This window comes from Oryza sativa, chromosome 1 (assembly GCF_034140825.1).
Source record: "Oryza sativa Japonica Group chromosome 1, ASM3414082v1".
Classification (NCBI taxonomy): domain Eukaryota; kingdom Viridiplantae; phylum Streptophyta; class Magnoliopsida; order Poales; family Poaceae; genus Oryza; species Oryza sativa.
Window position 1 is genome coordinate 23,950,207 of NC_089035.1, and position 142,175 is coordinate 24,092,381.

The 142,175-nt window shown below is 44.8% G+C and overlaps 10 protein-coding genes, 4 long non-coding RNA genes and 2 pseudogenes across 19 annotated transcripts; 9 read left to right on the plus strand and 7 right to left on the minus strand.

Annotated features, from left to right (window-relative positions):
• Window positions 1-981: 981 nt before the first annotated feature.
• LOC4325955 (F-box/FBD/LRR-repeat protein At1g13570) lies at window positions 982-2,950 on the plus strand. The gene is made up of 3 exons (XM_015788711.3): window positions 982-1,949; window positions 2,071-2,214; window positions 2,338-2,950. The coding sequence occupies exons 1-3, from the start codon at window positions 1,032-1,034 to the stop codon at window positions 2,698-2,700; spliced, it is 1,425 nt and encodes a 474-aa protein (XP_015644197.1). The 5' UTR covers window positions 982-1,031; the 3' UTR covers window positions 2,701-2,950.
• Window positions 2,951-16,936: 13,986 nt separating this feature from the next.
• On the minus strand, window positions 16,937-19,108 carry LOC136354905 (F-box/LRR-repeat protein At1g06630-like). Its single transcript, XM_066306740.1, has 3 exons — window positions 17,994-19,108; window positions 17,701-17,844; window positions 16,937-17,575 (listed from the first exon to the last, which is right to left on the minus strand). Exons 1-3 carry the CDS (start codon window positions 18,993-18,995, stop codon window positions 17,339-17,341), a joined length of 1,383 nt encoding a protein of 460 aa, XP_066162837.1. The 5' UTR covers window positions 18,996-19,108; the 3' UTR covers window positions 16,937-17,338.
• A 1,045-nt stretch (window positions 19,109-20,153) lies between these two features.
• Window positions 20,154-22,825, minus strand: LOC136355417 (uncharacterized; annotated as a pseudogene).
• Window positions 22,826-23,222: 397 nt separating this feature from the next.
• On the plus strand, window positions 23,223-28,569 carry LOC136355420 (FBD-associated F-box protein At5g60610-like). Its single transcript, XM_066307987.1, has 6 exons — window positions 23,223-23,243; window positions 24,233-24,590; window positions 26,858-27,711; window positions 27,837-27,959; window positions 28,092-28,322; window positions 28,552-28,569. The coding sequence occupies exons 1-6, from the start codon at window positions 23,223-23,225 to the stop codon at window positions 28,567-28,569; spliced, it is 1,605 nt and encodes a 534-aa protein (XP_066164084.1).
• A 4,406-nt stretch (window positions 28,570-32,975) lies between these two features.
• LOC4325957 (uncharacterized) lies at window positions 32,976-35,557 on the plus strand. Its single transcript, XM_015779772.3, has 3 exons — window positions 32,976-34,158; window positions 34,707-34,853; window positions 34,961-35,557. The coding sequence occupies exons 1-3, from the start codon at window positions 33,082-33,084 to the stop codon at window positions 35,327-35,329; spliced, it is 1,593 nt and encodes a 530-aa protein (XP_015635258.1). The 5' UTR covers window positions 32,976-33,081; the 3' UTR covers window positions 35,330-35,557.
• Window positions 35,558-41,739: 6,182 nt separating this feature from the next.
• On the minus strand, window positions 41,740-43,048 carry LOC107281776 (uncharacterized). Of its 2 annotated transcripts, XR_010739219.1 has the most exons (4): window positions 42,760-43,048; window positions 42,574-42,649; window positions 42,408-42,487; window positions 41,740-42,096 (listed from the first exon to the last, which is right to left on the minus strand). It is a non-coding gene; the product is annotated as an uncharacterized lncRNA (long non-coding RNA). The 2 variants fall into 2 exon arrangements; XR_001547682.3 differs by lacking the exon at window positions 42,760-43,048 and having other exon boundaries at window positions 41,756-42,096; window positions 42,574-42,704.
• Window positions 43,049-44,482: 1,434 nt separating this feature from the next.
• LOC136354991 (uncharacterized) lies at window positions 44,483-48,227 on the minus strand. The gene is made up of 2 exons (XR_010738956.1): window positions 48,112-48,227; window positions 44,483-44,787 (listed from the first exon to the last, which is right to left on the minus strand). It is a non-coding gene; the product is annotated as an uncharacterized lncRNA (long non-coding RNA).
• A 3,825-nt stretch (window positions 48,228-52,052) lies between these two features.
• Window positions 52,053-62,497, minus strand: LOC112939609 (uncharacterized). 2 transcript variants are annotated; one of them, XR_010738955.1, is made up of 5 exons: window positions 62,027-62,497; window positions 56,794-56,862; window positions 55,832-56,136; window positions 53,386-53,454; window positions 52,053-52,329 (listed from the first exon to the last, which is right to left on the minus strand). It is a non-coding gene; the product is annotated as an uncharacterized lncRNA (long non-coding RNA). The 2 variants fall into 2 exon arrangements; XR_003243370.2 differs by lacking the exons at window positions 52,053-52,329; window positions 53,386-53,454 and having other exon boundaries at window positions 55,761-56,136.
• Window positions 57,800-65,987, plus strand: LOC4325958 (amino acid transporter AVT1I). Its single transcript, XM_066306932.1, has 4 exons — window positions 57,800-58,290; window positions 58,384-58,541; window positions 63,871-64,681; window positions 65,239-65,987. Exons 3-4 carry the CDS (start codon window positions 63,893-63,895, stop codon window positions 65,779-65,781), a joined length of 1,332 nt encoding a protein of 443 aa, XP_066163029.1. The 5' UTR covers window positions 57,800-58,290; window positions 58,384-58,541; window positions 63,871-63,892; the 3' UTR covers window positions 65,782-65,987.
• A 5,566-nt stretch (window positions 65,988-71,553) lies between these two features.
• On the plus strand, window positions 71,554-73,084 carry LOC4325959 (amino acid transporter AVT1I). The gene has a single exon (XM_015774517.3). The coding sequence runs from the start codon at window positions 71,644-71,646 to the stop codon at window positions 72,916-72,918; it is 1,275 nt and encodes a 424-aa protein (XP_015630003.1). The 5' UTR covers window positions 71,554-71,643; the 3' UTR covers window positions 72,919-73,084.
• Window positions 73,085-80,457: 7,373 nt separating this feature from the next.
• LOC4325960 (scopoletin glucosyltransferase) lies at window positions 80,458-82,262 on the plus strand. The gene has a single exon (XM_015765680.3). The coding sequence runs from the start codon at window positions 80,539-80,541 to the stop codon at window positions 82,030-82,032; it is 1,494 nt and encodes a 497-aa protein (XP_015621166.1). The 5' UTR covers window positions 80,458-80,538; the 3' UTR covers window positions 82,033-82,262.
• Window positions 82,263-88,119: 5,857 nt separating this feature from the next.
• LOC107278109 (probable UDP-glucosyl transferase 73B6) lies at window positions 88,120-89,807 on the plus strand (annotated as a pseudogene).
• A 32,962-nt stretch (window positions 89,808-122,769) lies between these two features.
• Window positions 122,770-126,770, plus strand: LOC4325962 (calcineurin B-like protein 5). 4 transcript variants are annotated; one of them, XM_015776028.3, is made up of 9 exons: window positions 122,770-122,979; window positions 123,963-124,209; window positions 124,575-124,657; window positions 124,741-124,797; window positions 125,277-125,385; window positions 125,503-125,555; window positions 125,917-125,997; window positions 126,088-126,200; window positions 126,477-126,770. In XM_015776028.3, the coding sequence occupies exons 2-9, from the start codon at window positions 124,068-124,070 to the stop codon at window positions 126,544-126,546; spliced, it is 708 nt and encodes a 235-aa protein (XP_015631514.1). In that variant the 5' UTR covers window positions 122,770-122,979; window positions 123,963-124,067; the 3' UTR covers window positions 126,547-126,770. The 4 variants fall into 4 exon arrangements, with proteins under 4 accessions (XP_015631514.1, XP_015631523.1, XP_066160519.1 ...); XM_015776037.3 differs by having other exon boundaries at window positions 126,100-126,200; XM_066304422.1 differs by having other exon boundaries at window positions 123,963-124,158; window positions 126,100-126,200.
• Window positions 126,771-130,808: 4,038 nt separating this feature from the next.
• LOC136351868 (uncharacterized) lies at window positions 130,809-131,481 on the minus strand. Its single transcript, XR_010735122.1, has 2 exons — window positions 131,294-131,481; window positions 130,809-131,181 (listed from the first exon to the last, which is right to left on the minus strand). It is a non-coding gene; the product is annotated as an uncharacterized lncRNA (long non-coding RNA).
• A 2,974-nt stretch (window positions 131,482-134,455) lies between these two features.
• LOC4325963 (F-box/FBD/LRR-repeat protein At1g13570) lies at window positions 134,456-136,727 on the minus strand. Its single transcript, XM_015777972.3, has 3 exons — window positions 135,537-136,727; window positions 135,277-135,426; window positions 134,456-135,040 (listed from the first exon to the last, which is right to left on the minus strand). The coding sequence occupies exons 1-3, from the start codon at window positions 136,596-136,598 to the stop codon at window positions 134,696-134,698; spliced, it is 1,557 nt and encodes a 518-aa protein (XP_015633458.1). The 5' UTR covers window positions 136,599-136,727; the 3' UTR covers window positions 134,456-134,695.
• Window positions 136,728-139,392: 2,665 nt separating this feature from the next.
• On the plus strand, window positions 139,393-141,150 carry LOC4325964 (aspartyl protease family protein 2). The gene has a single exon (XM_015788938.3). It carries the CDS (start codon window positions 139,421-139,423, stop codon window positions 140,921-140,923), a length of 1,503 nt encoding a protein of 500 aa, XP_015644424.1. The 5' UTR covers window positions 139,393-139,420; the 3' UTR covers window positions 140,924-141,150.
• Window positions 141,151-142,175: the final 1,025 nt, after the last annotated feature.

The following is a 142,175-nucleotide window of genomic DNA, read 5'->3' on the forward strand; positions in this document are numbered from 1 at the left end:
GAAGTAGAGTATAGAGTCCATATAGAAATACAATTAAGAAATAATAGAAATTCGGAATTAAAAATAAGAAATATTATAAGTAGAGTATAGAGTCCGTATAGGAATTTAAAACTAACTAAAATTCGGAATAAACATAATAAAATTAAAAGTAGAGTTTAGAGTTTGTATAAAATACAATTTACAAATAACTAAAATTCGAAATAAAAAAACATGGGAAGAAGAGTCTAATGTCAATATATGAATACAATTTAGAAGTAACTGAAATTCGAAATTAAAAATTAAAGAATATTGAAAGATGAGTTTAGAGTCCACATAGAAATACAACTAGAAATAGCAAAAATTCAGAATTAAAAAAAATAATATTAGAAGAAGAGCCTAGAGTCTATATAGAAATACAATTTATAGATAACGAAAATTCGGAATTAAAAAAAAAGAAAAATTGAAAGACGAGTCTAGAGTTCATATAGGAATATAATTCACAAATAACTAAAATTTGATATTAAAAATAATTAATAACTAACACATAAATAAAATACAATTTGAATATTACACCTAAGTAGTTTCATAAAGTTAGTACAAAATTTAAAATCATGTTATGATTTTAATATATTTGAATAATACATTGAGAAAACATATATACTATTATATGAGAGAACCTATAATGATGCTAGCCGCGCAATATGCGCGGGCCACCATGCTAGTTACAGTTAATTAGGATTAATCAGAAGCCTAATGAAATACTCCCAAGTTAATCAAGAGAGAAACAATTACAGTTAATTAGGGTTAATCAGAAGCCTAATGAAATACTCCCAAGTTAATCAACAGATCCAAGGAGGACAGTTAGTTGGCACGAACATTCCATTTCAGTGGGCCCAGTGGTAGCCCATCAATGTCATGGGCCTTCGAGAAGCACTTTTCGGCCCACACTGAGACAGCTGGCACCGACCCCCTACTTCCGCTAGGTCTCTTCGTCTCCACTCCACTTCTCCGCCTTCTCGTCGGCGTCCGATCCCAAAACCCTCGCCGGCGGCATGGGCGACATCGTCCGGCAAATCCTGGGGTGGTTCCCCGGCCATCCCGCCTCCGGAAACGGCGCCACGCTTTCCGCCGCCGAGGGCTACGGCAGCGAGGACCGCGTCAGCGCGCTCCCCGACGACCTTCTCCGCAACATCGTCGCCCGCCTCCCCGTCAAGGACGCGGCTCGCACCGCGGCGCTCGCCTCCCGCTGGCGGCGCGTCTGGAGCTCCACGCCGCTCGTCCTCCGCGACGCCGATCTCCTCTTCTCCGCCGGCGAGGCCGCGGGCGTCGCGGCCGTCGGCCGCGCCCTCGCCGGTCACCCGGGCCCCTTCCGCGTCGTCCACATCGAGCACTGCATGTTCGCGTTCCACCGTCCCGAGCTCGCCGAGTGGGCGCGCCTCGTCGCCGCCAAGGGCGTGGAGGACCTCGTCTTCGTCAACATTCCCGTCCACTACTTCGATGTGCCCCTCCCCGCCGACATCCTCCGCTGCGCCGCTCTCCGCCGCCTCTTCATCGGCAACTGGAATTTCCCGGCCACCTCTGGCTTCCCCCGCGGCGCCGACGTCTTCCCCCACCTCCTGGAGCTCTACATTTGGAACACCGTCATGAGCGCCAGGGACCTCAACCATCTGCTCGCCTGCAGCCCAGTGCTGCAGAGCCTCGCGCTCGCCCTCAACAGCCATCCCAACCGCGTCCGCCTCTGCAGCCAGAGCCTCCAATGCGTGCTTCTTTTCTTGTCTAAGGCGGAGGAGGTCGCCGTGGTGGATGCCCCACTGCTGCAGCGCCTCGTTCTGTGGAAAATATCAACTTCTTATGATACAGATGATGAGTTGCCAGTAAAGATTAGGCTTGCTTGTGCACCGGAGCTACAGGTCCTGGGCTATCTGGAGCCAAGAGCTCACCAGCTGCAGATTGGCGAAACCATCATCAAGGTATACTACATCCTGTTACGCTGACAATGGATCCACATGTCTGGCTGATGCATGGATCTTTTGTATGGCCATAGAACAACTTTGCACTCATTTGTCAATGGTTTGTGATTCTCTCTTGCAGGCTGACACAAAGGTGATTCCAAGCTCCATGGTTCCGAGTATCAAGGTATTGGCCTTGAGGGTGAATTTTTGTGTGCAAGAGGAGATCGCTATGCTGGTCAGCTTCCTCAGATGCTTTCCCAATGTTGAAACACTGCACATCGAGGTGACTCCGCACACACTCATTCAGTTGGGATATTCGCATTCAGAACATCGATCACTAGCTACAATTGTAATTAATGCCACCTTCATGATCCATATGTAATCGGATTGTTCACTGGTTTTGCAGTCTGATATAGATGATGAGTTCACTGGCCAGCCCCATGCCAAGTTCTGGCAGGAGGTCTGTCCTGTTGAATGTATCAATTCACACGTCAAGAAGATTGTCTTTCATGATTTTCATGGGGACAAATGCGAGCTTGAATTCATCGATTTCATCGCCAGGACAGCACAGGAGCTTCAGGCTTTACTGCTTATGTTGACCAGTAAAACGTATGGTCCTGTTGTTGATGTGGATGAAGTGAACAGCCAATTGGGCGTCCTGTCATTTGCATCTGAAGAGTGCATAACGTCGCTGCTTGGGCCTAAAGTGCAGATGGTTCACATATTCCACAGATCATTGGATCTTTCTGTGGATGACCCTTTCCTCTGATGAACTTGAATGCGCTAGCTGGATAAATATTCCTTGATCTTTGCCTTATTATGGGAAACAGTTACCCTTATGTTGCAGTGTTGCCTAGTTAGGCACTCTCTTGTTGTTAATGTGCTTCCTCTGAGATAGGGCTAGTAGTTTCAATATTACTAAGTGGCTGTAAGCGTTTAAATTTGTAGTACTATGGTTTACTGCAAGGACCACTGTCCCATAATATCTCTATGGCAATAGTACTACGTACTTACATCTATATGCAGTTCATGTGACTTTCCGTTTCTAGCTGTGGCCTGATGCTGTTTGAGGTAATGGAGAACTGGTGACAGCTGAGATAATCTAATGATTGCTATCTTATCGTTTCCATGAGATAACACGCATAGGTAAGCAGGTTACAGACTCACTGGTCTTGCTGATTGTGTCTGCTGTACATTATCTGGTTCATGCATTGTCACACTGATAATCTCAGTCTGATTTCTTTTTCTGCAGGTGCATTGATCTTTTTCTTTGGCATACTTATGCAAAGCTGTGTTGATCAGCTTGCCTACGCATTTTGGTCTTTTTGATGTTAATTTCATGTTACGTTTTGTTATTATGTTATGGCAGTAAGGAAAAACAGTGCCTCTTTCCAAGTTACTGTCACTCTGATAATCTGAGTATGATTTCTTCTATTCTACTGCATATACTGTATAGTAATATTGGAAACTATTATGATCCCTCGAGGGGATGTCCTACCGTTTGCTTAAAAACCAAAAACTGAAAAAAATGACAACACTCATACAACGTATCTATACAACTCTATAATATCTATACAGGTCTTGTTGCAGCTTGCTAGGTGTTGGTTAGATGCCTGGGTGCTTCTCTAGCTTATAGTGTTTGCTTTGTTGCTGGTGTGTTTGGGTGGTCGTTGCGTGGCAACTGAACCTGTATGTCTCGCAAGCTGGCGTCCCCAGCGGCTGTGAAACTCTTTCAAGCTTTCAGCAAAGCCGTAGTTAGGCCTTTTCCTCCAAAACCTCAATGCCGCCTGTGTTTCATCATCAAGTGGTTTCTGTATTCTAATCGATTGTGCAGATACCTGCTAGTCAGGTACTGTATGGTTCACGCTGTCACTCTGATAATCTGAGCCTGATTTCTTCCACTGAATGTGCATTGTTCCTTTTTTTTCGCATACTTATGCAAAGCTGTACTTTTGTCCAACCGCTCTTTATTTTCACAGTATTTTTGACTGCTTTCATCAAGTGCAGAGGTTGGAGATGTATTACTCATTTTCCATTATCTAAAAAAAAGGTAGCTGTGGCTGGACCCATACTCTGAATATTGTACAAATAGAACTTAACTGCAACTTCTCGTTGACATATATAATTTATGACAAGTATATATAATTTTGCAGCACATATATTTGAGAGGTAGAAATGTTAGTTCAATTGTCCAGTAATACACAGCTAAACGGGACATCTTCCCAGAATAATTTTTTGATAGAACGATAACAAACTTCACACTGTCTAGGTGCCAGTTGGTTTGCGAAAAAAAAAATAAAAGATAGAACAATAACCAGTTGCACAAATCATAGGGTCATATGAACATGAAGGCGCCTCAAATTATGTAATTAAAGGGGCCATAACGAGCTGAATCAGATGGTGTCTCCTATAGTTCCATTTGTCGCAGTCATGGGAATACATCCAACTTTTCTGTATCACTAGCTACTACTGACCTCAGAAGTAGTTTCAATCCTCAGACTTCTGTTTCTCATCTAGCGTATCAAACCAAAAAGAAGAAATCAACCATGAAAAATAAGCATATCCTTAAGGAATACAGCTGTTGTATGTTCTGTCTTAAGACAGGGGGTGGGAATGTTGGCTTCTCGCTTGGAGACTTGGGCTTCCATCGTTTGGCTTGTTGATGGAATAAGCTAAACGGCATATTTGCAAACGAAAAATAATTTCTGAATAAAACTTTTATATACATGATCTTAGCGATTTAAAAGCAAAAGCTAAAAAAAATAAATTTCGATGAAAAAACCTCAAAATTAACTCCAAATTTAAAGTTGAAAATTTAAATTTTGGCTGATAAGTATAAGCATAAGCGAAAAGATGAAGATGTTCCTCGGTGATACTACTCTCCTGGAAGTGTTCGCCAGAGTCTTCTCGATCAGGTAACATGTAGACCTCTTTACCTTTCCGATTTTAGTTCAACCATGTTGTATGTGTTTGCGGGTTACTCATCTTTTTATATGAAGTAGTCACATGCTTTCATAATTAGATTGTTTTATTCAATTAGCGCTTGAGTGAAGTATATAATTTTCTGTGCATGAGGAAATTGTTTGCATAGGCTGGCATCTTAATATTTTTGCATGTGAAAATATAACCATTTTCATAAGCAGTTCCTAGGATAGCCGCTTGTGAAAAACACATTCTCACAGGCAGCCGTATATGACTCTCCATGAAAATTGATGTATTTATTGGAACTTTTGTTCCGGGCCTGGAAACATTTATTTCCATTAAGCACACAAACACATATATTTGTGGAACCAACACCTATTCCTACCCCACCACTGTATCATCCACGCTTATAATGCATCCTAAGTGAGAAAAATAGTGGAACTGGAGCAACATTTAGATGGTTTTTGTTGACTTAATTCTTGAAACTAAGCTTGGAAGACCTCACAACTACTTTTCCTTTAAACACATGTTTAAATCATTGTATGTACTCTAAATAAATAAGACACGCTACACATTGAAGTTTAAACTGAGGTGGGTGGGAACATACACCCTTCATCCCGCAACACCATCATTGATGAAATAATGATGGGTGTTAGTAACATTTTCCATCCAGCATATGTGTGATTAAACAGGGAACCTTTAATGGCATAGTTAGAGGGTTTTGCCATTTACAATATATAGTAAGAGGTCTTGACATTTAATTCCCTGAACATTCCATTTCAATTCAACCTTTTCACCCTTTATTAACAGAAAGAGCCCTGAGGTCTAAACCACAAAATTACCTACAAATTCCGTCCATACCAATCACTCTTAGGGGTTTTTGACATTTAATTCCTTGAACACTAAAGCAATACTCAGAAGTTTCTTTTCATTTAATTAGCTGAAACAAATCTTCAACAAAAATAAATTAGGTTTAGTTATTTGTTATTTACTTAATCATTATTGATATATGTGGAGTGTGTAATTGCAATTCTTTTTTTTCCTTTTTCTTGTTTTGAGCCCAAAGGCATATATAACAAATAGACTCAAGATTTCAAGTTACACCGAAATAAAAAAAAACAAAAACTCTTCTGATGAACATTAAAAAATTTATGTTTCAGCAATATTTTTCATGTCAACTAATCAATTTTGATATTAAATCTCATAAAAGGTCTGGAGATAGATCCATGATAATAGAGTTTCGAGAGCATCCAGGCTACACAAATCACATAATATAGAGTAACACATAATATAAAGATCAGTTCATGCAGCAACATAAATGGATCAGGTATATAAAATACAATACTAATGTCTAATGTTAAAGTAGAGATAGTATGCATGAATAAACATCACGAATAGACTCTTGACGTTCGGAAATAGCTTCAAAAAGGACATAAGCCTATTCTCTTGATCTTTTGATCCAAATGTTAGTTTTATAGCCAGGGCTTCGACACTAGGAACTGCTAGAGACAGGTTGATCAGGATGCTCTTGTTTGTTCCCTCAGTAGCGTAAGTGCATATAAATTTATAGTTTAATTAGTTTAGATTTTTTAGTGTAAATGATACAGTCTTTTGGAGGGATTAGGCTGCATTAATGAACATATTGTTGACATGTTGAGTTTTCTGGTCTTCTGTTTGCATGGGAGTAAAACTAAGGATGACAAACTTACACATGTTTACACCACAAAAACACAAACACAAGCGAGCGAGTGTGCACCGATTAAACAGTCCAGATTAAAAAAGGTACTTTCCAGACCAATGCATCTATGTACTCCCAATGAATATATACTTAGGATTAAATGACTTGAAAAATACCCTTTCCACACTACAGAATTGAGCGGGAGTGCGAACTACGTCACTAAAAAATGGAACACTCCAAACCCCGAAACTTTATTTTATTAGAAACTCTCATGTGGGCATTTACTCCAAATAAATGTGTGCGAAGCAAACACCCTTCACTGGTAGAGAAAGGGGCTTTACTCCCGGTTAGAAACCCCCCTATAGTCCCGGTTATACAACCGGGAGTACGAATTCGGGACTAAAAATACCCATCTTTAGTCCCGGGTGAAATAACCGGGACTAAAAATCCATCTTTATTCCCGGTTGGTATTACCAACCGGGACTAAAAATGGTGGAGCAGTCCTGGTTGATTCTTTTTTTTTTTGTTGTTGTTTCATTGCTCAATCGATTTGCTCCCTAAATATCCCAAATCATCCACAAGCATCACAGATTTGGGAAGAAATACATCACATATTGCAAAGAAATGCATCACAGATCACAAATACATCACATCACCAAATCTCAAACGAAAAATACATCACAAATCCTAAAAGAAATGCATCACAACTCAAATACATCCCAGATCAGATCCAATATCACATACATCACAGATCAAATCCAATGAAACACAAAATCAAAAAAAAAAAAATCGGCATCAGATGGGAGGGCGCCGCCGGCCTCCCGGTCCCCGTCCTCTCGGCGTCTGCGCCAGCTCGGCCGCCACGCCCGCCCGCCGCCGCGGCTCCTGCCGGGCGCCGCTGCTACCGCCCGGCTTGCCGCCACCCCCGCCCGCCCGGCCGCCGCCACGGCTCCCGCCCGGCTTGCCGCCGCGCCGCGCCGCCACCGCCTCTCGCCGCCGCCACCGCCGCGCCCGGCCACCACCGCCTTGCCACGCGCCGCGCCACCCTTGCGCCGGCCGCCAGGCCACAGCCGCAGGCCGCCGGCGGCCACCGTCTCACCGCGCGCCGCGCCGGCGGCCGCCGCATCGCTGCGCGCCGCGCCGCCCTCCGCGCTTCGCCACCCTCGCGCCGGCCGCGAGGCCGCCGGCGGCCGCCGCCGCGTCGGCCGGCCTGGCCTCCGCGCCCCGCCGCTTCGCGCCGGCCTGGCACCCTCGCCGCACCGCTGCAGTGTAGAGAGGAGAAGGAGAGGAATAGATAAGGTTGAGGAGAGAGTTAAAAGGAGAGGAGGAGATAAGGTTGAGGAGAGGAGGAGGGAGGAGTTAAAAGGAGAGGAGGAGATATCGTGCAGGCCTCTCCGATCTCCGCGTCGATCTTTTTTCCCGGTTGGTGTTACCAACCGGGACTATAAATAGATCTTTAGTCCCGGTTGGTAATACCAACCGGGAGTAAAGTGTATAGCGATCTTTTTTCCCGGTTGGTGTTACCAACCGGGACTACAAATAGATCTTTAGTCCCGGTTGGTAACACCAACCGGTACTAAAGATTGGAAAGTACCCCTAGAGCTTTAAAACCGGGACTAAAGATATTTTTAGTCGCGGTTTTTAATATAACCGGGACTATTGTGAAATCTGGTCGACCGATCAAAGATGGTTTCTCCACCAGTGCTTACTACCCACCATTGTGTCGTTGACACTTTCAATCCAGCCTAGCTAAGTGAGGAAAAAAATAGTGGCATTGAAGAAACATTTGGATGGTTGTTGCCAACTAAATTCTAGAAATTGAGCTTGCAAGACCTCACAATAAACTTTTCACAAAACATGCATCTAAGTTGGTACTCTAAATAAATAATACATGGGGCACATCAATGGTTAAACTGAGGAGGGTGGGAACAAACACCCTTCATCCTTAGCACTGTCATTCCGAATAGTGAACATTAAAATAATAGTTGGAGTCATGGAGGGTTTAGCCATTTAGATCAGTTAGAGGTTTATGTCATTTAATTCCCTGAACACATTAATTGAACGGTGAAGTGATTTGCCGTTTAATTCTCTGAACATTAAAAGCAACATTGAGATATTTTGCCATTTATCAATTCCTTGAAACAAATCTTTAGCATACATAAATGAAGATACAATTATAGATGTGAGTCAAGATAGAAGATTCATGCTGACCTCACCGCAGCTAGCCCATATCAAACCCAATTCAACATTTCTCCCTTCAATAGCACGTAGAGGATATAGGGCCCTAAGGATCATGTCACAAAATCCCTGCCCCACATTGTGCCCGCTGCTAAATTGTGTCCATGCAAACCACCATGTTCTCCCTCCTTTCCCTTGCCCACAAACTCCGTCCTCCCCACCATTGGTCAGCGGCGCACCGCTGCCACTGACAACACCTCTGCTAATGGTGGTCAGGACCAAATCTGCCCTCCCCAACAATCTCCTCTTTGAAATCGTCTCCTGCTTCCCATCATTGATGCCATTCGCACCACCACACTTTCTCATGACTAGTCAAGGATTCGACACTCAGTGCCACTCATCCTCGAAAATTTTCAGATCTGGCGTGGAGAAGCCTAGAGGACGGTCATGCTGTGGTGGAGGGCACATCTGAATGACCGATGAAATAGGTGAAAAGGAATCATATAGATAAGTGAGCGAGTTGAAAAAAAGAAAAGACTCACCATCACTACTTAAGGGTTGTTTAGCATGGCTTTAAATCTCAAATCCATAAAGCTAAACCAAATACCAAGTGATGATATGGAAAAATAAGGATGGAACATTGCATGAAGCAGTACCATAATCAACTGTAGAGACATAACGGCCTTGACCCTGCTCTACAACTCTGCTTCACCCTCACCTTGAAAATTCCGTGGAGATAAACTCCAGCTCAACACTCTCTTAATGTAAATTAAAATGTCATCAACTATAACTTAACTTCATCTAAAAACAATAATTAGCTCGGTATTGTTTAATATGCACAGACAAATGTGTATCTAACGGGTACAAAAATTACAACTTTGAAGATATAAAAAATCAAATAACTCCTAAGTTATAACTGGTGGTACCTCTGATGGCAACTTTCCATGGATGGTATAGGGACTCATGTAACTTGATTCTAAAGAACATTTGTAGGTTGGTACATAGCTCGTGTGTCAATTTCGAACAATTAAAGGCTTCTATCTACAACAGGGCTGTAAGCTAGGGCCTAGGGGGAATAGAAAGAACATTTAAGAATAGAAATCAACCACAAAAACTTCCTAGAATACTGGAGATCAAATCTAGAACAGGGATATATATTGATAGTATTCGGCATAGTGTAAGTTTAAGATATGAACAATCAATACGAGACATCACATATACATTTAAGAATGAGTTTGCATATCAATAAAGTTAAAAAGTTTAAAGATCAAGCAAGAGGAAATTCATCTTAATTCTGCGGTGCTTCTAAAAGCATCTTATTACATGGAGACGGGAATAACCCAATAGAACAACATGCACAAATCATTGGGTCATATGAAGCTGCAGGAACACCACTCAACTAAAGTAATAGAAGGGGTCATCAGGAGATGGATGAGATATTGTCTTGTATTTCAATTTGACGCTGTCATAGGGAAGTACGTCCAACTTCGCTGCATCACTGGCCCAACCGACCTCAGACTCAGACAAATGGTTCCTCAGAATAGTCTCTTTCTCAGATGATGGATGAGGAGGATGAGTAGAATGGAAAAGTAATGCATAATATCAAGATAAGTTCATGCAGCAACAAAAATGGATGAGGTAAATAAATAGTCCTAATGTCTAATGTTCAAGTAGAGATAGTATGCATGAATAAACATCACATATAGAGTCTTGACATTTGGAAATAGCTTCAAAAAGGATAGAAGCCCATTCTCTTGATCTTTTGATCCAAACATTAGTTTTATAGCCAGGCTCTCGACACTAGGAATCGCCAAAGACGGCTGATCAGGTTACTCTCCCTTGTTCCCTCTGTAGCATAAGTGCATATAAACTAATAGCTTAACCTTTAGATTTTTTAGTCTAAATGATACAGTCTTTTAACTGGAGGGGTTAGGGTACATTAGTGAATGTATTGTTGACATGTTGATTTTTCTGGTCTTTTGTTTCCATGGGAGTAAAACTATGGATGACAAACATACACATGTTCACACCACAAAAACACAAACACAAGTGAGCGAGTGTGCACGGAGTACACAATCCAGATTAAAAAAAAACATACTTTCCAGATCAATGCACCTATGTACTCCCAATAAATATATAGTTAGGATTAAATAGCTTGAAAAAAAAAACCCTTTTCACACTACACAAGCGAGCGGAAGTGTGAACTACGTCACGTAAAAATGGAACACTCCAAACCCTGAAACTTTATTTTATTAGAAACACGCGTGTGGGCATTTACTCCAAATAAATGTGTGTGAAACAAACATCCTTAGTACCCACCATTGTGTCGTTGACACTTTCAATTCAGCCTAACTAAGTGAAGAAAAATAGTGGCATTGAAGAGACATTTGGATGGTTGTCACAAACTATATTCCAAAAATTGAGCTTCCAAGACCTCACAGTAACCTATTCACAAGACATGCATCTATGTTGGTACTCTAAATAAATAAGACATGTGGCACATCAAAGGTTAAACTAAGGTGGGTGGGAACAAACACCCTTCATCCCTGGCACTGTCATTCCCATCCATCCTAAGTGACAGGATAGTGAACAATAGTTGGAGTCATAGCGAGGGTGTAGCCATTTAAATCTGTTAGAAGTTTTTTCCATTAAATTCCCTGAACACGCTAATTGAACAGTCAAGTGATTTGCCATTTAATTCCCTTAACATTAAAAGCAACATTGAGATATTTTGCCACCTATTAACACTACAACAAAAACCTGATATAGATACACTTTTGTAGATGCATTTTGCAAATTGCTTCTAAGATCAGGAGTTTTATAGTGTAGAGGCACTTTAAAAATTGCCTAGAAAACTTTTACTCTAGAGACATTTTCAGCTCATTTTATTAGATTTTATCTTGTAGAGGCACTCTTTCGGCACTTCAAAATGCGCCTGATATATAAAGGCATTTTATTTAGACATTTTAAACTATGTAGAGACACTTCTTAGAATGATAATGTATAATAAAAGACTAAATGTAAGTAACTAAAGACATGAACATACAAGTAATGACATGGAGTTGAGTTGGTTAGTGCACTGAAGATAAAAATGATTTATTCAAGAGATCTTGAGGCTTGACAAAAGCAAGGAAACTGTTTTATTCCCCTTTTTTAGACTGGTTTCATATGTTTGTGGTACAATTTAATGTCTCTAGAAAATGCCTCTACCATCTTATAGACATTTTATAAAATGTCTCTTCGTTTGTAGAGACGACTCACCATAAGACACTTATTAGACATTTTTTTTAAATGCCTCTACAGTATTGTAAAGGCACTTGAAAAGTGCCTCTATAGTACTAGAAAAATGTCTCTACAAAGCATTCTTCTTGTAGTGTAATTCCCTGAAGCAAATCTTTAGCATACACAAATGAAGATGACTAGACCTCTACTAATGGTGGTGAGGACAAAATCACTAATCTCCCCAACAATCTCCTCTCTGAAATCGTCTCCCGCCTCCCCATGACTGATGCCATTCACACCACCATATTTTCTCATGGCTCGACTATTCTCAGAGATCCGACGTGCCGGGGAGCATGTCCTCGACGAGCTCTTGAATGAAAGCCATGGTCGCCAGCATCCTGTTCTTCCACCCTGGACCCTTTAGCATCATCTGTTTAACCTGCATTAGCATGGGGTCTCACGATGACGCGCTTAGGAGCTGGTTTAGGGCTTTTGCTGACAAGCACCTTGAGGAGCTCGCCTTCCTCAACCTGCACTACCCAAATGATGTGATGGTACCTTGCTGATCTCTTCCATTGCAATTCCCTGAAGCAGGTCTAACTTGGTGGCGTCCAGTTGCCTAACACCGGCATCGTCCCTTGTACCCACACTTTTCGTGAGCTCCAGGAGATCTGTTTGCATTGTTGCATTCTGCATGAGTGGGATGTCAAGAACCTGCTGACCTGCAGCCCAAAGGTAGAGAAGCTCTTGCTCATCAGTAGCTCATGTGGCTGGCTGCCGCGGTTGCACATCCGCTGCCGCTGCCTCTGGTGCTTGCTGCATTGGGCCTCCTCATTTGAGGATCTCGTGTTGGTATTCACTCCATGTCTCGAGCGCCTCATCCTTTGAAAGGATGATGCTTTGTACTGGAGGGACAGTAAGAAGATCAAGATCTGCTCCACGCCTAAGCTCCAGGTTATTGGATATCTAAATCCCACTGATCATTTTCTTCAGATAGATTCGTGATACTGTGATTAAGGTATTGAGCTCTAGCTCTCTTTTTTTTTGTTTCTTTAATTGATTTGGATTATCATCAGCTAAAACTAAACTTATGTGTACACATATAATTAATTTAGAGGTGATTTGACTTTGTGTTTTTGTTTAATTAATTTCACATATTGATAATGTAGAGTGGCATGACGCTAGTGCTCTATATACTGTTGTTGTTCCTAGTGTCAAGGTCTGTGCAACAACTATTCGTTTTGTTGGTGTTTGCAAGGAGGAGCATATGGTGCCTGGCTTCCTCAAATGTTTCCCTAGCGTAAAAATATTGCATGTTAAGGTGACAATATAATTGTGTTCCCACTTTGATTATGTTTAGTTAATTTTTACGTTACTTTTAATGAAACCATCTATCCACCCACTGACTTGACGTTTCTTACAATGGTTTTTGTGGCCTTTTGCAAATAGTCAGAACACACCATCAAGATTAACTTGGAGTTCTGGAAAGATCAGCTTTATCTAGTGTGTTCGGTCCAGCATCAATAAGGTGATATTTGATGATTTCAGTGGAGATGAGTGTGAACTTGCATTCCTCACTTTCATTGCACATAATACAAATCAGCTGGAACAGATTTACATTATCCCTTCTAAGAAGGATCTTTCTGCAGGGAGTTCTTTGGGGAATGCCATAAATCATTTACTATCATTGACATTATTTGTCTTCTTCATATTGCAGGGCACAAGTTTGTGCAGGTGCAAAAATGCTTGGAACTACCAGATAGCATCAGACCTATCTCTTTATGACCCTTTTGGTTATGTCATATCAGAAATAACATCAGCTTGATATCTTGTCCTTCCCTGGGACATAACTAAGCTCCCAGTGGTGCCTAAATATAAATGTTCTCTTGTAAAAAATATCAGGCAGTTCCGTCGAATTCATAATAATGTAATTGTAAGAGACTATTCATGTTCAAGTTTGCTGTTCTCTAATTAACCATATAGGCCAGTTGTATTCAAAATGTTTCATATGCGATATTGTGATCTCAACGAAAAAGTCATATGATCTATATTTTATCATGTGATCATTTTTTGCTCTGTACTTACAGACTCTTGATATACATATAGATTGTGTAATCACAATTATTGCTCTTTACCATTTTATGCTTTGAGCCCAAAGGCATAAGACAACAGAATCAAGAATTGAAGGTACACCCAAATCAGGAAAATTAAAGATAACTTCATCCCATGAATATTCAAAATATTAGGTTTCAGCAATATTTTCAAGTAAGATAATCAATTTGATCAATACCAAATCTTCGAGGACATCTGAGCTATCTAGATATATGAAAATATAGAGCTTCCTGGTTGATTAATTAATAAATATTGGATTTTAAATACTTTGATACTCCCTCCGTCACAAAATAGTTGTCTCTCTAGGGTTCAAAATTTGTTACACAATACTAATATTAAGAGTACTACTTGTTTCTATCCATTCTATATATCCTCAGTATCCTCCCACTTCCATTCAAATAAGAGGCACTATAGTCTTTGTTTCCCAAAACTTAATTTATGGTAAACAACCTAGAAGACAAGTATTGTGGGACAGAGGGAGTAACTATTATTCTTTTTTTTTTTGAGAACAGGTCAAATATATTGATCCGGCTTTTGGGAGAAAGCCAAAGCAGGGGTAACTATTATTATTTCTCTTCAGTTTCTCCCTATATGAAAGACCCCATAATTTTTCAGACTAGTGAGAAGTATTCATATATAAAATGAATACTGATTCAGTAATTCTGACGTATGTGTATAATTAACTTACTTTTTTTTATTATTTTTAGCATAAAGTCTTATAGCTCTGTAGTTTTCCACTGTAGTACATTGTGGCTAATTCTGTGAGTATATTGGTTGCACTGCTTTTTATTTTTAAGCAAAATATGTATTTGTTAGGCAGAGGTCAGAGAGCAGTCCACGGATAATTAATATGGACAGAATTTGATCGGGTCGCTCTCTGGCATGTTCTGTACGTATGTGAATGCATATAGACATATATATAACTTAATTACTCTAGCTAAATTTTTTTAGTCTAAATGATACAATTTTTTGGGTGTCCCTATATTACCTGGCATTGATGGTGTTGTCTAATGACATAGACACAGATCAACGTCTATATATGTGTATTTTCCTATGACGTTTCCATGTGGTAATTTATTTTTTTAACTAGATGTTCCTAGCTCAACACCCCTCCTCGTCTTAATAAAAACATCATGTAATTATCATTTATATGTCAGGGAAGAGGAGGGGTGAGGAAGTCAAGGAGAGCACATATGAAGGACCAACGGGACCACGAAAAAGATCATATAGGTAACTGAGGAGTGGGAGGGTGGGGGGGGGGGGGGAGGGGGGGATAGACAAGACTCGCCATCACTACTTAGGGGTTGTTTAGCATGGCTTTAGCTCTTTAATCCACTCGTAAGAGTTGAAGGTAAACAAAATACCAAGTGATGTGAAATGCTAAATTAAGGAGTGGAGCAGGGCATGAAGCGGAGCTGAAAATAATTATAGATACATATAATTAATGGCCTAGCTTGAACCTGCTCTACAACTTTGCTTCACTCTCACCTTGTAAATTTTGTGGAGCTAAACTCTAGCTCAACACTCTCTTATATGCACTGTATTGTGCATATATATTTTGGCATAGGACTATAGGAGTGGAGGTGTAAGGGCGTAAGGCTGTTTCATTCATCAAAGTTCCCTGTTGAGTTCAATTAATTTTTATAAATGTTGAGTGGGGTGCATGATCATAGCGATAACATAACATTAATTATACGAATCCTTAATTTATTTTGTTGTTTTGTTCCTTTATTATTCTTACTATTAGGACTTAGGAGTATTATGATATTGAGTGCTTGCTTGAAGAGGACGGTGCCCCACAATGAAGGTGCGGTATTGGTGCCCATGCTGAGGTTGAAGATCCTTGCCGAGGTCATGACACAATGTGTTAGATTCAGCAAGAGTACATGTATGTTGTCGCTGTTGCACTTAAGCCTTCATATACTCTAGCTCAATTAGTTGCATATTGGTCCATTACTTCATGTAACTAAGAAATCGTTCTCATCGAAATGAATAAGTAGTGAAGAAAACTAGAAAAGCTACACTAGCTGTTCGGGGGCACAAAATTGCTCTACGTTTTCATTCTTTTGTTTCTTGTTTGAATATCGTGTGTGTTTTCCTATAGATTTCAAACATATGCGAAGAAATAAATTGTGCTTTGCCGTATATATACATTTGAACTTTAGTTACTTTCGTTTCCACATATTTGTATATCACCAAGTAGTTGGTAATTTCAGTAGAAATCAATCAATTAATACGTCGATATTCTGGGCCAATCCATTTTATAACTCGTATTGACTTTGGATGCTACAAAAGGCCGCTCTTGTAGCCATTGTTTTTATTACTTATACATGGGAAATTTAATTTTATTCCTCTTCTTTCTCCTTTTTTTTTTCACTTCTAAATCAAAATAATATAGAGAATATACAATTACTATGTCCTTCCTTCTTTCTCCTTCATCTCCTATATCATTCCTTCCCTGGCACTTCCTCATTCCTATCCTTACTTTCTCTATTTGACATCTCTCTTAGTTTGTCCAAGCTAGCTTCCACTAATTGATATTAGGTGATCTGATAACCAAACCCAAAGTTTTCATTCTAGATCAAGTCATCGTTGTCGTTTGGATCAATCAATTGGCCCAATAAATTATAAACCGATGGAAACCCGCTCCTCGAAAAAGGCTAGACAGTATGGTGACACCCTCCTCAAATAAAAACGTCTTTATTTTTTTCCCTTTTGAGAATGACCTCTTAATTGGATAATTTTGCAGTACAATAGAAATCAACCACAAAAACTCTGTTCCTACTTCCTAGCTTACCGGAGATAATATTTACAACTACTTCCTAGCTTACCAGAGATAATATTTACAACTGGGATATACTGCTAGTAGACGTCATAGTGTAAGTTTAAGATATGACAATCAATACAAGAAATCACATATCCATTTTTTTAAAAGAGTTTGTTGCATATCAATAAAGTTTGAACCTTTTCAAGATCAAACAAAGAGGAAATTCAACTTAATTCTGCAATGCTTCTAAAAGCATATTTATTACATGGACACTTGAACAACCCAATAGAACGAGATAATACACCACCATAGTTGCATGAATCTTTGGGTTACATGAAGCTGCAGGAAGACCACTCAACCCACGTAATCAAAGGGGTCATCACGAGCTGGATCAGATACTATCTTGTATTTCAATTTGACACTGTCAAACGGAAGTACCTCCAACTTCGCTGCATCACTGGCCCAACCGACCTCAGATTCAGACAAATAGCTCCTCAGAATAGTCTCTTTCTCAGCTGGTGTATCATGTTACCGATTAAAGAAGATTTTGTCACATGGGAAAAGACGCATCTCCTTTAGCAATCTAGCTGTCCCCATGACTGCTCTAATGAATGGAAGATCACCGAGAACCACTCCATGTAGATTATAGAACGTGAACTTTGTAAGTTGTGAATGGACACATAAAATGGATCCAAGGTTCTTCATCCAGAAATCTACATCACGCTCATCATGGAAAACACAAGATGATGTACAAGGAGGATGTGACTGCAAAATTAATGCAATATATATATTACGATCAATTCACGCATCAATTAACATAAATGGATCAAGTAAATGAAATACAACACTAATGTCTAGTATGCAAGTAGAGATAGGTATGCATGAATTACCATCACATATAGAGTCTTGACATTTGGAAATATCTTCAGAAAGGACAAAAGCCTATTCTCTTGCTCTTTTGATCCAAACGATAGTTTTATAGCCAGGGTCTCGACACTAGGGATCGTTAAAGACGGGCTGATCTTCGTCCCAGCCTACATACCACATGCAGTAAGCCAAAAAAGAATATAAAGATTAGCCTAGAAAATGAGCATTTTACTCATAAAAACATACACTGATCAAATTTGATGTAAGATAATATATAGATAGAGCATAATCTAATATATATCCATATTCCATATACCTCTATGATAGTTCCTCCGATCTGGACCACATGCAGAATGGTGTCAAGATACCCGATCGCTCGAAGGATGGGTGCGCGGGTGATCTTGATCATGAACATGTAAAGACTCATCACTAACATCGGCCTCCAGATGATGAGACGCTCAAGGGACGGAGCGTCCAGCAAGTCGAGCACCTTGGTGTGGAAAATGCAGAGGACCAAGATTTTCATGGTGGAGCTCACGACTTCCATGGCCGAATAGGGCATGTCGTTGGGGTTGATCAGCGTGAGCGACTCGAGCTTAGGGCAGCCGGCGAGCATCCGGCCCAGCTTGTTGGCCGCCCGGAAGTGGCCCTCGCATAGGACGAGCTCCCGCAGTCTCGGCAGGTCGACGTCGGTGTACGGGGGCAGGCCGCAGCGCGCGACGGCGAGGCGCACCATGGAGGTGCAGGTGAGGACCTCGGGCGGGAGGGTTACGGCGCGGGCCACGCCGCCGGGGTGGACGAGGACGAGATCCTCGACGCCGCCCTTGCGTCCCATGGCGCGGATCCAGTGGCCGAGGCGGTCGTGGCGGTGGAAGTTGGTGCTCGTGAGCCGGATGCTGCGGAAGGGGCCCGGGTGGGAGTCGATGGCGCGCGACACCTTGTCCACCACCACCGCGGCGTGGTGCGATCTGGAGCTGATCCGCCCGGTGACGGCGCCGGCGCCGGCTTGGGGCGTGGTGGGGATCACGAAGAGGGCGTCGTCGAGGACGAGGGGCACGGAGCCCCAGATCCGGGCCCAGGGGCGGGACAGCGCCGTGGTGCGGGCGCCGTCGGCGGCCGGAAGACGGGACACGACGTCCTGGAGGAGCTCCGCCGGGAGCTGGCTGATGCGGTCGCCGCCGCGCGCGTGCGAGCTCGAGGAGGTGGTGAAGACCGCGCCCGCGCCGGCGCCGTCGGGTGGGGCAGCGGCGGTGTTGCTGGAGGCTGGTGGCGGCGGAAGGTAGGTGAGGATCTCGCGGAGGCGCTGGTTGTGGTCCATGGTGATCGGCGGCGGCCGGCGGCGAGAAATGGGGGGAAACAGACAGCGACGAGGGAGCGAGAGAGCGAAGTGCGACTAGGGTTTCCGTGCTTTTTGGGCCGACAGCGCGCTCGTGGTGGGCCACCGCGGAAGTAGGGTCGGACGCCCGTAGGTTTGCTTCGTGACGCCGCCCCGCCCCCGATTTGCGCCCCGTCAGATCGACCGGACGAATCTTAAAGCAGTTTTTTTTTCTGCCCTTCCAAACCCCTTCTGCACGCGGAACCTCGAGAGGACGATGCCCATCGCTTCCCATATCCATGGCTGAGAGACTTCAGATGGTTCTTTGACACACAAGAAGGAATTCTTTCTTCTCCATGTGCCAATGAGCCCATCTGAGCGAGGGTTAGCAATCTCGAAACAATGATTTTTGTCGGGGGGGGGGGTCGTAGAAAGAACCGAAATTTCGGTACGTTTTTTGGTTGAAAGCTTTTGAAACTTTAACGAATTTTAAATCAATTTTAATAAAATTTGACTAAATTCACAAAAAATTGGAAAAAAAACCAAAAAATATCGGTCAAGATATGTGCTTTGGGGGGGGGGGGATTACGGGTAATTTCGGAAATTTCCAAAATTTTGTTCCGGAATTGCAATCATTGATTTGAGCTTGTTTTCCCATTTCTTGTAATCCTTGGTTTTCGTAGAAATAGCATATCCAAGTGGTATATATAAGCCACAATCAATTCTTTCGTAGTGCCCCTGTTGCTGCCATCTTGTTTGTAGGATAGTATGAATTTAATTGGAGGTTTTGAACTTCAATCAAACAAGCATATATTACTTAGTAAGAAAATCCTAGCATTCTTTTCAGTCTCCGAATACACAACTATACCCGTGTTTCTTGTTAGTTGTTAGCACAGCAAGCCGGCCTGCAGGCTGTAGCCATATATGTTTTTGGACGGAGCGGAGGAGACTAGGGTTGTAAGACGGGGCAAATAAAAATTTTACCGTATAACAGAGATCAACCACAAAAAATCTGTTCTTAGTGATAATATTTGCAAAAGGGATACATCGAAGTATTCGGCATAGTGTAAGTTTAAGATATGACAATGAATACAAGACATGACAGATCCATTTTTTTTTAAAAAAAAGAGGTTGTAATCGAAGTGGTCATCACAAGCTGGATCAGAAACTGCCTTTTGTTTCAATTTGACATTGTCATAGGGAAGTACTTCCAACTTCGCCGCATCACTGGCCCAACTAAAGTCAGACTTAGACAAATAGTTTCTCAGAATAGTCTCATTCTTAGCGGGTGGGCCAAATAACCGATAAAAGAAGATTTCATTGGATGGGAAAAGACACATCTCCTTTAGCAATCTAGTTGTTCCCATGACGGCTTTAATGAATGCAAGATCACTGAGAACCACTCCATGTAGATTATAGAACATGAACTTTGTAAGTTGTGAACAGACGCATAAAATGGATTTAAGGTTCTTCATCCAAAAATCTACAACATGCTTATCAGGGAAAACACAAGATGACAATGGACAAGGAGGATCATAGACTACAAAAGTAATGCATAATATATGAAGATCAATTCAAGCAGCAATTAACAGAAATAGATCAAGTAAATGAGATATAGCTCTAATCTCTAATTTGCAAGTAGAGATAGTATGCATGAATCACCATCACTTATAGAGTCTTGACATTTGAAAATAGCTTCAGAAAGGACTGAAGCTTATTCTCTTGCTCTTTTGATCCAAACGTTAGTTTTATAGCTTGGGTCTTGACACTAGGAATTGTTTTGGACAGGTTGATTAGGTTGCTCTCGCTGTTGGGTGGGTGCATTAGTGAACATATTGTTGACAGGTTGAGTTTTCTGGTCTTTTGTTTCCATGGGAGTATAACTAAGGATGACGAACTTACACATGTTCACACCACACAAACACAAACACAAGCGAACTAGTGTGCACCAAGTACACAGTTCAAATAATAAAAGGAACTTCCCAAACCCAGGCATGAATGTACTCCCAATAAATATATCCTTAGTATTAAATGGCTTAAAAATTCCCTTTTCACAGTACAGTAGCTAGCGAGAGTGTGAACCACGTCACGTAAAAAATGGAACATTCCACACCTCGACACTTTTTTATTAGTAACGCCCGTGTGGGTATTTCTCCAAATAAATGTGGGTAGAACAAACATCCCTAGCTAGTACCCACCATTGTGTCATCGACACTTTCAATTCAGCCTAGCTAAGTCAGTAAAAAATAGTTGCATTGAAGATAAAAGCAACATTGAGATGTTTTGCCATTTATTAGTTCCCTGAAACAAATCTTTAGCATACATAAATAAAGATAAAATAGTAAATGTGATTCAAGACAGAAGGTTTATGCTGACCTCACTGTAGATACATAGTCCATATCAAACCCAATTCAACATTTTGCCCTTTAATAGCATATAGAGGACATAACACTAAGGATTCACATGTGATGTTTCTCAATGAAAAAAACTATATATTATCTATATTTAATCATGTGATCATTTTTTGCTCTGTACTTACAAACTTTTTATGTATGTAAAGATTGTGTGATCGATATTATTGCTCACAAATACCCTTTTCACACTACATAAGTGAGCAAGAGTGCGAACCATGCCACATATAAAAATGGAACATTCCAATCTCAAAACTTTTTTCATTAAAAAAAAAGCTCGTGTGGGTATTTATTCCAAAGAAATGTGGGTGCAACAAACACATGAGTACCCACCATTGTGTCATCGACACTTTCAATTTAGCCTAGCTAACTGAGTAAAAAATAGTGGCATTGAATAAACATTTGGATGGTTTTGTTCTCAACATAATTCCAGCAATTAACCTTTTCATTAAACACACGTATATGTACCTTTCATTAAACATTTGGATGGTTGTTCCCAACATGTACCTTTATGATAGTTCTTCCGATCTGGAGCACATGGATACTGGTGCCAAGGTACCTGCTCAAAGGACGGGCGCATGTTGGCGATCTTGTTCACAGACATGTAAGGACTCATGACTATGATGGGCCTCAGATGATGGCACGCTCAAGGGATGGAGCTTTCAGGAAGTTGAGCTCCTTCATATGGACCATAGAGAGAACCAAGCTTTTCATGGTGGGGCTCATGATGTCCATGGAAAAGGGCATGTCATTGGGGTTGATCAACGAGAGCAGCTCAATCTCAGGGCAGCTGACGAGCAACCGGTCAAAGTCATTAGCTTGAGTGTATCCCTCGCACAGGATGAGCTCCCGCAGGCTTGGCAGGAAGACGGCTTTGCTGGCCCTCAGGGTCAACTTTTACGGTGGTTGGCCAAAGAGCGCGACAGTGTGGCACACCATGGAGGTGCAGGTGAGGATCTTGGGCGGGAGGGTGGCGGCACAGCGCATGCCGCTGAGGTGCACGATGACAAGATCCTAGACGTTGTCATTGCGTTCCAAGGCACGGATCCAATACCTGAGGCTGTCGTGGCGGTTGAAGCTGGTGATGGTGAGTCGGACGGAGTGGAAGGGGCCCGGGTGGGAGTCAGTGGTGCGCGACACCGTCTTCACCACCGCAGAGTGTGTTTTTGGAAGCCCCTGGCAACGGGGCCCACTATGGGACAAAACAGGGCATCATCGAGGACGGAGGGGCACAAATCCCTAGATCCAGGCCTAGGGATGGGACAGCACCATTGGCGGCAGGCAGGCGGGACACAAGGTCGCGAGGAGCTCGGGTGGGAGCTGGCTGATGCCGGTTCTATCAGATGGGGGAGTGGTGTTGGTGGAGGCTGGCGGCAGCGGAAGGTAGGCAAGGATTTCATGCATGCACTCGTTGTGCTCCATATGATCGGCGGCGGCCGACAGCGAGAGGAGAGCGGCACACTGTGAGAGGGAATAGGGAAACAACGATGAAGGAACAAGAGAGCGAAGATGAGTTGCATCAGAAATGAGAACAATGCTAGGGTTCCGTGCCGTTGAGCCGACAACGTGGTGGGCCACAGTGGAAGTAGGGTCAGCCGTAGCCCTCGCCTCATGAGGCTGCCCCTGCCCCTGACTTGCGCCATGTCAGGTTGAACAAATCTTATAGCAGTTTTTCTAGCCTTCCAAACCATCACCCCCATGGAAGCTTGAGGTCGAGGCCATTGATCGCCTCCCAAATCCATGGTTGCGATGCGAGACTGTGGATGCTTTCTAAGGCCCTGACTCCTAATGGTTCTTTGACAACAAATAATGCGGATAAATGACGCCAGGGCAAAAAAATGTATGTGAAGTATACAATATCAGCCTAGCACAAAGGGGATTTTTTTAAAATTTTTCTAGGATCTTGGTGATAGAATGTTCTATCTTCCTGTTCTCTGTTCTACACATATTTTTTTGTTCAGTATGTCGCCTGGTCCAACCGTCCAAGCCATTTTAACATTTGTATTTATGCACCCGTTCATGAATAATTATGTATGGTGCATTTTTTATTAATACGAGATATGATTATGTCTCAGCCATTTTGCTATATATATATATATATATATATATATATATATATATATATATATATATATATATATATATATATATATATATATATATATATATATATATATATATAATTGGGCTTATTAGGATAAATGGCTGGTTGGATAGGATTTTTTTAGCAAGGGCATGAGAGCCCCCATTTCCATTTTGTATGGTTGGATAGGTTAGGCCATATTGATGTGTTGAGTTTTGAAATCCTTTATTTTTGTGCGAGTATAACTAAGGATGGCAAATGGCGAGTATAACTAAGGATGGCAAACTTACACATGTTCATAGCACACAAACACAAATGTGAGCCCACAAGTGTGCAGTCTACTACTTATGTGATAAATATTGGAACTATCCGAACCTTGAAACATTTATTTATTTTCCATTAAACACAAATCTTCTGCTATTTCCCCACAAAAAAAAAAAGATCTGCTGCTATTTACTCTAAATAAATTTAAACTGAGGTGGGTGGGAACAAATTAACACCCTTCATCCCGCGGCACTGTGGTTGATAAAATAATATCATGGGTGTAAATAGTGTTAATAACATTTTCTATCCAGCCTAAGTGTGACAAAACAGTGAACCTTAATGCCATAGCTAAAGTGTTTTGCAATTCCTTGAACATTAACACATCAAATTCAATTTGTCTTGCTTGAATTTGCCTGAGTCAGATCGAACAAAAATTCAGCGCTCTTGATATATTATAATCTGAACACTGGTTAATTTGGCAGCCTATCGAAGATCCTCAGTCTACCCAGCTTGATGACTTTGAGTTCTGGGAGGAGATCAATTCAGTTGAATGTGTCAGATCCAGCATCAAGAAGGTAGTGTTCCATGGGTTCTCCTGGAAGAATTCTGAGATAGCGTTCATCAATTCCATCGCCGAAGGAGGATTGGTGCTCGGGAAGATCTGTATCTTCCAGAGTCGACATGGTACTGCCCCAGATGATGATGAACTGAATGCTAAGCTGAGCATGGTAGCTTCTCTGAACATCGGCCTTGGCCGTACAGAGATCATATTTTCAGGTGAAGATCCAACCTGGTGCTCTAGGGCGGCAGCTGATCTTTCTCGTGCTGATCCTAGTAATGGTAATGATCTTTCATATTTTCATAGCGAGATGTTTTTGCCATTTAATTTCCTGAAAAAAATCTTTAACACAATATAAATGGGATGCAAGGGAGAAGGTTTATGCTGACCTCACTACACTAGCCCACATAAATCCCAATTCAGCATTTTGCCCGTTATTGAAAGACGGAGCTCTAGGGTCTAAACCACAAAATCACATGCACATCCATCCATGCCAATCAGTGGTGGAGTCAGCACTGCCGTAAAACCTGGGCGACTAGTAGCGTTTTTAAATGACCGACTGATTTTTGTACGTGTCAACGGCTAACGACAATGGAGACGGTAGTGGCGGAGCCCAAGTAGCCGACCGACCTGCCTTCCGCCGCTGATGCCAACAATTCTCAGAGATTTTTGACATTTAATTCCCTGAATACTAAAGCAATAATCAGAAGTTTTTGCCTTTTAATTAGATGAAACAAATCTTCAACAGAAATAAATGAATTAGATGTAATTATAAATTATTGTCAATATATGTAGTTACTGATTGTCGATATATGTAGACTGTGTAATCGTATTTCCTTTTTCTTGTTTTGAGCCCAATGGCATAAAACGTAGACTCAAGATTTCAAGGTTACACCAAAATCAGAAAATATACAAAAACTTCATCTGATGAACATTATTGAAGATATTAGCTAGGTTTCATCAATAATTTTTATGCTAGCTAATCAATTTTGATATTGAATCACAAAAGGTCTGGACCTAGATCCATGATGGCTGATTAATTAATAATTTGTGGACTTTAAATAATAATAATTTGTGGATTATTATTATTATTATTATTATTATTATTATTATTATTATTATTATTATTATTATTATTATTATTACTATTATTATTATTATTATTATTATTATTATTTCATTTCACCTTCTCTATGTATGAAAGATCCCTTTTCTGAATACTGAGAGATTTTCAGATACAAGAATGCATGATATTAATTCTGACTTAGGTGTATAATTTGTTCTCTCTCTCTCTCTCTCTCTTGCCAGAGTGAAGCTTTATTTTAACACAAACTCTGATAGCTCTGTAGTTCAGTTGTAACTTTTGTAACAGTAGAATAAATTTCTTGATTTGTTACACTATTGTTTTTACATAAATAAACATATTTTGATATATGTGTAACAAAAATTAACAAATGCAGTCTACAGATAAGTGTACAACTAAGGATTATAAACTTACACATATTAGTTACATCACACAAACACTAGCGAGCGAGTGTGCACCAAGTATATACACATTCCAACTTTCCAAACCTCAACATAATTTTCTCATTGAGCACACCCGTGCTTGTGTGTAATCCAAATAAATGTATAATTAAGATAGAATTGCTTACAAATACCCTTCTCACACCACGCAAACACAAGCGCCAAGCAAGTACACCACACACGCCAAATATAAAATGGAATTTTCCAGACCTCTAATTTTTTTTTCCAAAAAACACACTCGTGCAGGTATTTACTCTAAATAAATGTGTGTGTGTGGGGGGGGGGAGGGGGGACAAACACTCTTACTACCCACCATTGTGTCGTTGACACTTTAAATTCAGCCTAAGTGAGAAATAAAAAAAAATAAGGTGGCATTGAAGCAACAATTGGATATGGTTTTTGCGAACGTAATTCCATTAATTAAACACACGTCTATATAAACAATAAATCAAATATGCAACACAAAGGGTTAAACTCAGTTTGGTGGGAAACACACATCATCCTTGGCACTACTGTCATTTTACATCCAGCCTAAGTGACAAAATACTGAACATTTTTAAACAATAGTTAGAGGGTTTTTCCATTAAATCAGTTAGAGGGTTTTGCCATTCAATTCCCTGAAGACATTAAAGAAGCAGTGAAGGGATTTGCTATTTAATTCACAGAACATTAAAAGCAACCGTGAGATATTTTGCCATTTATTGATTCCTTGAAACAAATCTTTAGCAGAAATAAATGAAGATACAATCATAAATACGTGATGACAGAGAGAAGATTTATGCTTACCTCATTGCAGCTAGTCCACCATCAATTCCACTTCATCCTTTCGCCCTTTAATAGCACATATAGGCACACAACCCTAAGGATTAACCCCAAAATTCCCCCACCACCGCACTGTGCCCGCTGCCAAATCCCATCCGTGTCAATCACCATGTTCTCCCTCCTTTCCCTTGCCCACAAACTCTGCCCTCGATTCATCTCCCCCAACACCGCGAGCGGCACACCTCTACTAATGATGGTCAAGACCAAATCACTGCCCTCCCCAACAATCTCCTCTCTGAAATCGTCTCCCGCCTCCCCATCATTGATGCCATCCGTACCACCACACTTTCCCAAGGCTGGTCAAGGATTTGGCACTCGGTGCCGCTCAGCCTCGATCACTCCCAGATCCGACGTGCCGGGGAGAACATCCTCGATGATCTCTCCAACAGCGCCATGGTCGCTAGGGTCTCCAGCATCCTGTCCTCCCACCCTGGCCCCTTCAACAGTATCCATCTGACCTGCAGCAGTATGGGGTCTCACAATGACGCCCTCAAGAGCTGGTTCAAGGCATTTGCTGACAAGCACCTCAAGGAGCTTGCCTTCCTCAACCTGAACTACCCAAATGACATCATGGTACCTACTGATCTCTTCTGTTGCAAGTCCCTGAAGCGGCTCTACCTTGGTGGTGTCCAGCTGCCTGCAAACACTGGCATCATCCCTTGTTCCCACACATTCCATGAACTCTGGGAGATCTGTTTGTATCGATGCATCCTGCACGAGTGGGACATTGAGAACCTGCTGACCTGCAGCCCAAAGGTGGAGAAGCTCTCGCTGGTCAACAGTGCTTGTGGTTGGCCACTGCGGCTGCACATCCGCAGCCACAGCCTCCGATGCATGCTGCATTGGGCCTCCTCGTTGGAGGAGCTCGCTATGGTATCCACTCCATGCCTCGAGCGCCTCATCCTTTGGAGGGATGATGCTTTGCACTGGAGTGACTGTAAGAAGATCAAGATCTGCTCTATGCCTAAGCTCCAGGTCATCGGATATCTCAACCCTGCGGACCATGTTCTTCAGATTCGTGATACTGTGATCAAGGAATGGAGCTCTAGATCTCCTGTTTGTGTTTCTTTAATTAATTTGGATTATTAGTATCTAAAATTAAACTTATGTATGAGTGTGTGATTTATTTAGTGGTGATATTACTTTGCGGTTTGGTTTAATTTCATATATTCATAATGTAGAATGACATGAAGGCTAGCGCTGCTACGGTTGTTCCTAGTGTCGAGGTCTTGGCAATGACTATCCGTTTTGGTGTTCACGAGGAAGAGCGGATGGTGCCTTGCTTCCTCAAGTGTTTCCCTAGCGTAAAAATATTGCATGTTAAGGTGGGGATATTAATTGTGTTCCCCCTTTGATTTTGTTTAGTTAATTTTTACATTATTTTTAATGAGGCCATCCACCCACTGACTTAACTTTTGTTACAATGGTTTTTGTAGTCTATTGCACGTACTCAGACTACCAATGAGGTTAACTTGGAGTTCTGGAAAGATGTTGGATCCATCCAATGTGTTCGGTCAATCATCAAGAGGGTGATATTTGATGACTTTAGTGGAGAGGAGTGTGAACTTGCATTCCTCTCTTTCATTGCACAAAATGCAAATCAGCTGGAAGAGATTTACATCATCCCTTCCAAGAAGGATCTTTCTGCAGGGAGTTCTCTGGGGAATGTCATAAATCACTTCATGTCTTCAATATTATGGGCTTCTGCATATTGCAGGGTACAAGTTTGTGCCAGTGCAAAAAATGCTTGGAACTACCAAATGGCATCAGATCTCTCTCTTTATGACCCTTTTGGTTATATCGTGTCAGCAATAACGACAGCTTCTTGTCCTTCCCTGGTACATGGTTAAGCTACGAGTGGTGCCTAAATGTGAACATTCTTCTATTGTAAACCAGATCAGGCAGTTCTGGTGAATTCATAATAATGTAATAGTAAGACAATACTGCATGTTCAAGCTGTCTGTTGTCTAAACCTTATAGGTTGTATTCGATCCATATGTTTCAGATGAGATGTTGTTAGTTTTCTCAATGAAAAAACTATGTATTGTCCAACATTTAATCATGTAATAATTTTTTGCTCTGTTTTTTACTGATTGTCAATATATATAGATTGCGTAATCGTAATTCCTTTTTACCCTTTTTTATGCTTTGTGCCCAAAGGCATACGACACATCCCTTCTTTCTATATAATTACAACCACGAGCAGCCACCATGCATATTTAGCCATCTAATCAGAATAGTTTCAACCATCGGATCGATCTGCAGTAGGTGTTAGATGAAAGTCCCCTCCACTTCCTTACCAATTAAAATGATGCTATTAATCTTTTTCCAACCATCTAAAAATTATTTAATCTGGCAGTCAACTGGACACTAATGACATCAATTTTGGATCGACATTACCATTCCATTCATCTTTCCGTTCAGTTTTATATGCATATACTAATAAAAAAATGTATGCATATACATAGGAAAGCATACATATTTTGTTTTCCCTCACAATGCTTGTACTTGGTGAACAGTAATCAACATGCCGATCATGGAAGCATGCAATTTGCCTATGTTTCATATTCATACAGATTCCTGCAGCAATGCTAGGGGTATCAACAAATAAGACTAAAGATTTCATGGGACACCTAGATCAGAAAAAAAAAATACAACAAGTTCATTCGATGAACATTCAAAATGTTAATTAGACTTTAGCAGTACTTTCTATTAGCTACTCAGTTTGAATATTAAATCTTCAGAACATTTGATCTGGATCCATGAAAATGTAGAGAATCATGGTTGATTGAAATTTGGTGGATTTTACATGTAACATATACTGGTTGTTTTGTTTCACCATACTAGGAACCATCTGAAATGCGGGGAACTTTTCCTATTCCAGCATAAAGTTAAGTTTTTCATGTAAACCACTTATGAACTCACTGCATTCTAAATAGAATGAAGGAATTTATGCCATTACAAGAAAATTATTTTGTCATAACATAATTGATGTTTACATAGCTTCAGCAAAACATCTTAATGTATACTAATTGGAGTCTCTCCTAGCAACCCCTACATTAATCTAAAAGGTAAACAAGCTAGAAGTTCCCAAATTAATAGAAAAGCTAGAAATTCTCACACTAATGTAATTAAAAAGGATAAAATCATATACGTTCGTCTATCAAATCAATTAATGAGATCTTTTCCACCTCATAATATATTCATCTATGAAAATAGGAAATCATAAATATATGGTTGTATTCGGTTTAGACTCTTAATTATAGTTTTTTCATGATTGAATCATTTCAAAATTTGAAATTAATAAATGTAGAGTTGTACTCGTTCTGAAGTCTCAGTTATTTTAGACAAAAGGCAGTCACCTGCCCAGTTTTTCATTGCAAGCATAAGAGTTCGTACAAAGCAAAATAAAAGGAAAGTAAAAACAAGTTGCTGGGGTTTCCAGCTTTCAGGATCAGTACAGAGAGCCTTCCAAGACTTCACAGCAGAAGTGCCTAATTTTGAAATATAAGGACTATGCTGCTGGCACAGCAGAACAAGCCAGAGAGGGAAAAATCAAGATTCAGCGTTTGGAGAGCTGCCAAGCCCTCCTGTCTCGCTAATGCTGGCAAGCAGAGATCCCCTTAATGTATCCAGGTCTCCCCTCAGTTTCGCAGGTGCTAAGCGCCTCCACTGTATTAAGAAGGAGACAACTTTGTGAGGCAGGTTAATCACATCAGCTAGCAGCTTATTATTAAACACCCAATCATTTCTAGCAATCCATATGGCCTAGAAGTAGGCATCAAAAATTGTGAGCCAAACAGAGTTCTTCCCACTCTTCTTTTGCATAATCTCTAGGAGATCAGCTCTACACACATGCACTTTGTCCCAATTAAAAGCATCTCTCAGGCAACACCACATAAACTGTGCAGGGGCACACATGAACAGCAAGTGGTCAATCTCTTCTTCTCTACCACACAATTTGCAGTTAGCAACCCCCCCCCCCCCCCCTACTTCATTTTCTTTAGTTGAGCAGCTGTTTGGGTCCTTCCTTTCAAAGCTAACCAAAAGAAGATTTTTATTTTCAGAGGGATTGAAGCCTTCCAAATATCCTGTGGGATCTAGTATCTTTGACACCTCCGAAGATCATCTCCCTATACAGAGTTTTGGTAGTAAATTCTCCTGTTTTTGTCAATTTCCATATCATTGTGTCTTTGTTAGAAGTTAGCTGTATGTCTCTTAGTTTCTCATGCAAATCATTCCACTCCCCTACTTCTCTGTTTCCAATTGTTCTTCTTATACCAATCTCCCATTCCCCCCAGTGTTCATTTGTTTCACAGTACTGTTAGGGTTATAACAAATACTAAACAACATGGGATACTGGGTTTTTAAAGGAATTTCACCTAACCACACATCACTCTAGAATCTAATTGACTTCCCATTTCCCAGCTTATAACAACTACCAAGGAACATCCATTTCTTCACTTCATGCAAACCCTTCCAAAATTGTGAACCCCCCCTCAGCAGAAGATTGAAAGAAACCTCCCCCATTTCTCATATACTTCATCCTCAACATCCTATAACAGGGGTCATTAGCTCCTGATTCCAGCTTAAAAATACACTTACAAAGCAGAGCCCTATTCATTATCTTTGTGTTAATGAAACCAAGTCCTCCAAATTCCTTAGGTCTGCTTAGAGCTTCCCATTTCAACATGTGGTATTTCCTCTTCTTTTCCAGGCCCTCCCAAAAGAACCTGGCTCTGAAGTCTCAGTTATAGTTTTGAATGATCTAATAATATTCTGAAATTCTGAATCAATCAAAAGAAAGTTATACTTGACCTGTAGTTTCAATTACAATTTTTTTATGATTGGTTTAATTCTTCTAAAATTTGTATTAATAAAAGACCAAATCATACTCAGTTCTTTATTTAATAAATCCAAATTTAAGAATTAACAAATCATAATAGTTAATTAATGAATATTAGGTCTTGGTTGGCCTACAACCTCAATAAGTTTTTTCCCTATATTTTAATGATTCTAAATTAATAAATATTGAGTTGTCCTTAGTGTGAAACTTCAATTATAATATAATTGTAATTTAATAATTTGGAAATCTAAATTAGTAAATTCCAAGAAGATATTGATTGTTTAAAATATGTAGTGCCTGGGAATGTACAAATTAATGGCTTGCAAACATAATTAAAAGCATATTCCTAGAATTCCTTTAATTTATTCAATAACTAAAATACCCAATGGATGGTCCATCTATAGCAATTAATATTCTTAATTCATGTGAAGAATTAAAGAAATTAGCTGATCGATTGATCGAACTATTGGTAACCGCTATTGTCAGTACGACAAAAAGATGATAATGGCAAGCTAGGGCAAGGCGAGATTAGGGGAGCGAAATTTGAACGCCTACGTGGGAGAAAATATCTCATAATTGAGAGTGATCGGAAGCGGATTGGCTTAAAGTAAATGTTGATGGCTCTTATTGCGCATTCTCTGTTGAGGCGGACATTGCCATTGCCATGAGAGACTCAGCATGGCAAGTTCTTATATCTTCTTCGTGAGTAATCTGGGATGGTGTGGCAGGAGAGAAAGTTGAAGCTATGGCATGCCGAGAAAGGCTAGCTCTCGCCGCAGAGTGGGTTCGCAAACCCATTACCTTGAGTCATATTGTGTGGCAATGACATGTTTCCTTACATCAAATATAGTTGATTGGTCATCAATGAAGCCAAACGTATAATATAATGTGGTTGTTTCCGAAGGTGAAGGTTAGGCATATATATATTAGAAGAGAGTGTAAAAGCATAGCGCATGAGTTAGCACAGTTTGCCATGGATTAAGCATAGTGCACGATGTTCCCTACTTATATCCATTTTTATATAATGGAAGTTTTATTGAATTCAGTACATTACATTGAGGTGATAAAGTTGTCTTAAAAAATACTTATATCCATGATCTTATAATCCTCAAGGATGATTAATTAATATAACACCCTTTTTTCTTGTAAAAAAAAGTAATGCATGAGATCCTACTACAGAGTAGAGACATGTAAACAATCAGGAAAAAGTAGGGGACTGAAAACAGACCTCCCACACACACACGAAAGAGTACACGAGGGATGTGACTGCTGGCTCACATCCAGTCATTGGCTTAGCTAGCTGCCAAATGGGCCCCAACAACGTACACACAACCCTCTCCCCTCTCCCTAGCTCATGCGCTCCAACCTTGCACCACAACCACACTGCATGCGCTCCGTCCAGCCGCAGCTAACAAACTGATGAGCCGTGTAGCAATCAGCAACTGGCAAACGGGCCCCACGCAGCCACGCCTCCTATATCCACGCTGCCCAGCGGCGCCCACCTCGATTCCCCCTTCTCCTCCACACCACCGCGCCTCACTAGCCTCGTGCCCTCGTAGCTGCCCTCGCGCGCCACCACCATGCCGTCCGCCATGAACATGATCACCGCCGCCTTCCGCCGATACCTCGGCTGCTTCTCCGCCGGATCAACCCACCGCCGCCGCCGCGGCGCCGCTGAACCCGTCCTCGCCGGCTCACTTACACTTCCCGCCGCCGCCGGCGGTGACAACGCGGCCAGGCGCCTTGATGTCGTCGTCCCCGCCCCCAGCCGCCCTGATGGTGTCACTGTGAGCGGCGAAGATTTCATCGGTAGCCTTCCTGGCCATGTCCGCTCCGCCATCGTGTCGCGCCTCCCGGTCGCGGACGCCGCCGCTCGCACCGGCGTGCTGTCGTCGTCGCAGTGGAACGGGCTCTGGTCGTCGACGCCGCTCGTGTTCCAGGACTCCGACCTCATCCTCGCCGCGAACTTCACCAGCGTGGCCCCCGTCGCCGCCACCGTGTCCCGCGTCATCGAGAACCACCCGGGCCCCTTCCACACCGTCACCCTGACCAGCTACTTCCCGGAGTCCGAGCGGGACACCTTCGCCGGCTGGATCCGCGCCGTCGCCGCCAAGGGCGTCCGCGACCTCACCCTGCACAACATCCCCTGGTCGGGCCTCCACGTGCTCCCCGCCGACCTCCTCCAGTGCTGCGCCGCCCTGGAGCGCCTCCGCGTCTGCGTCTGGCGGTTCCCGGCCACGGCCGGCGTCCTCCACCCCGGCGGCGGCGACGGCGACGGCGCCGCGCCGCCGTCGTTCCCGCGCCTGAGGGAGCTCGTCCTCAACAGGAGCGCCATCGAGGAGGCCGACCTGGAGAACGTGGTGGCGTGCAGCCCGGCGCTGCGGACGCTGGTGCTCGCCTTCAGCCGTGGCGCGCCGGGGCGCGTCCGCCTCGCCAGCGGCAGCCTCCGGTGCGTCGTGCTGTGCCAGTCGCTGGTGGACGAGCTCGCCGTCGTCGCCGCGCCGCTGCTGGAGCGGATCGTGCTGCGGTGGTGCGCGTCGGGCACCCACCACGGTCACCTCATGAGGATCAGGATCAGCCGGGCCTCGTCGATCAAGGCGATTGGTTACCTCAAACCAACCTGTCATGGCCTGCATATTGATGCCACTGTTATAAAGGTAATCTAGCTAGCTACTTCCATTTATTGATTATTAGTTATATTTTGAGTTTTTATCTGTACAGATTTGTGGATTAGTATACTTGGGGGCTTTTTAGATGGAGTGTTTGTACTTCTGAGGCACTATAGGAGTAGCAAAGTTCACATTATTTTTTGAAACGAGTAGCATCAAAGATAGTCATGTTTCATATTGATAAAGCATGGACAAAATTTGCATTAATTTGTATCGGAACCTCAATAGAGCATGGTTGTACCTAGCCTGTCAGATAATTTTGGGGGAAACTTTTTCCCCATTTTAAGTGATAACTTCATATTCTCTCATACTACCTAATAGATAATTGCATCAGAAACATAAGATACTAGTCGATCAGGAATGAGAAGCAATAGGAAGTTGTTGCTTTGTTGGTTATATTTATTTAAATTTTCACCAAAATTTCTTTGTTGCATTCAAAATTATATTACAGAGGGGATTCCAAATTAACATATGTCATTGCCTTGTTTTTTTTTTTTCTCTTTGCTCTCTCCGATGTTTACATCTATTTACTGTAGCCTGGGATAACGGCTAGCCCCGATGAAGTGGCTGTTCCAAGCGTCAAGATATTGGGTTTACAAGTTCGATTTGGAGTTGCTGCGGAAGCAACGATGGTGTCCTGCATGCTCAGATGTTTTCCTAACGTTGAAACGCTGCATATCATGGTAAGGCATAAAATTCAATTTGTCTTGCTTGAATTTGCCTCAATCAGATCGAACAAAAATTCAGCGCTCTTGATATATTATAATCTGAACACTGGTTAATTTGGCAGCCTATCGAAGATCCTCAGTCTACCCAGCTTGATGACTTTGAGTTCTGGGAGGAGATCAATTCAGTTGAATGTGTCAGATCCAGCATCAAGAAGGTAGTGTTCCATGGGTTCTCCTGGAAGAATTCTGAGATAGCGTTCATCAATTCCATCGCCGAAGGAGGACTGGTGCTCGAGAAGATCTGTATCTTCCAGAGTCGACATGGTGCTGCCCCAGATGATGATGAACTGAATGCTAAGCTGAGCATGGTAGCTTCTCTGAACATCGGCCTTGGCCGTACAGAGATCATATTTTCAGGTGAAGATCCAACCTGGTGCTATAGGGCGGCGGCTGATCTTTCTCGTGCTGATCCTTTTGATTGCTGCCGTTGAAGATCGATGTCTCTGTGCTTTGATCATCTTCGTACTATATATACATTTTGTGCTTCAGAATGTCACACAGTCTGCAAAGGTTGCTCAAGGTAGTTATATAGCGAATAAATATGTGACATCTGGAAATTTTATCATGTGTGTGTACCAGTTAAATTCTATCCTGTGGTATTAATAAATGGTACTGGCGAGGCAGTGTGCAACGCTTTGTACTGCTGGATTGTGTTTTAATTTCCTTGAGCTTCTTGTTTCTGTTGTACTGAATGACAATGATTCAATCTCATGGATTTCCAAACTAGCATTATATAGTACTGTTTATAACTTTATATAGATTCTTTCTCTTCAGTTGAACCATTAATCCTTCAAAGATAAGGATTTAGTTAGATAATAAACAGATGAATATCTTAAATCAAAACTGTCATCCCCTCGATCGTCGATTTTTAAATGGCAGAACTCCAGCCTTTATGTTCAAAAGTGTGTGTCTGTGTGTGTGTGCGATTATGTTTTATCTTCTTGGTAGACTGCATTACATACATATACTACATACATGGAATGCTTACCTATTATCATGTGATAATGTTCTTGACAGATTCTTCAGTCCGACGGTAATGTACGATGTTTCTAAAATCACCTAGTCAAAATTAAAATAAAGCATATATACTAATAGTCTAAAATCACTTCCTTGAACTCGTTTCAGGGATAATTAATCCATCAAGATACAACTTGTTGAAATATAAAAACCAAGATATTTTTTTTCAGATCCTCAAATCAAACTAAGCTTCATAAAGTTCTTCAAATCATGCCAATATATACCAATCTGATTCAGAATTGGTATAGAGCTGATTCAGATAAAATCATGCCAATACCAGTCAGGCCTTGTTGTAAGAATCTGAATTTCAGGCCTGTGCCCCTTCATCTGCAATATCGTTTGCATACGGTATGCGTACATTGGTTATCTCACCTTGCAGCAATGCATTCTTCTCATATGCAGCGATGTTATGTCAGACTAAAAAAAATGACTGAATTGAAAACAACCCGCTTTTATTTGGAACATCGTATACGAAATTTTCCAGATTTTGTGTGCACCATACTATATAGGGTTAATTGGATCCATGCCATTATAAAATTACCGGTTTTGAAAAATACCACTACTATTTGTATAATTGGAACTATGCCACTACAACATTGCGAAAATTGAATCCATGCCATGCTATACACCTGATACACGTTTTGAATTTTTTTTCTATACTGTATTTTCACGCGGACCAAAATACCCCTCAAATTAATCCAACCACAATAGCCAAATCGATCCCCTTATCCCGTCGATGCGGAGCTCCTAGAAGCAGCAGCGGCGCGGCCGGCGAGCGTGAGGTTGGGTACGGCAGCAACGTCCTGCGCCCAAAGGCGGTACTGGCGGCGGGCGTGAGGTCGGGTCTGGCGGCCGCGACCTGCAGCCCAGCGCCGGCGACTAGCTCAACGCGAGCTTGCTCTTGACACGAAAAGATACAGTGGCGGCGGTGACGCGCGGTCCACGGCGGCGATGAGCTGCAAGCGGCCAGTGCTAGCGATGGAGGAGATGGACGACAGCTCGCCGGCTCGGGCGGTTGTGGACGGTGACCCCTCTATGCCGGCGAGTGATGCCGAGGGCAGCGACTGGCCTGCCGGTGTTCGTGGACGGCGACCTGGCTGCTCCACCGCTCTTTTCTTCTTTTTTCCCAATTATTTTCCTCTTCTTTTTTTTCCTGTGCAACTTTTGTACACGAGATGCATTCAACCATTTTGTACTGTGAATATGAAGCGGCAGCAATTTGTTGCAACGGCGATTTCAAATATTTGATTTAAAACTTTGTTAGATCTGAAGCATTAAATCGTGGAGTTGACATGAGGAAGGATAGTGTTGTTGTTCAGAGCTTGAGACTACACACGGTTATTTTAGACCATACGAAAATACGGTAGTCACAAAACAATTTAAAATGTGTTTCAGACGTATAACGTGGCATAGATCTGATTTTGGATGTTTCATAGTGGCATGGTTCCAATTATACGAATATTAGTGGTATTTTTTAAAACTAGTAAATTTATAAGGGCACAGCTATTGTGCATAAGATAAGAATAAACCGCAAGACAATAATGCAACCAATTGGAGTAGTAGTTAATGACCATAGCAAATAGTTTGTCACATATAAGACTAACTAAATTAAGCCCCAAGTTTATTTGTGAACTAGATTCTGTATGACCAATATAAACCCCTAGTTGTTCATAAAAAATATTTAATTTTCATGTGACTATATTGTTGCACAAACACTTATGTTGGAACCAAAACAGTACCTACTCCCTCCGTCCCATAAAAACAAATTTAGTATAGGATGTGACATATCCTAGTACTATATATGAATTTGGATAGAGCAATCCTATCCAGTTTTAGTATATGTCACAACTGTACTAGGTTTGTTTCTTATGAGACGGAGGGAGTAACTAGCTATCATAGAATTTCCAACTAAATGATCTTTTCTAATATAAGCTTAGAGGTCTGATCAGAGTAAGTTGTACCACACATGAGATCCATGATGCAAGCAGGATGACCGGTTGACTAATATATTGTCTATTTCACAAGAAAAAACTTATAACCTACATCTTTCTGTATATCATCCATCCCCCCACCCCACCCCACCCCACCCACACATAACATACCCCCTGCATACGCACACCAACCCCTCGTCTCGCTCTCTCAGTCTCGGGTAATGGTTATTATGCAGGATATGTGTGGTTGTTAAACATCTAGATTAAATGTGGTTGCTAAAAATTATTACAACCACAAAAATATGGTCATTATATGCCATTGAAGGTTCCATCGTTAAAAGTATTAACGACTTCGAATAAATTCATGTCACGAATTCTTTAACGAATCCCACTTTAATGGCCCCTATCTATTCTCAGCGATGGGCCCAACTCAATTCATGGGTATTAATCTGAATATCCAAGATTTTTTTAATTAAAAAAAGGGTATATACATATGTAATGTGTATGTCTATATTTTACTATAAAAGATAATAGTGGTGGTGGTGGTTCTGCCACCAGCCCACCACCACTACTTAGAATGTTATAGTAATTAGTCCATGGTATTTTATAATATTATGTAATAGCCTAATATTTATTTAAATCAAGTGAGTAACATAATATTAAAATAAGCATAGGCATTTGACTAGTGTATGAAAAAAACAAGAAAGAGATTGTATTCAACCGAAGAGGTTGTATTCAACACTTAATGCATATGCTATATATTATACCGTTAGTACATGACAGATATTAGACTTTTGGCTATAAACTCTTTTTTGACCCATTCACATTTTAAATACACAACTTCAAAATCCAGAGCCCGCCATGTCAATTCTCATTGATCTCTAACGATCTCCGGTGGTGTCTTCTAATAGCTTATAATGAATCATGACTAAATTTGGATCACTAAGACAAATTATTTTGTGGTTTTAAACTATACATGTCTACTTACACCCACATCTACATTAGTGAAAAGAGGATCCCAAGACCCCACCAGGATGAGCCACATCATCAAACAAATATGAACCGTTGGATGCATGATTTGGATGAAGATAATCGTTGGATCAAAAGAAAGAAAAATCAGTTAAAAAAGCAAACCGTATCATGAGGAGTTCTAAACCCTTCAAACACCTCCCAAAATATGTGTCTAACAAAGATATGAGATTGAAAAAAAAAAGAGAATGCCTTAAAAATTGATTGTATAAAAAGAATATCACCAATGAGTATTCAATAGTAGTTGTATTGTATCAATAATAACAAGTATCATTGTATATATCGTATTGTATCAATAATAACAAGTATCATTGTATACATAAATAGCTACTTAACCTAATACTATCAATTACTCCACTATATCTTAAAATTAAAAAAAAACATGTGGCATGGAGGACATAGTAAATTTTGTAAAGTTGATTTAAATCATATGATTCTAAGATTTGCGATAAAAAAGCGTATAGATACTTCTAAACTATTTACATGTGGCATTGCAACGCGTAACAGATGTAGCTATTTACATTATCAGTACAAATGATGCATTTAGATACTGAATGAAGTAATGGTCGCGGTAATATATGATAAATTATTTGTTGTTACGATATTTTTTTATCACAAATCAAGATATATATAAATCCTTTAATGTTGTAACTACACTTCTTAAAAAATATGTTCAAAAACGTATCTATTGTTAATTGTTACTAAACATTTACGTCCATTAACACAAGCAACATATAAACACATTGATAGATAGAGATGACAGTCGTGTGAACGGGCAACTTAATAGGCTAGGTTTTAACCTGAAAAGCATTGAAGCGTCTTCAAATTAATTAATGGCCACATTCTTAATAAGAAAATAATAATATAGATGAACAATAATGTACATAACTTATATATGACCATTTTTTTATTCATCCAAGTAAAATAGTTTAATTGATTCTTGCATCCCGTTGAAAAGGTAAATTCTAATAGACATCATGCATGGAATATTCAGTCAGCACCAGCATTTGGGTGGCTAGATAGCCTAATTGAATAGACATATATATATTTAATTTACAACTAGGAATATACTGATTTAATTAAATAGTACTCTGACCTGAAGGTGCACGTACCATTGCATGTATACTTATATACTACTCAGTGAAAACAACCGAATATAATGGGATATATATCATGCATATATAGATGTATCATATTCAGCTAATTTTGAGCCCTAGAAAAACATTTTGCCGTTTATGGCCCCAAGAATTTGTGTTATATATGAACTGAATGGCTACAGTTTTTTTTGCTGGTATGTCAAAAACACAAATATTTCACTTTTCTGGGATGCATTTCTGAATATCACTAGTAATTACCGAGCTGTTAACCAATTTTATGACAAAGGTATACTGTAGCAGAGAAGAGTTATCTGAAAGTAGATGGCTCATTTCATTTGCTTTTCTTGTGGTGTCTTCAAGTTGTCACCTAATGATACTGATTTCAATATATAGTAGATACCACCTCATACATTATATTATTAGAGTAATTAATAGGAAGCAATGAGGACAAAAAAAAATTTCTAGATTGTATTTAAAGACAAGACAAATAATATAAGAGCTATCTTGCAAAAAAAAAAAAGACCACATAAACTTATTAAGGCAATGAAGAGGGGGGGGGGGGGCAGAAGGAATGTTATAGTGATGTTTATGGTTTCTACTGCACTTAGCAGTAAGCACACGCTATTTTTCCAACAATCTAACTATATAGGTTGATGGGCACACAAGAGCGCGTCCATTGTACTCCCCCCGTCCTAAAATATAAGCAGTTTTGGTTGGATAGGACACATCCTAGTACTATGAATCTGACAGACTGCCTGTCTAAATTCCTAGTACTAGGATGCGTCCCATCTAACCAAAACTTTTTATATTTTGTTACGGAGAGAGTATATTATATATGCCAAACTTGGGTAGCAAATGATAATGAAAGGTCTAAAGGTAATAATAGTGAGAAAATACATTATATTAAGTCGGCATATGAAATTGGATTTTTTTTTCTAATAAAAAGTTTCAAATTAACATGCATACAATGGGCTAATCAGATCGAGTTTTGTATGGAATTGTTTCTTCAATCATGTAGCAGCAACGAGCAAATAAAAATTGAATCAAGAAAGCGAGTAACTGATTTTTTTTTCAAGCCAACTGTAAGAATCTTCTTGTGTGAAGAAAACAGAAATTACTTATTTTAAAATAGAAATATGGATTACACAATTAATGCACCCCACAAACATAAGTCCTAGTCTAATGTATATTGTTCGCCAGCCAAACAAAGTTACCCTCATATTTATCAAGTGACTACTACTGCAGGGAAAAAAAATGATAACATTAATTCTCAAAACGATAATTTATTTGTAAATCTCCAAATATTATTTTACATTCTACTCCTATAATGATGTGCCACATCGTTCAGTATGCATACTGCATGATAACCTTCAAATATTACTAAGTTATTGCACTATTTAATTTGATTATACATATGCATGTCTTGACTGCTCAATCAGCAGTGCCTAGGTGGAATCAGGATTACCAATAAAAAGCGGCTACTTTATATATGAGACAGCCAAATTAAATTTGGTTCCAAACTAGCCAAATTAAATCACCCGCACATATATATGAGACGGCCGGAAGCACAACTTACATAGACATTAAGTCAGGTAGTTTCGCCTTGAAATCAGTACGGTTTGCCATATTTTGGAATGATTTAAAAAAATGAACAAAATTTGACTGAATTAAAAAAAATGAAAAAATCGGGTAAAATAGTGTCATGCCAGGGGGCATTAATTCCCGAAATTTCAGATCGGAATTGCAAACACTGCTTGAAATGGAACATGATAAAATGCTCTTAAAATATTACAATGCTGATTAATTATTTTTTTAAGATGAGTATAGCACAGTATAAATGTCTTTTGATCTGGTTCTTGGGATTACAATTAATCGGATCTTTGGATTATATTTCTGATGAAGAACACTTATGTACAGAATGCCATACCTAAGCACAGCTTGTACAAGGATCAAAACTTGCAATCGTTGTAAATTTTATGATAGGATGACAATCGCACTGCAAACACACTTTACCTGTACTTGTATCAGCTGAATATATCTGAAATTGAAGTGAACATCCACTTACAGAAAACTGATTGGCACTTTGTAGTGCCTGAGACTCAGAGCAGCTTGCTCTGAAAGATTCTGAAAACAAAAAGGACATGAATTCATATTATTCATCATATGGAAAACCATATGTTTGTTAAGAAATTTCACAGAGCATCTGATGGTCAATCTACTAATACTTGAATTCCAGACAGAAAATTTGCATCGATAATGTTGAAATAAATTTGCAGAGCAAAATAAAGGGCTCATAACATGCCTCAGAGCAAAAAATAGGAATATTGTTCTAAAGTACCTGAGTACAAATCGTATTCATATCAGGCCATATGTATATATGAAGCTAATTAAATAACAAAGGAGCATAACAAGCATATGAATAGAACTGTAATCACCTTGCAGATTAGAAAAGAGAAAGAAGTGATGGTGCAGTAAAAGTAGATCAACATTAGCACAGAAGAATCAGAAAATTAACCTGAAAAAATACACAGGGGAAATTAAACATATAAGAGATTACTGGCTATAATCTGAGGATGCATTATTAATTCACAAATCAAATACCTGCAGGTATTTTATGTCCACGTTGATCTCCATCGTCAGATTAAGATCGATATCGGATAAAGGGACATATATATAACTAGAAGAAGAAAATTGAAGAGGGAATAATTGGTACTAGTACACTACTCAGGGAAAATTGAAGTGTAGTAGCTAGTGTGTCAGTGTGTGGAAGCTAAGGCCGGTGGTTACCACGGCCTGTCCCTGGTGTGGCCTGGTCACGTACGATGCCTCAAATGCGTGGGATGGCTTCCAGATCGCTGCCGGATTCAGGGGTAAGATTGAGAGCTTACAGAGATTCCGCCAGATGGGTAGCCGCCGGGTGAGCTAGCCGAACCGAACCGCCGCCGCCGGCCGGCTCTCACGCTGCTGTGTGCGGGCGAGGCGGCGAGCCAAGACGTGCGGGGAAGGTGTGGTCGGGATCGGCCGCCGTTGCCTCGCGATCGATCGAGACATGGCGTTGGGGAAGGGACAGGGGCGCGGACGGGGTATGGGGCCGGCTGGGCTGGTTTATCTGATTTGGGGCCTGATTTGTGTGGGCGAGTTTAGTTCCCGACAACTTATACCCCGTTTTTCACACAAATAATACAAACGCAATATTTTTTTTTTATATTCAGCTTCCCAACTTTATTTCACGGTTGGCTCAGTGATGTCACGAGCTACCAGGCGAGTTACAAAATGTACTTGATTATACCAAAATGTACTTGATTATTTCTTCTGCCAGTTTTCGTATTGGCAGGGGGTTTCAGTTCTTTTCAAGATAGTGGAAGCTTTATCGATCTTAGACGTAAGGGCTTGTTCGGTTTGGAGGTTATTGAATGAGGATTGAGACGGAATAACTCTACACCGCAATAGTGTGAAATAAATCCCCTCCAATCCCTCCCTCATGGGGATTAACCGAACAAAACTTTAATGAACAACTATTATGAGAAACACCTCCGGCCTCTACACCAGAAGAGTGCACACATCCAACAGGAATCCACGATAGCAGAAAAAAACTTCAAGAGCCCTCTAACCATAGCCTAAAACGCCACCTATATGCCGGGTAGAAAACTCCATGGTCACTAGCTTCAATTATTGACAAGCCCCAGTGATAGTACTCCATAAATTGATCTTTTAGAAGATAGCCCATGAACGGAGCCAATCTAACTTAGGCCCTGTTTGATTCAGCTTAGGATTATTATAATCTAGCTTATTAGGAGTAAGCTGAAACAAACAAGTAGATTATTATAGCAGATTATTATAATCTATAAGCCAGATTATTATAATCTAATAAGCTGCTCTAGAGGAGCTTTTTTCAGATTATTGAGTGGCTAAAGGCCCACTACCCCTACATACTTGAGAAAAATTACCCACCTATGCCATCAACCAAACAGATAGCTGAGGGCATTATAGACTTTATCCTTTCAAACCCAATAATCCATGCCTCCAATAATCCAAACAAACAAACAACTCACAGCTTATTCTATGTCAGCTTATTATAATCCAGCTTATAGTAATCTGGCTTAATAATCTAGATTATAATAATCATAAGCTGAAACAAACAGGGCCTTATACTCATTCGTTTCACATTATAAGATGTTTTGGTCTCTGAATTTCTCATTAGATTCATTAATATCCGAGTAAACTGCATATTGGGATATATTTAGTTAGCATTTTTTTACTTTGGTCTAGGCCATACACTGTGTCGTAGGCTCTCCGGACCTTCCATTATATTATATTTGAGAGATAAAGTGAATAATTCAAGTCATCAAACAAGCATAATGAAACATCCGACGCCTCGAGAGAGGAATATTGGAGACATTGCTGGGCCATTAGCCTGCCAGTCAACTTCAGCCTGAGATGTGCCCGTCAAACCACTCGAAGGCGGTGACCAGATGTGTTACACATTCAGGAGACTTGACAAAAATGGCTAAAGATCTACAACCTCTCAAATATTCCTAACTCATACTCATGTGAATCTAGTTCCCAGGATGTGCCCTAGATCCACACTTTCATCTTAAGCATGATTATACATAGCAAACACAACTAAGATGAAAGAAACTTAAGACTTACAACATCTTAATAATTACATAGGCCGACCGGCCAAATAGACTTATTAGAGAACAGCAGAAGCTTGACTACCCAATCACAAGCACACCGACTAGGGGTTTACCCCATTAAGTTCTCATCCTAGAAGAAGCAATCGGAACCCGCATCACTCAAAGACTAAGTCTAAACCTGCAAACAAAAGGTTATATCAACAGCAAGAGTCAGTACATTAAACAAGTTAATGTATTGGCAAGCACAAGTCAATCCTACCATACTACATGTAAGGCATATATTCAAAGAAAGGCAATATGTAGTTCAATTTCAGCATAAAGCAAGTTTTGTTTCGCAATTCTTTTGTAAAGGAGTTGATGCTTCAATTAACAAAACAAAATTTTAAGTTTCAATATTAAGTTCATCATAATTCCATCGTAATCAATCTCTTGTTGTCATCCTTTGACAACAAATCATAATATATCACCTCACACACACAACTCAACACATTTATCAATTTCAAACCAATGTCACATGATCACATTTTAAAACATAAAGTCTATACTCATGACACATCACCAAAGCGCTCATGACCGTGAGCACGGCTAATCGATTAGTTTAAAGAACTCTGCAGAGTTTGTATAGCTTTACCCACATGATATGAACTCTCTAGTTTGTTTTGAGTTTGTAAGACTCCACCACACTCTTCATGTTGAATGTGATCTAGAGGTCATAACGAAGCCTTTACACAACTTAGAACCTAGCCTTGCACCAGCACGATACGTGTTCCTCCATCCTAGGCATACTTGGAATATGCCTAGAACCGTTAAGTGGCGGGCCCACGCCTTAAACTTAACGCCGTGGTGGCGGACACAACGGGAACCCACCCACGTGGCACAATACCGTTGTATTGGACAGACTTAGTCACCTAAACTATCATGTCGGGGCAAATAGGAAGTTCATCTGAATCATCGACTAATTCCTCAGAATTATCGACTAACTCATACACACCGGCCTACCAGAATGCAAGGCTAGTCCTAAATAGATTAATCAGCTTAGGCCATCCCATACTAGCACATGTGGATATATGAATAACTTTAAATGGGTGACACAAGTTCGGTCCTTATGGACTTAGGCAAACACTCCCCCTATCGGTATGCAACTAGCACCATATGCACACCACTTGCCGCCCAAGTATAAAATCACATTTTACACATTTTAGTTCGCAAATACCCATCATATTAATTTTATTCCAGCAAGGGTTCATGTATCAAAATTCACATTTTAATTACAGATGGAATGAGCATTTGCATATTTCTAAGCATGGCTAAGCAAGTAGTTGCACATAGAGCATATATAAACCCATTTGAGCACAAAGAGTGTACTCTAACCATTTCTAAGGGTTCAATCAGCAAGAGGATCAATTATTCAAGGTGGGGTATGGAGCAAATAAGTCATAACTACCTTAACCCAATTTTAAATACCGATATAGTCTAAGTTCACATGCAACTTTGCAAACAAATATTTTCATTCCTCAAATCATGGGATTCAATGTGTTCAAAGGATGGGAGGAGAAAACTTGCCTTGATCAGAGAAATGTTAGCACCTAATCCACTCCTTCACCGATTATGCAATTATCTAGATAAAGGACACGATATGCAATTAAACACCAAAAGAGCTGAAAATCCAAAATGCTCTAAAATGCATGATTTATGCATAGTGATTAGGTACTGGTCTAAAATAAATTTAGGTGAAAGAATTCCTATTTTATCTTATTCCATTTGGATTTGGGAGTTATGAATTTTAGAAGTTTTATCGATTTATAGTAATATAGTCTTAGGTAGTGTTATGAAATACTTTTGTAAAGTGATTTTTATTATATTAGACTTCACAGAGGTGTAGAGGTGTGTTTTCTAAGACTAATACATTTGGTTTCACAATTTTTGGAGTTATAATGATTTTCTTATAGATTTTACAAGTTACAACGTGTTTTAGGCATATAGTGTTTTATATGTGCATGACTCTCAAGTTGTAGGTTCAGAACATGCTACTTCATGTTTAAGTTGAATAAAAGGAATAATTTAGTTAACTAAAACATTTTTAGTTCACATGTTTATGATCTTTACTACTATGGTTCATATTTTATAAACTAGAGATGCTCTAATCTAAACTAGCAATATATTATATTAACCTAGAAATTGTTATATGAGCTAAGTTCTTCTAAGTTTTAGTGGATGAGGATGGAACTATGGCTTCACTGGTCAATCAAGTTTTTATTTAGGTTTAATTAGACCTAAAGTGTATATATACTTATACATGTTTATGTATTACTTAAACAACACTATGTGTTTAAATTCTTATTTCACTAAGTTAAGGTTTTGATCTATGTTCTCTACAAAAGGTGCCAAATTTAATTTTACTATGTTGAAGATAACTATTTGCTGGTTCTATAGAAACTTTGTTCATTTCATTTGGACTAAAAATGAATTTTCTACAAGTTTTACAAATTAATGGCTGCTCTATGTTAGTAAATCCTTATATGAATATTTAGAGACTTTTACTACACAGTAAGTATATAATCTTATTTCATAACATGGAAATACATGTTTTGGTGATCCTACAGAACTTAAATTTACTCAAATTAAAGCTAAATTGGGTTCTACATGAATTTCTAAAGTTTAGCTTATCTAAACTAATCATTCTAGAGATAATAGTTTTAGAGGCATTTGATGCAAAGTAAGTAATTACTTTTATTTCACCTAATCAGAGAGTGCATGATGATGAATCTGTAGAATTTGATTTTGTTTCAAAATGAGTTGAGATGAATTTTCTATGTATTTTATAAGCTTGTACATGTTTTATGTATGACCTATCTTAGATAAATTTTAGAGACATTATTTGTGCAGTGAGTGTCAAGTTTTATATTTCTAAAATAGAGTTCATAACTTTAAGAATCTACAGCAACTGGAATCATCTCAAAATGAGTTTTATTTGATTTTATATGGATTTTACAAGTTTGGGTGTTTTCATGTTAAACATTTAATGTTTTAGTTATTTTTCCTTTGCATTTTCAGATTTTTATACACATGGGTCCACTGATCGGTGGCTGAACCAATATACCAAAAAAGGTCCCTGGCTTTATATGAACTGCATTTAGGTCCGTGGGTCCACATGTAAACGACTGAAGTTTTATAGTTTGAACCCTATGTTTCTGATCATTTACAGGACAAAGTCCTCATCTTCAACCTCCAGCAGCCCGATGGACTGGGAGCTTGGCCATGGCTTTGGCGAGCTCGTTGGCGACGATTGGTGGCTCGATTGGGAATGAGGTCAAAAGATAAAATGAAGAGAATGCTCTCACGATTCCATTCCTCTAGTTTTCTTGGCTAGGAGACATCGGAGTAGCGCCGATGGTGAGGGTGAGCGGAAGGTATACATGAGCTGTTACTGCATGTTACCTAGGGCTTTGATTTTGCTAGATGCATCCATGCATGTGTTTCCTAAGAGGTTCAGGAGGCTCACCAAGCTGTAGGAAGAAATCGCTGAAGCTTGGATAGCAGCGGCTTCGGTTGGAACGGTTCGACGGCGGCGCTCCTCCTCGGGTGAACGGCGACGGCTCGAACAGGACGACGAGCTGCTAAAGGAAGGCATGCAAGAGGGTTATGAGGTCAAGGAGATGGTGTATGCGCGAGGAATCGAACAATGGCTCACCGAGTCAGCGGTAATCGACGGCAGAGGCGATTCTAGATCGGCGCTGGTGAAGAAAAGATGTGTTCTCCGAGTCCTTCACATCTCCGGCTAGGGTTCTTGAGGCGTATTGAAGAGGAGGTTGAGACGATGACGATGGCGCAGCGGCTTGCTCCGAGGTGGACGAGAATGGCCGGACGACGACGATGGTTGAAGCGGCGGCGCTCCGGTGCGTGCTCCAGGGCGTCGTTGGCGTGGTCACGTTCCGGTGGCTGTGATGCACAAAACGGGAGGTGGTCAACAGAGAAGTGGTTTGGCATTGTGTGGAGAGATGGAAACGCGAAAGAGATAGTGGTGACCTTGACTCAAACGGAGATAGCGATGGTCGTCACCTCCATGGCCGGTGGTGAGGTCGCTGGTGACGGAGAGGCAGAGGACCTGCTCCCCTCGGCTTCTTCGGCTCTGAGTGATGAGTGAGGAATGGCGACTCAGACTGGAGGAGAAGAGAGCAAGAAAAGGAAAGCCCGAGGTCGTCGACACGTTGTGGCCACGCGTCGGCTCGCTCGATCTCTCCCTCTCTGTGTTCTTGGTCGGCTGAGGGTGAGGCACAGAGAAAGGGCGAGCTGGAGAGGCTGCCAAGTGGGCCAGGACGAAGTGCTCTAGGTGGAAGTGAGAGGTGTGGGGAAGATTCTGGGTGAACACGGTTTTAGACGAATTTTTAGATTATTTTCTCAACCCTAACTTTGTAGCTTCATAACTTAATGTGTGGACCAAATTAATTAGTGTTGATTTTACTGGAGGTAAATGATTACACCTAGATTCCATTTTCTTTGGTTGTACTCAAAAATAATGGGTAGACTGCTCACAGAAATTAAACAAAGATGGGCTATTAGAAAGGTAGATTGAATTTTTAGGAAGCCTAAACAGAGGAGGAAAATTCTAGAAAAATTATATTTAGGCATGATAAATAATCTAGTATTTGAATAAATTATTTTCCATGTTCACTTATGTACAGTTAAATGTACTTTTGGATGAAGTATGGCTTTAGCCAATTAAAATTTTATTTGATTTCTTTTAGTTTTCTACTTTGACTGATTAATTTGTGGTATTAAACTTAGTTATTAACTTGTACCAATATTATAGTGAATTGCTTATGCTAAACATAGTTTACATAATTTTTTCCATAAATTTTTCCATGATTTCATCTTGCATAGATTATTTTAAAGAATTAGAATAACATTTCTTTGTATATGTGTCCCTACTTCATAATTGCACCTAATATTATTATAGGGATTACATTAAACTTCTTTTGGGCTGAGAAAAAGATATTAGAATTTAATATTAAGTCCACATGTTATCACCCAAGATTAACTATAGTTTTGCTTAGTAATTTTTAACCCTTTTAGTTTATGCTCATGAGACCTATTATGAAAAGAGAGACCAAAATCCAAATGCACAATGTATGCTCCAATGCTTGATGACATTTCTAGTCTAATGTTGGGATGAAAAAGTTTTATTTTGTTCTCAAATTTTAATCATGCAATGGTTTAAGTTGGTCATCACCTAAGTTAAAACGGAAATTTTTGGCTCTCAAAATTGGAGAAGTTAATCTCTAACTATTTTGACAAGAAACTTTAAGTCCTGAAATTTCAGGTATGTCACAGACTGGTAGAGAAACCATCTTTGGTCGGTCGACCCAAATCCACAATAGTCCCGGTTGCATTAAAAACCGGGACTAAAAATCATTTTTAGTCCCGGTTGATAGGAGGAAGATGTTACCAACCGGGACTAAAAATTATCTTTAGTCCCGGTTGGTAACTTCAACCGGGACTAAAGTTCATTTTTAGTCTCGGTTGATTCCATGTCAGGCCGTGTCAGGGCCCTAGGATCTTTAGTCCCGGTTAGTAACACCAATCGGGACTAAAAACCTATTTTTAGTCCCGTTTGATGTTACTATCTGGGAATAAAAATCAAAACACATTATATAATCCCTAGTACCGATCCTCTTTTCCCGTCCACACAACAAACTTCTCCCTCTATCTCTTTTTTCCTCTCTAACTTCTTATCTCTTTCCTTATCTCTAACTCAAGCCTCTCCTTCCTTTTTTCCTTCACTCCACAACGAAGAAGCGTACGTGCACGAGGGCGGGCCGGCCAAGCGGCGGCGCGGGGACCGCTCAGAGGCGGCAGGCGCGGCGGCGCGGGGGGCGGCGCGGAAGCGGCCTGCGCGGCGGCGGGCGGCCGGTGCGGCGGCGCGGGGGGCCGCGCGGAGGCGGCCTGCACGGTGGCGTGGCGGCGCGGGGGGCCGCGCGGAGGTGGCCTGCGCGGTGGCCCGGCGGCGTGGGGGGCCGCTCGGCGGCGGTCGGCGCAGCGGCGCGGTGGGCCGCGCGGCAGCGGGTGGCGGCACCGGCGTGGCGCCAGCCAGCGCGGAGGGGAGGCGGCAGTGGCCGCCGGCTGGATTTTTTTTTTTTTTGAGATATGAATCTGTGATGTATTTTTGTGTGAGATGTGAATTTGTGATGTATTTTTTTGTGAGATGTGAATCTGTGATGAATTTTTTAGAACCCTGTGATGTAATTTTTTTAAGAGTTTGTGATGTATTTGGAGATGATCTATTTGAGGATTTAAAGATTTGGAGATGTTCTGTGATATGTGATGATTTGGATTTGGGAGGGGATGGTGTGAAATCAATATTCAATGTTAAAAACAATGAAAAAGAGAAAAAAAAAGAAATAATATCTTTAGTCCCGGTTGACTAAAGATGCTCCCATCTTTAGTCCCGGTTGGTAACACCAACCGGGAACCTGGACTAAAGATCGATCTTTAGTCCCGGATTCGTACTTCTGGTTGGAAAACCGGGACCATAGGGGGGTTACGAACCGGGATTAAAAAGCACTTCTCCGCCAGTGATAGCTCATGTTTTCACTTTGGGCTAGAGTTTCTTTCCTTCTCAGATCACCACCCGACTGGGCACTGCCTGCACATCCTACCATCGCCGGCACCGTGAACCCTCTGCTGCTGCTGCCGCCGGCTGCTGCAAGGTGTGAAGAGCAACAGCACCGCTGAAGGAAGATGAAGCAAGGAGCAAAGCTGCAGGAGGCAGCAATCGGTATAGTATAGGCATAGGCATATGGAGCTTGAAAGGTTTTTTAACATATCGAGGCCTCACCTGCTCACCATGGGCTTCTTCCTTCCTCATTGTGTTGCCATTGCATCCAGACTACGGGATGAGAACACACGGCCTAGATATAGCCGCGTTGGTGAGGTGCTAGGAGCGGACAAGATAGAGATCGAAAGATTGGGGAGGTCTAAACTGAAACAAAAGTTATTTTCCCTAGCCCAAAGTGAAAATGTTGGTTGCATCATAGTCCAAAGTAAAACTTTAGTAATAATACCTAGCCCAAGATGCGATTCACTCTTAATATCCATATAAATTTAGACACATTGTAACTGGACCCACTAGGAAAGAAAGGGTTTTTCTAGGCGACCCAAAATCTATTTTCGCGTGCGGAAGGCCGGCTCGTCTGCTTAAATGGTCTATGGAAATCCGATTTTTATGTACGAGTAGCGCACCCGCATGCGAAAATCCGATTTTTGTGTGCGGATTCTTATGTCGTTCACACATACAAATAAAAAACCGAAAAAATAAAAAAAAACTCAAAAAATCAAAACCCTAAGGATCCCGGCGATGGATCGGGACGTCACGGAGCCGGCGGCTCCGCTCCAGGCCGATTCCTCCTCCTCATCGTCAACGTCGGTGCCAGGTGGGGACGGGGATTGTCACGCCTAGAAATTCTCGAAACAGAATTTCTAAGCTGAATGTGCATTAAATCCCTGTCCAGGACCAGCCAGGGTACACAAACGACAATTGTTGACATACAGACCCACGTCTTACAAAAATATAAAAGATTACAAATGCAGCGGAAAAGGTTAAAGCGAGCTAAACCGGGAAGCTTGACTTCAGCAACGGGCGACTCCACTCCACAGGCAAACCTTGACGGCAGCGGCGAAACCAACCTCTCTGAGACGGCTCCAACTGAGAAGAACTTCAACTCTGGTGTGGGGGAAAAGAGAGCAAGACTGAGTACTACCCACTGTACTCAGCAAGTCATACCGGAAGAGGAGGTATGATACAGGATATAACCAAAGGAAGCTAGGGGTTCTTTTGCATAAAGCAGGCATTTCAAAGCAGTAGTTGAAAGCAGTAAAACAGCTGTAGTAATTAATCAATATTAACCAATCACTGTCCAACGCTACACCACGTTGCAACAGACCCAACCATCTACCTGAACTACACCAGTTCATTAAGCTAAACTAGGGGTGAGACTAATCACGGTGAATCTGGTTGATCGCCCATAACCGCGGGCACGGCTATTCGAATAGTTTTACTCTGGCCAGAGGTGTACAACTGTACCCACAAGACACGATTCCACACATGTCGCCATGCCCCGAAGTATCACCATGATACTGCAAATGGGGAAATCGTGACAAGACCCTCCACATAACCCTCCCCTAACCATTCACACCACGCTAAGGTTTCACCCCCACCCCTCAAAAGGTAGTGGGCGGTCCCCTCTTGCGCCGCGGTGAATCCGGCAGCTGGACAACCGAACACCTCGGCCGACCCAACTCCATCACGCCCACCCTCGCCACCGGTGCCTAGGAAAGGGTCGAGCTATACTTCAGATCAAGCAGTTACCCACTCCCGCTTGTGGAAAGCACGGTAAGTCTCCCAGGGTTTCCCGTGAACCGGTCCTTAACTGCCATGGGTGCGACCAGCAAAACCATGCACCCACAGCCCACCATTCAGTGTATTTTAATTAACTAACACCATTGCGGTGGCACCAATCTAAAGCTATGCCAATAGACAAAGTCTATGTAATAATGTAGTCCCCATTTGTGTACTAGTTGAACTAAGCATGGCTAAGCATTTCCTAAACCAACATCTAATCATTTTGATACCCAAGTTATCAATGGCATAGGGTAACCAATATGTGGCTGAGGAATAGGACCCATCCCACATTACATTGTAAAAGAATGCAACATTTAATAGAAATGCGGGATATTGGTAAATTGGGTACAATATGATCAAACGTATTGCATGACTTGCCTTGCTCTCGAACTGATGAGACCTCAGCAACGTCTTCGAGAAACTGCGGATCGACGAAACGGCCGAAACCTACGCGACAAACAAAGCACACAAGCAAAACATGCTATAAGACTACTGAAACAGGAAACAAAACCATTTTTAATGGATTCTTTGCATTTTTCTTGATTTACTGAGACTTGAATGGACTTAAACGGAGCTCGGATGAATTACTTATGAATTTTAGAAGATAAACTGTGTTTTTACTAATAAAGAAAAAGTCCTTAATTAATTATTGCGCAATAATACCCAGGGCTGACGTCATCCAAGGGGGGGGCGGCGCCGACAGGTGGGGCCCATGAGTCAGCGGCTCCAAAGGGAGGGAGGTGGCGCCTGGCAGGTGGGCCCCACCAGGCGGTGGCTCAAAGGGGAGGCGAGGGAGGCGCCGGCCGGGCTCGGCTCGACCTCAAGGCCGACCGGCCGACCAAGGCGAGGCAGCGGCGAGGCACGGCCACCGACGGCGGTGACCGGCGGTGCGGGAAGCGGCGGCGACGGCCGAAAGGCGGCGGCGCATGGCCGGAGCAGCGACGTGGCCAGCGCTCGCGGGAAGTTAAGGAAAGGAGGGGGGGAGGGAGGACTCACCGGCGACACGGCGGCCGGAGCGGAAGACGAAGGCGGCGACGACGACCCGACGAGAGGAGGGGCGGACGAGTGGTGGCGACACCTAGAGGAGGGGAGGAGAGGAGTTAGGGATGGAGAAAGCGACCGCGACGACCAAAATGGCTGGCCGGAGACGGAGGGGAATGGATAGCTCACCGGCTCGCGAGGGAGATAGGGTTCCGGTGGGGTTCCGGCGACGCGAGGCGGTGGCCGAGATGGCCCACACGGCGGCGGAGCTAGCGGCGGCGGCGGCTTGGCGCGGCGGCGGCCCTAGTGGCGACGGCACGCGGCCGGAGATGGGCGGCGGCGGCGGCGCTAGCGGCGAGCGGCCCGCGACCGGTAGGAGGCACGGGAGAGCGCGGCGAAAAGGGGAAAAGGGAGAGGGAGATGCGGGGAAGCTTTATAGGGGCTCGAAAGGGGCGGACATGGCCGGGAAACCCCCCAATTTGGCCGGCGACGTGGGGGAAAAGAGAGAGAAAGTGGGGGGGGATTCAAATCGAATCCCGCCCATTTGCGGGCGCGCGTGCGGGCCGGGAGATGCGGGGGAGAGAGCGGCGACGTGGGCGCGAGGTGCGGGCGCGGAGTGGAGGCGCGACGTGGAGAAGGCGGCGGCGCGGGCGGTTTCGGCGGCGGTTGCCGTCGTGGGGCGGGCGGCTGGAGGAAGGGGACGACCTGACAGGTGGGCCCCACCTGTCAGCGTCCCGGAGAGAGGGGAAGGGGAACGGGCCGGCCCAAAGGAAGGAGGCCGAGCGCGGGAGGGAGTGGGCCGACGGCCCAATAGAGAAAAAAAAAGGAAAAGAAAAAGAAAAGGAAGAAAGGATTTTTCCTGGGATTAAAAATTGCACTTTGGTGATTTTTAATTGGTTAAAATTATTTCCAAGGCTCTGAAAATTCCACTAAAAATCTTGTTAATGCATTGGAGCATGGGGAACTCAAGAAAAAATTCCACCACGCTATTTCCGATTATTAAGTGCATTTATTAACTAGGGATTTAGCTCTAGGTTAATTAAGATAATTTCTTCGGGCAATTTATTTAACCAATTTTTAAAGCAAGAAAAGGGGGAAACTTCAGGGTGTGACAGGGATGGCGCCGCTCCCGAGATGCACGCCGCCAGCTCCTGGCCACCGCTCGCCGCTCACAATCGACCACTGCCAAAGTCACGTCGAGCCGATGCCCACCCGCTGCCTGCCACTATCCGGAGTCATGCCGCCTCCCGCTGCCCACCGAAGTTGCGCCGAGCCGACGCCCGCCCACTCCTGGCCACTGCCTCGTCGGCGGTGGAGCCGAGCCAGCCGCCTGCCGTGCACTGCACGCTGCCCACTAGGAGGGGAGAAGAGGAAGAAAGGGAGGAGACAGAGAGAGAACAGAGGAGTGAAAATAAAAGGGAAAGGAAGAGAGAGAGGAGGTGATAAAAATTGAAGTGGGTGAGAGGGAAAAAGGAGAGGTGGGGAGAAAAAGAATATGTGAAGGAGAGTGAATATTTTTGCGTGCGGGCCACTTAATAGGCCTGCTTGTGAAAATATGCTCATTTTTGTGTACAGCCCCTTAAGAGGCCCGCCTACGAAAATAGATTTTTGCATACGGGCTTTTTAAGAAGTCGTATGCGAAAATGAAGGTCGATTTTTGAAGACACAACCAATTATGGTATGTCTGCAATCTCAAGGCATTCCCGTATTGAAAAATCATTTATATAGTAGTGACCTATTCGTGAATTTATTCAAAACTCAACAGCTTATAATTGTGGAACAGAATGGTATTGCCTTATAATTTTCTCCCCTTTGTGTTTATTTTCAGCCCAGTAATATCTACCTCTAGTAGTCTTTGATGTGTCCCCTCAGGAAGAAGATAGAATCACATTGCATAAGAAGGTATAGAGGAAAGGCAGGCATTGATATGAACAGCTCTCCCTGCTTGTGTCAAACTCCTACCATTCCATCCACTCAGTCTCTTCTCCATTCTCTCAAGTAGAAAATTTAACTTAGGAGTAAGAATCTTCTCAGGTCCAATTGGCAAACCCAGATATTTCATAGGAAAAACTCCAATGGGGCAGTTCAACATTTTTGCAACTGTCTCAGTTTCAGCAACCTTCAATCCCACAGTGGAACTCTGAAACTCTTGTTATGTGGAAAGGAAAAAAAAGAAATTCTTTGATCAGTAAACCTGTCAGCCATTTTGATCCTTAGTTATATAAAATTATTGATTAATGTTGTGTTTTATTACATAGAAAATACAGGAGGAATATCTGAGGAAAACTGATGGTAAGGTGATCATCAATCATGCAGTTCAGAAAGCTGCAGAAATCAATGACTTGAAATTGGGAGGTTCATTAGAAAAGTGCAGTTCAAACTGCTTAAAAAAAATAAAACGGGTACAGGAACAGACATGCATGGTTTACAAAATCCAAAATCTAGTTTATCCTTGGAGAAATCTTCACATATAATACCGATATTTTGTAGTTGATATCTAAGTTGTTGTCATAGAAACAAGCTATTGTATATACACAAAGCCATGTTAACATCTATCAAGAATTACATAATGTAATGCTATCCCCTTACCATTTCCGCCAACCTATATATGATTTCTTAGTGCATTCTATGAGTTAGCATTGCCAAATAGATGATGTTGTGCAAATCATGATGGAGAAATGAATTCCCAGAAAAAACTACTCCTATTAGAATTCAGGTGTTTAGTAAGAGGGCATCGCCAAAATAATTGCTCTGAGGTTTGTTTCTAGCATTGGACCATCCTGCACAAGTGATTCACTATCTTACCTCTCCTCCGCTTCATTAAGAACGATTGACTTTCTGTGGAGCATCCAGTTAATTGGTCAACATAGTAAGCTACATTAAGAATGGTGAAGAATCAGATTAAGCAATGGAACAAACGGTGCCATATGGTATTTGTTACTGACACTTGACGCATGAGATACATTATATTCATCAATTAGTTAAGAAGATCAGGTAAAAGAAATCAACGGATGAACTGTCCCCAATTTTCCTTCGAGATTAAAAATCATCAAATAATGCATTTCTAGAAAATATATTAAAAGTTAAAGCAATTTAATCAAGTGAATTAATGAGGAAATTAAAATTTTCTTTTAAAAATAATGGCTGGAAATAATTGTTGTAATATTCTCGTGCTCTAAAATACTCTCTGAAATTTCCTGTGAATTTTCGGAGCACAATATCTAATTTTAATGTCACAAAGTTCATTTCATCAATTTAATTAAATGGAAAACAAATTAAAACCCCTCTCTCCTCCTTGGGCCTTTTTCGGCGCATGTCTTCCTCTTCTCCCTCCCTCAGCCCGCCGCCCCTCTTCCTCTCTCGGGCTGGCCTCCTCTTCCCCTCCTTCCTCCTATCGGCCGCCGGCCCGTTCGCTCTTTCCTCACCGTAAAGTCCACTTCACGTCCCTCCTCTCTCCTGAGCCGCCGACAGGTGAGGCCCACCTGTCGGGGTCTTCCTCGACCTCCAGCCGGCCTCCCTCCCGCGCCGTCCGCGTGCAGCGCCGCCTCCTCCGCTCGATCCGGCCGTTCCGTTGCTCCCCAAAATTGATTGCAAAAACGGATTTCTCTCTGTCTCCGCTAACTTAACCCCAACAAACCCTCATCAGATTCGTGGTTTATCCATCGAATTTTTTCTCCTTTTTATCCGGTGTACTTGGGATAAACCCCAGTTTTTCCCTCACCGAATTCCTCAAATGCGATCCGATCTTTCCTCCTGTGCCTATAAAAATCCTTCCCCCGTGCTCTCCTCGACCTTTTCTCCCAATTTCCCGAGCTCTCCGTGCCCTAAAACCACCCCGCCACCATCGCCATCTCTCCGCCGCCGTCGCCAACTCCAGCCGCGTTGCGCCGCCCGACGCCGACCTGCGCCGCCATCTCCTCCGGCTCCGCAAGTACTTGGGCTACATCGGCCACTGGTTCCTTTGCGCCGAATCCCGCCGGAAGCCCCTCGTCACCGTGCACCCGAGGTTCTCGGCCTCAGTCGCGCCTCCAGCCGCACCTCACCTCCGCCCTAGCCGCCTCCGCGCTGCGTCGCCACCACCACCGGCTTCGCCGTAGAGTGGCCAAGCCCGGCCACCACTCCGTTTCCCCTATCCACCACCGAAACACCATCTCTTCCACCCAATCCGGCCGCCGTTTGTCGCCATCTCCGGCCACCTCAAACCTTGCCGTCGCCGCCGTTCGCTCCGCTGCGTCGGGGAGAACCTCGGCCGACCCACCATCTTCGCCAAAAGTCGCCGGAGCCCCACTCCCTCCGCTCAAGGTGAGCTCGGTTTCTTCCGCTGATCTCCGGCCGCCTTTTGATGTCGTTTCGTGCCGGTTCCCTACTCCCTAACCCCTCCTATCTCTTCCGCAGGTCTCGCCGTCCCTCGGCCTCCCCTCCTCCTTCGCCGGGCGCCGCCGGAGCCGGCTCACCGCCTCATCCCTGCCGCCGCCGTCCTCTCCCGAGGAGCGCCGCCGCTCGCGTCCCTCCGTCCGTGCATCTCGGCCGCTGCCCCTCGTCGACGTCCCTCGGTGAGCATCCCCCTCTTCCTTCCCCTCTGTCCCGCTGCTCGCCGCCGCCGCGTCATTGGATTATAAACTACTAATACCACATAGCAGGGATTCGAGCATAATATAATCAGATTATATACTCAATAGTTTGACCACCAACAAAGCCCCTCAATGAATTAACATAAGACATAAGACATCCTACCAAAAATGACACTAAAACTATCAGGTCCGAATTTTTTAGTCCAGGAGGGATTAGTGCCGGCTAATAAGCCTAGCAAGAGAGGGACCTAGAGTGTTTGTGGTTGTGCCGGCACCTCTGCCGATGTGCCGGGTGGCGGCGCGCGGCGTAGGTGTACGCTGGAGTTGTAGGAAACAGGATTGCCGGGTAGGTCGTGGAGGATGCAAAGCGAACTGTGAACTCACCGGCAGCGAGGAACACAACGGGGCTGAGTTAGGGTTTGGGGACATTTAATTATTTGCTGCTTTTAAGATGTGTCAATTAATGATTTGTCACTCGCTGTTTATAACATGTGGGCCGCTCATATATCTATGACATATGGGCCCAATAGCAAATCCTTTAGGGATGAAAACGATAGGAAAACAGCCTCAACCATTACCATAACCATATTTTTCTCGGAAACGAAATCGAAAACGGTAAAGTCGGAAACGAAAACGATATCGGAAATATCGAAAAACCGGAAACGAAATAATAGGAACGGAAACATGTCTGTACAAATCGGAAAACCGATAACAAATACGGAAACATTAAACTATAAAACATATATTTAACTTTACATAAGTATGTTATGTGTTATGTGTATACATAAATTTAAGCTTATACTATATAAATTATTATTATAAATTAAATTCATTTTAGCCATACACAAAAGTTAAAGATTTGATTGAAGAGTCAAATCTATCTGTAAGCTATGGGTCAAGTAGAGACATGCCTTATAAATATCTATATATTTAGAATACGGTAATTACCATATTATAAGAAACAGTAATTTTCACAAGAATACGGTAAATACGGAAACGGTAAAACCATTTCCGTTCTCATTTCCATATTTTTTACCGTTTTCATTTTTGTTTCGGTCGATTACCATTTTCATATGACTCGGCTGGTAGAAAGTCGAAAACGAATGCCGGTCGGCCAGAAATTACCGTTACCATTTTCACCCCTAGTAAAAGTGGCAAATAGTTAATTATTTATAGGGTTTGAGGCCTTGAGAGTTGAGATTGAGAGGGGAGGGAGAAATTCCGATGGAGAGCAGACAACGAGCTAACATGGGTGTCTAGTAGTTGTGGCCGGCGTCGAGCTCTACCAGCGCGGGTGGTAGATTGGGCGCCGAAGTTGGGAGGAGGAAAGTGATCTCGGAGAGAGAGAAGCAAAGGGAAAAGATTCGGAAATTACTTCAGTTGTACTAGGAATTCTGAACTTCGTTTATAGTTGTTGTCTGAATTTGTGGTTACTGTTTACTACTGATCGAACTCATCGTCGCGTTTCTGACAAAACTCAGTGTACACAGAGTTGATGCACAAGATGTTTTTGCACCTGTTAAATCCTTTGTAGTTTTTTCTCTGAAAATCTGACCCAAGGATGTTACTAGAAAGCAACAACTATATGATGACACCTACAATCAGATTGCTGCAATCCAGCGTTCTGAATTGACTACCTGAAATCATCTCAAAAGAAAGTTGTTCAGCACATCTAAATTGATTTGTGCCAGATCACTTTTATCTTATTCTACAAAACAGATGCCTTGTATCTGTTATTCTCAAAACGATGAAGCCCATCCCCAAACTAGAGTTTACACATGCAAAACATAACACTGGTGGAGAAAGGATTTGTAGTCCCGATTGGTAACCCTCTGTAGTCCCGGTTTTTCAACCGGGACTACGAATCTGGGACTAAAGATGTCCATCTTTAGTCCTGGTTGAAATAACCGGAACTAAAGATACATCTTTAGTCCCGGTTCGTAACACCAACCAGGACTAAAGATTTAGTCCCGGTTGATGTAACCAACCGGGACTAAAGTTTTTTTTTTTCTTTTTTTTCTTTTCTCATGTTCAATCTCTCCAAATCATTATAAAAATAACAAATAACAAATCACACCACAAATCACAAATAATATATAGCACGAATCACAGATACACGAATCATAGATAGTTCACATATCACATATCTCCTAATATCATTCACAAATCACAGATCGCATCACAAATCACAGATCGAACAAATCACACAGATCCCACATCACATTAAGAAGGAAAAAAAGAAAAAAAAAGCAAAAAATTCCATGCCGGGCGGCCCTCCGCAACTGCCGCGGGGCGGCCCTCCACGACTCTGCTGCCAGCCGCCGCGGGGCGGCCCTCCACGCCTCTGCCGCCTGCCCTCTGGACGGGCAGCCGCCGCCGCCAGGCCCTCCGCGCGGGGCAACCGCCGCCAGCGCCTCCACCACCTGCCTCGGCGCCGGCCGGCGCTTGCCGCCGCCGGCCCTCCGCGCCGGCCGCCGCCCGCTGCCGCTAGGAAGACAGGGGAGAGAGGAAGGGGAGGAGGAGAAGGAGAAAGAGGAGAAGGAGTGAGGAGGAGAATGAGTGGAGGGGAAGAGAAGCTAAGGATAAGACTGAGGAGGAGGATCAGACAATAGACACGCGAAGAGATAAACATCGCGCGCGGCTTGGGTGATTTTTAGTCCCGGTTGTTCTAAACAACCGGGACTAAAGATAGATCTTTAGTCCCGGTTGGTACAACCGGGACTAAAAATAATTGGGGCCTGACACGACCTGACAACCTCTTCAACCGGGAGTAAAAATGAACCAACCGGGACTAAAGATCAAAAAATACCCCTAAGCTTTTAAACCGGGACTAAAGATGTTTCTTAGTCCTGGTTTTTATTGGAACCGGGACTATTGTGTAATTGGGCCGATCGACCAAAGATGGTTTCTCCACCAGTGTAAATCCAGCCACCATGAAAACCAAAAGCATTACATTAACATAAAAATGGAGATTAACAGCAGAGATAAAACCCTAAAAATATACAGAAAATCATCAATATGCTTTTGTTCAACTAACTCAAAACAACACAGTTTATCAGCCAGTAGCATCAAAAATCGCCCAAACCACACCAAACGAACTAATTAACTCCGAATCACAAAATACTACCATAAAACTCTACCACAAATCCTCTCAACTAAACCAAAGCGGGAAACAACAAAGCTAACCAAAAAAATAGATCCCCCGATCTGGAGCCAGGAGATCCCGAGACACTACGGCGAGAGATTAGACCAGCACAAAATCATGTCGTGAAATTAAAAACGAAAACGCCATGGATCTAAAACTAAAACGCCATTGATCTAAACCCAAAACATCATGGAACTAAAACAAAAAAATCACCAATCAAATCAAGCTAGCTCGGGGGAACAAAAATCACTTCCAAAATTAAAAACCCTAACTGCAATGACCGAAGAATAATAGGGATGCTTGAGGAGATAAGGAGGCGCACCTCGTAGCGTTGGACAAAATCGTCGGAGAATCACTGGAGAAATTGAAATCGCCGGAAAGGGATAAGAGGATTTGGGATTATCAATGTGGGGAGAGAAAAGCGAAACGCACCGTTCAAAAACGCAACAACGCTATTTCTGATATAACTTTATCTTTGATATTTTTCCGCTTCCGCTTCTGATAAGGATGATAAAAAAAAAAGGAAAAATAGAAAAGCAATCAGGAAACGGGGCCATGCGAAGAAAGTTGCGGACGGCCCAAGCCCAATACGACAGATACGCCTAGACCAGAAAAGGCAAGGGGAAACCACACGTTTGGGCCAAGATAACGAAAGGGGAAATCGATCGCTCGGCTTTTATCCCAGAGATCGATTAGGATTTTTGATTCGCTCCTACCAAATTTCCTTCCGCCGACGGCGCCTCCAACCCACACGCACGCGCCACCTCCTAACCCTACCTTTCTTTTCTTCCATATATGGATCTAATCCCTCTCTCGCTAGTTTTTTAACCTTCTTCCATATATATCCATCTAATCCCTCTCTTGCTAAGCGCTCGGAATTACCCACACGTGTTGGTGCATGCGCATGCGCGCTCGGCCATAACCCCCGGCCGGCGAGAGCTCTCGACCACAGCTCGTCGTGCCGTCGTTGTCGTGTGCGTCTCCACGGTATATCTATCCTGGGCGTGCGGCGGCGGTGTAGGCAGTGCGCGCGTCGCGGCTGCCATCGATTACAAATTGGTCGGAGAGGCGAGAAATTAGCTATTTTCCTATAGTTTCCTCTCTTTTTTTCATGTTCTTGTTATTAGACTGGTTTCCCTGTATGTTCTACTATATCCTTCTAGACTTGTTTTTTTTTAATTTCCTTTCTCCTCCAATTTGGATGGGGTTATTATTTTGTTTGCTCTCTCAATCTAGCAGCATGCTACCCGCGCGTTAAAGGGATTAATATGCCATCATATTTTTCATGAACAAATAGTCAACATATATTTAAATTGTAAGTTTCTTTCTAAATTACAGATGTAATTTTAGTCTATTTATTTACAATGTAAGTCTCTAAATTACATAAGTAATTTTAAAATTTTTACAATGTAATATATTTAACTTTGCAACCGGTTATGGACATAATAAAGAACCGTGGACACAAAATAGGAGAAAAAAATGAATTTATTATTAATTGTACAAGTCCGCGAAAAATGAGCACAGAAGAGTTGGAGCTTGATCAAGTGTCCTAGTTAGTTACGCTTTCGGATAGCTTTGATCTGACGCAAAAAAATCTGACTCTAATCAGCCCACAAATATATATGCCAGCACATGTTTAGTAAAACTGTATTATGTTTGTTCACATATATGAACGAATAGGTAATGAGTACTGTAATAGTGGGTTAATTAATTAGCTTGCCAGCTTCAGGGGTGCCAATATTAGTTCTCTCATGGTTTCCACAAATTCCCGATGTTGTTCTTGTGCCTTTTTCTTTGGCTAAAATTAAAAGTTCTAGAAAACATCGTGTCATGCTAGTTTTGAGCAGAAGTTTAAAAAAAAAAAGAGGTTATCTTTGACCAGAATACTAGATGGATATCCCAATAACTTCCAATGGCTCTACGGTTTGAGATAGTTCAATATGCAACTTCTTTCCAAGGGCCGCTCTATTATTTGGAAATAATTCAACATGAACTTCCCAAGGGCACTACGGTTTTAGATAATTCATCGAATTAATAACTGCATTCTGTAGTTTGATTTGCATACATGTAATCCTCAAGATATCTCCACGTATAACTAATCTTGCATATCCTGCCTATTCAGAATTGAGATATATCTCATCTAAACTCTCAATTAATAATTGACAGGTGCACACACAAACACGGGATTATGGCGGCGGATAAGAGCCCTATCGACGAGGCTCTCCTACATGGCAAACACGAAGAGGCTCTCCTACATGGCAAACACGAGCACGTGGAGCAGCAGCTCCTCCCCACCAGCGGCGGCTCATTCTGCATCACCGGCGCTTCCTTCGGGAGGAGTTGCCTCAACCTGAGCAACGTGATATCTGGCATCGGGATGCTCTCCGTGCCGTACGCGTTGTCGCAGGGCGGGTGGCTCAGCTTGGCGCTCTTCGCCATGGTCGGCGCCATCTGCTTCTATACTGGCAAACTCATCTATCGCTGCATGCGCGCCGACCGTTGTGTACGGAGCTACCCGGACATCGGCTACCTCGCCTTTGGCCGTTACGGCCGGACAGCTATCGGCCTCATCATGTATGTCGAGCTCTACCTCGTCGCCATCAGCTTCCTCATCCTCGAGGGCGACAACCTCGACAAACTCCTCCCCGGCACGGTGGTGAAGATCCTGGGGTACCAAGTGCATGGGAAGCAGCTGTTCATGCTCGTGGCGGCTGCCGTCATCCTCCCGACGACGTGGCTCAAGAACCTGAGCATGCTTGCCTACGTCTCGGCGGTTGGGCTCGTCTCGTCGGTGGCGCTGACGGTGTCGCTGGTCTGGGCCGGCGTGGCCGACAAGGGCTTCCATATGGCGGGCAGTAGTATCTTGAATCTCAGCGGGTTGCCCACCGCCCTCAGCCTCTACTTCGTCTGCTTCGCTGGCCATGGCGTCTTTCCGACCGTGTACTCCTCAATGAGGGCCAGGAAGGATTTTCCTAAGGTATAGTTTTTAAAATGTATTTATGTGTTGTACTTGGTAGTAAGTTTGCTAAAATTTGTGATAATAATTAACAATGCAAATTTAGAATTATGGTTAATGAAATTGAAAAGTCAATTGTGGAAATAAATTAGCAACAGGTTTAGTAAGAATACAACATATTGTTTTTTTATTCTATGTATGCACGGAAGACGCACACACTCATTATTATTTTTTAGAAATCGTACATCAGTATATTACTAATCATGCACACTATTAGCTCATGGAAGTTTTCTTAAACAATTTTGATCCTTTCACCATTCTTTTACTGATACTTATCCATGATCTAACGACATATATTGTATCAACCGTTGCATTCAATGGTCCATATTTTCATATGATGTAGCTCAATGATGTTGCATTTTAAGTTTTACCTTTCACTTAGAGAGATTTGGCAACCAATGATAATTGATCATTGGATTATCAGTTCCAATTATCATAATTTGGTTTATGAAACCATGATGATGATGATGATGATGATGATGATGATAACGCTCTATTCCTCTCCAATTAATGTGCAGGTTTTGCTGATCTCTTCGGTGTTGTGCAGTCTCAACTACGCAGTGACAGCAGTGTTGGGATATAAGATCTACGGTGAGGATGTGCAGGCGCAGGTGACACTAAACTTACCCACGGGAAAGCTGTACACCAGGATTGCCATCCTAACGACCCTGATCACCCCACTGGCGAAGTACGCGCTCGTGATCCAGCCCGTCACGACCGCGATAGAGGAGAAGCTGTCGACAGCGGCGGCGGCGGTAGCGGCTGATGCCGAAAACAATAGGCTAACCAGGGTGCTCACCAGCACAACCGTCGTCTTCAGCACGGTGGTGCTGGCATGCACGGTGCCCTTCTTCGGCTACCTCATGTCGTTCATCGGGTCCTCATTGAACGTCACTGTCGCCGTCCTGTTCCCGTGTCTGAGCTACCTCAAGATCTACATGCCTCGAGGAGGAGTTGGCCGCTTCGAGGTGGCGGCGATCGTTGGGATACTGGTCATCGGAGTGTGTGTCGCCGTCATTGGCACCTACACCTCCCTTCACCAGATTATAGGCACATTTTGATTGTACATTTGTGGGTATGGTGGTAGGTTTAGGTAGTAATTAAATAGGTTTCAAATTCTTTTTTTTATTTATTTTCTTAAAAAAACAACATATATGTTATACTGAGTGTTAAGAATCAACTGAGCGGCTATATATTGCATGTGTACTCTCCTGGAATGCATATGTGTATTATCACTAAGGAAGTTTCAGAACTTTCATTGTCTTCATGTTGACTAATTATTGCAGCTAAAATTTAAATTTTGAAATTACTTAAGTTTTAAGTTATTCTGAAGTTTATCCATCATAGTTTATCTTCTTCTACCCTTAGATTTAAATCACTGGTAACATGTATAAAAGTTGGGATTTGTAACATATATGTCTGCAATTTTTTTTTTGGTTTTATCTATAAATTATTATTTTTGGTTTGTTTCATTCAAGGCTTATTAGCCTAACTAAATTTTGTCGATTCTGAAAGTATGGTGAAATATGACGCAAATGGCCATGCTTCTTATGAGATTAATTTTTTAATGAAAGATCGGTAGAGTAAATTCCATTTGTTTTCTAATAGATGACGCCGTTAACTTTTAAATAAATGTTTGACCATTCGTTTTATCCAAAAATTTTATATAAATGTATAAGATAATTAAATCATGCTTAAAGTACTTTAAGTGATAAAACAACTTAAAAAATATATATTATAATTACATAAAATTTTTGAATAATACGAATAGTCAAACGTGTGACAAATAATCAATGGTGTCATCTATAGAAAAAAACAGAGGCGATGGCGGCGGCTGCGATCCAGACCGGTGGATCCCTCGACGAAGGCGAGGAGAGGAGGAGAAGTTCACCGGTGAGCTGCGTGCCGTCACCGGCACGCAGCTCGATCTCCATTTACTTCGCCGTCTTCCCCTACTGCATGCAAACAATGTTGTATCGAGGGCTCTGCACCACGATCGAAGTGGTCCTCGAGCTCTGGGTACTCCGATTGCCTTGCCTAGTTGGAGCTTCATTAAGCCATGCATGCTCGCGGGAAGGAGCTCAAGCTGATAGCCCACTCGTGGAGTCTGCCACCGCCAACTCCACCACACCTCGTTAATTTTGCCGTCGTCGGGCGGAGCAGCTTCCAGAGCTGGCGCCCGGCCCTCTACTACCCTCACCGCCCGCCGCCTTGCTCCTCATCGGCGCGGCCCGCTCGCCTTCCTTTTCCGTGGCTCGAAATGGAGTAACTTGTAGAGCCAGCGCTGCTCCAACAGGGAGTAGGAGGCTGGCTGCCGCTGGACTTCGAGTTCGGCCCACCCGTGCTGATCCCCTTTCGCTCTTGCCCCGTGCTCCCTCTCGCAGTGGCCCTACCCTCTTCCATATTATTTTCTGGACGTAATGACATGTAAAGCGCCATGTAGATGTCAAGTGAGAAAAAAAAACAAGTCAAAATGTTATGTAGGATAAAACTGTTGTTTCAAATCACCCTAGGATTTGATTTGCACTGGTTTTGATAGTAGAAATAGGGGTGGGCAGAAAAAGACCGAACCGAAAAGACCGAGACCGAGAAATCCGGTCATCAATTCGGTCCTAGGTAGTAAAAGACCGAATTTTGTTCGGTCAACTCGGTTAGTCTCCTCGGGTAACCGAATAGACCGAATTATTAAAAAAATGTCTAAATACAACATATAATCCACTATGTTTAATAGGATTAAATTCTAATTTTCACATCCCTACTTTTTCTAGACATGCAACCTAATAAGAGTCTTTACTCATAACTGCTTATGATTGTTTTTTTTGTTATTTTTGTGTTGAAAATTTCCATTATTTCTTTGCATATATAAAAATGTTATTGTATTTCGGTTAGGACCGAGAAGACTGAGACCGAATTTGTCGGTCCTGACATTTTTTCGTTGAAATTCGGTCTTCACTTTTCAAAGACCGAAATTTTCGGTTAGACCGAATGCCCACCCTTAAGTAGAAGTATGACATATACTTTTGTGGAGGAGGGATGAAAATGAAACTCGGCCTATAGCTGAGGTATGCAAAATGGACTTTTTCCTTGTTCCTATTAAGGCCTTCTTTATTAGGCCGAAATACCAGCCCATAGGTGGACATGGATGGTCTCAGACTATGGACCATGTCCAAATGAGGCCTCGTAGAAGGTAACGAAAGCTAGAGGTTACAGAGGGCCAGCAGCATCCCGGCATAGCCGGTTGGCTAGCAGTCCCGGTCCAAAACCAAACTCGGGAGTCCACCAATGCTGCTAGGTCTCGGTGCCGGTGGGTCTCTCGTCGGACCTGGGCTTCAGTTGGGCACCATGCGAGCAGCAGACACCGGCACACCGCGTGAGCAACTAGCGAAACAGCAGACACCGCGCGAGCCGTGAGCAGCAAAGCTTTCGCTACGCATCTTCGCTAGCTGCAGAATGCCCCCCAAACCCTTTGCTAGCTGCAGAACGCCCATCCTTCCTCCCGCCCGCACTCGATCGCCCGCCTACGCAGGATGACAGAATCTTTATCTCCACCACGGTCCACGCTCGTACGCCGCGACCTGTCTTGGCCGGCCGCGTGTATGCATGCTTGAAGAGCTTGATGGACAGTGGACAATTGGAAAGGTTCCAGTGTTAGTTCTCACAAAAAAAAAAAAGTTCCAGTGTTCCAAATGAGGTTTACGGGCGTTTTTTTTTTTTAATTACAAAGTACAACGTAGACACTCAAAACACAAGCACACTCACCGTTATGAACGCACGCACGCAAACCATACCGGCCATATAAGCATCTTTGAAGGTTCGTGGATATTCTTAACCAAAACAAAAATAATTATCTTTATCTTTATCTTTATTTTTATATCTATACCTAATTAAAAGATTCGTATTTTTCCTTTAGTCACATTTTATTTCGTCCATATGTCCGATTCCCTCCCTCTCAGCGCGTGCATGGGCGGTTTACAAAACTAGGGTTTCTCTTTCAACATCTATACGATATGGTTTTGCTTTGATTCTTGGGAAAACGGAAAGAGGAGAAGATAAGGATCAAAACCCTCAATTTCGGATTATCTCACTGGATGTGGCCAGATTTCACAAAGGAGGGGGATTCAAGCCTTCTCAGGCAGATGCGGCAATACAGACGGAGGTTGGAGACGCCCCTGTAGTACTGGCCCACGTGACAATGAAAGGAGTGGGGGAGGCTGATTAGACTTGGCGACAGTGAAGGAAAGAATGGGGGAGGATGATTAGACTTGTAGTGCCTTGCTGGGCTGGATGCGTACTTGCGGGCCGAAGCAAAGGGGAGGAGAAGGGAGAAAAGTGGGTCGGCTAGGCTACGGGCTGAGGAAGGAAACGGGCTAAAATTGGCCCAAGAGAAAGGAGAATTTTTATTTAGATTTTTGTTTAAATAAATGCTGAAATGATGTTTGTATTATTAAAATTAGCCATTGAGATCTGAAAATTTCAAGAAATTTCTAGATAGTGTAATTAATCATGGAGAACTTCATAAAAATTAAATTCAGGCATATCATTTTATTTCCACACTTACTTTACTTTTCAATTAATTTAAACACCTACCTACTTAAAAAAATCAAGTATTCCAGGAAATGTGTATTTAAGTTAATTACATAATCTAAATCTTTCTTAAATTCTCCTCGATTTTCTCATCTTTTCTTCCCGTTGTAACGCACGGGTATTTTTTATAGTACCTACTAAAAAACGAAATATGTTTCCAACCAAAATTTCGATCGTCCGTCAAAATAACAAAAAATTTGTTTTTTGGTTACAAGGAGGGAACCTGTTTTCTTTCGAAAACGCTTTACTTCGGACGTCCGACCCGAGCAAAATAATCGGACGCTACCACACGAAAGTACTCCCAGAGTAGGCACTACATGCAGCGATGGGCCCACAAAAACAGGAGAATGCCAGATGTGCGGGCACCCGATGTAGTGCGCATGCATTGGGCGCTGCTACCGCTTGGGCGCACCACGCCGCCTGTTGTGCCACCCACGTCTCTCCTACACGCGTCCTCGTGCTGCCACGTGTCCCCACCACGCGGCACCAGAGAGGTTGGCACCGTCCCATTGTATGACGGTGCCAACGACTCTGGCGCCCCGATAAGTTTTTTCAGGGTTCTATTTATGAAATAAGTTTTTTTAAAAGGATCAGGGAGGTCACTTTGGTGTTGAGTACGTAGTATATCACTAGAAACAACAATTTTACCGTCGCCATTCTTCCAAGGTTGGTGTTTACACTCTGATATTCTTCATATCTCTTATATTTGCTGGTATTAACATAAGAGTAAAGTGCATAGACGGGTCCTTAAACTCGTAGGGTTGTGTCATCTAGGCCCTAAAGTCTAAAAATGCAGATTCGGGTCTCAGAACTTGTCAAAGTGTATCATTTAGATTCCAAATCGATATAGCCCTTTAGTATCCTACGTAGCGCCAATGTGGCATGCCACATGGACGTGACGTGTCATTTTCTTTTTTTTTCTTTCCTTTTTCCTTTTCCTTTTTGTTTTCTGATCTCATTCTTCTTTTTGTTTCCTTTCTTCTGCTCGGCTCACAGAGAAAGGAGAAGAAAGGGAAAAAAAAGAGAAGAAAAGAAGGAAAAAGAAAAAGAAAAAATTTTAAATGGGTTCCATTTGTCACATCATGTTCGTGTGGCATGCGACATCAGCGTCATGTAGGATCTCAAAGGGGCTGTGGCGATTTGGGATTTAGATGACATACTATAATAATTTCTGAGACTTGAATATACATTTTAAGAGTTTATAGACTTAGATGACACAATATTACAAATTTAAGAACCACTCGTGTACTTTACTCTTATCATAAGTTAGTAGTCTTCAGTCAACGGCCGGTAACCTCATAGAACAGAATAAAGACAGGGAACAAACTCCAGATTCTTCCCGTCAGCTGACAAAGCGGGAAGAATTCTAGTTTTAGTGAAGCGGTAGAAGTAACTATTTTCAACCAAAGTGTTTGAGCCCCAAATCCTCGCTTTTGTTGAAAACAAAAACAGTGGTAGATGTAATTATAACATGTACTCCCTCCGTTTTAAAATGTTTGACACCGTTGACTTTTTAGTACATGTTTAACCGTTCGTCTTATTCAAAAAAATTTATAAAATATGTAAAATTATATGTGTACATGAAAGTATATTTAATAATGAATCAAATGATATGAAAAGAATAAATAATTACTTAAATTTTTTGAATAAGACGAATGGTCAAACATGTACTAAAAAGTCAACGGTGTCGAACATTTTGAAACGGAGGGAGTATTATCAATATGTTTTGATTTGCCTCTCAAAATAATACGTCCGCATCTCGGCAGTGCGCGTCCCCCCTTCGCCCGTCACAGTCGGCGCGCGTGACGGCCTTGGAGCCAGACGAAAAGCAGGTCGAGACCGCTCCACCGCGCATATCCACGCAACGCAACTGGTACGTGCTGCCTTGACGCGCCCAGAAAAGCGGCACGGCTTCCACATTTTTCGGCCAAATATTATATCCGGCCGTGTACCGGAGCACGTGCCGAGAACACGTCGCCGTCGTCACGTCTCCCGCCGTGATCTAGCGCCAACCGGGGACGACCAATCACGTATAGCCGGAGAGGTCAATAGCCGAGTAGGCGACCACTCGTTTGGTCTATTGGCCAGTTAGAATCGCTGCAGGTTTTAAGCAAGGGGGATAAATTAAGAGTCCTGGACGCGTTGGCGGGACAGGGACGTGTGTTTCGTCTTCGAGAGCTCGACTTCACTCGCACCGTGTCCGTGTGTTGCGTGTGTATATATAGCTGGGCAGCCACGCTCTGGTTTCCATCAAACTAGAACTGAACTGAGCGAGCTAGCTGCTTCTACAACTGTGCAGGTAGCTAATTAATCTAGCAATCCTCCCGTAGATTGGAATAATGGCAGATCAGAAGGTGATTCTCGCCGAGCCGCTGCTTCCGGGGAAGGAAGCTGACTTCGCCGACGACGACGACGTGGAGGCGCAGCTCACTTCGTACCACACCGGCGCCTCCTTCTCCAGGACGTGCCTCAACCTCACCAATGCCGTCTCCGGCATCGGGGTGCTGTCCATGCCGTACGCGGTGTCGCAGGGCGGGTGGCTCAGCCTGCTGCTCTTCGTCCTCGTCGGCGCCGTGTGCTACTACACCGGCACGCTCATCGAGCGCTGCATGCGCGCCGACGGCTCCATCGCCAGCTACCCGGACATCGGCCAGTACGCCTTCGGCGCCACCGGCAGGAGAGCCGTCGCATTCTTCATGTACGTCGAGCTCTACCTCGTCGCCATAAGCTTCCTCGTCCTCGAGGGCGACAATCTCGACAAGCTCTTCCCCGGCGCAACCATGGAGATTCTTGGCTACCAGCTCCACGGCAAGCAGCTATTCATTGTACTCGCCGCCGCCGTCATACTGCCCACTACCTGGCTCAAGAATCTTGGCATGCTCGCTTACGTGTCAGCGGCCGGGCTCATCGCCTCGGTGGCCTTGACGGCGTCACTGATCTGGGCCGGTGTCGCCGAGACCGGGTTCCACCGGAACAGCAACACGCTCAACCTCGCCGGAATCCCCACCTCCCTCGGTCTCTACTTCGTCTGCTTCACCGGCCACGCCGTCTTCCCGACGATATACTCCTCCATGAAGAACAGCAAACACTTCTCCAAAGTTCTCTTGATCTCGTCGGTGCTGTGCAGCCTCAACTACGGGCTCACGGCGGTGCTGGGCTACATGATCTACGGTGACGATGTGCAGTCGCAGGTGACGCTGAACCTGCCCTCCGGCAAGCTCTACACCAAGATCGCCATCGTGATGACGCTGGTGAACCCGTTGGCCAAGTACGCGCTGCTCGTGGCGCCGATCACGGCGGCCGTCGAGGAGAGGCTGTCTCTGACGCGGGGCAGCGCGCCGGCGAGGGTGGCCATCAGCACCGCCATCCTCGCCAGCACGGTGGTGGTGGCGTCGACGGTGCCCTTCTTCGGCTACCTCATGTCATTCATCGGCTCGTTCCTCAGCGTCATGGCGACCGTGCTGTTCCCTTGCCTCTGCTACCTCAAGATCTACAAGGCCGATGGCATCCACCGCACGGAGATGGTGGCCATCGCCGGAATTCTGCTGCTAGGAGTGTTCGTCGCCGTCACCGGCACGTACACTTCTTTGCTGCAGATTATAGCCACTTTCTGAGGTGGTTGGTTGCTGTTGGTCTCTGATAGTAGACAGTAGTACTTACAGACAATAGTGTGACCACAGTGTCCTTAAAATAAAGGGCGCTTGAAAAAATTTTCGGAGTTAGTTTGTATCTAAGATAAAGCTGAATCAATAATATTGACTTAGGTGAAAAAATTGTATATATTATTGGTGCCAACAATGTCAATGTTGTATTTAATAAATATCAGATATGAGACACTAATTTAGGTTTATTTGTAAAAAAAAAAATGCCAAGTGACTAATTTGTTTAAGGAACAAATCCATAAGAGATGTTGTCGACAATGTCAAGGGACAAATTTGTTAAAGTAACAAAGCCATAAGGGGAGGATCCACTAAAAAAAAAGGAATGGACAGCGATACCTGTGTTTTGCTATTTGAATGACGGCCGATGCTTCCAAAATCCAAACCTACCCACCTAGGTACTACAGACCTGAAGCAACGAAGAACGAAGGTTTTTTCCTCTGCTATCGAGAGGTCTTTCGTTGCATGTCATTCAAATATTTATCAAAAATCTTAAAAGAACAACAATAAATTGAAATTCAACCTATTCAAGTTGAGGAAAAATAATAAATTAAAATCTAATGTTTTGTTATTTTTGTTTTAATAACCTATATAGATTAAATTTGAAATTGCATAATTGTTAAATATGCACGTTTGTGAAACGATATATAATATATTAAGCTATATTTTTTAACTTTTCAAAAAAAAAGCTATTTAAATAGCATGGAAAAAAGGAAGAGCATTTTACTCTCTAATGGGAATAGTTAACTCACATATATAGATGCTAAATATGCTTCACATGCATTTGGGGATAGTTAACTCACATATATAGATGCTTGATTAATCGCCAGTATGTTTACTGAGAAAGAGAAGAAAAGGAACTGATAAGTCAAAGGAACTGATAAGTCATCGCCCCCTACAAGCCCAAACAGGCAAAGGTGTACGATGTGGGTCGGAGTGACATGGTCGTGGCTTCGCCGCTTTGGGTGGAGGCGTGGAGCGATGCGGGCAGTGGAGCAGCATGCTTTGGGCCACCCGACGCAAGAAGAGAAGGCTGACGAACATAGGGTGGAATAATTTGTATGAGTAGCAAAGGAGGGGCGTGGCTCTGGGTGCCCGGACGAGACGCTGGAGCGGAGCTGCTCTGGCACTCGGCTCAGCAGCGGAGGAGCGAGCTGTTTCTAATCCGGCAACCTCTCTGCTAGATCACCCAGCTCTTCGCCTCTACTCTAGGCCTCCGTTGTCAGATTCAGTAGATTCCACCTCTCTACCTCATTCCCCACCTCTATTCCTTCTACCTCTATTCTTCCACTACTTCTAATCCTACACCTGGGGAGCCGATCCCGATCGTGGCACGAGTTCGATCCAGAGGCGGTCAAATTTTACCGTTCCTCCAACCCAAACATCCATTTCATACTTACGGTTGGATTTTGCTGGCGCAGGGGATGCGAACCCTATGGAATAAGGTCACCATAGGGCCCTCAACTGAACAGCGAGATTTTCTAAGATCCTTTAACTAGAAAACCAGAAATGTGTACCTCTAAACTCTCTCAAACCATTCACCGAAGGTCCCTTGGCAGTATTTTTGCCTGGTTTTACTGACGTGGCATCCTAGTCAGAAAAAAAATAAAAAATTACGTGCGGCCCACATGTCAGCTGCACTTTTTTCCCTTTTCTTTTCTTCTCCTTCTGTACTCTCTTCTCTGATTCTCTCTTCAGCAAGCGCGGCAGCCACAAGCGGAGCGGCGTGACGGGGTTCTCCTCCGTGGAGACGACGAGCACGGCCGCGGTGGCGATGGCAGGTTCCCAGACCCAGAGCCAGCGGTTGCCGACGCCGACGCGGCAAGTAGCGGGCGAGCGCGGCTGGAGCAGGTGGAGGGGCGGCGGTCAGTGGGAGAGCGCAGTTGCAGCGGCTCAAGCGGCGGGCGAGCGGCAGCAGGCGGCGGTGCGCGGCCGGAGCAGGTGGAAGGGCGGCGTTGGCGGCTGTAGGCGGCGGAAAGCGGCGGTCTGGTCCCGGGGACTCGAGGAGAAGGAAACGCGAGCACCGGGGCCGAGGCGCGTGGGGAGCTGGTCGCGCAACGCGGCGACGTCGTCGGGGCTGAAGAGGAACCTGCGGTGGTGCACGAGCTCGTCGCCTGGACGGAGCTTGTCGCTAGCCTCGTCTGATGCCGGCTCGTACTCGGGGTGGTCATACGCCGGACGCGGCGGGTGGCGCGCGTCGAGGGGCTCCCTCGCTCACACCGGCCAGACGCTCTGCGCCTTCCGCGAGCTCACCGACGGCCTGCAAGAACTGCGTGATCCCCGCCGCGTCGACGAGGTTGTGGCAGATCTGGGTGCTGAACACGAAGCCGCCACACCTCAGTCTCGTCACCTATGATGCAACACGAAACCGCCACACCTCAGCCTCGTCACCTACATGCATGGCATCATGAACACGTAAATCACGCACAATACAAATGGTGCAAAATTTGCAAAGTTTATTCAAGTTTTATGACGACGTACGTACCTGCACATAGAGTAGTGGCCGGTCGGTGACGACGGTGAAGTTGCTATCCGGCAGGGTCAAGAGTTCGCCGGCGCAAGGGATCGGCGGGCACAGCGAGTCACCGAACTCCTCCAGCGAGACATCGGCATCGGCCTCGACGAACGAGACGAACGCGGAGGAGGCCGATGAGGAAGTCCACCGCGTCCTTGTGCGCCTTCGCGTACAGCACGCGATGCAAGCGCTTGTCCACCAGCAGCTTCAGCTATGGCCCGGCCCCGGCGGGCTTCGCCTGCGCCGTCATGTCGTTCGCCGTCTGCAAGCACGTAGTGCTCCTAGCAATCAATAATGATGTCCACATTTTTATTGACGGGAGCGATCAAGGAGCAGCGGACGGTGAGCTCGGCGGCGACGTAGGCGCAGCAGCAGCATCTGGGCGGCGGCGAGGAGCGCGCGGCGGAGAATGCGGCATCGGTGTAGCAGCCGCTGCTCCGGCTGAACGTGCTGGCTCCAGGTCTGGGAACCTGCCGTCACAGCCACGGCCGTGCTCGTCGCCTCCACGAAGGAGAACCCCATCACGCCGCTCCGCCTGTGGCTGCCGCGCTCGCTGAAGAGAGAAGAGAGAAGAGAGAAGAGGAGAAGAACAAAAGAGAGAAAAAAAAAGATGTGCAGCTGACATGTGGGCCCCACGCAATTTTTTAATTTTTTTTTGCTGACTAGGATGCCACGTCAGCAAAACCGGGCAAAAATACTGCCGAGGGATCTCCGGTGAACGGTTTGAGAGAGTTTAGGGGTACATATTTCTGATTTTGTAGTTAAGGGATCTCAAAAAAATCTCGCTGTTAAGTTGAGGGACCTCCGGTGACCTTATTCCGAACCCTATTGGACGGATAACCCAATTTTTGTTTTGCGCCTATTGGGCCGTTTGTCTTGCCGCCTGGTCGAACTACTCGGCCCGCTGGAGAGTGGAGACAGTGGGCCCATGCACCGCGTGTTGCGAAGACGCGGACGGCCTCCGCCGCCGCCGGCGAAGCGCTGCCCTGCCAGTGCCAGGTGCCAGACGTGACTGCGTGAGAGGCCAGCGAAGAGATGGATGGCCAAACCATATGGGCGGCCCTACGATTCCTCGCCGGCCGGCCGGATCGATTCCGTGTACCGCATGCTGCGGCCCCATCTCCGACTTCCTCGGCGTGCCGGTTGGATCGGGCGCTGCACCGGATGCTGGCAAGATTGCTGTGGAGGAGATCAGCTCGCTGCTGTCGCGATCGACAGTCGCCGGAATCCATTGACCAGTAGCCGACTCCGCCTGGGACGACCTATACTTTGGCACTTTTATTAGCGACGACCTACTTGCTTGTGCAGGTAGGCACAAATATTTGTCCAGCGATCAGTTAGCTTTCTCATAAATCGGTGTCGAAACATGAATTCGGCAATAATAAAAGGGGGTAGCGCACGAGACCTAAAAGTGGATGGATGCGGAGACAAAGGATTTAGACAGGTTCAGGCCCTCTCAATGAGAGGTAATACCCTACTCCTGTTTGGGGATTTGAATCCGCCGAGTGTGTATTGATCTGACAATCAGATTGTGTCATGCCCCCTAGAGGGCCTCCTGCCCACCTTATATAGGGTGGGGGGCAGGATTACAAGATAGAAACCTTAACCAATACGGTATCGGTTTCCTAAATCTACTTTACAATATTATCAAACCAGGACTTTAGGCTGTTCCGTAATATATAAGGAAACGTAATACCCGAGTCATGATCTATTACATATTCCATAGATATAAGTTATCCCCTATGACTAGTCGGATAACCATGCCGTATGGGTATGGGGTACCCATAATATCCACAGTAGCCCCTGAGACCTTCGCAGTCGAAAAGATAATCTTCTCTCGAACCAGATTACTCCAAAGCCGAGTGCTTCAATCATCTTTGTCATGGTCTCCCGAGTACTTTTACCAAATCTGAAGACTGTGGAGGGCTGGAAAATAAAGTCAGGTGCACCGACTAGATGCACCTAATAGGTGTAGCCCCCGACAATGTGGTTAATTGAATAAACCAAGCATATAGTCAAGGAATAAATAATCCAATCAACCGAGTGGTTTTGATAATCGTAATCAACCAAGTGACTTGATATCAATATATAGCATATGCGGTGTGAATCCTCCAAATAACATGATCCGAGTGATATACCAACTGCTTTGTAAAATATGATGAGTGATATAGCAAAATAGCTATAAAGAAGCTTGTATATTGTGAATAAAGAAATTTCCAAAGTATTGGGCATACGCCATGCGCACACTGCTTTAACAGATGTGCTTAAGTCCCTAGAAGACACATGGTTTCACCACACCTGGAAATATATGGCATATGTGGTGTAAAATCCGAGTAAATAAACTCATAAAGGATTTACCAACCGCCTAGAAAATGACCACAATATATAATCAGCCTAAGCCATAATATTGGTCAATAAAAATGCACACTTACGTGGCGAAAAGCAACGATATTGTATCCAATCAATTGCTTAAAAACCCAAACAGCACCATGACTATATTAAAAAGTCAGCGGGGCAGCTATATAAAGCTTTACTGTTTGACACCTTTTAAGATGCATTGTACCAACTCCTAAAAAGTTGAGTAACTGCGGTATAAAAGGATTTTAAGGTATTGGGCACTTGATCACGCGCACTTTGGCCTAAGCAAAAAGTGCCTAAGTCCCTAAAAGAACGTGACAGGCCACACCTGAAAATATGGGCTGCAGACATATTAGGCCTAGGCCAAAACATATGCCCTCGACACCCTTTAAAGGATGACGCATGTAACATGCTCCCGAGTAATAAATCTTCCGGGTAATATAGACCAAGCGTAGCTCATATGAATAGCTTCTGATCTGAGTGATTATCCCTTATGGGATACTCCAAAATAGATGTAACAATTGAATCCCGACTGGCGCAAGTATTCAGTTGATAACCCTTACGGGGAATAATAAATAGTCCAGTCTTTGAGCATATAAAATAGACCCATGATCATGAATTCATGTTGCATGTATCCGGAGCAAGTCCAAATTGAAGATATAATACTTGTATTTGAGCTAGTAAGCCCCTGAGCACGTAGTCACAATTGTTCATTGATGGTAGCTGACGCAGTTGGCATAGAGACAAGACAACCAATATAGAGAGAATATTGCCCACCAGAGGTGGCAAAAATATTGGTGGTAGTGAAGATAGTGATACCGATCAAAAGTACTGAAGTCGCATAGCCATGGAGGCGAAGAAACCAGTCGGCGGCAGTCAGGTCAACCAGCAATGAATATGAAGGCGCTCAGCGATAAAGTTGTGTAGTTGACGACAACAAACGCAATCGACATGATGAAGATGACGATGTCGGTGATCCAGCCAATAGCAGTGTAGCAACCAATGATAATGACAAAGACGCTCATCAGCATTTGCATAGTAGGTCAACCGTGAAGGTGAAATAATAAGTCGGCGAAAACATAATCATCCATTAGCAACAGCAGAGATGTCAGGGTCGATGAAGCAGAGGTGCTGGTGATGATGTCAGTGACAATAATCCATCAAATTAATGTTATAGCTGTTGTAGATGCTTCACTTGGAGGAGAGTTGATGTTGTTGCCCAACTCGTCTAAACCGAAATATTTGAAGTTGTTGAAGTAGAATGTCTGCTCCGAAGCAAAGATGAAGATAATGACTCCTGGAGTTGACTCGTGGGTTGATGAATTGATTTCTTCAGCTTGACATAAAATTTGTCAAATTTTGAGCCTTGTATTTGTGTAGCCCCCGACTCTTTGATTAGTTGGGAAACAACTGAACATAGAGTCGAGAACTGTAGCCTCTTGTCGTCGAATAGTTATTGCTTGATTGAAGATATGTGTTGAAGATGTCCAAGTAGAAATCCTGAATATTGGAGAGCCTCTTGTTGTAGTAAAATAACATGGCATCGCATGCCGAGATGTCGAGGCTCACAAAGACGTCGTGGTTGGTGAAGTAGCAAAACTTGCGAAGTAGCAGCAATAGAGTTTGCCAGTGCCGAAGATAATAAAGATGAAGTCGCTCTATCATGATGACAAAGTTGCATTGCCGTGATGAAGTGAACACGAGTCGTCGGCAACAGAAGCAAACTGGTAGTGAAGACGCGCAGTTGTGAAAATAAAAGCACTAGTCGGCGACAACATAACCAGTCGGCGACGGAAGACGATGATGTTCACGCTAAAATTAAAAGTTTGATCTTTATACGATGAACTTTGGGTGCGTTTAGTTCACGCTAAAATTAAAAGTTTGATTGAAATTAGAACGATGTAATGGAAAAGTTGAAAATTTGTGTATATAATGTTATGAAAAAGCTAGAAGTTTGAAAAAAAATAATGAACTAAACCAGGCCTTTTCCAAATGGGAATTGTAGATAAAGACTGTTCAATCATGATGAAGCTTTACGTAAGCGGTGACGAAGCAAGTGCACATGTGCCGGCGATCACATGTCTCTTTCTTATAAAGGATCAGACAGCAGTTCCATATTGGAGTATATTCTCCAGTACCTTCAGACAAACGAAAAATCAGCAAAGTGGCTGGTTACCCATCCTAGGCTCCCAGCGGTTTCTTGCAAAACAAGATGTAACTTCAGCGCAAATACTCTCTCTCTCTTTAATAGATAGCATCGTTGATTTTCTTTACCACAAGTTTGACCATTTATTTTATTCAAACAATTTACGTAAATTATATTATTTTGTTATGAGTTATTTTATAGCTTAAATTACTTTAACCATAATTTATACCTTACACATTTATATAATTAAAATTGGTGAAACGTGTGTTCAAAAGTCAACGACGTAATCTATTAAAAGACGGAAGAAATATAAATGTAGAAATCTTGCAGGCGAAGCAGGTAAGACATTGGAGGGATGACCGGATGATCACCAAGTCAGAAATGGCGACTTGGTACCATTCTTCCTGGATAATTCGAGCTGAAGGCATTTTGACTCGGACACTACAAATTAGGTGGATCTCCTCTTCTGAAGATCACACAGTTTTTCAGGCTTCTGAACTTGCTCAGCTAGCCACTCTGCTCCAACGCACGCAGCTTAGCTCGGAGTGACAACGGAATGGCTACCATGGATGAGCAGCAGCCACTGCACATCCTCTTCCTCCCGTTCCTCGTGCCCGGCCACCTCATCCCGATCGCCGACATGGCCGCGCTCTTCGCGGCACGCGGCGTCAGGTGCACCATCCTCACCACCCCCGTCAATGCCGCCGTCGTCCGCCCTGCCGTGGACCGCGCCAACGACGACGCTCTCCGTGGCGATGCCGGCGGCGCACCGGCGATCGACATCGCCGTCGTGCCATTCCCGGACGTCGGGCTCCCGCCGGGCGTCGAGAGCGGCACGGCGCTTGCTTCCGAGGAGGACCGTGGCAAGTTCGTCCATGCCATCCAGCGGCTGCGCGAGCCGTTCGACCGGTTCATGGCGGAGCACCACCCCGACGCCGTCGTGGCCGACGGCTTCTTCACTTGGTCCGTGGACGCCGCCGCCGAGCACGGCGTCCCGCGGCTGGTGTTCCTCGGCACCGGCGTGTTCGCGCGGTCATGCCAGGAGAGCATGGTGCGCCACAACCCGGTGGAGGCCTGCCCCGACGACGACCCCGACGCCGCCGTGTCCCTGCCGGGGCTGCCGCACCGCGTCGAGATGAGGCGGAGCCAAATGATCGACCCAAAGAAACGGCCGGACCACTGGGCCTACTTCAAGATGATGAACGACGCCGACCAGAGGAGCTATGGCGAGGTGTTCAACAGCTTCCACGAGCTGGAGACGGACTACGTCGAGCACTACCGCACGGCTCTCGGCCGCCGCGCGTGGCTCGTCGGGCCGGCGGCGTTCGCGAGCAAGGACTTCGCGGCGAGAGGCGCCGCCGAGCTCTCGCCCGACGCGGACGGCTGCCTGCGGTGGCTCGACGCGAAGCCACACGGCTCCGTGGCGTACGTCTCCTTCGGCACGCTGTCCAGCTTCTCGCCGGCGGAGATGCGCGAGCTCGCCCGAGGCCTCGACCTCTCCGGCATGAACTTCGTGTGGGTCATCAACGGCGCCGCGGACGACACCGACGCGTCGGGTCAGTGGATGCCCGAAGGCTTCCCCGAGCTGATCTCGCCGCACGGCGATCGCGGCCTCACCATCCGTGGGTGGGCGCCGCAGATGCTCATCCTGAACCACCCCGCCGTCGGCGGGTTCGTGACGCACTGCGGGTGGAACTCGACGCTGGAGGCCGTGAGCGCCGGCGTCCCAATGGTGACCTGGCCGCGGTACGCCGACCAGTTCTTCAACGAGAAGCTCATCGTGGAGGTTCTCAAGGTCGGGGTCAGCGTGGGGTCCAAGGACTTCGCATCGAATCTGGAGAACCACCAGGTGATCGGCGGCGAGGTGATCGCCGGAGCTGTCAGGAGGGTGATGGGTGACGGTGAAGAGGGCGCCGAGGCGATACGGAAGAAGGCAGCGGAGCTAGGCGTTAAGGCGAGGGGCGCCCTGGAGAAGGGCGGTTCGTCGCACGACGACGTTGGACGGCTGATGGACGCGTTGATGGCACGCCGGACCTCTGTTGACGTATGAGGTGGCGGTTGACGTGAGGAACGCCGTCGGATGGTGACCGGACAGCACACGCGTTGTAAAATTCTGGTTATACATATACATGAGTATAACGTTGAGCGGCCCCCGCAATTGCGCAGCTAGCATTAATTTAAAATTATCTATTTTTTATATATGATTTTATTTAAAATTATCATTTCCGTGATTCTAATAATTTTATAGTTTTTAAAAGCTATGCCAATCGTTACCCTTTACTCCTTTGTATCCTTTTTATTTGCTTACTTGATCTACCACTATTTATATTCATCATCTTTAGAACTTTAAAAATTAGGCCTTATAGTTTTCAGAGTTCATTTTCTTGATGGATTTCTTATTCATAATTTTTGGAAGTATCATCAAACATCGCCAATTAACTACTCTATGGCCCGTCCGTTGCTACTTCTCTTTATTGTCATTGGATTTTAAAAATCGTATATAATTATTGCTTATGTTCTTTTTTTACTTTCTATAAGTCTCGCCAAATCATTAGTGGCTTTGCCACTATACCCAGCCCGCCCACTGTCTCCTTTCCTTATTGTCATTGAGATTTTAAAAATCAAACATGATTATCATTGGGGTTTATTTTTACTCTCTATAAGTCCCGTAAACCGTAGTGACCATGCTGCTTAATGACATGCCTATCGTCACTTCTCTTAATCATTATTGGGATTCTGTTTGGGGTTTGTTTATAGTTTTTAGATATCCCAGCAACCGCCAGCACTCTACTTCTTTACAGACCTGTTGCTTCTCCCTTTTTATTGTCATTTGTCATCGTTGTGTTCTAGATGGATTTTTTTAATAAAAAATGCATATTTTTCATTCCAATGATTTTTATTCATAAATTATATTCCTACTTAAACTCTTATAATTATTTTTCTATTTTTGAAATTTATTTTATTTGTTATTTTGAACTTTAATAATCTCGTCATGTGTTCTAGATCGTCCTCCACACTTAGACCGGCCGTCTCTACCTTCTTGTCGATGCCTTGGACCTCACCCCCTCGACCTCGACGCCTCTTTTCCTCACACACGACAACACCAACCTCATTGCCACAGTTGGCTCCCTCCTTATTGATCCCGTTGATTCTGACAATCCTCGATGCCCTCGCCAACCTCCACTCTCTCTAATGCTCCAAGATTTGGTCTAGGAAAGGAGAAAGATGATAGGAAATTGCCTTAGTATTGGGGATGATGGTTGAGAACTCGATGGAGGGAGGAGGAGAATGGCGATTAGTCCTCGGGCCAATGGGGCGGAGTAGCTGACGAAGAGAGGATGAGGACAAATCGACTGGAGAGCAAAAGGATTCAGTGGGGAGGAGTAATGGATCTAGAGATAAACAAATCTAAAAATAACGGAGAACCGAGCGTTGCTCGGTTGGCTAGAGTCGCCAGGTGAGCGAGCAGCCCGCGCAGGTTCGATCCCTGGGATCGCAACTCATGTTTCCCATGCACTGAGGCCTATTGCCTCCAATCTCATGGTGTGTGTAAGTGTGCGTTCTGAGTTGTACCCTTCTCAAACAAAAATTAAAAATAACGGCTAGCCCTTAATTTATCTCGTGGCACAGAATCCTGTCTCGTAGTTTTTCTGTTTTAGTTTTTTTCTTTTCATCTTCTGAAGCCATGTCTTCTACAAACCCATTTAGAACATTTGAATCGGGTTCCCAAAAGCATACTATTCTTGATATATCGCATTTACTCTGATATATCGCATTTACTCTGCAGTGCATGCATTATTTTAGCTATACTAGAAAAAATGCCCGTGCGTTGCAACGGGTAATTGATATTTTAATTTTATTATTGTTATACGGTTTAGCTAGGGAAAAATTCACTGTGGGAATTCGCTTGAAATTTTTTTTCAGAAAATCATGAGCTGCAATTAAGAGTATGTATTTCATCTCAAGTTAGCATGCGACTTTTTTCAAAAGATTTCTTATACGACTCTTTTTATACTTTCAAAAGGAAACAAGCTTAAAATCCAACTCAAACATGGATATTGTCGACGTCTGATATCGCGGTTCCGGTATTTGCATGGTATGTGGATCGTCGGTGTTAGGGTATACGCGAGACTAAGGTAAAAGAGATGGAGACAGGGATTTTTATACAGGTTCGCCCCCCTGAATTGTCAGGTAATAACCCTGTATCCTGTTGGCCGGAGCCAGTCGTTGTTCTTATTCACCATAATCACACAAGTATAATATTTGGGGTAGCCTATCTAACTGTTGTCGACATGGCGGTCTGAAGGTCTGAATCGTAGTCGACAACAGGGTAGCCTTCCTCCTCGAATCCGTGCCCGGCGAGATCAGAGATAGCGCTTTCGTCTCTCCTGACAGTATCCGGAGACACCGTAGGGTACTAGCCGTGCATATCCCTGAAGTCGATATTCGGCGGCGTGTCTTGGCGTATGTAGGCTTCTATGTCGATTGTGTTGGGTGTTGATTCTCTCGTGTCCCCTCTCCTCCAAGGGGGGCTTGTATTTATACCCATAGGTGTCCCCTTGTCCAAGTAGAACTAGGGAAACCAATATGGATACAATCCGAGTAGTCATTGTCGTTTCCATGTAGAACTCTGGTTGTCTTTCCTTATCCGGAACTCCCTCGAGGTCAGTTTCCGTATAAGACATGGTATGTGGTGGTTCCTGCCGAGATTTAGTCAACTACTATTAGGTATGTGGTATCCATAACCCTGACAGTAGCCCCCGACTTCAATGCAAATGAACGAGTTCATATTCTCAACCGCAGACTTTGGAGGAACTGTTATCGAGCTCACGTGACCGTTCTCGGTGAGTTTAGAGATAACGTTAGACTTCCTTTATCAGTCTCGTGCGGGCACCGAAAGGGTTTGTCTGAGTCAATCTCTGATGTCAACCGAGAAAGTACAGAGCGTACGACTATGTTTCTCGTCTTGCTGTAATCGAGAATTTGGATTGAAGTCAAGAAATTTTATCTCGGCGGGTACACCATTTCTTTATTCCATATTCCTTGTCGAGATCCACCAAACCGTTCTCGAGTGATCGAGAAGGCGTAGAGTCTGCGACGGAGCCTTGTCAACATTTGTCGTACTCGCCTTAGTCGATCTTGGTGTGGAACCATAGAGACATAGAGTCTTCGATAATGTCGAATAGAATTTTCCTGAACTCAATACTCATAAAAGAATATTAGTTAGAAATAGCCCCCGAGCGAATGCTCAAAGGGTGACATGTTATAATATGACAGACTAGTAAATTGAATGTACAGACCAGTGTTTTGTATACGAGCGTCTTCTCTCTTACCGACTCCGATCAGTCAGTTTGTAGAGTCATACACTCTCCCTAGCCCCCAGCCTTGTCGTCGGAGAATCGTTCTCGGATGACAAGGCTCTTGGACCTTTGACCTGCCTCGGTTGAACAAGCACTGATCGTAGCCCCCAGCCATGAAGTTGGAAAACTCAATTTCCGATTACACGGCTTGGTTAATACGCACGGCGAGAACTCTTACACGACCAGATCTTACATGGTCTTTCGTCTCTGAAGGATCCGACAAGGCCTTATCGGCTCTGGGCGTCCCCAGCCGAAGTTCCCTCAGGTTCCTCGGAGGCCTTGTCAAGACGGCGTAAAGGGACAGTAGGATAGGTTTCAAAGCTAGGTGTCATCGTGGTAAGGGATCTCTGGGTAAAACACTTGGCGATCTTGTGTACCTGATATCAATTTTGTTCGAGAACCAGGTAGTAGTTGTAACTCAACCACTAGAAGTAAATGTACGAGAGATTGCTACGATTGACTGGTTGAGAACCAGTGAGTAGGTGTCTCTCGATCATTTGAAGTCGTGGTGTGAGGACCGCTGCGTTATTGCTGTAGTCGTACCTCGATCATCTGAGGTTGCGGTGCGAGAGATTGCTACGTATTGGTTCGAGGACCAGCGAACGTGTAGAATTATCTCTCGAACACCAATGGAGGTTGCGGTGCGAGAGATTGCTACGTGCTGGTTCGAGAACCAGCGAGCGAGTAGAGTTATCTCTCGAACACCAATGGAGGTTGCGGTGCGAGAGATTGCTACGTGCTGGTTGGAGAACCAGCGAACGTGTAGAATTATCTCTCGAACACCAATGGAGACGCTAGAGTTGGTTTATGTGCATCTCATGTGGCCAGCATGACTCACACACCCAACTTGTAGTATATCCGGATGTCCGTTCGCAATCATGTCGGGTGATCAAGCCGACGGTGTTCGCGAGGAATTATCCGTTAACAACCTTTTCTCGAGTAGTCCAGCCATGGCCGGTGCTATGAGATAGGTCGTCGGTCTTCGTTGATAGGTTGGGCGCGACGACTCTGCATTTGCCGAGATCGTTCTCGATAATGTGGTGTACTTGACCACAACCTACTCGAGTGCTCAATTGTTCTTGAAAAATATTTTCTAGAAGACAAGACATATAGCAGATAATATCGAGTATGTACTCAAAAACTGCATGGATCTTCTAGTATTATCAGGATATAACGAGCAGATGTAAATATCAGGGCATTATGTAAACCATAAACAAGCATGATTCATACAGAAGAGAGCAGAGCGAGCCCCCAGCGTCGGTTTAACGTCGGAAACACTCGCGCGATAGATATTGTATAGAAACATGCTCTAGGTAAACATAATAAATTATAGATCTGACAATGCTGTATGATCTGAATAGGTACGATAAATTCCAGATAAAATATTGCGTATCTTTGTAGATACAAGCCGGATGTATCTACGAAATTAGTAGATCAATTTAAAAAACCAATCTACCAATTACCTTGTTGCGTACTCGTTCGATGTCATGCGATCTGACATCTTTTGGTACGCCGCGAAGCTTGAGGCTTGGATGATCTCGATAGACCAAGTTGTCGATGACGATAATTGTTCCGATCTTAGTCGGAAGATTTACTTGGACAGGTTGGATCTCTCCACGGCCGAAGTCATCGAGTAGCTTGTTGTTGGAGAATCCATCTCTTAAACCCATCTTGTCTAAATCCTGAAGCACCAAAATCCCCCTACCTGGCACGCCACTGTCGATATCTGATGTCGCGGTTCCGGTATTTGCATGGTATGAGGATCGTCAGTGCTAGGGTATACGCGAGACTGAGGTAAAAGAGATGGAGACATGAATTTTTATACAGGTTTGGGCCCCTGAATTGTTAGGTAATAACCCTACATCCTGTTGGCCGGAGCCGGTCGTTGCTCTTATTCACCATAATCACACAAGTACAATATTTGGGGTAGCCTATCTAGCTGTTGTCGACATGGCGGTCGGAAGGTCTGACTCGTAGTCGACAACAGGGTAGCCTTCCTCCTCGAATTCGTGCCCGGCGAGATCATAGATAGCGCTTTCGTCTCTCCAGACAGTATCCGGAGACACCGTAGGGTACTAGCCGTGCTTATCCCTGAAGTCGATATCCGGCGGGGTGTCTTGGCGTATGTAGGCTTCTATGTCGATTGTGTTGGGTGTTGATCCTCCATGGTGGGTGTTGATTCTCTCGTGTCCTCTCTCCTCCTAGGGGGGCTTGTATTTATACCCATAGGTGTCCCCTTGTCCAAATAGAACTAGGGAAACCAATATGGATACAATCCGAGTAGTCATTGTTGTTTCCATGTAGAACTCTGGTTGTCTTTACTTATCCGGAACTCCCTCGAGGTCAGTTTCCGTATAAGAAATGGTATGTGGTGGATCCTACCGAGATTTAGTCAACTACTATTAGGTATGTGGTATCTATAACCCTGACAGTTATGTATTTCCAAAAACGAAAGAAATTAAAAATCGACTCAAATACGAATGACATATCAAAATATTAGTAAAAATATCTTTAATTTTTATATTAGTAGAGATTTGGTACGTTGATTTGTATCTCACTTAAGCTTTGTACAGCGCCTACAAATTTGACGGCATGGCCCAGCCCCTACTAAACCCGAAGACATTTTGGAGTTTGGACTCGTGTATAAACATTTCTGGAAACGCCGTCCTCTCCCGAAGAGCACAAACTTTTCAGGCTTCTGAACTTGCTGAGCTAAGTCACTCTGCTATCTACTCTGTTCCAAAACACACAGAAGAAAAGCTCGGAGTGGCATGAGCATGGCAGCCATTGATGAGCAGCAGCCACTGCACATCCTCTTCCTCCCGTTCCTCGTGCCCGGCCACCTCATCCCGATCGCCGACATGGCCGCGCTCTTCGCGGCACGCGGCGTCAGGTGCACCATCCTCACCACCCCCGTCAACGCTGCCGTTGTCCGCCCTGCCGTGGAACGTGCCAACGAGGACTCTCTCCGTGGCGATGCCGGCGGCGCACTGGTGCCGATCGACATCGCCGTCGTGCCATTTCCGGACGTCGGGCTCCCGCCGGGCGTCGAGAACGGCGCGGCGCTTACTTCCGAGGACGACGTTCGCAGGTTCTTCCACGCCATCCGGCGGCTGCGCGAGCCGTTCGACCGGTTCATGGCGGAGCACCGCCCCGACGCCGTCGTGTCCGACGGCTTCTTCACTTGGTCCGCGGACGCCGCCGCCGCGCACGGCGTCCCGCGGCTGGTGTTCCTCGGCACCAGCGTGTTCGCGCGGTTGTGCAACGAGATCATGGTGCGCCACAACCCGGTGGGGGCCTGCCCCGACGACGATCCCGACGCCGTCGTGTCCCTGCCGGGGCACCCGCACCGCGTCGAGCTGAGGCGGAGCCAAATGGCAGACCCGAAGAAGCTGACGATCCACTGGGCATTCTTACGGCGAGGTGTTCAACAGCTTCCACGAGCTGGAGCCTGAGTGCGTCGAGCACCACCGCGCGGCGCTCGGCCGCCGCGCGTGGCTCGTTGGGCCGGTCGCGCTCGCGAGCAAGGACGTCGCCGCGAGAGGCGCCGCCGAGCTCTCCCCGGACGTGGACGGCTGCCTCCGGTGGCTCGACACGAAGCCGGACGGCTCGGTGGTGTACGTCTCCTTCGGCACGGTGTCCAGCTTCTCCCCGGCGGAGACGCGCGAGCTCGCCCGAGGCCTCGACCTCTCCGGCATGAACTTCGCGTGGGTCATCAGCGGCGCCGACGAACCGGAACCGGAGTGGACGCCCGAAGGCTTCGCCGAGCTGATCCCGCCGCGCGGCGACCGCGGCCGCACCATCCGCGGGTGGGCGCCGCAGGTGCTCGTCCTGAACCACCCCGCCGTCGGCGTGTTCGTAACGCACTGCGGGTGGAACTCGACGCTGGAGGCCGTGAGCGCCGGCGTGCCGATGGTGACATGGCCGCGGTACTCGGACCAGTTCTACAACGAGAGGCACGTCGTGGAGGTGCTCGGGGTGGGCGTCGGCGTCGGGGCCAGGGACTTCGGGTCGAACCTGGAGAGCCATCACCGGGTGATCGGCGGCGAGGTGATCGCCGGAGCCATAAGGAGGGTGACGGGCGACGGCGAGGAGGGCGAGGCGATACTGAGGAAGGCGGCGGAGCTAGCCGCGAAGGCGAGGGCGGCGCCGGAGAAGGGCGGGTCGTCGTACGACGACGTCGGGCGGCTGATGGATGAATTAATGGCTCGCCGGACCTTCCGTTGACGTACGAGATAATACGGAGATAATGGGTTGGTTTGGTTTATAGCCTAATTAGGCCATATCAAATTTCGTCAATACCAAATTTTGGTAAGTTTTGGTATAACTAATTTTGGTAAGGCAAAATTATGTTTAGATTGAAGCCAAAATAGTCTAAGTTCACTATTAAAATAGCCTATTTTTTTTAGATATGTCAAAATTTGGCTTCAAACCAAATAGACACTGAACACTATTAAAATTACCAAATATTGGTAAGCCTAATTTAAACCTCAAGCCAAACCAAACCAGCCCAATCTCTTCAACGCGTACGTCTGATCCGTTGGGATTTTTTTTTTCTGTTTCGCAATTATAAGTCGGCGAAGTAGCCTACTGTTCATTAAAGGAGTGGTGAACAGTGAGAGTGATAAGATTCTGTAGCAAATACAGTATCGTTCAATATTTATTCACCGTATAAGATCACTAGTACGTACGTTTCAAGCTAACTGTACTTGCTGTGATCGGTTAACATTTTCTATGCAACAATAATGGCAATCTGACTACGATAGAAGGGTTTGCACAAAAAAAAAGACTACGGCCGTGTTTAGTTGATTTGGAAAAAAAAAAATTGACGAGTACGGATAAACATTTAAAATATTAAACGTAGATTAATAACAAAACAAATTATATATTCCGTCAGTAAACCGCGAGACGAATCTATTAAGCCTAATTAATTCGTCGTTAGCAAATGTTTACTGTAGCACCATATTGTCAAATCATAGTGTAATTAGGCTCAAAAGATTCATCTTGCAATTTACATGCAAAGTGTGCAATTGGTTTTTTTCGTCCACATTTAATGCTCCATGTATGTGTCCAAATATTTGCTGTGACGAAAAAGTCAGAAGTTTAAAGGGAACTAAGACTGTGTTAAGACTGTGTTTAGATCTAGGGGTGAAAATTTTTAGTGTGTCACATCGATTATACGGACACACATTTGAAGTATTAAACGTAGTATAATAATAATAACAAAACAAATTATAGAATCCATCTATAAACTACTTGACGAATTTATTAAACCTAATTAATCCGTCACTATATAAAACCGTGCAGTATAGATGTGTGATTTTGCTGACGTGGTGTCCTAGTGTTGACGTAAAAATCGAACACGGCGCCCTGGGAGATCTGCTTAGCTCCTGTGCAAGTCCAAATATGATGAGATGCGGGCGTGCCAGTCAGTTTGATCCTGCCACTGACAAGATATGCAAACAGTAGATCAAACAGCCGATCGGCTGACAAGCCGATGGAGTAGTTCCAGCCGATAGCCGATAATAGCCGATGCCGATACCAGCCGATAGCGATAGGATTTAAGCGATCGGCTATATGTCCAATGTAGATAATGATATAAAGGCAGTCGGCTGATGATAATATAATATAGCAATATAATCCAGTAGAAAACCAATCGGCTAATAATATGATATAGTAGAACAAGTATTGATCCAAAGGTTAAAGCATATATCGGCTGGGGATCCGATGTCAGGAAATCCACAAGATTAGATTAAACAGTGAAACCTTTGTTGTCATCGGCTAAATCCAACTTATATGTATATGCGATCTTTATGAGCCGATGCAACGTCCAGATAACTCACTGGCTGAAACCCCGATGAAACCCTTATTGGCAATCAAGAAGCAGGCTAGAGATTATGGTTCTAAGCACGACTTAGTAGATCAAACTTAACTGATGCAGCACTAAGTATGAAAAGAAACATAATATCTAGACAATCAAGCCGTTGACTGATTTTAAGGGTGGTAGATATCTAAGCTAATCTAATCTAGCAACACGATTTAGCAGATACCGGCAGAAACCCTAAAGCGAGAAGCAGCCGATAGAGCTAAATTGATATGATAAGACTAGATTAACAGAGACATATGATAAATAGGTAGGTAAATATATCATCCAAACCGTAGCAATCCAAGAGGTCGAATATACTGATGCAGCCTTGAACGACGCCGACGTAGATGACAAATTCACCGGGGCCCGACGGAACGTAGGACTTACCCCTTCGCCAGAGATCGAACTGAACTGATGCAGCCCCGCGTCAGGTGCCCAAATTCCGCCGGAAGATAAGTAAAAACCTCAGGGAAGAGGGTGGCGATGTGCCGAGAGTAGTTGTATTGATCGTGATTGATAGATTACATAGACCCCGGGTGTATATATTTATACCCATAGGGAGATACAAGTCCTTGTCGGACAAGAAAGAAACTAAAAAGGAAAAGATAACGTCCTTATCGGACACTAAACACACTTTCCAAAAGATAAAAAGAAACTAATAAACTATGTCTAATTAATAGATAAACTGTCATGTCGCATCCGTCTTGAACTCGGACTCTTCTAGATAAGCTTCCTTTGATTGATCCGACTCCACCATGAACACGACATCGTGGCGACTTGACTCCCATCGGCTGATTCTAGAACTTTGAAGCCGATACTGACTCTAAGCCGATGGTAACTTTGGGCTTACCAAATTTCACTGTTAACACATGCCCCCCAGTTTTGGAGTACGAGAACTCATGCTTTAAAATTTCTTGTCTTGATAACTCCAAAACCGATCTTCCTTTGCTTCGTGCAATCGGCTTTCATGAGCCGATATTGTTTGCATTAGTTGAGCTAGACTGTCAAACTCGTGGCAAAAGAATCTATCTCCGATAGGTGCTGACAATCCTTGGAATGCAAGATCTACTAGCTATTCATTGCTTAGGTTCAAACTATAACATCGGCTGCGGACATTACGAAATCTCTGAATATATTCCATAGCCGATTCTCCTTCTTGCTGCTCAACTGATATTAAGTCTGAAAGCTTCAACTCGCTGACTCCAGCAAAGAAGTAGTCATGAAATTACTTCTCAAGATCGGCCCATCCTCTGATAGAATTTGATGGTAATGATGAAAACCAAGTGAAAGCCGATCCAGTCAAAGACAATGGAAAAAACCTAACTTTCAGAGCCTCTTTAGTCGATGCTTCACCACATTGCAGTAAGAATCGGCTGATGTGTTCAAGTGTAGATGTATCATCTTGCCCTGAAAACATGGAGAAATCTGGAATCTTGTATCGGTGTGGAAGTGGAACTCTATCGAACCATTCAGGATATGGCTGCCGATACATATGGATCCGTTCCTTAGGTCTAATTCCAAACTGCTCCTCTACTAATTTTGCAATTCTATCGGCCCAATCTTACTTCTGGCCGATACTGTTGATATAGCTCATCATTGTGACATTGATGTGTCTGCCCCCTGAGCCGATGCTGTTGTTGTTCTTCAATCTGCTCCCCGAGCTGGCTTTTCTGAATAACTAACCCATCAACTGTTACTTTGATCAAATTTTGTAATGTATCCGCCAAAACTCCAGATTGATTAAACAATGTGCAATGAACTGCTTCATCAACTGTATCTTGAAGTATTTCAACTATCGGCTTGGGAAATTGAGTCTTCTGAGTTGGCCCTTCTGGTGTCATGATGAAACATTGAAGACAACGCATTTGAAAATCAGCTACAAACTGCTTCATCTGTTGCCTTTGTTCCTCTGTTAAATTCTACACTGTGACCATGATCTTGGCATTGACTTCTACTTCAGACATGTGGATATAAAATTCGTGGTCCCACTGGGCGTGCCAAAAGCGTATTGACGTAAAAATCGAACACGACGGCCTGGGAGATCTGCTTAGCTCCTGTGCAGGACCAAATATGATGAGATGTGGGCATGCCAGTCAGTTTGATCCTGCCACTGACAAGATATGCAAACAGTAGATCAAACAGCCGATCGGCTGACAAGCCGATGGAGTAGTTCCAGCCGATAGCCGATAATAGCCGATGCCGATACCAGCCGATAGCGATAGGATTTAAGCGATCGGCTATATGTCCAATGTAGATAATGATATAAAGGCAGTCGGCTGATGATAATATAATATAGCAATATAATCCAGTAGAAAACCAATCGGCTAATAATATGATATAGTAGAACAAGTATTGATCCAAAGGTTAAAGCATACATCGGCTGGGGATCCGATGTCAGGAAATCCACAAGATTAGATTAAACAGTGAAACCTTTGTTGTCATCGGCTAAATCCAACTTATATGTATATGCGATCTTTATGAGCCGATGCAACGTCCAGATAACTCACTGGCTGAAACCCCGATGAAACCCTTATTGGCAATCAAGAAGCAGGCTAGAGATTATGGTTCTAAGCACGACTTAGTAGATCAAACTTAACTGATGCAGCACTAAGTATGAAAAGAAACATAATATCTAGACAATCAAGCCGTTGACTGATTTTCAGGGTGGTAGATATCTAAGCTAATCTAATCTAGTAACACGATTTAGCCGATACCGGCAGAAACCCTAAAGCGAGAAGCAGCCGATAGAGCTAAATTGATATGGTAAGACTAGATTAACAGAGACATATGATAAATAGGTAGGTAAATATATCATCCAAACCGTAGCAATCCAAGAGGTCGAATATACTGATGCAGCCTTGAACGACGCCGACGTAGATGACAAATTCACCAGGGCCCGACGGAACGTAGGACTTACCCCTTCGCCGGAGATCGAACTGAACCGATGCAGCCCCGCGTCAGGTGCCCAAATTCCGCCGGAAGATAAGTAAAAACCTCAGGGAAGAGGGTGGCGATGTGCCGAGAGTAGTTGTATTGATCGTGATTGATAGATTACATAGACCCCGGGTGTATATATTTATACCCATAGGGAGATACAAGTCCTTGTCGGACTAGAAAGAAATTAAAAAGGAACCAGTCCTTGTCGGACAAGAAAGAAACTAAAAAGGAAAAGATAAAGTCCTTATCGGACACTAAACACACTTTCCTAAAGATAAAAGGAAACTAACAAACTATGTCTAATTAATAGATAAACTGTCATGTCGCATCCGTCTTGAACTCGGACTCTTCTAGATAAGCTTCCTTTGATTGATCCGACTCCACCATGAACACGACATCGTGGCGACTTGACTCCCATCGGCTGATTCTAGAACTTTGAAGCTGATACTGACTTTGGGCTTACCAAATTTCACTGTTAACAGCTAGTCAGTAAAATAAAAAATAAAAATAATATGTGGGTGTTAACGACCAAATTTGGTTTTCTATCAACAGTGGGGCCCACATGTAAGTGAAGTGAGAATGAAAAAGTGGGGCATGCCTATGGGGCCCATCATCTTAGAGGTTTTGGCTGCGTAGACCTAGCGCATCGAGGAGGAGCCGTCGTCCTCGCCGTCAGGGAAGCGGGCCTGGGAGGCTGCCGGCGGTAGAGGGTGGAGTGGTGGCGGGCGAGCTTGGCAACAACAGCAGCTCGCCGCTAGCAGCAGCAGTCGGCCGCCTCTCCCACTCCCACCCTCTCCACGTGCCGCGCCAGCGGGAGGGGGAGAGACCGGGGACGGTGGAGGAGGAGGAGGAGCGCCGAGGCGCCAACAGCAGTAGCCAGTCACCACTCCTCTCCCCCCTCTCCCTCCTAGGCGCCAGCATGAGGACGGCACCACCACCGTCATCATCCTCACCGGATCCCTCCTCCGCCGCACCTAGTCCCTCCTCTCCGCTGGCGCCCACCCCACCACGGCCGCTGACACCCTCCACCTGCAAGAATGAACCATCATCGATTGACGACGACGGAGAGGAGGGAGTGGAGGGAGGCACATAGGAGACGAGGGGAGCGCCGCAACGGCGGGGATGGAGGGGTCGCCCACCACGTGGTCCAGGCGCAGCCGTGCAGGGATGCGTCCTCCGGCGTCAGAGGCTGCATCGCCGCCTTCCCTTCCAGCATTGCGTTGCCGCTGAGTTGGTATTGGTTTCACGCGCACGTGGCGGTGTGGGAGATTTGGGGTGATTTCACGGGGGGAGAGGCGAGGGCGTGGTGGAGGAGGAGACGACCGGGGAGTGAAGCAACGCGCCGTGCATGAGAAGGATCGCATGGCAGCCCCGTGCACTCGCCACGGAGCCCGTCGAATGCACCTGCAAGACTGCAACCTAGCTCACTCGCCAGTAGAGCCTCGTCGTGAGCCTGTGATGCCCACCTGTCACCGAGAAGAAGACCAAAGCGGCGGCGACGCATCCCCAACCCTAGGACATTTAATTATCTGGCACACTTTAAGATGTGCCAATTAATGATTTGCCACTTACTATGGGTGCAGTGACAAATCTTTTATAACCACTCGTAAAAGTGGCAAATAGTTAATTATTCCCCCAACCCCAGTGTGGGAATGTCGTTGCACTTCAGTACACCCCTTAATCGTTAACGAAGTCAACAAACAAGAAGAATAACATGTTTGATGACGTGCTGCTATCGATTTTGTCATCCTGTTCTGTTTCTGGGTCCCACAATTTTTAAAATTTCCTTTTGGTAACAACTCCCTCCGTCTCATTATATAAGGGATTTAGACTTTTTGCATGCACTGTTTGACCATTCGTCTTATTCAAAAAATTTGGAATTATTATTTATTTTATTTGTAACTTCATTATTTAAAGTATTTTAAGCATAATTTTTTGTTTTTTATATTTGCACAATGTTTTTAATAAGTGTGGAGATTATGGATACCCCATACACACACGGCATGTATATCCGACTGGGTATGGGGTACCATGTATAAATAGAATATCTTTAAAGGGTTTCGGGTTAAATTCCTAAACTTGTATATCAAGGAAGCACCCGAGATTTTAGTCGGTTACGATTGTATTTTATCTATAACTGCTTATTCCGTTAGGAATATAGGCTGTACTTTGTAATACGGACTCCTTCCCCTATATAAGGAGTGGTCCGGGTGCCTCTTGGGGCACGATTTTTCTCCCAGATCATACGATCAATAATACACTCGGCGGATCAATCCCCAGACAGGAGTAGGGTAGTACTTCTTATTAAGAAGGCTTGAACCTGTATAAAATTCATTGTCTCTAAACCCATCTACTTTTTCAGCTTGATAGCTACCCCCATTTAGTATTGCCGAAATCTTGTTTCGACAATTGGCGTGCCAGGTAGGGGTAGCGTCAAGTTCTTCGCCGACTAGTGTGATGGGTTTCGTCTCTGGCATCGACGCCTTCATCTTCCCTCCTGGGCAGGCGTTTCGGTTCGGCAGCCTCAACTTCATCACCAACGACTTCAGCAAGATTTGTCTCCTTGACTCGGATGCGAACCAGTCAGGAAGAGGCCAAGTATCTGCCCCGTTCGGTATCCCGAACTCGGCCGAGATCTACTCCAAGATTTTCTCAACCGAGTCGGCTTCAAACCACTCGGACGAGATGCAATCTACTCCGACACGACGTGATCAAGGCGACGGAGCATATCCCTCAATCCCGATGAAGCTCCCCGATGATTTGGCCGTTGTTTTCACCACAAGGGCGTCTTCTCCCCGTAGGCCTAGACGAGATCCGGCCTCGGCCCCGATCCGATCTAGCTCTAGGGAAGTTGGTGTCATACTCCAGCCTCTCGAAACGGTTTCAACGGAAGAATTGGACTGCTATCTTAGCTCCCCCGGTGTCGATTCTCGACCGACGGAGATCCTCGAGTACGACGACTTCGGCTACCATTACGACTACAGCAACCTCGACGACTTCGACGAAGGCTACGAAGACAACTACACGCCTCTCTTCTTCGGCATTTTCATGGCTGATAATGAGACGGCAGAACAGCGTCAAGCTCGAGAAGCAGAAGAACAGCATACACGACAAGAAGCCGAGGGCCGCCGACTGGAGGAGGAGCGACTAGCACAGGAGCAAGACTGGCTGCAGTGTGAGCAACAGGAGCGCGAATGGGCCGCAAAGGAAGCTGAGGACTGGCGACAGCGCGCCTTGGAAGCTGGGCGACGAGCACGAGATCTTATCGGACAACAAGACATTGAAGGGACGGCGGTTTTTCGCACCCCGCAGCATAACGTGGTAGCCGCAATCACCCTTCTAGACACTCTACTTCAGCAAGATGCGCCCAACCACGTCGTCAACATCTTAAACCAGACCAAGACCATGATCACCGCCTCGGTCCCAGTAAATTCTTCAAGCGTCCGTACGCTGACTGGCAGCAGAGTTCCACCTCTTTGATCTCAAGACTATCACCAACCAAGCCTTAGTATTGCCAGTGCAGGATCTAGTCGCAGGAGCAGATCATGATGAACGATCTGTTTGTTCACCTGCCGATCGACATAGGGAGCGTCGGGCCGAGCAGCCCCGCTCTCCGCGTCGCAGGCGTCTCGTCGATCTTCACGATACTATCAACCAGCGTCGTGCGACAAGAGGCCACATCCCCCACCATTCACCAGATCGTTAAGACTAAGGGTATCCGCCATGAACTCTTAGTCGGCAAGTTTGGACGCAAGCCTCCCAAGACAGTCAAACAGATGTTCGAAAAAGCCAATGAGTACGCCAAAGCAGAAGACGCCGTTACTGCTTCCAAGCAGTTGGGCAGCACCTGGAAGCCAAAGAAAGATGCGCCGACTATAGGGGGAAGTGGAAGTGCCAATCACAAGGATCGCAAGCGTAAGCCAGAGGAACTTGTGGCAACTACTACGCCATCCTCCCGACAGCGGTCACGCGTCAACACCTTCGACAAGATCATGAATGCACAATGCCCACATCATCCGAACTCAAATCACGTAGCCAAAGATTGCTTCGTCTATAAACAGTTCGCAGAACAATATGCCAAGAACACACGCAAGCCGACTGACGGAGATCAAAGCACGTCGAAGAAGAAGGATGATGAAGATGATACCCCGACTGGTTTTCAAGACTCTCGTAAGGAACTTAATCACATTTTTTGTGGGCCCCTGGCTTACGAGTCCAAGCGAAAGCAAAAGCTGACTGAACGAGAGATCAACGCCGCCCAGCCCGACACGCCTCAATATCTTCTGTGGTCAGAGACGGCTATCAAGTTTGACCGCTCGGATCATCCCGACCGAGTGGTCCACCCGGGGCGGTACCTCCTGGTACTAGACCCAGTGGTTCATAACGTCACGCTCCGACGATCCCTCATTGATGGCGGCAGTGCACTCAATATCCTCTTCGCCAAGACTTTGGACGATATGCAGATCCCTCGGACTGAGTTGAAGCCAAGTAGTGCGCCCTTTCACGGAGTCATCCCCGGGCTATCTTCTACTCCACTCGGCCAGATCACTTTGCCGGTTACCTTCGGCACTCGAGAGAACTTTCGCACAGAGAACATTTGCTTCGAAGTTGCAGATTTCGAGATAGCGTACCACGCTATACTCTTACGCCCGACGTTAGCCAAGTTTATGGCTGTCCCACACTATACCTTGTCACGCCCAGAAATTTAGCCCAAATTTCCAGACTATTTTGCGTATTAAATCCCTGTCCAGGACCAGCCAGGGTACACAAAACGACAAGTAATATACAGTTCCAAACGTAAATAAAGCGTAAAATACTTACAGAAGAGGCACTTAGTCCTCACACCGAAACAAAAGCAGCAGCAGCGGAAAAAGGCGATCCTAGCGGGGCTTCAGCTCCACTCCACAGGCAAAACTTAACTGGGGTCTGAGCCTTGGTCCTCTAACTCCATCTTCAGCTCAGAAGCGCTACACTTCTGAAAAGGGGGAATAATAGCAAGGCTGAGTACAACCACCGTACTCAGCAAGCCACACCAACGATGCAGACGTGCAAGGGGATACAAGGACGGTTTGTGGCTATTTGCATAAAGGCGGTTGTAAAACATTTTATTTAACAAACATTAAAATTGTTGAATAATTAAAGTAACATTAAAATCTCCACTGATCAACGCTACACCACGTTGAACAGGCCCAACCAACCCACCTGGACTACAGTGTATTGGGTCGATTTATTAAGATGGGACTAATCACGGTGAATCTGGTCGATCGCCCATAACCGCGGGCACGGCTATTTGAATAGTTTTACTCTGGCCAGAGGTGCACAACTGTACCCACAAGACACAACCCACCGACATGTCACCGCGTCATCATGTGCCCATGATGCACACGTCACCATGTCGAGTGATTGTGACGAGACCCTTCGCATAACCCTCCCCTAACCATCCACACCACGCTAAGGTTTCACCCCCACCCCTCAAAAGGCAGTGGGCGGTCCCCTCTTGCGCCGCGGTGAATCCGGCAGCTGGACAACCGGACACCCCGGCCGACCCAACTCCATCACGCCCACCCTCGCCACCGGTGCCTAGGAAAGGGTCGAGCTATACTTCAGATCAAGCAGTTACCCACTCCCGCTTGTGGCAAGCGCTGTAAGTCTTCCAGGGTTTCCCGTGAACCGGTCCTTAATTGCCATGGGTGCGACTCACAAAACCATGCACCCACAGCCCACCATTCAGTCGCATTTTAGTTGGATAATTACGACCATAAAACATGGCCAGATGTCTCGAGCACGCGGCTCAACAAGATACTAGAATGTCTAATACTGCAATTATCCCATCGACTGAGCTAGTGGTAATTAAGCATGGCTAAGCATATAGTTCTAGCTAGGTCACATAAGTAACATGAGCTAGATGATTTATCACCCAAGGTTGACAAAGGATAGATATCAAGTAAACATGGCACAAGCGAGCAGATAGGTAAACCCTGACCCCGTGTAATTAGCAAAACATGCATATTTATTTGTAAACGGTAAAACATTTATAAATTGGGATCAACATGCTCAAGGGGAATGTGTGACTTGCCTTGCTTCTTCACTTGGATTTTCTGAACTCTTTTCCTCGCGACCGCGATCTTCCGAAACAACGGATTCTACACGCTGGCACGCAAAACGAGGAAAAACTCTAATAAAGACCAAGCAAACAGTACATAAAAAGTAAACAAACATGTAGAGCTCAATTTTAGATGAATTTTGCAAGTTGAATGGCTCAATTTGGAGTTCGAATGAATTAGATATGAATTTTAGAAGGTTTTGAGCCATTTTAATGAATTTCTAGAATTATTACCGATTTATTGCGCAATTTAAATCAATTATGACGTCATCCGACGGGGGAGAGGTGGCGCCGGCAAGCGGGCCCCACCTGTCGGTGACTCACGGGTGGCGGGCGCACCGTGGACCGAGTCCACGCACGCACTGGTCCGCGGGCGCACCACGTGGCAGACACGTGGCGGCCACGACGGACGGCTAGCGGAGGTGGCGCCGACGTGGCGCCACAGAGGCACCGACGCGGGCGGCACGGGAAGGCCACGTGGACGACCCAGACCGCCCCGAAGGAGGATCGGGCGGCCACGGGCGAGCGGGAGCCGGCTCACCGGTCGACCGGCCGGGAGCGACGGCGCACGGCCCGATGGTCGCTGGCGACGACCACAGGCGCGACGGCACGCGCGGGAGGCGGCGCAAAGAGGGAAAAAGGAGAGGAAACGGAGGGGGTCCTCACCGAGGAGCGCCGGCGACGGGACGACCATGGGGAGGCGACCGGCGGCGGAAAGGATGGCGGCGGCCGGCACGGGAGGCGACGGGAACGGCGTTCCGACGACGCCCGACCATGGCGGAGCCGCGGCCGAGGGCCGGCAAGACTTGGGGAAATTATTGGAGCGGTTAGGGAGGGAAATAGGCGACCGGAGCGGCGAGAATACCACGCCGGAGAGGAGAGGAATGGTGGGGCTCACCGGCGACCGAGAGATACCACGTTCCGGTGGGTTTCCGGCGATGAACAACGGTGACCGAGGTGCTGCACGGCGCTGCGAGGCGAGAGGTGAAGACGGAGCGACGCGGCGGCGGCTAAGGCGACGGTGGCACACGGCTGGAGACGGCGTATGGTGGAGGTGGCTCGGGATGCACGGTGGAAGGGTGGTTGCGGTGGTGGAATGGGGAAACGGAGCGGAGGCCGGGGTAGAGCTTGGCACGGCGTTGCCGGCGGCGCAAGCGGCGAGGTGCGGCGACGACTAGCGCGGCGGCAGCGGCCGGCTGAAGGCGGTGTGTGGCGGTAGTGGCTCGGCCTCGCGATGGGAAGGTGGTTCCGGCGGTGGAGGAGGGAGATGGAGTGGATGCCGGGGTGCGGCGAGGCGCTGTGATGCTATAGGTGGCGGCGGCGCAGCGCGGCAGCGACGGGAGCGGCGGTGGCGGGCGGCTGGAGATCGCCGGCGAGCGGCGGCGAAGGGGATCGGCATGGAGAGCTCGGTAGAGGGCGTGGGGGACTCGGGAAAACGGGGAAAAAGGAAGAGGAGTCCACGGGGATTGATTTTATAGCTCAAGGGGGCGAGGAGAGGGCCGGGGAGCGGCGGACTTCGAGGGGGAGTGGGGCGGCGTCGTGGGGGTGTGGCGGCTCGGCGTGGCGTCGATTCCCGCGGGGAGAGAGGGGGAGTGGGGCGGGATGTGGTCGCGAGGTGGAAGGGGTCTCGGGTCCACGCCGGTTGGGACGAGGGGAGGTGCGGGATCGGCAGAGGGAGTGGGCGGCGTGGCCGACGGTTGGAGCTGGCCGGAGGTTGGGGATGACAGGTGGGGTCCACGGGTCCCACCTGTCGGAGAGAGAGAGAGAGGGAGAGGCCGGCTGGGGAGGCGGAACAGACTTGAGGGAGGGAGAGAGCCGAGCGGGCCGAGGGAGGAGGCCGGCCCGAGAGGGAGAGAAAGGGGGCGCGCGGGCCGCGGGAGAGAAGGAAGACTTGGGCCGAAAATGGCCCAAAGAGAGGAAGGGGGATTTTCTTTGTTTTCTTTTTATTTTAATTGATTCAATGATCCTTGTGCTATTAAAATTATTTCTCGAGCTCCGAAAATTCGCGGGAAATTTCAGAGAGTATTTTAGGGCACAAAGAATATTACAAAATATTCTCGGCCAATGATTTTTAAAGGAAATTTTTAATTCCCTCAATAATTCACTTGGATAAATTGCTTAACTTTTTATTTAATTTCTAGGAAATGCATTATTAAATGATTTTTAATCCCGAACGAAAATTGGGGCGTTACAAATCTACCCCCCTTACAGGAATCTCGCCCCGAGATTCTGGGATGGCTAGAAAGAAAGCTGGTGTAGGCTGTCGGTCTGACTGATCTGACGGGTCTGCACACTGCACTGCCCCTTTCTATCTTGAACTGACTGATTGACTGATTGATCAAACCTGCACCATTGAAATGGCTGGATTCGACCTTTCTATTCCTTTGCTTTGCCAAAACTAGACCGGCTAGTTCTGCTTGAACTGACCCGGACCAGAACTGTGGCTGCTCACGAAACTTACTTATCTTGATCTGAACTGTTGACACTGGCAGTTTGATAACCTGACAATTCACCAAGCTGGCTAGAGAAGGGTGAAGTTGTTCCTAAGACTTGCATCTGGCATTTGTAACTCATTGATCCTACGTCCGCTTGAACGGGTCCTGGCTCGAATGACACGTAATTCCAGGAAACCTGCTTGACCTGTCTTTTGTCTGAACTGCAACCGTCCCTGATGCTGCTTCTCAAAGCTGAGCTATTGACCTAGCCTCACCGGTGTACCTCAGAATTCAATCAGATAACTTGAGATCGGTGTAACTCTGCTGACACCTTGCAACTGGCTTCTTCAAGTACTACCCGGATTGTTGCACTGGGTTGAACCTTCAACTAAAACAGCGATGAGGTGAGCCAAAACTCATCTCCGAGACCTACCCCCCTTACAGGAAGTAGTCTTACTTTCGCCTGACTGGGAACAATTGGACTATTGTCCTTGGAAAAAAAAATAACCAACACTTCTCTGACTTACAAAGACCCTCACTTTGAAAACTGAAACTTCGTCGATTCATCAAAATAGAGCAATGACGACACACTTTCATCCCAGCAAAATTTGGAATTTAACCCTCAGTTGCTGATAGGAAATTCCACATAAAGAAATTCTCATTTAGCTCCTGATCTTACTAACTCTTAACTGACTTTCCCATCAGTACTAACTGCTGGCATGACTGTCCTTCTTCTGACCTGACTTCGGTGTCGTCCACCTAAATGGGTTGTGTAGTTGATATCTCAAAACTAAACTGACCGACTCGCATTGGAATTGACACAACTTGAGGAACTGGGGTGCTGCGAGTAGAGCTGTTGTCTTGATGACGCTAACGCCTTGTCGTTGAACAACCTTGCAAGAACTGACCTTGTAAACCATAACCACTATAGGTAGCACTTGTTGCCTCTGGGATTGGTGGTGACTTAGCTGTGCTGGTCTGCTGAAGACTTGGTGGCGTACTGTCTGAGGTTGCAGGTGCTTGCTCTTGGAAAACAAACTGACTTTCGCTCTGATCCTGATTCCGGCTTGCATCTGAGCTTGTACTTGTTGTTGGAGACATTGTCGTTGCATCTGCTGCTTTGGACTCTGCGGTTGCGGTATCAACATCTGACACATCCATCATTAGATCTTGGCTAGCCAGGATCTGACCAGAGCGAGGTGCTCCGACTCAGCTGGTAGCTTGTTGTCTTGAACTGATCCACTGACTCTGACTGCAACACACTACTGCTAGAGTTGCTTCCGCTACATTCGACCTTGCATCGAGCTTTGCATCTCCTGCATCAATACACCCATCTTCTGATCCTGGATACCAAATGTTGATCACGAGCAGGGGTTCTTCTGGCATCGGGAGTACCTGGTAGCTTTCGACTGATCCATTGATCTGTGACTTTCATACACCGTTGTTGTTGCTCTTCTCTCTGATACTGACCATCTGCTGCCAGAACAGAAGAGAGGTGGAAGAGAGGGGTTGCTAAAGATAAGGTACTAAACCACTTGCCTATTGATCTGTTGTGAGTAGATTTTTATGGTTTAAGTTGCTTAAGCAAACAACCTAGTATGGTCGCATCCCCACCAATGATGCAAACCATACCCCTGCACACAAGCAAACAACACACGATCTTGCTAACGAAACTACCCTTCAGGGAAGGATTGGGTTTAGGTGAACTTCGGGAAAACTCTTCTTGATCTTCGCGGAACGACGACTCTGAACTGACCTTCTCGCTCTTTGCTGCACGAAGCTTGATGCTTGACTTGACTTCCGAACAGACACGAAGCTGACAGTTTGTCCTCCACGGTTTAACAACTATAAGAATTGGAGGGACAAGGAGGAGAATTTTGAAAAACCGTTTCGCAAAGAAAAGCCGAAGGGCGAGGGGAGACATTTTGCAAATAGGGTTTTCAGAAAGCTTGTCCTTAGGGTTTGACCATTTGGCTCAACCTACAGTCGAGTTGGCTCTGATACCACTTTGTCACGCCCAGAAATTTAGCCCAAATTTCCAGACTATTTTGCGTATTAAATCCCTGTCCAGGACCAGCCAGGGTACACAAAACGACAAGTAATATACAGTTCCAAACGTAAATAAAGCGTAAAATACTTACAGAAGAGGCACTTAGTCCTCACACCGAAACAAAAGCAGCAGCAGCGGAAAAAGGTGATCCTAGCGGGGCTTCAGCTCCACTCCACAGGCAAAACTCAACTGGGGTCTGAGCCTTGGTCCTCTAACTCCATCTTCAGCTCAGAAGCGCTACACTTCTGAAAAGGGGGAATAATAGCAAGGCTGAGTACAACCACCGTACTCAGCAAGCCACACCAACGATGCAGACGTGCAAGGGGATACAAGGACGGTTTGTGGCTATTTGCATAAAGGCGGTTGTAAAACATTTTATTTAACAAACAGTAAAATTGTTGAATAATTAAAGTAACATTAAAATCTCCACTGATCAACGCTACACCACGTTGAACAGGCCCAACCAACCCACCTGGACTACAGTGTATTGGGTCGATTTATTAAGATGGGACTAATCACGGTGAATCTGGTCGATCGCCCATAACCGCGGGCACGGCTATTCGAATAGTTTTACTCTGGCCAGAGGTGCACAACTGTACCCACAAGACACAACCCACCGACATGTCACCGCGTCATCATGTGCCCATGATGCACACGTCACCATGTCGAGTGATTGTGACGAGACCCTTCGCATAACCCTCCCCTAACCATCCACACCACGCTAAGGTTTCACCCCCACCCCTCAAAAGGCAGTGGGCGGTCCCCTCTTGCGCCGCGGTGAATCCGGCAGCTGGACAACCGGACACCCCGGCCGACCCAACTCCATCACGCCCACCCTCGCCACCGGTGCCTAGGAAAGGGTCGAGCTATACTTCAGATCAAGCAGTTACCCACTCCCGCTTGTGGCAAGCGCTGTAAGTCTTCCAGGGTTTCCCGTGAACCGGTCCTTAATTGCCATGGGTGCGACTCACAAAACCATGCACCCACAGCCCACCATTCAGTCGCATTTTAGTTGGATAATTACGACCATAAAACATGGCCAGATGTCTCGAGCACGCGGCTCAACAAGATACTAGAATGTCTAATACTGCAATTATCCCATCGACTGAGCTAGTGGTAATTAAGCATGGCTAAGCATATAGTTCTAGCTAGGTCACATAAGTAACATGAGCTAGATGATTTATCACCCAAGGTTGACAAAGGATAGATATCAAGTAAACATGGCACAAGCGAGCAGATAGGTAAACCCTGACCCCGTGTAATTAGCAAAACATGCATATTTATTTGTAAACGGTAAAACATTTATAAATTGGGATCAACATGCTCAAGGGGAATGTGTGACTTGCCTTGCTTCTTCACTTGGATTTTCTGAACTCTTTTCCTCGCGACCGCGATCTTCCGAAACAACGGATTCTACACGCTGGCACGCAAAACGAGGAAAAACTCTAATAAAGACCAAGCAAACAGTACATAAAAAGTAAACAAACATGTAGAGCTCAATTTTAGATGAATTTTGCAAGTTGAATGGCTCAATTTGGAGTTCGAATGAATTAGATATGAATTTTAGAAGGTTTTGAGCCATTTTAATGAATTTCTAGAATTATTACCGATTTATTGCGCAATTTAAATCAATTATGACGTCATCCGACGGGGGAGAGGTGGCGCCGGCAAGCGGGCCCCACCTGTCGGTGACTCACGGGTGGCGGGCGCACCGTGGACCGAGTCCACGCACGAACTGGTCCGCGGGCGCACCACGTGGCAGACACGTGGCGGCCACGACGGACGGCTAGCGGAGGTGGCGCCGACGTGGCGCCACAGAGGCACCGACGCGGGCAGCACGGGAAGGCCACGTGGACGACCCAGACCGCCCCGAAGGAGGATCGGGCGGCCACGGGCGAGCGGGAGCCGGCTCACCGGTCGACCGGCCGGGAGCGACGGCGCACGGCCCGATGGTCGCTGGCGACGACCACAGGCGCGACGGCACGCGCGGGAGGCGGCGCAAAGAGGGAAAAAGGAGAGGAAACGGAGGGGGTCCTCACCGAGGAGCGCCGGCGACGGGACGACCATGGGGAGGCGACCGGCGGCGGAAAGGATGGCGGCGGCCGGCACGGGAGGCGACGGGAACGGCGTTCCGACGACGCCCGACCATGGCGGAGCCACGGCCGAGGGCCGGCAAGACCTGGGGAAATTATTGGAGCGGTTAGGGAGGGAAATAGGCGACCGGAGCGGCGAGAATACCACGCCGGAGAGGAGAGGAATGGTGGGGCTCACCGGCGACCGAGAGATACCACGTTCCGGTGGGTTTCCGGCGATGAACAACGGTGACCGAGGTGCTGCACGGCGCTGCGAGGCGAGAGGTGAAGACGGAGCGACGCGGCGGCGGCTAAGGCGACGGTGGCACACGGCTGGAGACGGCGTATGGTGGAGGTGGCTCGGGATGCACGGTGGAAGGGTGGTTGCGGTGGTGGAATGGGGAAACGGAGCGGAGGCCGGGGTAGAGCTTGGCACGGCGTTGCCGGCGGCGCAAGCGGCGAGGTGCGGCGACGACTAGCGCGGCGGCAGCGGCCGGCTGAAGGCGGTGTGTGGCGGTAGTGGCTCGGCCTCGCGATGGGAAGGTGGTTCCGGCGGTGGAGGAGGGAGATGGAGTGGATGCCGGGGTGCGGCGAGGCGCTGTGATGCTATAGGTGGCGGCGGCGCAGCGCGGCAGCGACGGGAGCGGCGGTGGCGGGCGGCTGGAGATCGCCGGCGAGCGGCGGTGAAGGGGATCGGCGTGGAGAGCTCGGTAGAGGGTGTGGGGGACTCGGGAAAACGGGGAAAAAGGAAGAGGAGTCCACGGGGATTGATTTTATAGCTCAAGGGGGCGAGGAGAGGGCCGGGGAGCGGCGGACTTCGAGGGGGAGTGGGGCGGCGTCATGGGGGTGTGGCGGCTCGGCGTGGCGTCGATTCCCGCGGGGAGAGAGGGGGAGTGGGGCGGGATGTGGTCGCGAGGTGGAAGGGGTCTCGAGTCCACGCCGGTTGGGACGAGGGGAGGTGCGGGATCGGCGGAGGGAGTGGGCGGCGTGGCCGACGGTTGGAGCTGGCCGGAGGTTGGGGATGACAGGTGGGGTCCACGGGTCCCACCTGTCGGAGAGAGAGAGAGAGGGAGAGGCCGGCTGGGGAGGCGGAACAGACTTGAGGGAGGGAGAGAGCCGAGCGGGCCGAGGGAGGAGGCCGGCCTGAGAGGGAGAGAAAGGGGGCGCGCGGGCCGCGGGAGAGAAGGAAGACTTGGGCCGAAAATGGCCCAAAGAGAGGAAGGGGGATTTTCTTTGTTTTCTTTTTATTTTAATTGATTCAATGATCCTTGTGCTATTAAAATTATTTCTCGAGCTCCGAAAATTCGCGGGAAATTTCAGAGAGTATTTTAGGGCACAAAGAATATTACAAAATATTCTCGGCCAATGATTTTTAAAGGAAATTTTTAATTCCCTCAATAATTCACTTGGATAAATTGCTTAACTTTTTATTTAATTTCTAGGAAATGCATTATTAAATGATTTTTAATCCCGAACGATAATCGGGGCGTTACATACCTACATGATGATGAAGATGCCAGGACCTCGAGGAATCATATCTCTGCGGAGCAACATCAAGCAAGCCGTTACCTGCGACAAGGAAAGCTGCGAGATGCCCAGACACGTGAGATCACGCTCGCTCGAGAGGAGATCCGACTGGCTGCATCAACAGCAACCGAAGGAGAAGTGCCTGCGCCCAAGATATCAAAGAGCGGAGAAAGCGATGCCAAGACTAAGAAAATTCCTCTTGATCCCTTTGATCCCACTAAGACTGCTGTAATAGGCGCCGAGTTAGATTGTAAATAGGAAAGCACGCTCATCACCTTTCTTCAAACTAATAAAGATATTTTTGCGTGGAAACCATCTGATATGCCTGGTATTCCTAGGGAGGTGATTGAGCACTCTTTACATGTTAAGGAAGACGCTAAACCCATTAAGCAACAACTACGCCATTTTGCACAGGATAGGAAAGATGCGATCAAGGAGGAATTGACCAAGCTGTTAGCAGCTGGCTTCATCAAGGAAGTCCTACATCCCGACTGGCTGGCAAACCCAGTCCTGGTTCGGAAGAAGATAGGACAATGGCGTATGTGTGTTGATTACACCGACCTCAACAAATCTTGTCCTAAAGATCCCTTTGGGTTACCTCACATTGACCAGGTAGTTGACTCAACGGCCAGCTGCGAGCTACTCAGTTTTTTGGATTGCTACTCAAGTTATCATCATATCTGCTTAAAAGAGTCCGACTGCTTGAAGACCTCATTCATCACGCCTTTTGGGGCTTACTGCTACATCACTATGCCTTTTGGATTGAAGAACGCCGGAGCAACTTATCAACGCATGATTCAAAGGTGTTTTTCAACTCAGATTGGTCGCAACGTTGAAGCTTATGTTGATGACATAGTTGTCAAGACCAAGCAGAAGGATGATTTGATTACAGATCTAGAAGAGACCTTTGCAAGCATTCGCGCCTTCAGGATGAAGTTGAATCCTGAAAAATGCATCTTCGGAGTACCATCAGGGAAGCTGCTTGGCTTTATGGTGTCCCGTAGGGGTATACAAGCCAACCCGGAGAAGATCAACGCCATCCTCAACATGAAACCGCCAAGTTCTCAGAAAAGATGTCCAAAAACTAACTGGATGCATGGCGGCGCTTAGCCGCTTTGTTTCACGACTCGGCGAGCGGGGGATGCCCTTTTTCAAGTTGCTAAAGAAAACCGACAATTTCCAATGGGGACCTAAAGCCCAGAAAGCCTTTGAAGACTTTAAGAAACTTCGCACAACTCCACCGGTCCTGGCTTCACCACATCCGCAAGAGCCGCTGTTGTTATACGTGTCAGCAACGTCTCAAGTTGTGAGCATGGTCCTGGTTGTTGAGCGTGAAGAAGATGGCCATATTCAAAAAGTCCAGCGACCAATTTACTTCGTTAGAGAGGTTTTGGCCGACTCCAAGACGAGATACCCCTAGGTACAAAAGCTGTTATATGGCGTTTTAATCACCGTCAGGAAATTATCCCATTACTTCCAAGGTTACTCGGTCACGGTGGTCACATCGTTAACACTCAGAGACATACTTCATAATCGCGAAGCAAACGAACGGATTGCGAAGTGGGCCCTAGAGTTGATGTCTTTGGATCTATCCTTCAAGCCACGAACATCAATCAAGTCTCTGGCCTTGGCAGATTTTGTCGCCAAATGGACTGAATGCCAAGAAGACACGCCTACGGAGAAGATGGAGTACTGGACTATGCATTTTGACGGGTCAAAGAGGCTTTCAAGTACTGGAGCAGGAGTCGTCCTGATTTCCCCGACTGGAGAGAGGTTAAGCTACGTATTATGGATACATTTCTTTGCATCCCACAATGTGGCAGAATATGAGGCACTTCTTCATGGATTAAGGATTGCGGTATCTTTAGGGATTCGGCGTCTGATAGTTTGTGGAGATTCTCAGTTGGTCATTAATCAAGTCATGAAGGAATGGTCCTGCCTCGATGACAATATGGCTACTTATCGACAAGAGGTACGCAAGTTGGAAGACAAGTTTGACGACTTGGAGTTAACCCATGTTCTCCGGCATGATAATGAAGCAGCCGACAGACTAGCCAATTTCGGTTCAAAACAAGAAACAGCTCCTTCCAACGTGTTCGTTGAGCATCTTTATGAACCATCTGTACCAAGAAAAGAAACGACCGAGGCGGTAGATACTCAAGAAGTAAATATGATTGACGCCGACTGGAGAGAGCCCTTCATCAAGTTTTTGACCAAGCAAGAACTCCCTCAAGATAAAGACGAAGCCGAGCGGATTTCCAGGCGTAGCAAACTTTATGTCATGCATGAGACCGAGCTGTATAAGAAGAGCCCATCAGGAATTCTGCAACGCTGTGTTTCTTTGGAGGAGGGAAGGCAATTGCTAAAAGATATCCACTTAGGCATTTGTGGGAATCACGCTGGCGCACGAACCATTGTTGGCAAGGCTTATCGGCAGGGTTTTTTCTGGCCCATCGCAATATCCGACGCCGACAAAATTGTGCGAACATGCGAAGGTTGTCAATTTTTTGCCAGACAAATTCATTTACCAGCTCAGGAGTTGCAAACTATCCCATTGTCCTGGCCGTTCGCGGTCTGGGGGCTCGATATACTCGGCCCTTTCAAAAAGGCTACCGGTCGTCACAATCACAGCAGACAAGGCTAGAGACAGCTCATCTTTTTGTGGCTGTGGACAAGTTTTCCAAGTGGATTGAAGCCAAGCCAGTCGTCACAATCACAGCAGACAAGGCTAGAGACTTCTTCATCAACATCGTACACTGGTTCGGAGTACCCAACCGAATTATCACAGATAACGGTACTCAATTCACTGGTGGTGTGTTTAAAGATTTTTGTGAAGACTTTGGCATCAAAATTTGCTATGCCTCCGTAGCGCATCCCATGAGCAATGGGCAAGTCGAACGCGCTAATGGTATGGTACTTCAAGGAATCAAAGCATGAGTTTTCGACCGACTGCGTCCCTACGCCGGCAAGTGGGTAGATCAGCTGCCATCTGTACTTTGGTCTCTGCGCACTACGCCCAGTCGGGCCACGGGGCAATCACCGTTTTTCTTGGTTTATGGTGCGGAAGCCATGCTGCCGAGTGAGGTAGAATTCGAATCCTTGCGATTTCGCAACTTCAAGGAGGAGCGCTACGAAGAAGACCGAGTTGATGATCTCGACCGACTGGAGGAAGCTCGTGAAGCAGCCTTGATTCAGTTGGCACGGTATTTATAAGGGTTGCGACACTATCACAGCCGAAACGTTCGATCGCGGGCATTCTTAGTCGGAGACATGGGCTTGAGAAAGATTCAATCTACACGAGATCGGCACAAGTTATCTCCTTTATGGGAGGGACCGTTCGTAATTTCTGAGGTCACTCGGCCCGGTTCTTATCGACTCAAGCGCGAAGACGGTACTCACGTTGACAACTCTTGGAATATTGAACATCTTCGTCGTTTTTATGTTAGGCATTACTCATGTACATTCTTTTCCTCTTTGACTACCAACATCAAGTTATCTCTTGAAGTTACCAGTCGGGGGCTACTATAATAACAATGGAGTGTGATTTTTATCAATTCAATTTGCTTACTTGATTTATCATTGCCCTGTCTGATTTTTTGACTTAGTTAATGAGGAATGAAAGTTTTTTGAGGACTTTCGCGGGTTCTAGGCTCAGCAAGGTTTGATGAGAACTTTTAAGAAATCAAACACTAAGTTTAAATTATCAAGCACAGCATAAATACATCAGTATTGTACAAATTGTGCCTCCAGCATCACAAGTCACATTATACAATGTCAATTAGACTCAGTTCTTTCATCATCAGATACATCAGCCTTTGTCGGACCAAGATTGGTATCTTGGAATATTTCTATGACATCTACAGCAATCTTATCCGCGGCTTTCTGAGCATCATTAATAAGATCAAGGACATCTTCTTCGCTTGTCCCGTCCGCAAAGCCGTCGACAGTGTCAACATCGATCTTCGGGTACAAAGACTTGGTCATCGCCAATACCATGCTCGCTCCCATACATCCAGCTTCTTTGATATTTTTGAAACACACATTCGGAGCAGTTATCAGCTTGTCAAAGATTTCAACAGCGTTGAATGAACTCGGACCGTTGTTGTTAAAAAACATGGCTTGGATGAGTGGTGTAGCAGCATTGGCGACCTCATCCCTAGCTCCCTCAAGTTTCTTGATCTTGTTGACTAGAACGTCGAATTGAGCTTGAGATTTGATCTTGCGATCTGCATATAAGGGCTATATCAACACTTGCATGCGAAGACAGGATTGATTTTGGGGTTTGGATTATAATTACCTTCAACATCCTTCAGAGCCGAGTCCCTCTTCTTGGTTAGTTCACCCTTATCTTTTTCCAGAGCTTTGATTCGCTTTTCTAGCTCAGTGATCTTGGCAGCTTGTATTGTAGTATATCTCAGCAGTTGATTGAATACGGATAGTAGCCTGGAGTAAGTTAATTAAGAGTACGGGTTACCTTTGGATGATCCACTAAGCTCAGCGATTCGATCCCTGAGATCGTGTTCAGTCTTCCTGGCTAGCTCTCTGGTTTCATGGAGCTGGGCTCGGGTTGCCTCCAGGGTTCCAAGATGACCGACCAGTTTCTCAAGGGTTGCAGTTTTTGCTTCATTCCTGAGATGAATTCTCTGCATTACAAATTCACCCAGTTCAGAAAGTTGACCGACAGGATGAGTTAAGCTATAAGCTGGAGACGTACATTTACGAGACGAGTGGCTTGATTAAGTGTCTTTGTGAGTAGAGACACTTCTTCGTCTTCTTTCTGCTTATTTATTACAATTCTTTGTGGCTACATTTCGTCATCCCACCATTTGACTAAGATGGGTGGGCGAGAGTCTTCAGTTGATTGTATCCGAAGAATCTCTTCTTCATCGCCAATTATTGGGTCTATGCATTTGTGTAAAGAGTGATAAGGCGATTGAAGAGAACTTTTTTAATATAAATGGATTCAGATGATCAATTAATTGTTATGACCTTCGGAGGAGGGCGAGCTGGCCCTTGTACTTTGTCAAAAGTACTGGTCTCTGAACCAACATTGGTGTTATTAAAAGGAGGGCTGCTTGTTTGTCTCTCTGTCTCCGGGATGTCTTTATTTGGTTCAACACCCGGCTGGTCTCCAATCGGACGCTCTTGGTGAGCATCGGTCTCAACTTCTGCTGACTGATTTCCAGTCGGGGGCACTTTCCCAGTTTCTACATTGTCGGTCGCCGACTGGCTGCCAGTCGGGTGGTTTTCTTCAGTCGGCTCGGTTTCCTTGGCAGTTGTAGAACCAGTCTCCTTGTCAGTCGACTAAGGGTCTTTTCCAGATGGATCGATGTCAGATGGTTTCTTGAGGATTCGAGACGTGTTATATTGATGCTACATGTTAAGACAACACAGGAGAAATGACAAGTTGATTCATACCTGGTCGATTTTCTGATTTTTGGTATTGGACGACTGGATGTTTTCTTCTTCGGGTTAGCCTGTCTTGGCTGTTTTCCAGTCACCTCTTTGCTGCCAGCTTTCCCAACGTTGTCACCTTCGTCATCGCTCAGAACTAACTTCCTTTTCCGAGAGCCTGGCTGGTTAGTTGGCTTTGGGCTGCTTGGCTGAGCAACAGTCTGGATTTTTGGTCCGCCACTGGCCTGGCCAGCTTGTTGGCGGGGAGAGCGGCGTTGAGCGATTGGAGGATCAGATTTCATTAGAGAAAATTCCTATGCATGATATTTCAAGTTTTCAGCCAAACATTACAAAAGATAAAAGACATCATAATGAAAGCCAGAATATGTGATGCGTACCGGTGGAGGAGGGTTGAAGGCATTATATGGCACCACTGGCAAAAGGTACGAATAGCTAACCACAATACCGGTTGAGAAAATTTTGTACATCCTCTCCTTCATGATCTTGAACTCAAGAGACTCTGGATCTTCACGGTTGGGGTCATTCTTGCCATCGAATTCGAAGGCAGTGCGGGATCTCTCCTTAATAGGTGCCAGCTGGCTCTTAATGAAATGCCGAGTTATTTGTTCCCCTTGAAGACCTTGCTCTTTAAGCTTCAGCATGCATTCCAACAGGGTAGGCACCTGAGAAGCTTCATCTCTCATTGGAAGCGAGTTCAAGGTTTCTTGGTATGTTGGAGGGAGGCAAGAGTACTCGGGAAGAGCTGGCTAAGGGTTCTGCACATAAAACCAGTTTGCATGCCAGCCTTTGTTTGATGTTTTGAAGGGCATAGAGAAATATTTCTGGCTCAGGGTCCCCCTTAACTGAAAACCGGCTCCCCCAACGACGCACGACTTGCTCTTGTTTGGCTGAGGCTTCAGGAAGAAGATGCGGCGGAATAAGGCAAAATGCGACCTAATCCCTAGAAAAGCCTCGTAGGCATGGATGAAATTAGCGATGTGAACTATGGAATTGGGGTTTAGGTGATGTAAGCTAATCCCATAAAACTCTAGAATTCCCCTGAAGAACTTTGAAGTTGGGAGAGAAAAACCACCATAAAAGAAATGGGAGAATACAACGACCTCGTGTGTATCCGGGGTCGGGAATGCTTCGTCACATGCCGGACGCCAGCCGATGATTTCCTTCGCTGGAAGAACACCATGCGCCACCATCTCTTTTAGGTTCTCCTCCGTTACGTCGGAAGGAGCCCACTGACTCTCGAAGCTTTCTCTTTCCTCTGCCATGGATGCAATATGGATGATGCGATTTGATGAGGAAATGGCTAGGAATGGATGGGAGATTGATGCGGAGGTTGCGCGGAAGATTTTCGCAGGAGCTGTAAAGCCTCGGCAAAGTGGATTGGTGCGGATTTGAGAACCCTAGTTTTTGCCGTCGCAGTTTTTTCACTGTAGCGAGGAGTGGGGAAAATGGAGGAGACCACGGCAGGGAAGACGAAGTGGCGCTCTGTTTTAGCGATTATTTCGCTAGGGTATCGGAAGGTACTAATGGGCCTGGGCCTGCATAGTACTTTCAGCCCAACTTTATTATTGACGTGGTTGGTTGTACTCCTTAGGGACTTAAGCATATATTTTTGCCTTGGTAAAAATTTCTCACAACAGAATAGCCCAATGCCGCAAAAATCCTTTTTGATGCAGCTAGATGATTCTTTGGAATCTCTACAATGCGGAATGAAAATGTGCTCGACAGAAAAGTGTAATGCTAATTTTGTTGGTCTTTTTAGGCAACAAAGTTGTTTGGATTTTATTGAGATGGCTACTTTTTTATGGCCATTCTCTCAGCATGTTATATGCTTATTTTGATAACGACATAAGTCATGGCTTAGGCTATTTTGACTTGTCATTTGTCGTTTTCTATACAACAGTCGATGAATCCTTTAAGAGTTTTTTACTCGAATTATTATCGCATATGTTGGTTTATGGACCTTTAGAGTGTTTTTTCACTCGGGTTTCTTTTTGGGCGCATTATAGCTAAAGCAGTCAGCAGAATGCGTTTTAGATGTCGCCTGAGCTTAATTATACAGTCACCTTGGTGATTCGGTTGTAAAACCACTCGGATGGATATTTCATGTGCCTTGACTATATGTTTAGTTTTTATTCAACTAATCACATAGTCGGGGGCTACACCTAATTAGGTGTATCTAGTCGATGCACCTGATTTTTTATTTTCAGCCCTTCATGGTTTTTAATTTCAGTACTCGGGAGACCAAGGCAGGAGAAATTAAAGCACTTGGATTATTGTTTTAGAGATTACAAGAAAAGACTATTTCATCGACTATAAAGGTCTCAGGAGATACTGTGAAGATTATGGATACCCCATACCCACACAGCATGTATATCCGACTGGGTATGGGGGTACCATGTATAAATAGAATATCTTTAAAGGGTTTCGGGTTAAATTCATAAACTTGTATATCAAGGAAGCACCCGGGATTTTAGTCGGTTACGATTGTGTTTTATCTATAACTGCTTATTCCGTTAGGAATATGGGCTGTACTTTATAATACGGACTCCTTCCTCTATATAAGAAGGGGTCTGGGTGCCTCTTGGGGCACGATTTTTCTCCCAGATTATACGATCAATAATACACTCGGCGGATCAATCCCTAGACAGAAGTAGGGTATTACTTCTTATTAAGAAGGCCTAAACCTGTATAAAATTTCTTGTCTCTAAACCCATCCACTTTTCCAGCTTGATAGCCACCCCTTTTAGTATTGCCGAAATCTTGTTTCGACAATAAGACGAGTGGTCAAACAGTACAAGCAAAAAAGTCTGATGCCACGTCAGCGAAACCAGATAATTATACTGTCGACCTACATTGCACGGTTTTGTATAATTTAGAGGTGAAGATTTCTGGTTTAGGGATGTTAAATAAACTTGATGTAAAGTTAAGGGACGAGACAGGTGAACTTATCCGCAAGATTACACACATGGGCCCAGGACAAGATGAATGGACATCACTTCTCTCGGGCTGCCAATGCGGATCCTCGCGAGGATTCTCGAGAAGCGGCCATACATTCTTGGCTATGATCTTAGGGTGGACGAGTACGAGTATTGTCAAAACTGAAGATGTTTGTGGTTGTTGTTCTGGGCCTCTGGCTGCTAGCTGTTGAGACGAAAAAGGGAAGGAGAGAAAGAAAAAGAGCAGTAGTAGCCATGTTTCCACAGAGTTAGAAAGGATCCACTGATTGCAATTAGTGGATCCTTTCTTTTTTTTATCTTCACTAATTGCATCGAAAGTAAACTATTAAAATCACAAAAGCGAAATTATTGGGTTCACGCATCAATAATTGCATACACACATTCTTCTAGCAAATTGCACTTTGGATCATGTTTTATTTTATTGTTAAAGTTCTACTTTGGATCATCATATACCTAATTTTTGTTTAGTTTGGATCATCATATACCTATAACCTAATATTTACACTTAATTAGCTAACTTTTTGTTACATAATGGAACACCCTAACTCTCTTCACTAGCCATATCTAGCATCTTCTTTGATAAAAATATGAAATGTGTATAGGTAGGGTAGTTCACCAGATGCTCGGGTAGTTGAAGTGCTGATGATGTGATTTGGGGTGATCTATTGTAGGGGATCCTAATGGGTGTGCGCGTGCTGGCTGCTTAACTAGTGCAACCACGCGACCCCTCTCCCTGGCCCCGTGCGCGATTAGCGCAACACATCCACGCTAATTATGGTTATTAACATTAATTACCACAATTAGCATTATTTTTTAAAAAATACATAAATAATTTAAAATTTGAGTTAAAATTTTTGAATTTTGATATTAAAGTTCTCAACTAGATATGAAAATTTTAAATTTTGAGTTGAAGTTTTGAATTTTGATATGAAAGTTTTCAATTTTGAGATGAAAATTTTTAATTGTGAGTTCAAAGTTTTTGAAATTTAAATTGAAAGTTTTTAAATTGAGTTGAAAGTTTTCAATTTTGAGTTAAAAGTTTTAAAGTTGGGATATAAAAATTTTAAATTTTGAATAGAGTTTATGAAATCTATTATATTATTAAAACAGCCTTGAAAGGAGGCACCATGTTCGCTGTGGGGGCTAGAAATTCCCACATTAATCGGAGAAAAAGAAAAAAAAAGAAAAAGAGAGTCCAAGTAGAAATACAATCTAAAAATATCTGAAATTCGGAATTAAAATAAGCAATAATGAAATAAGTTTCCATATAAGAACCCAGTACGAGATTAATCAAAATTCAAAATAAAAATAAAATAAAATCCAAAATTAGAAAAAAAAAGGAGAATCCAAATAGAAATACAATCTAAAAATAGCTGAAATTCGGAATTAAAAATAACCAATATTGAAAAAAGTTTCCATATAAGAACCCAATACGAGATTAATCAAAATTTGAAATAAAAATAAAATAAAATCCAAAATTAAAAAAGAAAAGGATAGTCCAAGTAGGAATACAATTTTAAAATAGCTAAAATTTGGAATTAAAAATAAGGAATATTAAAAGAAGAGTCCATATAAGAACCCAACACGAGATTAATTAAAATTAGGAATAAAAATAAAAATAAATCCAAAATTAGAAAAAAAAATAAAAGAAGAGTTCAAGTAGGAATACAATTTAAAATTAGCTAAAATTCGGAATTAAAAATAAGCAATATTGAAAGAAGAATCCATATAAGAACCCAATACAAGATTAATTAAAATTCAGAATAAAAAAATAAAATAATATCCAAAATTAGAAAAATTAAAAGAGAGTTCAAGTAGGAATACAATTTTGAAACAACTGAAATTAAAAATAAAAAAATTAAAAGAACACAATACGATATTAATTAAAATTTGAAAAAAAATAAATTCTGAAATTAAAAAAATAAAAATAAGATTTCAATTAGGAATACAATTTATAAATAACAAAAATTTGGGATAAAAATAAAGACTATTGAAAGAAAAGACCGTCTAAAACACATGACGAGATAAATTAAGCAACATGCCTATAAAACAGTAGAGTGGTGGCAGTTGATACGTCATATAAAATTCATAATAAAACACCAAATAGATCCTAATGACGATTAAAAGGAGGGACGGCCAGCAGACCATGAAGCAAACGAGTAAAGCGGTTGCCAGGACTTCTAGAAAGTAAAAAAAAACCCATTGATTATCATATTCGATTTTTAAAATCTCAATGCCTATAAAAAGGAGAAGCAGCGAGCGGGGTGTATAGGAGTATAGTTGCAGAGCCACCAACGGTTGACGAGACTTCTAGAAAATAAAAAATAAATTCCAACGATAATTATGTTTGATTTTTAGAATCACAATGACAATAAAGAGTAGGCGGCGGACATGCCGTAGAGTAGCATAGTGGCATCATTTTACGGAATTTCTAAAAAGTAAAAAAAAACAATGTGTTCGATTTTAAAATCTCAATGACAATAAAGAAGGAAGGCAACGGGCGAGCCATAGAGAAGTACAATATCAAAGCCGCTGACGGTTTGGCGGGACTTCTAGAAAGTAAAAATGAACCCAAACGATAATTATGTTCAGTTTTTAAAATGTCAATGATAATAAAGAGAAGAGACAGTGGACGGGCCGTAGATAGTGGACGGGCCGTAGAGGAGTATAATGGCAACGTTTAACGGGACATCTAGAAATTATAAAAACGAAACCCAACGTGACAATAAACTCTAAAAACTATAAGATCTAATTTTTAAAGGTTCCAAGGAGAATGAATAGAAATAGTGATAGATCGTGCAAGCAAATAAAGGAGGAGATGTCATAAGGGGTAGCAACTGGTGTGACTTTTAAAAACTATATAATTAGAAACACGGGGATGATAAGGTTTGGTCTTTCAAAGTTTTAAGACAATGAGATAGCTATTTAATAATTTTAAAGTAAAATCATACTTAAAAAAATATATGATTTTGTTTGGGTGCTAGCCGCACAATTGCGCGGGCCAAGAAAAAAAAAGAAAAGGAGAGTCCAAGTAGAAATACAATTTAAAAATAGCTGAAATTCGGAATTAAAATCTTACCCATTAGATTATAGTGGGTCCGAATTATAATGGTATAGATTGATTGATATTATTGTATACAAGATACAATTATATCTACATAAATTGAAGTTAAGAGTTGTATGTCTATTAAAACTAAAAGTTGTATAAATCCAAATACACTTCTACGTATAAGGTTCCTATAAAAATAAAATTTTTCAGAGGCATGCAGCCTTGCGGAATTGAAATCAAACATGATATAGGATATATACGTATGTAACGGACTCAATATGAATTATTGTCTGATTTCTGTTAGCCAAAAGAAGTTCCGTATGAATTAGATTATACATATGTACTTCTATAAATCAATTACGTATCACAACAATATTCAAGCTTTGATATGGACGGAAACAGATCAACAAATATTAGGGGGACGAAAGCTGCAGCAGCAGGTTAAGCAACGTTAAAAAAAGATTTCCATAAAAAAAGGAAAAAAAAGATTTCTGTATGGAAAAAAAAACAAGCGCTAAAAATTTTAGGAATTGCTAACTAGCAGCCTCCGATAAAAAAAAGTGCGAAAAACGGGTTTCCGCCTTCCGTAAAAAAAAGGAAAAAAAATAGTGCGAACAAAATGTCCGATTCTAAACAAAAAAATCCCATCCTCCGTGCCCCCCAAAAAAACAAGCGCGAAATTTTTTTTTCTATCCGATTAAAAAAAGTGTGTTCCCGTTTTCCTTAAAAAGGAAAAAAAGTAGTGAGAAAAAAAGATTTATGTCCGATTCTTAAAAAAAATAGTACGTATAAACCGGTCCTCCCGAAAAACCTCCGTGCCCGAAAAACAAACAAGCGCGAACAAAGGTTCCCGTTTTCCTTAAAAAAAGAAAAAAAATAGTGAGAAAAATTGTTAATTGAAGAAAAAGTTTTCGTGAAACGTTCAAAAAAAAATCTGATTCCATAAAAACCGATGCTTTTCCAAAAATTCCTCCAAAAAAAAGAGGTTGATAGGAAAAAACAAAGAGTCCAATAAAAAATCCAATACGAGATTAGTAAAAGTTAGGAATAAAAAAATAAAAAAAATCAAAATTAGGAAAAAAAGAAAAGACAAGAAGAGTTAAGTAGAATACAATTTAAAATTAAATATAATCAGTATTGAAATAAGAGTACATATCAGAACCCAATAGTAGATGAATTAAATTTGGAATAAAAAATAAAATAAAATCTAAAATCAGGCAAATGAAAAAGAGAGTTAAAGTAGGAATACAATTTTGAAACAGCTTATGAAAATAAAAAATAAAAATAACAAAAGAACACAATAAGAAAAATAAAATAAATTCTGAAATTGGTGATAAAAAAGTAAAGACCATTGAAAGAAAATACCATCTAAAACACATAACGAGATTAATTAAGTAACAGGCCTATATAGGAACCACTCTAATAGGAACAGAGTGGTGGCGGTTGATGGGACATCTAAAAACTATTAATAAATCACCAAATAAAATCCTAATGATGATTAAAAGGAAGGACGACGGGCATGTCGTGAAGTAATCGGTCAAGGCGGTTGGCGAGACTTCTAGAAAGTTAAAAAATAAACCCCAATGAAAATCATATTTTATTTTTTAAAATCTCAATTACAAAAAAAAAATGAGAGGCAGCGGACGGGTCATATAGGAGTACAATGGCAGAGCCGCTGATGGCTGGTGGGTCTTCTAGAAAGTAAAAAAATGAATTCCAATGATAGCTATGCTCGATTTTACAATCCCAATGAGAATAAAGAGTATGCGGCGGACGGGTCGTAGAGGAGTATAGTGGCACCGTTTGACGGGATTTCTATAAATTATAAGAAAAAATGAAACCCAACGAGACAATAAACTCTAAAAAGTATAAGGTCTAATTTTTAAAGGTTTGGGCTTCTAAAAAGTAAAAAAATAAACCCCAATGATAATCATGTTTGATTTTAAAATCTCAATGACAATAAAGAAGGGCGGCAGCGGGCGAGCCACAGAGGAGTATAGTGACAAAGTTGCTGACGTTTTGGTGGAATTCTAGAAGTAAAAAAATAAACCTAAACGATAATTATGTTCGATTTTTAAAATAATACTCCCTCCATCCCATTTTAAATGCAGCCATAGTTTTCCGCACCTAATTTTGACCGTCTATCTTATTTGACATTTTTTAAAAAAAAAATAAAAACATTAGTCACGAGTAAAGTACTATTCATGTTTTATCATCTCATAACAACAAAAATACTAATTATAAAAAATTCAAATAAGACGGACGATCAAAGTTGGGCGCGAAAACTTATGGTTGCAATTAAAATGGGACGGAGGGAGTAATGATAATAAAGAGAAGATGCAGTGGACGGTCATAGAGGAGTATAATGGAAGCGTTTGACGGGACTTCTAAAAATTACAAAATTATAAAATTATAAACACGAGAATGATAAGGTTTGTTCTTTTAAAATCTTAAGACAACGAGATAACTATTTAAGAAATTTTAAGTAAAATCATGTTAAAAAAATATAATTTTATATGGGTGCTAGCCACGCAATTGCGCGGGCCACACAGCTAGTTTTAATTGAAAACCTTAAATTATATTTGAAAAGTAAAAAAAGCAACTCAACGTGATATGGCTAATTACCCGAAGAAAGGAAAAAAAATCAGACTAATGATGTTACTAATCTGCATCTAATTACGTGATAATCACTTTTTCCCTCGTTTTCCTGTTTCTGACAACACCGCTGTTCGTTCCGCTAGCGACACATGCACTTGTGTGCCACGTGTATGCGCTGAGGTAAAGTTGCCTAGTTCAAAATAAAAAGATTGAGTAAAGAGGAATCTAAAATAAAACTTTGACAATAAAATAGAAGTGAAATTGAGTCTGTCTCTTTTCTTTTTTAAGCCTCTTTTATCTGCGCGAGCAGGCGATTAAAAATGAAGCCAAGATGGTCACGTCTACGAGCACGCGGGTCAGAAAACGGAAGTGAGGCGGAAAGTAAAAGCCGTCTCTTTCCCTTCCCCTGACGCCATCTCCCCTATTCGCTACAGCGATGTCGTGTCATTTTCTGCAAGTCAATCGACAAGAGGATTATCGAAGTACAGATACAGAAGCAGGCGCTGCTGCTAGAAGCGAAGGATATAACAAGCGGCGGCCGGAGACGACGACGGAGAAATCCGGAAGAAGAGGAACTGCCGGCGCTGAGCTGCAATCGCGCCCAAGAATCCATCTCCTCCGGCGGCAGGTATGGTGATTTCGTCTTCCTCGAACTCCTCCGTTTCTTTTTCCTTTTTTTTTAAAAAAAAATCATCCATTTCTCCCCTGATGGAGTGGAGTGGAGAGCTCCGTTTCTCGTCTTCTCGGTGGATTTGGTCATTCGGGTAGTGCTACCGTTTCTTGATTTATCCTGCGGAAATCGTGCTCTTCCGCATTGATCTTATAGGCTGGTGGGAGGCGCCGAGCCGCCCATTTGAGTTGAGGGGTTGACCAATCTGAGGAATATTCTGACGGCGTTATATAATTCGGACAATCGATGCACAACTGGGGCCCAAAAACAAAAAAATGTTCCTTTCTTAAACAGTTGGTTCAGAATGGGATTTTTTTTTCTTTTTGGTAATTTTTATTTTTTGTTCCTTCCCGATTACCGTGAACAGTTTTTACAAGCAATCTACATGTCTGGTCATGAACTTAACATCTCTAAAATATTTACTCTATTATATATATCATACACTGTTCAACTGAATTGAGATTGCTTTTTTTTTTCTTTTTTGTAGTTTTATTTGTTTGTTCCCTTCCAAGTACCATGAACAATCTTGCAAATTACAATCCATTTACATGTTTGGCCACGGCTTGAAATGTTAATCCAGTATATGGAGAATCATATACGGCTGAACTGACTTAAAACACTGTAGTGTTTGACAATATAAATCACACTGTTGAACTTTGTTTTAGACTTAAGATACTATATAGTATTTAACAGTAACAGTATGTTGTACTATGTATCATATATGCACTGCTGAACTATCTTAAGAGACTGTAGGTTTAACAGTAAAAGATTGCCACCTGTAATTTCCTGAAGGATATAAGCAGTTAGGAACATCTTTTTTTCGCCGGGCCGGCAAAGAACACCGGCCACAGTTAGGAACATCTTTGTTGCTGTATATTCGTAATGCACCCCTATATTCCCTTCTTGTTCTGTTCTTATTGCTGTTTTATTTGCATGTACAGCTTACAGGGTCGCTGCTCCATCTCCTTGAATTGTACTAGCTGTCTTGTGCTTAAGATTTGCGCTCGGCTTCATTTTTGGATTCAAGCTGCTGGGTGTGGATTTTTATGATGGGCTGTCTACCAACAAAGCAAGTGGGTCGTTCAACACATTCCTTGAATCCACGGGAAGCTGTGGCTCTTGCGGCTGAAACATCTTGTGAGAACGTCGATCTACCAGATTTCGTTAATATTGCCACTGGAACACCCTGTGAGAATTGAAATCCATCTTTCCATAAGAAAGAAAAAGGATTTAGTTTGTTTTTGGATATTTTTATGATTCTGTCTTAAAATGTGTGGATTAGCTTTTCTTATGTTAGTCGTTCAAAATCAAACAAAATGACAATGCACTGCATATATGATGTGTATTATCCTGAGTAGAATGGAACTTTGAACCAATAACTTCTTTTCTACCACAGTACCAGTAACCCAATGGATGCCAGGGTAGGCCAATTTCATCTAAAAAAGCATGTTATACATTATCATGGATTGCGTATAGTTCTGTAATGTTACCTGAAATACATATATTTTTCCGGGTTTTACAACAAGTTTCTTAACATTTTTCTATTATTGCAGTTACTGTGAATGAAGTTGAGGCATTATACGATCTCTTCAGGAAATTAAGTAATTCAATAATTAAAGATGGTCTGATTCACAAGGTAATAAGTGCTTCCGCATAATTTTGATTGGTACAAGTTTTTAAGATATTTGGCATGCAGCTTATTTTGTTTTTCTTATCCAGGAAGAATTCCATCTTGCTCTCTTTAGGAACAAGAAGACAAATCTCTTCGTTGATAGGGTAAGACTTAAGAGTGTTAATATGTTCCAAATTGTCATTGTATAGGTTTTCTTGATGATTCCTCTGTTCTTCAGTGCTAACAGTTTATATTAAAAATAATAATATTTATTCTCCATATTCTTTTTGAATTAATATGTCCAAATGATGTTTGCAGTCCACATTCTTTCTACTTCACAATAGTATGCAAGAGAACTGCATATCATTATATAAATCGTAGAAAAGATTCCCACTTTACATTCTTGTGCTCATTGTTTTTAGTCATCCACCATCAACACTCATATGTTATCCTTCCTAAAGGTGAATCCATATAAGTGGCCTGAAGCAGTGTAATTTCTCTCTTGCGCATTAGAGCAACATTTAAAAACTAACAAATAGAATAGATTTTACATGACAGGCTTCCGGTTTAAAAAAGGGTAATTTTGAATGTATTGGCATTCAGTATTATCAGTAAATATTTATGTGTTTGAAAATAATCGCAGGTCTTTGATTTGTTTGATCAAAAAGGAAATGGTGTCATCGAATTTGATGAATTTGTTCGATCTCTTAGTGTGTTTCATCCAGATGCACCTGAGGAACAGAAAGCTGGATGTAAGGACTCTTCAGTCAATTGTTTATTCTTACCAAAAACATGTCGGGCATAAGAATATAGATGTTTAGATTTGAACATTTGCTTTCACTAATTAATGTTATAACTTCTTATTGCAGTTGCATTTAAGTTATATGACCTAAGACAGACAGGGTTTATTGAAAGGCATGAGGTAAGTGTTACTTTTCTCTTCTTTTAGTTCCAGAAAATTGATTTGAGCACCGTTTGATATACTTTTTAATGCTCAGTAGCACTTTTTTTTACTGAATCACAGTCAGATATCTATATTGTCAGGTATAGATATTACCTAGAAAATTATCATCTTAGTGAAACAAATTAACAGATTGGGCAGCTACATAACATGTTTGTAATTGCATGAGAGAAGTTATGCTTGTTTGTATTTCTAAGAGTTGTTGTGTAAACTTTGGTTCTATTTTGGTATTTAATCATTTCTCCCCTCGTCTATAGCAATGAAATCATGCTAACTCTGCTGATTTTATTTTCTCTTTGCTATTCTTTATTTTTTTTTGTAGTTAAAGGAGATGGTGTTGGCTCTTCTGGATGAATCAGATTTGAATATTACAAGTGATGCTGTCGAGATGATTGTTGATAGGGTATGGGTCCTAACTCCCTAGAACACCAAGTAAATATGTCCTTCTGTATTGTTCTAAGTCTTTTTAAAAACAAAAAAAAAACAAAAACAGACATTTGACCAGGCTGACACAAAAGGCGATGAGAGAATAGACCAGGAGGAGTGGAATGAGTTTGTCAAAAATAATCCATATGTGCTGAGGAATATGACCCTCCCATACCTCAAGTAAGTGCTATGCACAAATTTACTACCACCATGAATAGAGTTGCTCTGCTATGTAGAATGTTTTTACTTGGAGTCACACTAGCAATTATACTCAACAATATTTCTTAGAACTTGCACTCGTCAGTGCCAAAACGTAGAATCAGACGCTTGTCAATGATAGCGATTGGGGGAAAAAAAGGATGATAATGGGCTTCACAATCACAATTGACTATAGTCATGTTTTTGTCATATGTATTGCGCATTAACTAATTATTATTGGTTGGTGATATTCTTTAGGGACCTCACCATGGTATTCCCAAGTTTTGTGATTCACTCAGAAGTCAGCGAAGCAGACATGGTTGCCTAACCTGAAACCTGGTGTTGCTACTTGCTAGATTGCAAGTTTGCAACACTTCTAGCATGTAATGTTTGTTCCTTGCGTGCATTGTTGACTAGGGAAACAGCCATATAGGAGATGAGTTGATGCCTCAAAATGTAGCATCACTGACCAGCAGATGCTCACTGTTGAGATTATGGGCATATAATGATTTAATTTATTCCATAAATAAATCATGACATTACAGATGAAAACTAGCATGAACGCATCATTAGATCTACACATGTAAACTACGCAGAATAACATGAACAGATCAAATATGCGCAACATATTGAACACGTACCGAGGTGACGAAAAGACCGGCTGCTTGGTCGAAACTTTTCGCATGTGTCTACGAAGGCACGAAACACGCGAGCGAAGAGGAAGGCGAGCCGTCGCGAACGAACAGGGAGCAGTCGCGCGAAGCGCTTCCCAAAAACCTTATTGCCGCCTTCTCCCGGTGCAGGACGTCAAAGGCAGAGGTTCCGGAGACCTGCTCTCCCGATCGCTGGTGCACGCCGGCGAGCGGGATTGAGTACTCTACGAGCGACGGCGCAGTACAGAGTAGGAGGCAAACCCTAGATTGATTTTGCGTATATACTGCGTGAAGACGGCGGGTCGGTTTATATAGAGAAGGGTCGCTTGATCAGGGCGCCCGCACGATCTCTACTGCGCGTAACCGAACCGGATAAGTCGCGCGTAACTTATCCGGACTCCACGCCGTTTGCACGCACCGGATTTTTCGGAACGTTTCCAAAACAAAACGAATCCGAATTTGCAGCAAAACAAAACTGCAAAAGGAGGCTGCATCTGCGCAAGGGTGAGGAGCCAATTTTTCGGACCATTCGACGCGTACGTCGTGCACGCGCGCTGCCTGCCCTGCCAGGGCAGGCCAGGCCAGGCCAGGCGAGGCGAGCGAGCGCGCGTGTGTTTCCCCTCTTCTCTCCACCACACATGCTTCAAGCGACTAGGAGGGCATCATCCCTTTTAAGGAGGTCCCCCTCTCATAGAATAAGCAAGGTGGTACTAAACTCCACATGCATGCCATCCCATGAGGTGGGCTTTTGTGATTTTCCAAAGAATTAATCTTCGAGTGGGCTAAGGCCCATTCATTAATTCCAACAATCCCCCACCAAATCTCAAAATCCCACTGAGATTTGCCTTTTCCAATGTACTGTTTATATACCAGCGATTCGATGGAGACCAATTAAGGTTGAACATCCACCTAGAACTCCAAGCTACACTTACTCACAACTTGAACAATGGACTACGCCTTGAATTGCAAGTCTTGTGCAAGCAAGTTTCACTCAAAGTCTTATCTGGTACTAGACCGTCTGTAGACTACCCCTCGGGTGGAGCGTATAAGTCATACTCCTAGGTCTTTAGTAAGCTTCCTAGAAGATTCACCCAAAATCTTCATAGACTGCGACCAACAGTCAAGCTCACAAAGGTGAGTTCTTTCAAGAATGCTCTGCAGGACAACATCTTTGCTAATTAAAGCCAACAGAACTCATTAAGGCATAGCCAACCTGCCTTGCAGCTCATGAGAGTATATGCATCTTCACTTGGAGAGGGTATATATATTGGTACTCTCCTCTAGTTTATTAATGGTTTGTTCTTCCCAGGATCTAATTCACGGGATCTCCGATCACATAGACTGGGTTACCACCATAGTATAACTCACATGGGTCTCAAACCCATCTCCTTCGATGCATTGTCTATCACATTTCGTGATAGTCCCTTCATGAAGGGATCTGCCAGGTTTCTCGCTGTTTGGATGTAATCCAACGTTATAACTCCGGAGTTTCTTAATTTCCTGACAGACTTCAATCGTCTTTTCACATGTCTAGACGATTTCATATTATCCTTAGAACTATTCACTTTGACAATTACTGTTTGATTGTCACAGTTCATAAGGATAGCCGGCACCGGTTTTTCAACAACAGGCAGATCCATTAATAGATCACGCAGCCATTCTGCCTCAACAGTAGCAGTATCCAGTGCCGTTAGCTCTGCTTCCATGGTTGACCTCGTCAAAATTGTCTGTTTGCAAGACCTCCATGAAACAGCACCACCACCCAGTGTGAAAACATATCCACTAGTGGCTTTGATCTCATCCACATCAGAGATCCAGTTAGAATCACTATAACCCTCCAGTACCGCAGGATACCCAGTATAGTGAAGCCCCAATTCCACAGTACCTTTCAGATAGCGCATTACTCGCTCAAGCGCACGCCAGTGATCATCTCCCGGATTAGAGGTAAATCGGCTCAACTTGCTCACAGCAAAGGAGATATCAGGCCTAGTTGCACTAGCCAGGTACATCAACGAGCCAATGATTTGGGAGTATTCCAGTTGATTCCTAGCAATTCTCTTGTTCTTGCGAAGCAACAAGCTAGGATCATAAGGTGTTGGAGAAGGCTTACTATCAATGTAGCCAAAGCGATTCAAGATCTTCTCCACATAATGGGATTGCAAGAGTGTAATCCCATTCTCACCTCTAATTAGCTTAATGTTTAAGATAACATCAGCTACTCCCAAATCTTTCATATCAAAATTCTGAGACAAGAATGATTTAACCTCATTTATCACCTCAAGGTTTGTCCCAAATATCAGTATGTCGTCAACATACAAGCACAAAATAACTCCCTCACCCCCACCATGGCGATAGTACACACATTTATCTGCCTCATTGACTGCAAAGCCTGCAGATGTCAATGTTTTGTCAAATTTCTCATGCCATTGCTTAGGAGCTTGTTTCAGACCATACAAAGACTTCAACAATTTGCACACTTTGCCTTCTTGACCTTCAACTACAAACCCATCAGGTTGATCCATATAGATCTCCTCATCCAGCTCTCCATTAAGAAAAGCTGTCTTAACGTCCATTTGATGAACGAGAAGACCATGTGAGGCTGCTAGGGAAAGTAGCACACGAATTGTGGTCAATCTAGCAACAGGTGAGTAAGTGTCAAAGAAATCTTCGCCTTCTTTCTGAGTATAGCCCTTAGCAACAAGCCGAGCCTTGTACTTTTCAATAGTACCGTCAGGCCTAAGCTTCTTCTTGAACACCCACTTGCACCCCACAGGTTTACACCCATAGGGTCGCTCTGTCACCTCCCAAGTCCCGTTAGCGATAATGGAATCCATTTCACTACGGACAGCCTCCTTCCAGTAGTCTGCATCAGGAGATGCATATGCTTCTGAAATTGACTTAGGAGTGTCATCCACGAGGTACACAGTGAAATCATCACCAAAAGACTTAGCCGTCCTTTGTCTCTTACTCCTTCGAGGAGCTTCACTGACATCCTCCTCAGAGACAAGTTCATGTGTATGTTCAGTTTGTTCTGGTGGTGTGATTGAACTGGGAATTATTTCAGAGGGTTGGTTCGAACCACTATGTGTATCCTTCATTGGGAAAAAGCTCTCAAAGAAGGTAGCATCACGAGACTCCATAATTGTACCAACATGCATGTCTGGTACCTCGGATTTAACTATTAAAAATCTATAGGCAATGCTATGATGAGCATATCCCAGAAAAACACAGTCCACAGTCTTAGGTCCAAGTTTGCGCTTCTTCGTTATTGGTACATTGACTTTCGCCAAGCACCCCCATGTGCGCAAATAAGAAAGTGATGGTTTTCTACCAATTCATATCTCATATGGTGTTTTGTCCTTATTTCTGTTAGGAACTCTGTTTAACACATGATTTGAGGTCAACAATGCCTCCCCCCACCATGCCTTAGGCAGTCCCGCGGTGTCCAACATGGCATTCACCAAGTCAGTCAGTGTGCGGTTCTTCCTTTCAGCAATCCCATTAGACTCGGGAGAATAGGGAGGCGTCCTCTCATGTATGATGCCATGTTCCTCACAGAATAAGTTAAACTCGTTCGAGAAAAACTCTCCACCACGATCAGACCTAAGCCTTTTTATCTTTCTGTCAAGTTGATTTTCAACTTCTGCCTTATAAATTTTAAAATAGTCTAGAGCCTCGTCTTTCGTTTTCAACAAGTACACATAGCAAAATCTAGTAGCATCATCAATCAATGTCATGAAATATCGTTTTCCACCCTTCGTCAACACCCCATTCATTTCACAAAGATCTGAATGTAGGAGTTCTAGTGGTGCCAAGTTTCTCTCCTCGGCAGCCTTGTGAGGCTTGCGAGGTTGCTTCGATTGCACACAACTATGGCACTTAGAACCTTTGACAATGGAAAACTTAGGAATTAAACACATACTGGAAAGCCGAGACATCAAGCCAAAATTAATATGACATAAACGTGAATGCCAAACATTAGCCTCATCATCCACACTGCCACAAATATGGTTCACAGACTTATTGCAGAAATCAGAAAGGGAAAAGCGGAACAGGCCTCCGCACTCATAACCTTTACCAATAAAATATCCATGTTTAGACACGACTACTTTATTAGACTCAAAAACCAACTTAAATCCGTCTCTAGTCAGACGGGAGCCACTAACAAGATTCCTGTCGATAGAAGGGACATGCTGCACGTTCTTCAGCTGCACGATCTTTCCCGAAGTAAACTTCAGATCTACCGTGCCAACACCATGAACAGAAGCATGTGACCCATTCCCCATTAGGACGGTGGAACCCCGTGCGACCTGATAAGAAGAAAACAATGAGATGTCAGCACAAACATGTACATTGGCCCCAGTATCAACCCACCAATTAGTAGATTGATTAACTGAAAAAACAGTAGGTAAATTACCATACCCGCTTCCATCTCCAGTGTTGCCAATGGTCACATTAGCAGACTTAGAAGTCTGCCCTGCAGGTGCCTTCATCCCCTTGCGCTGTGGACACTTCCTAGCCAGATGACCAACTTGGCCACACACAAAGCAAGTCCTCTCATCCTGATTAGGATTGTTGTTGTTCTTCTTCTGCTTCTTGAAGTTGGTGGTCTGCTGAGCTTTGTATTTCCCCTTGCTCTTGTTCTGGGCCTTGTGCACAACATTGGCGCTGGACTGCCCACCATCGCCCTTAGACGCGGCATCTTTTTCCCGAGCTTTCTCCTCAACATCAAGAGACGCAATCAACCCCTCAACGGAGTATTCCTGTCTCTTGTGTTTGAGTGCAGTACCGAAACTCCTCCAAGATGGAGGTAGTTTTGCAATAATGCACCCGGCCACAAATTTGTCGGGTAAGACACACTTAAGGAGTTCGAGTTCCTTAGCCATGGTTTGTATCTCATGAGCCTGTTCGACTACAGAACGGTTGTCAGCCATTTTGTAGTCATGAAACTGCTCCATGATATACAGATCATTGCTAGCATCAGTAGCACCGAATTTAGTATTCAGTGCATCCCACAACTCCTTAGCGTCGGTCATATGCATATACACCTCGACCAGACGATCGCCAAGAACGCTAAGAATGCATCCCACAAAGAGAGTAGTGGCTTCCTCGAATTGCTTCTGCTGTTCAGCAGTAAGAACTCCTTCAGGTTTGCCAGTACTCACCCAGAAGCATTTCATAGCTGTCAGCCACAGAGTGACCCTGATCTGCCATCTCTTAAAATGCACACCGGTGAATTTATCCGGCCTCAGTGCATCGGCAAAACCAGCCATAGTAAAATCACAGTGCCTATAATAAGGTTTTTGGATTGTTGAGATTATGGGCATATAATGATTTAATTTATTCCATAAATAAATCATGACATTACAGATGAAAACTAGCATGAACGCATCATTAGATCTACACATGTAAACTACGCAGAATAACATGAACAGATCAAATATGCGCAACATATTGAACACGTACCGAGGTGACGAAAAGACCGGCTGCTTGGTCGAAACTTTTCGCATGTGTCTACGAAGGCACGAAACACGCGAGCGAAGAGGAAGGCGAGCCGTCGCGAACGAACAGGGAGCAGTCGCGCGAAGCGCTTCCCAAAAACCTTATTGCCGCCTTCTCCCGGTGCAGGACGTCAAAGGCAGAGGTTCCGGAGACCTGCTCTCCCGATCGCTGGTGCACGCCGGCGAGCGGGATGGAGTAGTCTACGAGCGACGGCGCAGTACAGAGTAGGAGGCAAACCCTAGACGGCGGGTCGGTTTATATAGAGAAGGGTCGCTTGATCAGGGCGCCCGCACGATCTCTACTGCGCGTAACCGAACCGGATAAGTCGCGCGTAACTTATCCGGACTCCACGCCGTTTGCACGCACCGGATTTTTCGGAACGTTTCCAAAACAAAAACGAATCCGAATTTGCAACAAAACAAAACTGCAAAAGGAGGCTGCATCTGCGCAAGGGTGAGGAGCCAATTTTTCGGACCATTCGACGCGTACGTCGTGCACGCGCGCTGCCTGCCCTGCCAGGCGAGGCGAGGCTAGGCGAGCGCGCGCGTGTGTTTCCCCTCTTCTCTCCACCACACATGCTTCAAGCGACTAGGAGGGCATCATCCCTTTTAAGGAGGTCCCCCTCTCCTAGAATAAGCAAGGTGGTACTAAACTCCACATGCATGACATCCCATGAGGTGGGCTTTTGTGATTTTCCAAAGAATTAATCTTCGAGTGGGCTAAGGCCCATTCATTAATTCCAACACTCACACCTGTACAGCACACAGTAAGCTTTCACAAGAAAGCCTTTTTCCCCCTTTGTGTTAGATATAGTACAGCCATGGAAGGTGTTGGGTGCGGCTTTGCATGACAAGTGAACAGTTTTTCAAGGCCATCAATGGAAGTGAGGGTAATCACAGTTGAAGGCTCACAGTAATTTCGTAGCAACTTCACATGGCTTAGATGTTGTATTTCATCAATTTGATCTCAAGTATTTCATACAAAAGATAACAGTATCATGTAACAATCGTACCACATCCATGACGTGATTAGCTGGATACATCTTGATGTAGAGGTCGATTGATTTCCGTTAAAAAGAACATCTTTGCCATGATGCTTGTGTCATCTAGAGAAAGCTAAAGCTAAATTAAGAGAGGTAATCATGGCAGTGAACAGGTGCTACTACTCCGATCCCTTTGTTTCAAAATATAGCAATCTAGTATAAACATGACAGCCCTCGAAGGAATCCATCTGTCTGGAAACAACCTTACAGGTGAAAAACCATCAATTTTAAAGAACCTGTGCAACATGAAGGTAATAATAGACGTATCATGTCTGTCTGGATTCGTATCGTCTGCCATTAGCAACAACTTCTACGGAAGCCTCCCAGACTGGTTGGAACTTCTGACAAACTTGACCTAGATTTTCAAGATAATAATCTCACAAGACATTCAGTTCAGACTGGGTTCCTCCATTCAGACTGGCAATGGCTGACCTCCGATCATCCAGCCTAGGGACAAGAATCCCAACTTTGGCTTCGATCACAAGTTGGCATACAGATTCTTGCCATTTCAAATGAAAGTATTACTGATTCAGGCCAAGTTTAGTTCCAAAATTTTTCTTCAAACTTCCCAACTTTTCCATCACATCAAAACTTTCCTACACACACAAACTTCCAACTTTTCCGTCACATCGTTCCGATTTCAACCAAACTTCCAATTTTAGCGTGAACTAAACACACCCTCAGTCCCTGATTGTTTCTGGAGCTACTGTTTTGGATCTTTCAAACAATCAACTAACCGGCATGCTACCAGAAAGACTGGAACTTATGCACGCACACCCGATAGACCTTTGCAAAAACAGATTATCAGGCCCAGTACAAAACAATTCCATTTACGTTGACTCTTCCAGGAACTCTTTATCAGGGAAACTACCAACTTAACAGATTTTGCAACAGAGGTATTATATGTGCTTGCTCTTCAGAACAATTCTATGGAGTATCTAGCAGACTGGCACCATTCCAACATCAATATGTAAAATGCAACACATCCGAAACCGAAAGCTAGACTTATCAAACAACATGCTTACAGGAGAGGTTCCATCTGGCGGTCAGCAGGGAGATTTTGAACAACTTCAAATTGAGACAGGATTGTGGATTTTGGCCCAAAACAATACGCACCAAAGTTTTAGTACTTCCGCAACCCAGAACCTAACAACTAGTACTAAATTAGCATCCAGAGTTCACCGTTAATTTCTGAAGAATTTAGTATGTCAGTGCTACATCCATAGATTTGTGAACCCATCTATGTCGGATGACAAAAACACCATAAACGCACAGACCCATCAGCTCTCCACGGCGTAGAAGAAGGGATCGTCGAGAGACAGATCAATGGCGCTCTGGAAGCTCCAGCGATCTTGGACGAGGTTCTTGGGAAACATCAGCTCGATCTCCACCGCCTCGTCGTCCTTGGCGGCGAAGCACACTTTATCCTCGCAGAAGAAGGCCACGGTCTCGAGCACCTCCCCCTCCAAGATGAGGTACTTGAGGCACAACACCTCATAGCGCTCGGTGTGGAACCCTTGGATGCTGACTGTCTTGAGATGCGACTTGAGGCATTCGCAGGAACCCAGGGATTCCCAAACATCCGCGCAATTCGCGATTTCAGGTGATGCGCATGGAGGAATGGACTGCAATTTAGCAAAGCAACAATCAGAACTTTGCTTAGCTTATCAATCAGGAAAGCTATCATATCAACCAGAAGTAATGAACATTGCAAATCAACTACACGATGCAAATTAACAGAATAACATGGTACTACTATCTAATTATATTCTCGATCTAATCTAGAATTGGTATTTGACTAGTAGAAGAATGCAGTGGAAGTAAGCTTGCAGGTGCTAACCGCGTGTACTAAAACAACTACCTTGATGTGAAGAGTCTCGAGGTGAGGGAAGCATTTGAGCAGCGTCATCAGCAGCTTGATCTCCCGTTCGATCGCCAAACACACCTTGACAGCAAGTATCTTCAAGCTCGGGAGCTTGGCGCTAGACTTCACAAACATCCACATCCCAGGCTGCCATTTCATTCCCAATACAACAAATCAAACAACAGAGAGGAAATTGTTTGGTTGCAGAATCACGAACTGAATTGCAAAGTGCAGAGCACAACAGTTTGGAGTTATACCCTGATGGTGGTGCCGCCAATCTGGAGCTCGTGGAGCTGGAGGTCCAGGATGCCGAGCACCTCCAGCCTTGGCGCGCTTACGATCTTGATGGGCGTACGCTCGGCGACGGGGATGGCGTGGTGGAGGAGCAGCCGCTCCAGGCATGGCGCGCCGTCGACGACAATCTCGTCGAGGCTGGACATCCACTCCACCGCGGCCCGGAGGCTTGGGGACTTGATGCGGAGCCGCGACGGGCAGTTGTACGACATGGCGAGGGAGAGCACCTCCAGCTTACTGCAGAGCGAGAGCAGGGCGTCGAAGTCTCGGTCGGGGATGATGCAGTGGAAGAGGCCGAGCTCGCGGAGGTTTACTAAGGCGGCAGCGGCGACTTCGGGGAACATCCATGCGCCGAGGTACAGCCGCCGGAGGTAGGCGCAGCGGAAGATGTCGTCGGGGAGCGGCATGTTGAGCGGCCACGGGCGGTTGAAGAGGATGAGGTCCTCGACGTTTTTGTCGGCCAGGCTCGCCACGAGGCGCCGGAGCGCGTACTCGTGGTGGTAGAAGGCGACGTGGGTGATGCGCGCGGAGCGGACGGGGCCCGGGTGCGCGTCCACGCAGCGGGAGATGGCGCGGACGAGGGAGACCTCGTTGTCGGCGTCCCTGAGGTGCGCGTCGTCGACGAGGAGGGAGGTCTTCGTCCACACGCGGCGCCAGCGCGTGGACAGCGCCATGGTGCGCGCGGCTTCCTTGGTGGAGAGGCGGGAGATGATCTCCGAGAGGAGGTCGTCCGCGAGGCGGCTGATGTGGTCCTCCTCGCCATCCCCCGGCGGCGGCGACGGGAAGGAGCGGGCGTCTTCGGCGGCGGAGTAGTCGTCGGACGAGGTGAAGGAGAAGTGGTCGTCCTCGGAGTCGTCGGCGGAGGCGGCGTCGGGCGGCGCGGGGACGAAGGGCGCGGGGAGGAGGGAGATGAGGTAGGGGATGATGCAGTCGATGCGCTCCTGCGCCGGCGGGTCCTGCAAGGAGTTGAAGTAGTCCACCACTTCCCCGTAGGTCATGCCCCCTTCCTCGCCGGCGGCATCCATGGCGACGGCGGCGGCGGGCGGGAAGGCGAGGCGAGGCGAGTTTGGGAGAGGAGGAAACGGAAGCGAGGGTCTTTTTCTTTTCTTTTTTTTTTTTTTTTTGCGTTTTGAATTCCGCTGCTCTCACGAGTCACGACTCACGACGCCATAGCTGTACAGGTAACCCCAGCAGGTGACACGATCTGGTTTGCTAAGAGCAAGTATTATGATAGGCTATAAGCAGGCTAAATCCTACGCGGAGGAGAGAGAGAGGAAGAGAGAGAAAAAAGCGGGTATTTTACACACCGCCGGCTGCCATCGGTGTTTGCCTCTCTGTTCGTGGGCCAGGCTGCATCAAAACGCCAGCTTACCGCCCGCAGCCGGCGCAGCGGTGGGCGAAGAGCGACGCATGCAGCCGGCTGGCCGGCTGCGTTGTTAAACTTGCTCTAAGAGCAGGTACAATAGCATGCTATTAGCTAGTTATAAATATATTTTAATAAGATAAAAGATACTCCCTTTGTCCTAAAAAAAAGTCCAATTCTAGAGATGAATCTAGACACACCAGATTCATCTCTAGAATTGGATTTTTTTTTGGGACGGGGGGAGTAAGAGAGAAGAGCAGCAGGCTACATATCTGTAGCCAGCTGCAGCACGGGCTCCAAAACGCAGTGTGTGCATGATAGGTGGGACCATATATTAATAGTATAGTAAGAAACTATTGTATGAATTGGCTATTAGATTAGCTATATATGAATTGGAGCTAGTAGTAGACTATAGTATTGAACTTGCTCTAAGGAACATGGAAGGCCTTGTATAGGAAGGAAAAGTTTTAGGAGTACGAAGCTTGTCCTGCTCTCGGGGCTTTCACAGTGCAATACGTGGCATTCAACTTGAGGAGGCTAGGTCGGAGATTTTCCTCCATGTCGGAGTATTTCGGTGCTCCATGAAGAATGCGGAGATAAATGTTGCCACAGATACCTCGTTAGAAATTGCATTGGGCCCACACTTTTGTGTACTGCACGCGCCACAGGAGAGAGTGGATCGGAAGAGAGGCGGTGAGGAGGGGAACAGAAAGGGAGCGGCCAGATCTGACCGGAGGAGGCCGCATCAACCACTGCCGAGGAGCTCAACGCGGCGGCAACCCACCGCTCCGTGCCGCCATCGGGGAGCTCATCGACCCTCCCTCCAATTTGGGCCACCGAGCTCCATCTCCGGTGCTCCGAAGCTTGTCAGCGGCGTAGGCCCGAGCCCTCGCCAGGAAGTGCTCCATGTCCTCGCGTTCGAGCACATGTCACACGACTGCGGCGACCACGGTGTCCTTGCGAAGCTCACACTACGGGAGGTCGCCAACTCGGGAGCACCTTCAGCACCAGGGGAGTTGCCGCTGGACAGGTAGTCAATAAGGAGAGCGAGGGCCTCCTCGTTAGCCTCGCCATGCTGGAGTACATCCACATGTGCAAAGACGACATGACCCCTTGAGGACACAGCCGTTTCCGGCACCATTGTCGGTTGGGCACAGAGGCCGAGTTGGACAGCGTCCGACGGTATGCGCGCTGCATTGGGCTTCTCTTCTAGGTGGTGGACAACATGCTCAATATGATGAGCACGTTGGAGTAGCTCGGGAAGTGGAGGGTGCCCTATCGTTGGTGTCGCTACGGAAAGTGGAGGTCGCCCACATTGCTGACATACGCCCACGGCCTCTGGTGGTAGATCTGGAGCTGGATGGGTTCGTGATACACGCCATGGTGGAGGCCTTGGAGAGGATTAGGGAGAGAGCTGAAGAGAGGGGAGAGGGGAGAGAGAGAAGAGAGGATGAAAGACAATGCTAGTCACTGACATGTGGGTCCCACATAGGTCCCGCACCGACTCAGCTTTGCCATGTTACCTAAAAGCCGAACATAGTACTGCTTAGGACATCGGGTGATTCCTTTTGTAAATTGAGTGACCCGTTATATTTGGTATTTCAGTTTACGAATAAATTTCAGACTCGGCGACAAATTGAGGGACCTAAAGTGAACTTATTCCAGCCCAAAATGATTGTCGCGGGCCATCAAAATCTCATAATATGGCCCATATAGAACTCCTTGGTCCAACGGAATTCTCCACCGAGGCCTTGTTCCCCGCAGGCCTGGTTTACACAATTTCAGCGAAACATCCATAGAACGTGTAACATATGGTATCACGTGCCACAGGAAACATCATCCACGGTGTAGGGTGTATTTGGATTGTAGAGAACGTGTAGCATCAGCTGTAGGATGTATTTGGAGTTTCAACTAGTTCCAAGATTTTTCAGAAAATTGGACAGTTTCAAAAGAAGCGAAAGCGGAAAGGTGGTCGATCGGAAGCTGCCTCCCTGCTCCGGTTTTTATTCGCACAGCCAATCGATGCCCCCAGACCGGCACACGCGATTCGTCACACTGTCGCCGCAGGCCGCGGCAGGAGCGCAAGCTGGCACTGTGGCACAGGGGTATCACACGCTGGCGGTGCTGAGCTGAGGCGCGCCGCTGCGACGACGACGCGAGCACGGGAACGTGTCCGCACCGCACCACCGGGTTCACCGGCTCGTGGGCCGGCTGCGAACGAATCAGACAAAACCGCACTAGTCACTAGTAGCTCACCTCCAACATTTATTCCGCTCCCTCCCGTCCACCGCCGCTGCCGCTGCCCCACCGGAACATGCGCCGCAGAAAGCCAGAAACCCTGCTTAATTAATTCAGTAATCACCTCCGCCTAATCTAATCTCCTGGAATAATGGTTTCTACTCGCGCACAACTCCGCTTCTTTTATAATAGCCGTCCATACCCGCCCAGCCCACTTCACACCTCTTGCTGCTGCTGCTGCTGCTCATGGCGCCTCCTCCGTCTTTGCTCGCCACCGCGCTTCTCCTCCTGCTCCTCGCCATCGCCGGCGGGCCAAATGCCGCCGCCGTCGCCGAGGCCGTCAGGTACCAGACCCTCGTCGCCACCCCGCTCTCGCCGCACCCGTACACCGCCACCGCCGTGGAGGATGACGGTCTGTTCCAGGGGAGCCTCGCCGCGGACGAGGGCGGCGCCGCCGCGTCGACGGTGGGGCTACGCGTGGTCCACCGCGACGACTTCGCGGTGAACGCCACCGCGGCCGAGCTGCTCGCGCACCGGTTGCGGCGGGACAAGAGGAGGGCGTCGCGGATCTCCGCGGCCGCGGGGGGTGCTGCGGCGGCTAACGGGACGCGTGTCGGCGGCGGCGGCGGCGGGAGTGGGTTCGTGGCGCCGGTGGTGTCCGGGCTGGCGCAGGGGAGCGGGGAGTACTTCACCAAGATCGGGGTGGGGACGCCCGTGACGCCGGCGCTCATGGTGCTGGACACCGGCAGCGACGTCGTGTGGCTCCAGTGCGCGCCCTGCCGCCGGTGCTACGACCAGTCCGGCCAGATGTTCGACCCGCGCGCCTCGCACTCGTACGGCGCCGTCGACTGCGCCGCGCCGCTCTGCCGCAGGCTCGACTCCGGCGGCTGCGACCTGCGCCGCAAGGCCTGCCTCTACCAGGTCGCCTACGGCGACGGCTCCGTCACCGCCGGGGACTTCGCCACGGAGACCCTCACCTTCGCCAGCGGGGCCCGCGTGCCGCGCGTCGCCCTCGGCTGCGGCCACGACAACGAGGGTCTCTTCGTCGCGGCGGCGGGGCTCCTCGGGCTCGGCCGCGGCAGCCTCTCCTTCCCCTCCCAGATCTCCCGCCGCTTCGGGCGGAGCTTCTCGTACTGCCTCGTGGACCGCACCTCCTCGTCGGCCAGCGCCACCTCCCGGTCCTCCACCGTCACGTTCGGCTCCGGCGCCGTGGGGCCCTCGGCCGCCGCGTCCTTCACCCCGATGGTGAAGAACCCCAGGATGGAGACGTTCTACTACGTGCAGCTCATGGGCATCAGCGTCGGCGGCGCGCGCGTCCCGGGCGTGGCCGTGTCCGACCTCCGCCTGGACCCGTCCACAGGCCGCGGCGGCGTCATCGTGGACTCCGGCACGTCCGTCACCCGCCTGGCCCGGCCGGCGTACGCCGCCCTGCGCGACGCGTTCCGCGCGGCGGCCGCGGGCCTCCGCCTCTCCCCGGGCGGGTTCTCCCTGTTCGACACGTGCTACGACCTGAGCGGGCTCAAGGTGGTGAAGGTGCCCACCGTGTCGATGCACTTCGCCGGCGGCGCCGAGGCCGCGCTGCCGCCGGAGAACTACCTGATCCCGGTGGACTCGAGGGGCACCTTCTGCTTCGCGTTCGCCGGCACCGACGGCGGCGTCTCCATCATCGGGAACATCCAGCAGCAGGGCTTCCGCGTGGTGTTCGACGGCGACGGCCAGCGCCTCGGCTTCGTGCCCAAGGGATGCTAGCTAATTGCGCCTTAAGCCTGCTGCTTAATCTAATTAACGGGGGAGTGAGCCTTGTTTAGTCATAATTAAGTACTTAATTAAGGGTTTGGTTTGATTAAGGTGGCGAGTGAGTGAGGGAGGGAGAGAGCTTTGGATGCTGTAAAGCGCTGTGTGCTTTGAGGATAAGGCGGTTGAAGGCTGTAAAACAGTTAAAGTGATGGGTTATAAAAATCTCCTTGACCATGTCAGTATGATTCTATGACTGTCTCTGACTGGCTCGTTTGCTATAGTTGTATATATGTTGTCCCTTTTCTTTTCCTGGTCTTTTACGACAGTATAATTAACTTGGCCTTTTCTAAAGGACTTTTTTTCTTGCTATTTTACCTCTGTAAAACTTTGCTGATGGGCTTTACTAGTATGAAAGTTGTTATAAGTATAGTAATCTGCCGTTTAATTAAACTGCATTGGACATGCGAGGCTGTGACATTGGCATGCCACTTGACACAGCGCAACTGAGCGAACTGAACACACAGCCGTCACTTGGAAGTTTTCTAACGGTCCCAAGGAGTAAGAGCAGGGTAAATAGTACAGCCAACTACTAGCTCTAAAATATCTATAGCCAATCTAATAGCTTATTTTATACAATAGTTAACTATAAAATATACTACATTATTAATACCCGGTCCCACCACTTATACACACGTAACATTTTGGAGTCTGTGTTGTAGCCGGCTACAAATCTGTAGCCCGACTTTTTTTCTCTTATATTTTCTTGTCGATATATGGTTATAACCGGTGTACATGCTCTAAAGGTAAGTTTTCAAGTGGCGAGGGCCCACACGTGTGGGGTCTCACGCTCTCTCCCATCTCGTACCACGGACACGGAGACGAGAGAGAGAGAGTCAGAGAGACGTACGAAGGCTCGACACAAACTGTGAGAAACGTTGGGAGGGCTTGCTTTTTTTCCTTGCTCTCCGGGCTCCGTCCGTCCACCGCTTTGGCTGCCTCGGACACTGTGCCTTTTTTGCGGGCGTGTTTGTCGCTGTCCAAGGCCTCCTGCTACCTAACCCCATGCTACTTTATGGACTTGGAATAGTACGGGTAGGGATAGCTTGTGCTTGTGCACACAGCACGTCGTCCACAGACCAGTGTGGAAATTTCTCCACTGCACGCCTCCATGTGCCGCCTCGACCCGTCGACCGTGCCCGGTGCAACGGACGGCACATGCCGTATGCACACCCAGACCACGGCCGTTGTCTCTTCTCCCCGGAAA

Excerpts from the sequence above, each read along its gene's own strand:
- LOC4325955 (XM_015788711.3), top strand. The coding sequence starts at position 1,032 with ATGGGCGACATCGTCCGGCAAATCCTGGGGTGGTTCCCCGGCCATCCC. Across the intron at positions 1,950-2,070 it reads TTGGCGAAACCATCATCAAG|GCTGACACAAAGGTGATTCC; the intron begins GTATACTACATC and ends TCTCTCTTGCAG. Across the intron at positions 2,215-2,337 it reads TTGAAACACTGCACATCGAG|TCTGATATAGATGATGAGTT; the intron begins GTGACTCCGCAC and ends CTGGTTTTGCAG.
- LOC136354905 (XM_066306740.1), bottom strand. The coding sequence starts at position 18,995 with ATGGACCACAACCAGCGCCTCCGCGAGATCCTCACCTACCTTCCGCCG. Across the intron at positions 17,845-17,993 it reads TCGGAGGAACTATCATAGAG|GCTGGGACGAAGATCAGCCC; the intron begins GTATATGGAATA and ends TGTGGTATGTAG. Across the intron at positions 17,576-17,700 it reads TCAAGACTCTATATGTGATG|TCACATCCTCCTTGTACATC; the intron begins GTAATTCATGCA and ends TTAATTTTGCAG.
- LOC136355420 (XM_066307987.1), top strand. The coding sequence starts at position 23,223 with ATGACGCCAGGGCAAAAAAAT. Across the intron at positions 24,591-26,857 it reads TCGTGCTGATCCTAGTAATG|ACCAAATCACTGCCCTCCCC; the intron begins GTAATGATCTTT and ends ATGATGGTCAAG. Across the intron at positions 27,712-27,836 it reads AATGGAGCTCTAGATCTCCT|AATGACATGAAGGCTAGCGC; the intron begins GTTTGTGTTTCT and ends TTCATAATGTAG.
- LOC4325957 (XM_015779772.3), top strand. The coding sequence starts at position 33,082 with ATGCCGTCCGCCATGAACATGATCACCGCCGCCTTCCGCCGATACCTC. Across the intron at positions 34,159-34,706 it reads TTGATGCCACTGTTATAAAG|CCTGGGATAACGGCTAGCCC; the intron begins GTAATCTAGCTA and ends TATTTACTGTAG. Across the intron at positions 34,854-34,960 it reads TTGAAACGCTGCATATCATG|CCTATCGAAGATCCTCAGTC; the intron begins GTAAGGCATAAA and ends TTAATTTGGCAG.
- LOC4325958 (XM_066306932.1), top strand. The coding sequence starts at position 63,893 with ATGGCGGCGGATAAGAGCCCTATCGACGAGGCTCTCCTACATGGCAAA. Across the intron at positions 64,682-65,238 it reads CCAGGAAGGATTTTCCTAAG|GTTTTGCTGATCTCTTCGGT; the intron begins GTATAGTTTTTA and ends ATTAATGTGCAG.
- LOC4325959 (XM_015774517.3), top strand. The coding sequence starts at position 71,644 with ATGGCAGATCAGAAGGTGATTCTCGCCGAGCCGCTGCTTCCGGGGAAG.
- LOC4325960 (XM_015765680.3), top strand. The coding sequence starts at position 80,539 with ATGGCTACCATGGATGAGCAGCAGCCACTGCACATCCTCTTCCTCCCG.
- LOC4325962 (XM_015776028.3), top strand. The coding sequence starts at position 124,068 with ATGATGGGCTGTCTACCAACAAAGCAAGTGGGTCGTTCAACACATTCC. Across the intron at positions 124,658-124,740 it reads AAGATGGTCTGATTCACAAG|GAAGAATTCCATCTTGCTCT; the intron begins GTAATAAGTGCT and ends TTTCTTATCCAG. Across the intron at positions 125,386-125,502 it reads TGAGGAACAGAAAGCTGGAT|TTGCATTTAAGTTATATGAC; the intron begins GTAAGGACTCTT and ends TTCTTATTGCAG.
- LOC4325963 (XM_015777972.3), bottom strand. The coding sequence starts at position 136,598 with ATGGATGCCGCCGGCGAGGAAGGGGGCATGACCTACGGGGAAGTGGTG. Across the intron at positions 135,427-135,536 it reads TTGGCGGCACCACCATCAGG|CCTGGGATGTGGATGTTTGT; the intron begins GTATAACTCCAA and ends ATGAAATGGCAG. Across the intron at positions 135,041-135,276 it reads TCGAGACTCTTCACATCAAG|TCCATTCCTCCATGCGCATC; the intron begins GTAGTTGTTTTA and ends GCTAAATTGCAG.
- LOC4325964 (XM_015788938.3), top strand. The coding sequence starts at position 139,421 with ATGGCGCCTCCTCCGTCTTTGCTCGCCACCGCGCTTCTCCTCCTGCTC.